This window comes from Rhinoderma darwinii, chromosome 3 (genome assembly GCF_050947455.1).
Source record: "Rhinoderma darwinii isolate aRhiDar2 chromosome 3, aRhiDar2.hap1, whole genome shotgun sequence".
NCBI lineage: Eukaryota > Metazoa > Chordata > Amphibia > Anura > Rhinodermatidae > Rhinoderma > Rhinoderma darwinii.
In genome coordinates, this window is record NC_134689.1 from 223,629,056 (window position 1) to 223,773,234 (window position 144,179).

The following is a 144,179-nucleotide window of genomic DNA, read 5'->3' on the forward strand; positions in this document are numbered from 1 at the left end:
TTTCCGTAACTCCCATTCAACAGAATGGAGCAGCCCCTTCTCCACTAGTCCCCGGCTGGTATCGGCAGCTTCTGGCTACTGCACTCCTGTTCTAAATGACAATATAGTGCGGGTCCCAGAGCTGCAAACCAGCCTCTATAAGACATTTATGGCATATCCAGTGGATATGCTATGAATGTCTAAGTTGAGAAGTATTTGCAGAGTATTCCATATATACTCAGAGGAAACAGGAAACATTTTAGAAGGTCAAGAAAAAACGTAGGGGGATCGGGCATAAAGATTCAACGATTTATGCAGCAAAACTAAGAATCGTGAATAGTGGACAGTGTTTTTTGAGTCAAAGGTTGTTGTTATTAACGCATGGCTACAGTCAAGGGGAATATTATAAGCCAGAGTGGCATATTTTTAAAGCATTACTGTATTAGCATTTTGTTAACAGAAACACAGTAGATATTTTGATATTCGGATCAAATACAAATTATCCTGTGCTGTCCCCTGCAACATAATTAAATTCAGTGGGCACATAATAAAAGTTGGGATTATAAACAAATAGATTTTTTTTTATGCCAAGATTGGTGCAGGCAAGAATTTCGGGGTTCACAATTATTCTATGAATTTTTGCATGGAAAAACTTGGGATATGACCTGGTGACATATATAAATCGTAAGAAATAATGCAAAGTGAAAAGGTGTTGGGAATAATAGCAATACTATTGAGAAGGAAGGAGAGTAAGTCTGGATTAAGTTATTTTAGTTTTTTTTTGTGTATTTTTGATTTTTCCCACAGCCAATGGGGAGGCGAGGGTATAGTTACATCATTACATAGTTGATAAGGTTGAAAAAAAAGACACAGGTCCATCAAGTCCAACCTTTAGTCCTATCGTGTTGATCAAGAGGAAGGCAAGAACCCCCATGAGGCAGATGCCAATTGCATCATTAGGAGAAAAAGGTCTCCAAAATTACTCCAAATATGGCAATCAGAATAAAACCCTGGATCAACGTCCTATATCCAGAATCTAGTACCAATAACTTGTAATGTTATATTTTTCAAAAAAAGGATTCAGGCCCTCCTTGAACTTGCTCAATGAACCAACCATAACAATATCATTTGGCAAAAAGTTCCAAATTCTCACTGCTCTTACAGTAAAGATTGCCCGTCTATGATTATGGCTGAACTTTATTTCACATACAAGATGCCCCCTTGACATGGTTACAGGGCTAGGTGTAAAACGATCATTGGAAAGATCTCTGTACTGTCCAGTTATATATTTCTACAATATAATTAGATCACCCCTAAGCTGTCTGTATTTCTAAACTTAGAAAGCTCAAGTTTGATAACCTTTATTGGTATTGCCATCCACCCATTCCCTTGGTCGCCCTTCTTTGCACCTACTCTAGTTCAGATATATCCTTCTTATACACAGGTGCCCAAAATTGTACACAATATACCATGAGTGATCCGGTTAGTGATTTGTATAGAGGCAAAACTATATTCTTGTCATGTGCATTTATGCCTCTTTTGATACATCCCATCATGTTATTTGCCTTGGCAGCAGCTGCCTGACACTGGTTGCTAAAGTTATTTCACCCAGTGAGTAATGAATAATTATAGAATTTGTTCAAGTACATAACCAGTGGCGTAACTACAGGGGTCACAGCAGTCACAATTGCCCCGAAGCCAGGGGGCCCGCGGCCCCCTGCACCACATCAATGAAAAGTTACTATAGTAACTGGGGCCTATGTAATAAACTACACGGGCCCCCATTACCATAGTTACTGACAGTACTTACGTTCTTCCTTCCGGAGCGCAGCCAGATACAACTCAGCAGCAGCAGCCTAGCATTACCAGGGTGGGAAGGGTCCACTGTTTTTGGCCTTTCCCAGCCTAATAATACCAGCCTGTGGCCGCGCCACTGCACGGCCATCACTACAGATGGTCGGGTACTGGATCGTACCCGGCTCTTCCCTGTACACCTGTGGTGGTGGGTACCTGGTAATAATGGGGGTTAGTGTTAGCCTCTTCATGTCTAACATTAAGCCTCGCCTTAGTAATGGATGTTGTCAATCAGCCAGCGGCCATTACAAAGGTGTTAGTAATAAAGTCTGCTGATCTACTGTATCTAATCCTATCGTGTGATACTGTCTGCTGAGCCAATGTATCTAATCCTATCCATAGCTATAGGGTCGTAGTGCTATAGATATGCTGTCATATATATATATATATATATATATACATACATACACACACACACACACACACACACATACATACATACACACACACATATATACTGTAGATACACGCACACACTTTTTTTAGGGGTATATGTATTGGGGCTATTTTCCCTGACGTTTCAAGACCTCAGTGACGCTCCTGGTGCTGCATCGTTAGGTCACTTAGGAGACCCAGCAATGCAGCTGAAAGCTGCGGGCCATCAGCCATGAGAAGTTTGGGGGGGGGGGGTGGCCCAAGAAAACCCTTGCATCGGGGCCCATGAGCCTTTAGCTACGCCCCTGTACATAGCCTTACATTTATCTACATTAAACTTAATTTTCCATTTCTCTGCCCACAACTCCAGCTTCCCCATATCGCTCTGTAATATTATCTTATCTTCCTCTGTGCTGATTACTTTGCAGAGCTTAGTATCATCTGCAAATATTGAAATTATACTCTGAAAACCCTTTACAAGGTCTTTAATAAACATATTAAAAAGAAGAGGGCCCAATACTGACCCCCGTGGAACCCCACTGCTAACTGTGACCCACTCTGAGGATGTACCATTAACTACCCTCTTTTTTCTACCACTGAGCCAGTTGTTAACCCAATTACACATATTTTCCCCCAGTCCAAGCATTTGCATTTTATACACCAACCTTTTATGTGGCACAGTATCAAATGCTTTTGAAAAGTCTAGATACACCTCATCCACAGCCTGACCCAGTCTAAATATTACCACCTCAGAATCGAATCAGATTACTTAGACAGGACCGATCCGTCATAAACGCATGCTGATGCTTCATTATACGTTTATTTTCATTAAGATAATCCAGGATAGCATTTCTTAGAGAAGCCTCAAATATTTTACCCACAATGGAGGTTAAACATACAGGTCTATAGCATCTGGGCTTCCTTTTAGACCTCTCTTTAAATATTAACAACACATTTACTATGTGCTAGTCCTCTGAAACAGACCTTGCCATGATAGAATCCTTAAATATTAGAAATAAGAGTCTGTCTATCACAATACTTAACTCCTGCAGAACTAGGGGGTGTATGCTATCCAAACACAGCCATTTCTTTATATTAGCTGAACTTCTTTCTATGTTAAGCAGGTGACATACGGATGTAGCTATCTTTAGCCATTCTGATAACTTGCTGCAGCGTGATATCACACAAAAGCCATTGAAAAGTCATTGAAAAAGTCAAGATAAGAGATCTAGCCATTGTTTATTTAATGTGTTAAAAGTAAATGTAAAGACAGCTACATCTGTATAAAGGAGAATTAACTTTACCCATAAACATGTAATCTGTCATTGGATTTTATTGTGTAAATGCAGTAGAGTAGAAGGTGTTTAAAGGAACAGTGTCATCACAAATAATTTTTTTATATGTTAAAGATGTTAGTGCTTTAATAAAAACGTTTATTTTCATTTGTGTGTTTGTGTTTTACTGTTTCTTATTTTTACACTTTTTCTTCACCTATGGGGGCTGCCATTTTTTGTTCCATTTCTGTGTGTGTCGATTAACGACACACACAGACATGGAACACGGCAGCCACAGTCCCATAGGGACTGCGAACGGCTCCCGTCCCATTGACTGCCGTGTACGGCGTCTGTGTGGGAACTGCGCATGCGCCGCTCCCACACAGTCCTATTCGAAATTGGCGCCGTCCGGCGCCATTTTCCTGTGGACCGGAAGTCACGGCCGGACAGTAATATTACTACTTCCGGTCGCGGCTTCCGGACTTGTGCACATGGAACAGCGGCAGCAAAGAGAGCGGACGGGCCGGAGGGAGCCGTGGCGGCAGGAGCAGGTAAGAGATTTCAATGTATGTTAGTGTTTGTGTGTGTTTACTACTGTATGTAAACCTACTACACTGTGGGTTACCTCAAAAAATGGCGACACACAGTGTAGGAGGTTAAACCTTTCAAACCCCTCGTTTATCCCGGCACTAGCCAGGATAAAGGAGGGGGGGATGCTGAGAGCTCACTAGAGCGAGGGCTTTTAACCCAATGTTGCAATGCTGCAATTTTGGGAACAGCTCCATCTAGTGACCAAAAATGGGTAGTATTATAAATTAGAAATAATTTATAATATTACATGGACTCGTGCAAAAAAATAAAAAAAATTTGAACAATGTTTAATCACCCACACACTAAATGTTTAATTTTTTTTAAAAAAACATGTTTTTCTGGCAACACATTCCCTTTAATAGAATGACCGTTATCCTCATGCTTCTCTATCATTACATCCAGATATTTCTGAGAGGGCCAACACTTTCAGATTTTAGTTTCTTATTATTTATGTATTTGAAAAAATATTTTTCTACTTTCTTTGGCAATGAGTTTCTCTAAATCAATCTTTGCTGCCTTTATTTTTCTTTTGCACAACTTATTTATTTCTTTATAATTATTTAACCCCCTTAATGACATGTAACGTACTAGTAAGTGACAGCCGTTAATGGAAGTATGGAGTGGGCTCACGGGCTGTGTTATACAGCTGACACCTCACTGCAATGGGTGGAATCAAAGATCACTTTAATTCCGCCCGTTTAACACCTTAAATGACGCGGTCAATCGCGACCGTGGCATTTAAATTGTTAGAATCAGGGGGGCGCCCCTCAAACATGCCATCATGCCCCCCCCCCCCCCGCAACGCGATCGGCAAGTGAAAATGCTTGTCATATAAGCCTGGGGGCCTACTGAAGCCCCCAGGTCTGCCATCTTTGTACTCCTTTGCAGCCCTGCCTCTGTCAAAATCACGATATACTGCAATACATTAGTTCCAACGATTGCTGGTTCAAGTCCCCTAGGGGGACTAATAAAAAAAAGTAAAAAACAGTTGAATAAAGTATTTACTATGTTCCAACAAAAAAAAGTATTAAAAGTTAAAAAAAAAAACAACCTTTCCCCATATATTTCCCTAAAGCAATGTTAAAACGTTAAAAGTTAACATAACTAGAATCGCCGCGTCCATAAAAGTTTGAACTATCCCAATATAGCGTTGCTTAACCCGCTCGGTGAACACTGTAAAAAAAATGAATATATAAAACATGCAAATTGCTGTTTTATGGTCACCTTAGCGCTCCAAAAAATGCAATAAAAAGTGATCAAAAAGTCACATGTACCCTAAAATGGTATCGGTGAAAATTAGAGCTCGCCCTGCAAAATTTAAGCTCACAACGCTAAATTGATGGAAAAATAAAAAAAAGTTATGGCTGTCAGAATATGGCAACACAAATTTTTTTTTTCTTTTAGCAAATAGTTTTTTTGTTTTTAACCCCTTAACGCTCAGTGACATACTATTCAGTCATGGAAATCATCCCGTTCGCGCTCCATGACGGAATAGTATGTCACGGGAGTAACAGCCGTTTCGTCCGTCTTCCCGACACATACAGGAGCTGTGACAGCTTCTGTCTTGTACAGCGGTTGCCGCATCTCCTATAGCGGGGACCGATCGCTGTGTCCCCACTGATTAACCCCTTAAAAGCCACGTTCAATTGCGATCTTAGGGGTTAAACCACCATTGACGGCCCGCTACATGATAGCGGGCGGCGATGGTGGCTATGGCAACCGGACGCCTAACAATGGCATCTGGCTATGCCATCCACTGAAGCCTAGTGGGTCCTGAAAAGTCAGGACCCACTATGCTTGCTGTCAGTGAGTAGCTGACAGCTCCAATACACTGCACTATGCACTGCGATCAGGGCCTCCTGCCCTCAAGTCCCCTAGTGGGAAAAGTAATAAAGTTAAAAAAAAGTTAAAAAAGTTGTGAAAATAAAAGTTTTAAAAAGTAATAAGTAAAAATTCCCCTTTTTCCCTTATCAGTCCTCTATTAATAAAAATATATAAACAAATAAACTATACATAATTGGTATCGCCGCGTCCGTAATGGCCTGAACTACAAAATTATTTCATTATTTATCCCACGCAGTGAACGCCATAAAAGAAAATAATAAACCCTACCAGAATCACAATTGTTTGGTCACTTCACCTCCCAAAAAATGGAATAAAAATGGATCAAAAAGTCGCATGTACATAAAAATGGCTCGGATCGACAATACAGTTCATTACGCAAATAACGAGTCCTCACACTTTCTTGATGGAAAAATAAAAAAAAGTTATGGCTCTTAGAATATGGTAACACAAAAAGTTAATGATTTTTTACAAAAAGTTTTTTATTGTGCAAACGCCATAAGACATAAAAAACTATAAACATCTGGTATCGCCGTAATCATATCGCCCCACAGAATAAAGTGAATATGTCATTTACAGCGCACGGTGAACGCTGTAAAAAATAGAATAAAAAAACAATAGTAGAATTGCTGTTTTTTAGTCACCACGCCACTCAAAAATAGGATAAAAACTGATCAAAAAGCTGCATGCACCCCATGAAAACGACAATGAATTCCTCAAGGGGTTTAGTTTCCAAAATAGGGTTACTTTTTGGCGTTTCCACTGTTTTGGCACCACAAGACCTCTTCAAACCGGACATGATGCCTAATAAAAAGGAGGCCTCAAAATCCTCTAGGTGCTCCTTTGTTTCGGAGGCCAGTGCTTCAGTCTAGTATCATACTAGGGCCACATGTGGGATATTTCTCAAAATTGCAGAATCTGGGCAATAAGTATTGAGTTGCGTTTCTCTTGTAAATCCTTCTGTTGTACAGAAAAAAATGGAATACAAAAAATTTTCTGACAAAAAAAAAATGTCAATTTCACCTCTACTTTGCTCTAAATTCCTGTCAAACTCCTAAAGGATTAATAAACTTTCTATATGCTGTTGTGAATACTTTGAGGGGTCTAGTTTCTAAAATGGGGTGTTTGATAGGGGTTTCTAATATAGAGGCCCCTCAAAGCAACTTCAGAACTGAACTGGAACCTAAAAAAAATAAAAATGAGGCAATACTTTGCTTCTTACATTATACCGATAATGAGCAGTGCCAACCCCGAGATGACCCCAGTTTTGACCGTTTGTATAATCGGAGACCCCCTATTAGACCGTTTCAGTGCCCGGTTTTCCCAAGCATACACCCCCGAGAATTGTATTTCTATTGATGAGTCCTTGGTACATTTTAAAGGGAGGCTTCAATTCCGCCAGTACCTGCAGAGTAAGAGGGCAAGGTATGGCGTGAAGATGTATAAGCTGTGCGAGAGTGCATTAGGGTATACCTACAAATTTAGGATATATGAAGGAAAGGACACCAGTATTCAGCCCCCAGAATGCCCCCCTTACTGGAAGTTAATGCAAAAATTGTGTGGGATTTGGTGCACCCACTGCTGGACCAGGGTTACCACCCTTACCTGGATAATTTTTATACCAGCGTCCCACTCTTCAAGTGCCTCGCTGCAGTACCCATGTACCTGTACAAGGTACCAGTACATAGACCCCCAAACCAGACTGCATCCTGGACTACAATAGGTACGTGGGAGGGGTGGACTTGTCAGATCAAGTCCTGAAGCCCTATAAAAATATGGGAAATTGCTGTTTATGCTCTAAGTCCAAGAAAAATAAAAGAATGTTCAAAAAACGATGCCAATCTAAAGTAGACATATGGGAAATGGTAACTAGTAACTATTTGGGGTGGTATAACAATCTGTTTTACAAGCAGATGCATTTAAATTTAGAAAAATGCAATTTTTAAAAAAAAAATTCTAAACTTACAATTTTTCAAAAATAAAACACTGAATATATCTTCCAAATTTTACCACTAACATAAAGCCCAATGTCTCACGAGAAAACAATCTCAGAATCGCTTGTATAGGTTTAAGCATTCCGAAGTTATTACCACAAAAATTGAAATATGCCAGATTTCAAAAATGGGCTCTGAGCCTTAAGGCCCAAACTAGGCTGCGTCCTTAAGGGGTTAAAGTGTTAAAACATAAAACAAAACATATCAATTTGGTATAGCTGGAATCGTATCAACCTGCAGAATAAGGTGAATATGTAGTTTTACCACCTGATGGATGCCATAAAAATAAAACCCCTAAAACATGACGTAATCGCTGTTTTTTACCCATTTCACCTCACAAATAATTTCTTTCAGCTTCCCAGTACATTATGCGGTACAATAAATGGTGCCATGAAAAAACTACAACTTGTCCCACTAAAAACAAAGAAATAAAAAAGTTATGGCTTTCGGAAGGCAGGGAGGAAAAAAATAAATAAATATATATATATATATATATATATATATATATATATATATCTCTTGCATAGGATCTATTTAAGAGGCTTTTAAAAATGTCCCATTTAGTTTGTGTGCTTTTATATTTGAGGACATTTTTCTATTGTTAAAAAATGTGTTAAAATTAGGTCTTGAAGTGTTCCCCTTTTGTTGGGTTCTGCACCAATTAAGAAAAATTGCTTTTTATTATTGTCAAAAACCTGTTTCCTTTGTTAGACCAGTAGGTTTATGCTTCCAAGTTTATATCAGGGTAGGACTTAAAGTCCTCTATAATAATTAGTTTATTATGATTTGCTGCCTCATCTATTTGCTTTATAATATGGATGAATGGGCAAAAATTCTCACAGACACACTCCAAAATATTGTAGAAAGCCTTCCCAGCAGAGTTGAATCTGTTTTAGCAGACCAAGGGGGAACCATCTTCATATTAACCAGATCAGGAGTTCGCCATTTTTTTTCTTCATTTTCATTTTTTAATCCCCACTTTCCAAGAGCCATAACTTTTTTTTTTTCCGTCAATGGAGTGGTGTGGAAACATATTTTTTGCAGGAAGAGTTGTAGTTTCTTTTGCCTTTATTTAAACTACTATATAATGTACTAGCAAACAGAAAAAAAATTATTTGTGGGGTGGAGTTGGAAATAACGGATTCCTCTATTGTTGTTTGGGTTTTGTTTTTATGGCTTTCACCATGCGGTAAAAATGTCAATGCGGCTCAATAAAATTACAGCGATTCCAAAATTATCTTTTTTTATGTTTTACTACTTTTACAATGAAAAAACTATTTGTTAAAAAAAAAAAAAATTGTGTCACCACATCCTGAAAAAAATTACTTTTTTTATTTTTTCGTGGATTGAGCGGTGTGAGGACTTATAAAGTTCACTCCAACTCATGGAATAAAAGTTTATACCAGCCACAGATAGCTTTATTGTCTTCACCACAGCAAGCAGTGTTACAACAAAAAACATACAAAATAAACCCTAGGCCGTCCAGCCTCTAACTAACACATTCAGTGTCCCTCATTACGAGACCCTGAGCCTTGTGCCCAATACCTCAAAACCTTCACAGCTTTACCTTACACGGTGGTGACTCTCACAGGCTAGCATGCCTGTCTTCCCCAGACTGAGAGCCCCTTACACGTTGGTGACTCTCACAGGATAGCATGCCTGTCTTCCCCAGACTCAGAGCCCTGTGTGAACTGCAAACACCTGAATTAAAGAGCAATCTCAGGTGAAACCTAACAAGGCTCATCAGACAGCCCAAGACATGGACTGTCTGTATGGAGTGGAAAACACCCTTCTTCACACTCCAGCAAACCAGGCCCTATTCCGGGTTTTACAACCAAGCAACAGCAAAGAAAACCCTCTGCTGTACATGTTCCCTGCTTGCTTGAAACTGGACAGTTTCTGCACTGTCCAGTAGCTGCACTACTACAGTACATACAACTCTTTGATCACTTTTTATAAATAAAAAATTAAGCAATTCTTCTATTTTCTATATTTTTTTTACGGCGTTCACCCCATGAGCTAAATAATGTTATATTCTAATACGGATGCGGCGATACTCATTTTGTTTATTTTTTTACATTACTTTAGAGGAAAAATTGAAAAGGTTTACTTTTACTTTTACATTTCTTGTACACTTCTGAAAACTTTTTTTTTACTTTTTTTTACACTTTTTATTAGTCCCCCTTAGGGGTTTTGAACCAGCGATTGTCAGATTTCTGGTACAATACTTCAATACTAATTTTGCAGTATATTTTCTTTTTTTCAGAGGCAGTTTTATGTGTCTGTTAAAACAGGAAACTTCTTCCAAGTTTTTTTCAAAGTAGTTAAAAATAGTGAAAAAAAATATACACGAATATAATGAGTGGTTTAGTGGTATGAAGCGGCACCCGTTATACTCTGGAAATATTTGTGCATATTTATTTCACTATTTTTAACTACTTTGAATAAAATTTGGAAGAAGTTTCCTGTTTTAACAAACACATAAAACTCAGCGCTGGATCATTTTTTTCTACCTTCCTGCCTATGTTATCCGTGTGCCGACAGCAAATCATTCCTGTGATAAGGTGAGCTGGAGGAACACTCCTATTTCTTTGTTCTAGCGCTTAACAGGGGCAGAAAGACGGCAGACCTGGGAGCCTTCATTAGGCCCCTGGGCTGCCATGACAGCCATTGGCACTCCGCAATCGCGTCGGGGACGGGGAAGGCATTGGGATGTTGAAGGGGGCCGTCTCCCTCTTACTAACGGCTTAGATGCCGCAGTCGCTATTGACCGAGGCATCTAAGTGTATAAATGGCCAGGATCATAGCGATCTGACACCTGCAACATATGAAGCGGGCTCAGCACATGAGCCCGCTTCATATTTCAACCCCCACACCAGGATATGCAGTTACGTTCAGGTGGAAGGGGAATACCTTGCCGCCGCAACTTTTTTCACTTTCGTTTTTTCCTCCTTACTTTCAAAAAACCATAACTTATTTTTATTTTGTTAATATAACGTTATGAGGGCTTGTTTTTTTGCGGGACGGATGGTAGATTTTCACAGCACCATTTATTTATTGTACCACATAATGTAGCGTGAAAAATGGGAAAAAAAATTGTGTGCAGTGGAATGGGGAAAAAACACATTTTTTTTTAGGGGCTTAGCTTTCACTACATTCACTGTGCAGTAAAAATGGCATGTTACCTTTATTCCACGGGCCAATACGATTATGGTGATACTGTTTTACTAAAAACTGATTGTTAAAAATAACATTTGTGTTTTGTCATACTCTGAGTGCCATAACTTTTTTTAATTTCGTCAATTGATCGGTATGAGGTCATATTCTTTGAGGGGCAAGCTTTAGTTTCTATTAGTACTATTTTGGGATACATGAGACTTTTTATTCACTTTTTATTAAAAACATTTGTGGGCGATGAAGGGACCACTAAAGAGTGATTCTGGCAGTTTTAACCCCTTGACCCGCCACCATGCAGTAATACATGACCTGACAATATTTCCAAACATACCCATGTATGTTTTTTTGCAGCAAAATAAAACATAATAATATATATGATTATAATGGCCAGAAATAGTGTTATTCCTCAGGTACACACATGACAGTTTATTTTAAAAAGTCACCTGAAAAGTTAGGTACGCTTTTAGTTATACTTAAAGAGGATCTGTCACTAGTTTATTAATTCCTCTTCTCCTAAATAATCTAATAGGTGCTATGATGCTGATAACTACAGTGTGATTTATTTTCAAAAACGTTTATTATTTGCAAAGTTATGAGCATTTTTTCTAAATATGCTAATTTGGCTACACTTGCCAAATGGGAGGTGACTCTGTCTTTTCACTCTGAGCTGTGTAATGTTTTCTGTATGACGCTGTCCAATCGCCATACAGCTTGCCCCCCTTCTCTGCCCAGCAACACAGCCTGATTATATAGTACACAGCTTCCATTCCCGACTGTGTTTTCAACTGGTGATATCTCCGGTTGTGTCACAGCTAGAAAGAACTGTGATCCTGGTGCCATGTGAAAGATTAAAATCTGTAAGTGATCCCCCTTCTCTCCAGTCTCAGTCTCTCATACTGTGTGAAGCAGCTTCATGCTGATAGGACAGTGTCAGAGGCTGTGAGGTAGCTCCACCTCAGGAGAACACCTGTGTGGATGCCCATTTGTCAAGTATAGCCTCATTTTCATATTTAGAAAAAAAGCTCATAACTTTTAAAATAATAAAAGTTTTGGGACACAATTTTCACTAGCATTATTAGTATGACAGCACCTATTAGATTAGCTAGGAGATAGTGACAGAGCCTCTTTAAGACTGACCAATGCACATTCCCAATATCCCAAACTTCCTTTTGCTGCATGTTTTATATAGTTGATTTTTTTTTTTTTGCCACATAGCTGCTTTTTCAAGTTAGTCTTCTAGATGAAGTGATAACAATAATTTGTGAAGGAAGGTTACCTTCTTGAGCTGATCAGTATAGGGATATCGATATGAATGAGTTTAAAGTGAATCTGAGGCTAATTCTATCCGAACTGTAGGGTGGCACCTTTGATTCTTATTTTGTTTTTCATATCTGTAATTTCACTATGGTTATTGTTATATAGAGTTCTACTAAATTAATATAACTTTCTCCAGTTGTTAGGGGAACTCAAAAGGGGTTAGCATTGATTAGGGTTGTTACTTGCAGGGATGCAATTGGAGTCAAATGGTGTGGTTTATATTGAAAAGCGGGATGGTTTGGCCCTTGTTAGTGATTTGGAGTCTGTATTTGAATACCTTGAGGAAGCTCACACCTCTTACCTAAAGTTGTTTGGTATGTTTTTTTTAAGTTTTTTTTATATATTAAACTAAATGTAAATGCCTACTACAAATTTAAATGCTAAACATTTGCCCTAAGTTTTTTTCTATAGCTAATCTTAAAATGTGTACATATTCTTCAAACAGAAAGACATTATGTGACATTTATCTAAATAATAATGTTAAAAAGGTACCGAGAAAAATCAATTGGCAGTGGAGAGTGCTTGAATTCTTGTTTTAGTTAAGAAGGGAATCAAGAAAAAAATGAATGAAGTTATTTATCTTTCACATAACATATTAACATATTTTTTCCCTGATGGAACAGCGCTATCGCTGAGGAAGCTTATGTAGTACTCTCGTTCATTTGAAATTACATGGTGTGTAATTTTAAGAAATGAAACAATTTGATTGGCATTTTTCACCTCATTTGAATATTTAATCTCATCATTACTCTCTCTTATACAGAATTCAAAAACAAATAAATGGAATATAAATGGTGAAAGGATTACAGCAGTCTTTTGAATTATGTTTTTTTTTATTATTTAGAATTTTAAGCTGGTGGCTTGAGATACAATATTTTTCTTGACTGCTGACTGAAATGGATATTCGAAATATGTCTTTTCAAGATCTTCATGCCTTGTAGGAGGAAAGATTAGAGTTCCATAGTAATGAAGTGCATAAACATATTATATAACAAATATGATTATTGATTTGTTTTATAGGCTGCATCTAAACTAACCTGCATTACTTATAAAGTACAAATGTAAAAATTGCCTAGTATGGCTTCCACTTAAATAAAGGGCATTACCAAGGTCTCCAAACATCTGGTCCAAATAATAAATCACAGTGCTCCATGTAGGTTGATATTTTAAACGTATGCTCTGAGGCTGTGTACATTTTTCACAAATTGGTATTTAAACCTCAAAACCTTTAGCTAACTACATCTGTCAATGATATTTTATAGTTTAATTTCTTTTTATGGAGCCAAATTGCATTTCTCCCACATGCAGCCTGTATTTGCCTAATTTGTCGACATGTTCTATAATGATAATTTCATTGATTTAGAAAGTGCCATTACAAGCAGCATATGTTCCGTTTAACTCTAGATCTTGTTAGCACAGTTTCGGAAGTATTTATTGTAAATACTAGACTGCATCTCTTTTCTTAACTATGTCAAACAATATTTCTGCTTCTTCCGAAAAATAGTTTTATTAATATCATTGTTACAATATGATTCTTACTTCATGTACATTTGATCAATGGTGTAACTACCACTGTAGCAGCCATAGCGGCTGTTACGGGGCCCCCGGCATGAGGGGGTCTGTGCCTCCCGCCGGGCACTATGGGGGGCATGCTGGTGGCTTTGCTAGCAGCCGCTATGACTGCTACTGCGGTAGTGACACCATATGCAATAGTATCTCCCTGCTCTGCCATAGGCTACAGGCCACGTTCGGCCTGCAGCCAATCAGGCGCAGGGATCCCTGCGAAGGCCGGCGTGATAACGTGACTGGATCGCGCCAGTCTACGCAAGGATCCCGTCGGCGTTGAGGAGCAGCTCCGTTCGTCTCGGGAACGGGGCATATGTAAGTAGACATTTTTGGGTTTTATTTGTTTGGGGGCGATATATGGTGCTATTTTACTGGGGGCTGTATGGCACCATCTACAAGGGAGAGCACTATATACAAGGGCGGGTGATATAGCACTGTCTACATGGGGGCTGTACAGCAGTGTCTACTGGGGGCAGTATAGCACTGTCTACAGGGTGAGGCTGTATAGCACTGTCTACAGGGGGGGCTTTATAGCACAGTCTACAGGGGGCTGTATAGCACTGTCTACAGGGGATTGTGCAGCGCTGTCTACAGGTAGGGGGCTGTATAGCAAAGTAAATAGGGGGCTGTATGGCACAGTCTAGAGGGGGGCTGTATGGCACAATTTGGCACAATGTATGGCACAGAGGGATGTATAGCACAATCTACAGGTGGGCACCATCTACCAAGGGAGGCTGTGTGTAGCACCCAGGGAAGGGGAGGGGGCCCAGTCAAATGTTTGCTATGGGGCCCAGTGTTTCCTAGTTACGCCCCAGTATTTGATGATCAGGGCATAAATACAAATTACTGGGACACATAGCAAGCTTTTAACCCCCCCCCCCCTTAGAGTACTTACTATCTCCATGTGAACATTAGGGTGGGGGCATACCTGCTGGCTGAGTCACGATAATTAAAAGTACAATTCCCAGAATGCTGCCTGTCACTACAGGAGCGTGAGCTCGTCTAATGGACTGTAGTTTTCTGTGACCCTATTTAGTTCCATGTGTCTTTGGACTTGTGGTTCCACTGAATCCTGGCCCTTATTGCTTCACCATCATGGTAAAGTAATACCTGCACTGGACCATGAGGTAGTAGTGTTTTTATGCACTTTAACCATTTGTTGTCCCCAAACTCTGCATTGTAGCGCTGTGGAATATGTTGGCACTATATAAGTAACAGAAAAAAATTAATAAAATAAATTGTCATGTGTGGGTATGCATACCCTCCTATTAACTATTTTCGTAACAATTTTAACCTCTGGTACCTTCTGAATTTAAATGATTGGGGCTTTTTTTTTTTAATTGTCTTGATAAAATTTTAAATATTGTTGACCCTTGCTGCATTCTAAAATTGACTGTACGTGACAATTACAAACAAAAAAAAATTAAAAATAATTTTTTCAAAAAAGGTTTTACCATTTTTTCAAAATCTTCTCAATATACTCTATGTGAATCCCCTGATGATTCCCAAGAGGGAAGAAATGCATTGGGAAGATAGGTCTATATATATGGTTCTTTGTAGTGTAGGGATAGGACCTTATAGGCCAATCACCCTTTCAGGGTCAGTAACAGTACTGAATATCTGCCCTGTTGTTCTCCTAGTTGTAGGGTGAGTTAGGGATGGTTGCTGCTGTGTCTTTAATTGCAGACCTGTGGTGATAAAGTGTCTGAACCCTCTATCATCAACCACGGTGAAGATGACATGCTGTATCTACGAACAAGTCTTATAAGATCCACCCATGTTTTCAGTATTGAGATCATTTGATCCATTATTATGTTGTAATATCCACTGGATTGGTGGTCACTGAATAGACATTCACCTCTCTGTCTTTGCATTACTTTTGCGCCATACTGTTAGTGGGTAGGATTGGTTTTCTTGCAGGTTGTTGTAATGATAGACAACCTATTTTTTTTGTTTTCTGTTTGTCTTGTTTGTCTATATATACCTTTTTAAATGTTGATAATTAAAAGTTAGTTTTTAGGTAGCTACCTTTGCTGATTTGGTTATATGAATTTTGAGGTAACTGTCCATGCACAAAATAATCTGGTGCATGGTATTTTGACGTGCTTGATAATCAGACCCCAGACTAGACCCCAAAATGAATTTAAACCTCAGTTCCCCAAAACATCTATAAAGATCCCAAAACCCTACATTTAATTAAAGCTTATCGCTCCAGGGTCCTCTTCACTTCTGGGCTGTGCCGCACACAAGGTCCTTGGGTATAAAAGATGGCTGGACCATTGTACTGAACAAACTCTTTTACAATTTGTGTCTCCCTTATTTCCTCATAGATTGTAAGCTTTTACGAGCAGGGTCCTCAATCCTCCTCTCTGAATTGTAAATTAGCTTCGTCATTATGTAATGTCTGATATTGTCTGTTTATGTTCCCTCTAGATTGTAAAGTGCTGCGTAATATGTTGCGCTATATAAATAAAGATAATTATTATATTATTATTATTATAATTTAGTTTTCTGCTGCTCTGTGTATACTAGCTGTTGTACTCTATGGAGCACAAACGTAACACTATTACTGTGTGGGGCTTAAAATGCATCTACTATTACTGTATTACTGTGAGGGGCATAATCAATGGCGGCTCATCATAGGGCGTTTTGGGCGGCTGCCCGGGGGCCAAGGCTCCCGGGAGCCCATGGCCGCCCAAAGTACAATGTAGTTTTGTTGCATTTCATGTCGCAACGATACAGCATTGTATATGTCCTGCAAAAGGACCTTTAGACATAAGGTCACATGACCTCATCTCTGAAGTTCTTGCTACTGTTTAGAGACCTGCTGGACACATGACCGCAGCTCCACAAGCAGCAGCAAGACTCCACAGAGAAGCCTGAGGTGAGCTGCTATGTAAGTATAAGGGGATGTATTTATTTAAGGGATCTGCATTTAGGCAGTCTGTATTTAGGGGTCTGGTGTGGGGACTGTATTTAGGGGATGTGGTCTGTATTTAGGAGGTTTAGTGTCTGTATTATTTTAAGGGGTCTGTATTTAGGGGGTCTGAGGTCTGTATCACTTTAAGGGGTTTACGGTCTGTATATTTAGGGGTCTGTGTTAGTTTAAGATGTATGGGGTCTGTATTTAGGGGGTCTGTATTAGTTTGACATCTGGGGTCTGTATTTAGGGGGCCTGTTCCAGGGTCTGTATTAGTTTAGGGGTCTTTATTTAGGGGTCTGTATTAGATTAGGGGGTCTGGTCTGGGGTCTGTATTACTTAAGGGAGTCAGGTCTGGGGTAATTATTAGTGTAGGGGGTCAGGTCTGGGGTCTGTATTTAGGGGGTCTGTATTAGTTTGAGGTCTGGGGTCCGTATTTAAGGGGTCTGTATTTAGGGGTCTGGGGTCTGTATTTAGAGGGCCTGGTCTAGGGTCTGTATTAGTTTAGGGGGTCTTTATTTAGGGGTCTGTATTAGTTTAGGGGGTCTGGTCTGTAGTCTGTATTAAGGGAGTGAGGTCTGGGGTCATTATTATTGTAGGGGGTCGGTTTGGGGTCTATATTTAGGGGTCTGGTCTGAGGTCTGTATTTATTTAGGGTGCTTGTTCTGGGGTATGTGTTTGTTTAGGGGGGTCTGGTCTGGGGACTGCAATAGTTTAGAAGGTCTGGGTCTGTATGTATTCTATGATCTAGTCTGGGGTTCAAATTTATTAGTCTGAGTAAAAGAGGTTATCCAGGCACATCGATAGGTCATCAGTATAAAAGAACGGTCTGTTCCCGGGCAACCCCTTTACTGTATGGTCCTGGGGCTTGGTGTCTAAATTTGTGTGATTCTATAGAGGCTGGAAATGGCTGCAGAAGTGATGGGCAAAGATGTCTCATCAGGAGAAGTCGCCATAACCGTCTGCATCAAATAGAGAAGAAAAGAGAACGACTCCCAACAGAGAAGACATCACTTGTGAGTCACTGGGTCTATAGGGGATTTGTCCCCTCTCCTGGCATGTCTGTTGTAGGAAATCTTTGTATTCTACATATCTTTGTGTACCCAGGATTAATAGACAAGTGTGTATTACCATTCCCAATGTCAGGAGGATGTGTCCCTACACAGTGTTATACTGTCAGCGATGGTTGGGTCCCTACACAGTGTTATACTGTCAGCGATGGTTGGAGACTGACAGTATGTAGGGACACAGCCCTTTGTCAAGGAGAATCTTAACACTCATTTGTCAATGCTCGCACAAAAAGTTAGTGTTCACTATAGACACGGAAGAGCGGCAGTGGGGAAGGGGGGCCCAAGTTTGTGGAACAGCCCAGGGCCTATGGTCTACTTAATCCGCCACTTGGCATAATTACCATGGGGACACTATAATGCCTGGGGCTCTATTGATGGGGAGTTTGTGTAGAGGGTGGGAAAAAGGTGGCATGGTTGCTGGAAAAGCAGGGGGCCAAGGGTGTCTGGACGACAAACTCTGCAGAGACAAGTTGAGGCTGGAAAACATCTTCATAACAGTCTGCGTCAGACAGAGAAGAAAAGTAAAGTGAACAACCCCATAAAAGACGTCATCTGTAAGTCATTGGCTTCAATTGTACTATATTAACTGCAAAGTGCATGCGTAGAAATATATGATCATAGTTTGGTGGTCATATTGATCTTTGTTTTGTTGGTTATATTCAGTAACAGTATGGTGCCATTATTCAGTCATGGTACTGGTAATACTGTATGTGGTCATGATGCGACAATATTATTGGTAATATTTTTTTCATATTGTGTTTTTTTTTCAGTAATAGTATAGTGATCATATTTAATTACTGTATGTTTGGTATAATTGTATTATGTTTGATTTACAGGAATACTATAATGCATAGATTAGTGCTTTTGAAAAAGCTAATTAATTGTATGTGATGTATCTATTTATCAGGCCTCACGTCACTGATTTTCATTATAAAGTGTACTGCTGAAGCAGTGTATCTTAGTCTGCAATATGGTATAAAACATTGTCTTATAAGATATTTGACCCATCCAAAAGCCGTAACTTTTTTATTTTTCCGTTGATATAGCCATATGAGGGCTTATTTTTTTGTGGGACGAGTTGTAGATTTTCACGGTACCATTTATTATACCACATAATGTAGTGGGAAACTGGAAAAAAAATCTTTGCGAGCTGGAATAGGAAAAAAACTGTTATTCCTGAATTTTTTAAGTGGTTTTGTTTTTACATCGTTCACCGTGCGTTAAAAATCGCATGTTAACTTTATTCTGCAGGTCAATATGATTACGGCGATACCAAACTTATATAGTTTTTATGTTTTACTACTTTTACAACAAAAAAGAGTGTTAAACATAAAATTTGTCGCCATATTCTCAGAGCTGTAACATTTTTTTTCCCGTAGATTGAGCAGTAGGAGGGCTTATTTTTTGCGGGGCAAGCTCTAGTTTCTATTGGTACTATTTTGGGGTACATGAGATTTTTTTTATCACTTTTTATTACATTTATTTGTGGGAGGTGAAGTGACCAAAAAACTGAATTCTGGCGGTATAATTATTAGTATTTTTTTTACTGCATGCACCGGGTGGTTTAAATAATGTTGTATTGTAATAGTTAAGACTTTTACAGATGCGGTGATACCAGTTGTGTTAAAGGCTATGTTAATAACTTTGATGTGATGGATAACAGGTGGATCCCTCATGTCGGAGACATGCAGGACCCGCTGTCACTGAGCTCGTCAGTCCCCCGGACCTGACGGGAACAGGATTTAACGCTACATACAGCTGCTCTGTATAGAGAATACCTAGTAGCTATAGCTAAAAAAGTTAAAATAATTTTTAATACAGACTAACTAAGTTACACCAAACACACTGACTGACCTGTTTATAAAAACGAAAAAAAAAAATGCCCATCAAAGGTTTACATAGCCTTTAATTTATTAAGTTTTTTACATTTTGCTTGGGGGAAAATGGGAAATGGGAGTTTTTTTTGAACTTTTAATATATATTTTTTTTAATGTAAAATAAACTTTATTGAACTGTATCTAACTTTTTTTTTATTAGTCCTAGTACTAGCACTAATATATTGCATTATATAATATTACTGAATGTCTCCTATGTAGCCCTGCTGGAAGCAGGACTTAAAAGAAGTACAGAAATGACAGACCTAAGGGCCTTCATCAGGCTCACAGGTTGCTATGCCAACTATCGGCACCCCGCGATCGCAACGTCACAGGGGGCTGCCCTCCCCTGTTTCTAACCATTCAGATGCTGCGGTCCATTTGTCCGCAGCATCTAAGGGGTTAATCGAGTGGGATCTCGTTACACTGAAGTGTCGGCTGTAAGTTAGCCGACACGCTCTTTCTGTGGAGCGAGCTCAGCCGGTGAGCCCGCTTCATACTCTCCCACCCCAATTGTGCTATATATATATATGTTGTTCTTCCTTTTGAGCCAGGCCCAATTGAATGAGATGACCTCTGATCACAGACTTATGAACAAACCATATAGATTGTGGGGAGGTCTCTGACAAAAGGTTTATATCAAATAAAGATTTTAGGTAAGATTGCAACGGAGCTAAATTATGGGGAAGAGTAAGCAGAAATTCATTAAGCTACCATGAGTAGGCCTGTGGTCGCATATTAAAGGTTAGAGAGAGCTTATGGAAAGAGTAATTTGACCATTAGCAAGGGTAGTATTTGGATAATTGGCAATGCCAAGCGGGTGACAGGGTACCAGAAAAAAATCTATATGAAAAAAACATTATATGAGTAAAAAAAAGTATTCCCTATCCAAAGGGTGGTCATGTCTCTATTGTTAAACCTGTGGGGTGATACTACTGGTGGAACATCTGTCCAATAAAATGATATATGCATTTGCCAATAGTTCAAATGTAGCAATGAATTGATAAAAAAAAATTGCCTAAGAGTTGTTAGGGGCATTTAAGGTAGCAGAAGTTAATCATTGGTTAGTAAGATAGCCGGGAAGAATTAAATATATACCATGGGGATCAGTAATTTGTTCCTTGATGGTTTAGGAAAATCTATTTGTTAGAAGAAAGCTACACCCTTAATTTTGTGATTTGAGGTAGATAAGAAAGCCTGTGTGTATTGTTTAGTGAGAGAAATTGGTCTCCTGTAACTTAAGAACATCACCATGAAGCCTTCTATAATTAGCAAATTCAATGCCTCTCTTAAGTGTATTATTAAAGCCCTTAATGGTAAGATTGCCTTTAATGGTAAGATCCCTAGGTGATCTTAATGGTAAGATCACCTAGGGATCTAAGATGGCAGCCCTGGTCCCAGTCACGATGCCCACCACCCATGTCCCCACTGTCGCTGTATCAGACCAGCTGCCTTCCAATGTCAGTGTGCGTCTGCTGAGAGAATAGACATGGTCCAGGTCGTCTCCGCCGCTCCCACTTGCCAGCTCCGGTGCAGGGCTGCCAAGCAAGCCGCAGTAGGTCGCAAGTTGCAGTTCTGGCCAAACCGCTCCAAACACCCCACAAAATACACCGCCCAGTACAGAGGATTGAAGGAGGGAATGTTTTGAGCTTAGAGTGGCTCTAGCGGTGATGGATGGGTCAGGATTCCGACTGAGGGAGTGGAGCTCTTCAGGAACACATCTGCTCCAGTCACTGCGTAGGCCACGCACAATTAAAAGGCAACTTGCAGTACAAACTATATAAGAAGTAAACATTTGAAAGTAAATTATTGAATAGGAAAAACACCATTAGACACAATATATATTCAGCATAAAATAAATCTGTATTGTACATTGTGTTCTGCTGATTGTATTGAAGCTCTTTAGCTTTATTTACATTGTGAATGAATTCCCAAAGTATTTGCTTTTACCTGCTGTCATGCTGGTGCAGATTTACTCAAGTATCTAATAGCTTAGCTAGCTTTTAGTCATGTTTTTACAAGTCTTGAAATGTCTTTCCAAAGCTGAATTTATTAAGGACTCAGAATGTAAACATCTCCATGTAGAACTCCAGTGACAAAAATTAGAGGAACTTTAACACAAATCTCGCCTTACTACACATTTAAAGGAATTTGAAGCATGATAGAAACAGATGAAATAATAATATTTTTTTATTAATACTATTATCATTAACATATTCATCTTAGTTTTATAAAAAATCACTAACAGAATTGTTAATAATAAATGGTAATACTGGATAAAATGTAAAAGTAAAATGACTGTGTGTATTGGTACACAGTAAACTGAACTAAAGGATCCAATGCCAGGCAGTTGCTGCCAAAACAAATAAGATGACGGGATGCTTAAAGGGAATCTATTGTCAGTAAAGTAACTGTTTAACATATTTCACGTATTTTTTTTATTTCATTTTTTCAACTATTTAACTATTTATATATGTATAAAAAAAACTAAAATATTGCAATTTTCACACTGACATCTGAGCGCTTACAGTAGGCTGATACTCCCTGTTTTGAAGATATTACTTTTTAGCTTGTGCTATGGGGGCAGGGTTAGCCATCATCTCATTAACATCAGAGGGCAGGATTACAATGAAAGTTAAAGAGTTATTCATATTTTACACACTTATGGTATATCCTTGGATATGCTATAAATGTGTGATGGATGCCGGTGCCAGTTCACATCAGCCAGGGCAGTGGTCAGGATAACTTCCTTCTTGACAAAGGTGTGAGTTCCAGATAGATTTGCCATCTGGCCTGTATTACCACAAGTAGCCAGTGCAGGTAAAAGTTTTTCACCGGCAATAATAATTGGCAATGAAAATCTTTTACACTACAAAAAAAAAAATACTGTTTTCAGGAGGCGCTGTGTGTGTCTCCAGGGGACACTGTGTGGGACTGCCTACCGGCGGCATTGTGTTTGTCACTTTCTACAGGCAGCACTGTGTGTGGCACTGCCTACAATGTACACTGTTTGTAGCACTGTCACACAGGGGCCACTGTGTGGCACTTTTTACAGAGAACACTGTGTGTGTGGCACAATTTACAAGGGATACTGTGAGTGCCACTTTCTATAGCGGCACTAAATGTGTGGCACTATTTTCAGGGGGTACAGCATGTGAATATTTTTATGGGCACTGTGTGTGCCAAGATGGTATTCAGGGGGCACAGTGAGTATGTGTGGGGGGTTTCGGCCAACATTAATCTAATGTGTATGGACACTTTTACCAAAATGGCATTCAAACGCTACGTGTAAAATCACATTCCGTGTGAAGCCATGCCCCCCAAAACCACACTCACTTTTTACACATATTAAAATGGCTGGTATTTTTGGGTTAGAAAAGTGGCAATCCTAGTCCTAGAGCACTTGTATAACCGGAGGCAGATAATCACAGTAGCTGATCAGGACAGATCAGTTTTTTTCTCACTATACCCCCTTGCTGCACATTGGCTACTGCAAATCTCAAAGAGCATGCTTATAACACTCTGCCATATATAGTCAAGTCATATATTCAATATTGTGTTCACTAGGGGTAAATGATCTTGATGGGGTAGAGAGCTACTGTAATAATACAGAAGGTCCTCTTAATCTACTGTAATAATTAAGTATTGTTTCAAACAGACAAGAAGAGACCATGTTTATGCCACATACTGTACTTATACTAATAGTTTACCATTTGAAATATATGATTTCATTATATTTCTAATCTTTTTCTAATAAGTTACCTAAACAAAAACCTATATTTTTAAATGTAAATTTTTATGTTTTACCCTCAAAATTTGTTCCATTCAGACATCTTAAGCCTGTAAATGTTTCTTTCCCATAATGGAGCATAGGCAGAGCTTATTTATAGTATATATTTATAGTATATTCACCTCTCACCACAGAAGATCTAATTCATTGGAGCAAAGGAGAAAATAATGTGTTAGTATGTTAACGGAAATAAAAAACGGCGATGCTCTAATAGATATAAAGTACAGTGAAGTTTACCGCTCAGACGGCACTGGTAACAGTCCAATATCATTCAGTATGGACTCTCTCCCAGAAAAATGCAGTGGAAAGTCCGCAATCCAATGAGGGTGTGGATGGTAATTCTTATCCTTGTAGTTCCACCAAGCTCCTTATCGTCTCTCTCCACATTCAAAGAACTCCTGGTAGGAAAAGGATCTTATGTCTCTAATAGATGGAAAAAGGAAGACACATAGTGCAACACCCTCTGAAAAAAGATTGCTCCACGCCAAGTTTAATCCATACTCACAGAAGTAACAAGAAATAAAAGCATCAAGGTAAGTAAAAATCTTTAAAATTTCTAGGCGGCACACCAAACACTCTCGCCCGACCCTGGGTTTCGCCCTTCCGGCTTCCTCTGGGGCATCAAATAAGAATTACCATCCACACCCTCATTGGATTGCGGACTGTCCACTGCATTTTTCTGGGAGAGAGTCCATACTGAATGATATTGGACTGTTACCAGTGCGGTCTGAGCGGTAAACTTCACTGTACTTTATATATGTTATTTAGGGTATTTGTTGGATCATACCCAATTTAGTTTTGCCTGCTCCGGTCTGAGAGAGATTTTGTGGGTATTTGAGCCAAGAGAAACCACCATTATATTTGATACTCTAATAGACTCTGGTAATGGTATTGGTAAAGCTGGCGCTCTATTCCATCACTGGTTCTTTGGACCCCACTCTGTAGTGATGACCTTTGATTTGGACTGTGGACTGAAGTATCCCATTTTAAGCTAAGTCATTGGGGATTTTCTCAGGACCTGTCAGAGAACTACCAATAATCTTCTTATTGCCTACCCAGGGTTTAAAGTTTTGGTCACTAGTATATTAGAAAGATATAACTGAACTGTAGTGGGTTAATAGAAGGAATATCTAATTAACTGAGGCAATTGGTGACAGAACCAAGGAAGATGATCAAAATAGAGATATTTTAGTTTGATGAAATACAATACATATACTATGCCACTCTTCATTGATCCGACAGAACAATACAGGAATTAAGGGCATTGCTTAAATGACACAGGGCATTCTGCATATTAAGGGGGTTTTCCGAGCATATAAAAATCATAGAAAGTACCTATACACTACCGTTCAAAAGTTTAGGGTCACTTAGAAATTTCCTTATTTTTGAAAGAAAAGCACAGTTTTTTCAATAAAGATAACATTAAATTAATCAGAAATACACTCTATACATTGTTAATGCGCTAAATAACCATTCTAGCTGCAAACATCTGGTTTTTAATGCAATATCTACATAGGTGTATAGAGGCCCATTTCCAGCAACCATCACACCAGTGTTCTAATGGTACATTGTGTTTGCTAACTGTGTTAGAAGGCTAATGGATGATTAGAAAACACTTGAAAACCCTTGTGCAATTATGTTAGCACCGCTATAAACAGTTTTGCTGTTTAGAGGAGCTATAAAACTGACCTTCCTTTGAGCTAGTTGAGAATCTGGAGCATTACATTTGTGGGTTCGATTAAACTCTCAAAATGGCTAGAAAAAGAGAGCTTTCATGTGAAACTCGACAGTCTATTCTCGTTCTTAGAAAGGAAGGCTATTCCATGCAAGAAATTGGCAAGAAACTGAAGATTTCCTACAACGGTGTGTACTACTCCCTTCAGAGGACAGTACACACAGGCTCTAACCAGAGTAGAAAGAGAAATGGGAGGCCCCGCTGCACAACTAAGCAACAAGACAAGTACATTAGAGTCTCTAGTTTCAGAAATAGACGCCTCAAAGGTCCTCAACTGGCAGCTATATTAAATAGTACCCGCAAAACGCCAGTGTCAACGTCTACAGTGAAGAGGCGACTCCGGGATGCTGGCCTTCAGGGCAGAGTGGAAAAGAAAAAGCCATATCTGAGACTGGCTAATAAAAGGAAAATATTAATATGGGCAAAAGCACACAGACATTGGACAGAGGAAGATTGGAAAAAAGTGTTATGGACAGACGAATCAAAGTTTGAGGTGTTTGGAACACACAGAAGAAAATTTGTGAGACGCAGAACAACTGAAAAGATGTTGGAAGAGTACCTGACGCCATCTGTCAAGCATGGTGGAGGTAATGTGATGGTCTGGGGTTGCTTTGGTGCTGGTAAAGTGGGAGATTTGTACAAGGTAAAAGGGATTTTGAATAAGGAAGGCTATCACTCCATTTTGCAACGCCATGCCATACCCTGTGGACAGCGCTTGATTGGAGCCAATTTCATCCTACAACAGGACAATGACCCAAAGCACACCTCCAAATTATTCGTGAACTATTGAGGGAAGAAGCAGGCAGATGGTATTCTATCTGTAATGGAGTGGCCAGCGCAGTCACCCGATCTCAACCCCATAGAGCTGTTGTGGGAGCAGCTTGACCGTATGGTACGCAAGAAGTGCCCATCAAGCCAATCCAACTTGTGGGAGGGCCTTCTGGAAGCATGGGATGAAATTTCTCCCGATTACCTCAGCAAATTAACAGCTAGAATGCCAAAGGTCTGCAATGCTGTAATTGCTGCAAATGGAGCATTCTTTGACAAAAGCAAAGTTTGAAGGAGAAAATTATTATTTCAAATAAAAATCATTATTTCTAACCATGTCAATGTCTTCACTATATTTTCTAGTAATTTTGCAACTCATTTGATAAATATAAGTGTGAGTTTTCATGGAAAACACAAAATTGTCTGGGTGACTCCAAACTTTTGAACGGTAGTGTATGTGTCTGAATGATGACCAGATAATGCCATCATAGCTTGGAAGTAGTTATTTTTCATTTTTGTAATGTTGCCCACTTTTGTGCAAAGTTTTTTAAATTTTGCTAGGACTTGCTATGGGCGGGATTACCACGTAAAGGACTAAAGTGCCCATGATATCTCCCCTCTCTCACAGACATTGCCTATACAATGGTCCTTCAAGTTACAATATTTTCAACATACAGATGTAGCCGTCTTGATCTTGACTTTTAACACATTAAATACACAGTGGCAAGATCCTTTATCTTGACTTCTTCAATTACTTTTCAATGGCTTTTGTTCTGTGATATCACGCTGCAGATATCAAAGTCAAGATAAAGATGGCTACATTCGTACATTGTAACTTGAAACCACATTCAACTTACAATGCCACAAAATGTCTGGATCTCGGGCGTATGCGATTGGCTGGAAGATCCGGCCAATCAGCATGAGCATTTTACTGGTAAAACACCTGTTGTAATGCAGTGCATGCCCTGATTGGCTGCCTAGTAGCGCCTCTCTACAGTACTACATGTCCTGTACTGCTCTTTACCTGCGCCAGAATGACTTGCTCCTTTGGACACCGGGTAAGGGCGGCCCATGTTATATTTTTGGTACACTGTGTACTGCACAGGATCCTGTGGAAGCTCCTGTCCTCATTGTAGAAAGTGATTTACAGCCTCCAGCAGCTACAGTATTTCACACTTTTACATGTGAGGACTTGCTTCATCTGTATTAGTTATCTGCTTAAATTGTCTTTTTTTTCTTATCTGTGGTTGACATATTTTGGGTGCTTTGGAACCAATTCCTAGTTTTCCATAGAGTTATGGCCTCAAGTTACAATATTTTCAACTTGCAATCATCGCCCCGGAACCAATTAATATTGTAACTTGAGGAACCATTGTATTTACAGCTGTCTGCATGCCCCTCTAATACAAGGTGTAAGGTAGTTCTGTAACTATTCACTGTCTGCTATTAAGATACAGCGCTGCTGCCTTACTCCTAGATTCGGCACTTTCTGCTTTAAATTTGTAAAGACCAGATATCCCCTTTAAGAGAAAATTGTTTAATTTTTATCCTCTTATGCATTTATTCATCACAATACTAATCACTCTGATTCACTTTGATCTTACGCTAGCGCAATTTTTTTGTATCATCCTGTCACGTAGAAATAAAACTCATTGACCCAACACTCCAATAAACAAAAAAATAGATACATCTTGAGACTGGATGTGATCATCATCACTTATTCACTCATTCATTGCGAGCATATTTCTATGATAGTAATATATTAGTAACAATTATATCTGTAAGTAATTCTATAAAAATGTCTTGGTAATATACCATATGAGCAATTAATAAGCAAATAATAAGCAAATAATTGTAACTGTTTTGAATGATAACCGCTTCCGAGCCACTGCCAGCATTTAATATTATTACTATCACTTTAACTATAGTCTTAGATTAGCATATATATATATATATATATATATATATACATATACATATACATATATATATATATATATATATTTATTTTTTTCTTTTAACACCTTCTACTGACTATGAAAGTTGTGATATTATACCTTAGTACATTTATACTTTTAAAAAGATCAGTTTGCGAGATCAAAATTGACTTTTTATATTATCAGTAAGCTACAGACTAATAGAATCATGCTCAAAAACCTCCAAGTGAAGGATTGTATGAATTATGTGTTTTATATTGCACCGACATACCTACCGTACAGATACGACACAATTTGTGAACAAATGTTCCATTACTGCAGAGTCATGCTTTTATTGACTGATATAAAAACCCCATTTGTATCTTTTTTATCCTGCTGTGTTTCTATTTTATTGGAAATGTTCTGTAACAGGTATAACATCAGCTCAGATTACTAAGAAATCTATAAAATAGCTTCCTGCTATTACCTTTGGTGCAGATTGAAAGAATACATTATGATCCCACTGAGTCTCTGATAAAAACTGTTATTCACACAGGCAAACATTATTTATACTTTCTTGCTGGATGTTCTAGATTCAGGCAGACTTTTATTCAATTACGTTTGTAGTTTCCTCTACTTGATCTACATCTTAAAAAACATTACAAAAAAAGATAACAATTTTGTGAAATGTTGACAGTAAAAGTCAACTGTTCCTAATGTTAACTATTCATCTTATTGTAGTACGTTTACAAACAGATTGGAAAACTACCACTTATATTACTCTAATTCTTCCATTAAAGTGTAACCATTGTAAAAATGTATATATATATCTATCTCATAAATCAATAGTACAAGCGAATGTAAGAAAGTTTGTAATATATTTTATTTAAAAAAAGTATCTTTCTCTGCTTATCAGTCACCTCTCCCCTCTCCGCTTCTAACTTCACTAACTCTAAATTTACTGCAATCTGTATTTTGTGAGACTTGAAATGAAGACTCACTGAAGGATCAGGTTACAGTTTTTCCTAGTAGTCTAAGGAGAGGGGAGGGGGAGCAGGAGGAGAAGGGAGCAGCTGCAGAGAAAGGCACAGACAGCCGCTGCTCTTGCTGATTCTAATAAATGTTTTGCTAGATTTCAACACTGGGGTGAGACACTAAAACACTTACTAGAAGCAGAATGGAGGACATTACACAGCAGTAAGGAGCAGTGTAGCTGTGAATCAAGCACTGGGTTGAGATAAAAAACTAGAAATTGCAGCATCTGTCTGTGTCTCTCTAATCTGTTTCCCTCAAGCAGCTCCCTCCTCTTCCTGCTCCCCCTCCCCTCTCCAAAAACTTCTATGGGTAGCCCTAGGTGATGCCTCAGTGAGATCTCTACAACTCTGCTGCAATAAATACAGATTTTACCAGTGATTTGACAGTGAATAATCAGTGCAGGACACAGGGAAAAGGGGAGGATACTGTATGCCATAAATGTTTAATAGGTGGTGTCCAATTTCTAAGACTCTTATCAAGACAACAGGAGTCGAACCAGGCAAATTTACTCTGCTATCTCAGTAACTTCCATAAACTTAAATGAACAGTGGTACACATGTGGGACCACCTCTCCATTTAATCTCCATCTGAATTTGGTGGCCTGGGGACCTCATCTTATGCTGTAAATAATATATAAATCTTTATAGTGGAAAAATCCCTTTAAGAATAAAAGGACAAAGAAAAAGGAAAGAATGAATGAAATATCAAATATAAGTGATTAGGTCAGTTTGCTTTGAGAAAATGCCACTATGAAGATAAACACAGAAAATAAAATAAGACTGTATAGACAAATTCTTAATTTAACCCTTTTATCGCCGCGTTCCGTGACCACAGCATGATCAAAGGGGACTTCCCTCTTTAATCATGTCACAGGAGACTGGGGAAGCCTTTGCAGTTAGCCCTGGTGACCTAGAAAGGACCCCAGTGCTGTCTGTTTAGTATGTCTGCTGAAAGGGCACACTATTAACAGAAGCCTGTGTCATAGTGCCACAGTATAATGTATTAGCATACAGGTGTATGCTCATACATAGTAAGTAAAAGATAAAGCTGTTAAAAAGTTATTATTTATAAAAAATTTAAAAATGAACAAAAAATAATAAAATATGTTAAAGAAAGTTATTATTTAGCATAAAATATATTTTATTGACACAAATTACATAAAAACAACAAACATAAACATATTAAGTATCTACATGACTGTAATAACCGGAACAATTAATGTAATAGGTTATTTATCGTGAAACTGAACGAGATAAAAAATAAACAATAAACAAACAATACCGAAAATTGCTTTTATTCCTTATTCACGCCACTGAAAGAAATTATATAACTTACACAGTAACAACCCTCAAACTGCGCAGGAAAAAAAAAAAAAATTTTCCAACATAAAACAAGGCCTCATATAGCCACGTTAATGAAAATAATTTAAAGTTATGGCTGCTGAAATGCAGATAGGCAAAAACGAAAAAATAAAAATATGTAGTTGGTCATTAACCGCTTGAGGAAGCAACCTAGTTTGGGCCTTAAGGCTCAGAGCCCATTTTTTAAATCTGACCCCATTTTAGAAACTAGACCCCTCAAAGTATTCAAAACAACATTTAGAAAGTGTATTAACCCTTTAGGTGTTTTACAGGAATTTAGAGCAAAGTAGAGGTGAAATTTACCAATTTCATTTTTTTTGTCAGAAAATCCATTTTATTCAATTTTTTTCTGTAAAACAGAAAGTTTTACCAGAGAAACGCAACTCATTAATTCTTATTGCCCAGATTCTGCAGTTTTTAGAAATATCCCACATGTGGCCCTAGTGCGGTAATGGACTGAAACACCGGCCTCTGAAGCAAAGGAGCACCTAGTCGATTTTGAGACCTCCTTATTATTACGCAGCATGTCCGGTTTGAAGAGGTCTTGTGGAGCTAAAACAGTGGAAATCCCCCAAAAGTGACCCTATTTGGCAAACTACACCCCTCAAGGAACTTATCGAGGGGTATAGTGGGCATTTAGATCCCATAGGTTTTTTTGCTTCAAATTGTGGAATTAGGCTGTGCAATTGAAAATCAAATTTTTCCAGTTAAAGGTAAGAATTTTTAATTTTGACAAGGAATAAAGGAGAAAAAGCACTCCAACATTTGTAAAGCAATTTCTCCTGATTACGGCAATACCCGACATGTGGTCATACACTGCAGGTTGGACAAACAGCAGGGCTACATGTAGATTTTACTGGATTGGTTTCTGGGAGCCATGTCGCATTTTCAGTGCTTCTGAGGTACCAGAACAGGGGAAATCCCTTCAAAGTGACCCCATTTTGGAAACTAGACCCCTTGAGGAATTCATTGCAGTTTCCATGGGGTGCATGCAACTTTTTGACGTTTGCACAATAAAATACTTTTCAGAAACAATTATTAACTTTTTGTGTTGCCATATTCGAAGAGCCATAACTTTTTTATTTTTCCATCAGGAAAACCGTGTGATGACTTGTTTTTTGCGTAACGAACTGTAGTTTTGATCAATATCATTTTTAGGTAAATGCGACTTTTTATTCCATTTTTTGGGAGGTGAAGTAACCAAAAAATTGTGATTCTGGTATGGTTTATTATTATTTGAGGGCAGGAGGCCCTGACCACTATTCTAATACACTACACTACATGTGTAGTGCAGTGTATTAGAGCTGTCAGCTACTCGCTACTAGCTACTTTGTCAGCACCCACTAGGCTTCCGTCGATGGCATAGCCGGACGCCATTATTAGGTGTCCGGTTGCCATAGCCACCATCACCAGCCGCTATCGTGTAGCGGGCCACCGATGGTAGTTTAACCCCTAAGAAGCCGCGATCGCTATTGAACGCGGCATCTAAAGGGTTAATTAGCGGGGACACCGCGATCGGTCCCCACTGTAGGATCTGTGGCAACTGCTGTACGAGACAGCAGCTGTCACAGCTCCTGTATGTGTCGGGAAGACAGCCAAAATGGCCGATCCTCCCATGACGTACTATTCCGTCATGGAGCGCGAACACTATGGTTACCATGACGGACTGGTACGTCATGAGCGGAAATGGGTTAAGGCCTTTTCAGGCCTGGTCATTAAGGGGTTAATAATATCATGTGTAATGTTAGGTCTTGTTCCCTTGTAAATAATTGCTTTAAACAAAATTTAACCCCTTAGTGTCTAAGCCTGTTTTGGCCTTGTGGACACAGCCGATTTTTGCAAATCTGACATGTGTCACTTTATGTGGTAATAACTCCGGAATGCTTTTACCTATCCTAGCGATTCTGAGATTGTTTTCTCGTGACATGTTGTACTTTATGATACTGAAAAAATGTCGTCAAATTCAATATTTATTTGTCAAAAACACCAAAATTTAGTGAAAATTTGCAAAAATCTGCATTTTTCTAAATTGTAATGTATCTGCTTGTAAAACAGATAGTAATACCACACAAAATAGTTACTATTTTATATATTCCATATGTCTACTTTATATTTGCATAGTTTTTTGAACATTATTTTATTTTTCTAGGACGTTTAGAACTTTAGCAGCAATTTCTCACATTTTCAAGAAAATTTCAAAAGGCCATTTTTACAGGGACCAGTTCAGTTCTGAAGTGGCTTTGAGGGCCTTATGTACTAGATAGACCCCATAAATAACCCCATATTAAAAACTTCACCCCTCAAAGTATTCAAAATAGCATTCAGAAAGTTTCTTAACCCATTAGGCGCTTCACAGGAATTAAAGCAAAGTAGAGGTGAAATGTACAAATTTTATTTTTTTTGCTGAAATTAATTTGTAATACATTTTTTTCTGTAACACAGAAGGTTTTACCCGAGAAATGCAACTCAATATTTATTGCCCAGATTCTGCAGTTTTTAGAAATATCCCACATGTGGCTCTAGTGTGATAATGGACTGAAATACCGGCCTCAGAAGCAAAGGAGCACCTAGTGGATTTTGGGGCCTCCTTTTTTTAGAATATATTTTAGGCACCATGTCAGGTTTGAAGAGGTCTTGTGGTCCCAAAACAGTGGAAATCCCCCAAAAGTGAGACGGTTTTGGAAACTGCACCCCTCAAGGAATTTATCTAGGGGTATAGTTAGCATCTTGACCCCACAGGTATTTTGCTATATTTATTGGAGTTTGTCTGTGAAAGTGAAAATCTACTTTTTTCTGAAAAAATATAAAAAAAAATAATATTTGCAAGGAATAAAGATTAAAAAGCACCCCAGAACTTGTAAAGCTACTTCTCCCGATTACGCCAATACCCCATATGTGGTACTAAACTGCTGTTTGGACCCACGGCAGAGCTCAGAAGTGAAGGAGCGCCATTTGAATTTTGAAGCACAGATTTTGCTGGATTGGTTTTCAGTTCCATGTCGCATTTGCAATGCCCTGGAGTAAGCAAAACCGTGGAATCCCCCCAAAACTGACCCCATTTTGAAGACTACAACCCTCAAGGAATTGTTCTAGGGGTATAGTTAGCATTTTGACCCCACAGTTTTTTTGCTGAATTTAGTGGAATTAGGCCGTGAAAATGAAAATCTACTTTCTGAAAAAACATAGAAATGTTTAATTTTTACAATGAATAAAGGAGAAAAATTACCCCAAAATTTGTAAAGCAATTTGTCCTGATTACAGCAATACGCCATATGTGGTAATAAACTGCTGTTTGGACTCAGGAGGGAAGGAACAATATTTGGCTTTTGGAGCTCAAATTTAGCTGGAATAGTTTTCGGGTGTCATGTCGCATATGCAAAGCCCCTGAGGTACCAAAACAGTGGAAACCTCCCAAAAGTCCCTTTAGGGGACTGGAACGAGCGATCATTAGGTTGCTGGTACAATGCAACTCAATATTTATTGCCCAGATTCTGCAGTTTTTAGAAGTATCCCACATGTGGTCCTAGTACGGTAATGGACTGAAACACAGGCCTCCGAAGCAAAGGAGCACCTAGTGGATTTTGGGGCCTCCTTTTTTTAGAATATATTTTAGGCACCATGTCAGGTTTGAATAGGTCTTGTGGTACCAAAACAGTAAAGACCCCCCAAAAGTGTCCCCATTTTGGAAACTATACCCCTCAAGGAATTTATCTATGGCTATAGTTAGCATTTTGAACCCACAGTTTTTTTGCTAAATTTATTTGAATTAGTATATGAAGATGAAAATCTACTTTTTTTGTGAAAAAACGTAGACATTTTTAATTTTTACAAGGAATAAAGTAGAAAACACCCCAACATATGTAAAGCAATTTCTTGCGATTATAGCAATACCCCATATGTGGTAATAAACTGCTGTTTGGACCCACAGCAGGCCTCAGAAGAGGAGCACCATTTGGATTTTGGATTTCTGATTTTGCTGGAATAGTTTTCAGTGCCGTGTCGCGTTTGCAATGCACTGGAGGGATGAAAACCATGGAAACCCCCCAATAGTGACCCCATTTTGGAAACTACACCCCTCAAGGAATTTTTCTAGGGGTAAAGTTAGCATTTTGACCCCACAGTTGTTTTGCTGAATTCATTGGAATTAGTCTGTAAAGGTAAAAATCTACTTTTTTTCTGTAAGAACTTAGATATTTTTACAAGGAATAAAGGAGAAAAAGCACCCCAACATTTGTAAAACAAGTTCTCCTGATTACGTAAATACCCCACACGTGGTAATAAACTGCTGTTTGGACCCACACCTGGGCTTAGAAGGGAAGGAGCGCTATTTGGCTTTTGGAGCACAAATTTAGCTGGAATAGTTTTTGGGTGTCATGTCGAATTTGCAAAGCCACTTAGAGACCGAAACAGTGGAAGCCCCCTAAAAGTAACCCCATTTGGGAAACTACACCACTTAAGGAATCTATCTAGGGGTATAGTGAGCATTTAGACCCCAAACGTCTTTTGCAGAATTTATTAGAATTAGGCCGTGAAAATTAATATCAACATTATTTCCACTAAAATGTTGAATTTTTTCAATTTCACAAAGGATAAAGGAGAAAATGCCGCCCAACATTTGTAAAGCAATTTCTCCTGAGTACGGCAATACCCCACATGTGGTCATAAATGTTTTTTCATTAGAAAGTAATTAACCCTTTCCGAACGGATCCATGTTTTTCTTTTTTCTTTTTCGTTTTTCCTCCCCGCTTTCCGAGAGCCACAACTTTTTTATTTTTCCATCAATAGAGTGGTGTGAGGGCTTATTTTTTGCGGGACGAGCTGTAGTTTTTATTATTACAATTTTTTGGTACATAAGACTTTTTGAGCACTTTTTATTACATTTTTTGGTAGAGCCAAGGTGACCAAAAAACTGAGATTTTGCCGTATAAAATTCTTTCTTTTTCACGGCCTTCACCGTGTGAGTTAAATAATGGTATATTGTAATAGCTTGAACTTTTACGGACGCAGCGATACCAATTTCGTGTATTTTTTTTAGTTTTTTTACATTACTTTAGAGAAAAAATGTGAAAAGGGTTTATTTTTGGACTTTAAATATTTATTAAATTTTTTCCACTAATAATAACTATTTACTTTTGTTTTTACATATTTTATTAGTCCCCATAGGAGACTTGATCCAGCAATCGTTAGATCACTGGTAGAATACACTGCAATACTAATGTATTGCAGTATATTGTGATTTTTACAGGCTCCTGTAACAGCGTGATCGCTGTTTCTGTCCGTTAGTCCCGGGTATCAGCTGTATTACACAGGTGACACCCGCAGCGTATGGCGCGGGCTCAGCGCGTGAGACGCTCCATATATCCCACACCACGACATGCTATTATGTCATGGTGCGCGAAGGGTTTAATGCGCAGCGGATGGTGCAGAGTGAAAATTACAATTTTCCGCTGATGTGCCATTTTAGTGCACTATGTGTTGTGCCCAGTTTGTGCCACAAATACCACATAAAATATTAACCGGGTTCTCCCGGGTATGGCGATGCCATATCGGTGGACGTAAACGGCTGTTTTGGCACTCTGTAGGGCTCAGAAGGGAGGGACGCCATTTAGCTTTTGGAGCGCATATTTTGCTTGGTAGTAGCTCTGGCGTTTTGCTGGTATTTCAGTTTATAATGTGGGGGCACATGTAGGCTGGGCAGAGTACATCAGGGGCATAATAAGAGGGTATAATAATGGGGTAAATAAATAATAATCTGTAGATATGTGGCCAGTGTCACACTTATAAAATGCACCCGATCCTATCCGCTTTTGGAACGCTCTGCACATTTTGCTTCGCCATAATCTGGGAGCCGGAACTTTTTTATTTTTTCACCACCGGAGCTGCGTGAGGGCTTATTTGTTGCGGGACAATCTGTAATTTTGTACATGCGATTTTGTTGATCACTTTTTATGCAATTTTTCGACAAGCCAGGTGACCAAAAACCATACATTCTGACAATGATTTTTATTTATTTTTGTCGGTGTTTACCCTGGGCTATAAATGACCACTATACTTTATTCTGCGGGTCGGTACGATTACGGCGATATCATATGTATATAGTTTTTTTTATGTTTTGCAACGTTTGCGCAATAAAATAACTTATTTAGAAAATAAATTATTTTTTGTGTCACTATATTCTGAGAGCTGTAACTTTTTTATTTTTCAGTCAAAAAAGCTGTGTAAGGGCTTTGTTTTTTGCGGGACGGGTTGTAGTTTGTATCGGTACTATTTTGGCGTACATGCGACTTTTTGATCACTTTTTATTGCATATTTTGTGAGGGGTGGTGACCAAAAAATAGTGATTCTGGCATTGTTTTTCATTTATTTTTTTTGCGGTCTTCACCGTACGGGGAAAATAATATTATAGTTTTATAGTTGGGGTCGTTACGAATGCGGTGATACCAAATATGTGTACTTTTTTTTAAATGTTCATTTTTTTCCTATAATAAAAGACTTATTATAGGAAAAAAAAGCAGTTCTTGTTTATATCACTTCTAACTTTGATTTTTAAACTTTTTTGAAAACATTTTTATTCTTTTTTTTACTTTTTTCACTTGTCCCACTAGGGGACACTTAGACTTGCAGCTCTGATCGCTGCTGGAATACATTACACTACACACGTAGTGTAATGCATTCCAACTGTCAGTGTGACGTCACATTCACACTGACAGGAAGCCTACGAGGACCTCCGGCTGGTCTTCATAGGCTTCTTTACATGGCAGCCCGGAAGCCATTGTCCGGCGTCCGGCGTCCGGTTGCCATGGGTACCACGGGGGCTGGCGATCGGCGCTAAACACCTTAATTGTGGCGTTCAAAATCGAACGCCGCAATTAAGGGGTTAACTGTCGAAATCAGCTGCGATGGGCCGCTGATCGGCAACGGGGAATGCAGGGCAGACACCCTGCACAGTTAACCGCCGCTGCGGTGTAGCGCCGCGCGGCGGTTAACTGTCAAAGCACAGACGTAACTGCACGTCAAGGTGCGCGAACTTACTGCTCACCTTGACGTACAGTTACGTCAAGGTGCGTTAAGGGGTTAATATACATTAATACAAAGACAACCTGGGAAAACACGTAATACAGTTGTTAAAATATAATTTCTTTAACCCCTTAATGACCGGGCCTGAAAAGGTCTTAATGACTAGCTACAATTTTCAGTTTTTACCTCTCTGTATTTCAGCAGCCATAACTTTTTTTATTTTTTCATTGACATGGCCATATTTTATTATTTCTTTTAAATGTTTGGAGATAGAAATAAATTATTTTTACAGCGTGAATATAAGAAAAAGTGCTTTATCCCGTTCACGTTTCACACTAAATAACCTGTTAGATTAATTCTTCTGGTTATTATGGTCGGTTAGATACCTAGGATGTGTAGGTTTTTTGTTTTTATTTAGTGTAGGGGCAATAAAATATATTTTATGCAAAATAATGACTTTTTTTTTTTACTTTATTTTTTTATTTATTTATTTTTTTGTTACTTTTTTTTAAGGGAAAACTTTATTTATAACTTTATTTTTTACTTGTAATGTATTAGCATACTCCTATAGTGTACCCGAACAGCAGACTTTCTGAACAGACAGCCCTGGGCTCCTTTCTAGGTCCCCAGGGCTTACTGCAGAGGGATCCCCCAGTGTTTGATCACGTCACCGGGTTTCCGATGACGAGATCAAAGCGGGGAGTTACCTCTGATCTTGTCGCGGTCACGGACCGCAGCAATCAAAGGGTTAAACAGCTGGGGTCCGAATGTTTTTCGACCCCAGACGTATTCAGCAGGCTGATCTTAGTTCAAGAGCTGTAAATTACAGCTCATGCTTAGGCCTTATTCACACGAACGTTTCCATTTTGCGTGCGCAAAAAAACGCAAAAAGCCCCGTGTGGCATCTGTATATGGTGCGTGGCTGCGTGATTTTCGCGCAGCCAGCATCATTATGACACTCTGTTTTTATGTTTACAAACATAAAAGCAGAGGATGATTTTCTATTTTCATTCATTCTTTTTACTACTGTTGCATGAATCACGCGCGGCACCCGGAAGTGCTTCCGTGTGCCAAGCGCGATTTGCATGCACCCATTGACTTCAATGGGTGCATGCTGCGCGAAACACGGCCAAGTATAGAACATGTCGTGAGCTTTTTACGCATATGCTGCGTGAAAATCAGTGACAGTCTGAACGGCCCCACTCACTAACATAGGTCCGTGCGACGCACGTGAAAATCCCGCGCGTAGCACGGACGTATAACACGTTTTTGTGAATAAGGCCTAAGAGGATGAATGCTCACAGGAGCAATCATCAGCCTAATCTACAGCAACGCCAAAATACATCGCTGTAGACTGCAGCGCCTGCCGTCAAAAGACAGTGGGCGGTTGTTAAGGGTTGTTAAGGGGTTAATGGAATGAGAGCAATGTTTCCAAAAACTATATCACCAATGTGTAATAATTGAAAAGGCCATACTTACTCACAAGGCCAGGTACACACACCAATTCCCAACACGTTGCAGTCAAGCCACAATGTTACATAGAGGGAGTTTGCTTAGATGCAATATACTAATAAATATCCACTATCATACCTACTATTTATGAGGGGAGTGGCTGCCTAGTATTATCATTGCCCAGCACCTTCTAAGTGTACCACACAAAGTACTGACATACAGCATGGTAGGCGTGAGAATGGATGTTCTTTAGTGTATTGCACCTGAGCAATCTCCCACCATGTAGCACTGTGGCTTTTCTGCATCCTGTTGGGAATTAGTGTGTGTACCTGCCCTTGTGAGTAAGTATGGCCTTTTCAGGGATTTTTACATTATTATAGTTTTTTTTCCTGTGATTTATGTGTAATAATTGCCTCCATAAACTTCCAAAAAGTTTAAGCTTTGACTCAATGGTCTGTAGAATATTATCTTAGTAGTCTCTTAGGTCATCAAGCCTCTTCATTTAGCAGTAGTTTTCTTCTTACAACTCCCTTATGGATACTATTTACAACCATTTTTTTCTAGTGGTACAGTCATGAATGGTGAACTCATCAGTTGAATAAGAACTGAAGTTCCTTAACGTCATTCAACATACTCAACGTAGCTGTACATTGCGGGGATGATGCGGTATCGAAAGCTGAGCCTGCGCTATCAAAGGCGGGTGTCAGCTGTATATTCCAGCTGACACACTGCTACAAGGCCAAGAATGGAGCTAGTCTCCGATGTGGCCGATCAACCCCTTAGACGAAGCGCTCAAAAACTAGCTCTGCATGTATGGGGTTACTAGCCAATCGGCAGACACGCGACTAAAACTATAAAACTATAATGGTATTTTTTCCGCACGATGAAGACCGCAAAAAAATTAAATAAAAAACAATGCTGGTATTACTATTTTTTGGTCAGCACCGTCCCAGAACATAAAATAATAAGTAATCAAAAAGTTGCATGCACCCCAAAATAGATCCAATAAAAATTACAACCCGTCTCGCAAAAAACACACTCTTACACAGATTTTTTGACTGAAAAATAAAAAAGTTATGGCTCTGCAAATCATAAAAAACTATTTTACATATGGTATCACCTTAATCGTATCGACCCGCAGAATAAAGTAAAAATTTAATCTATAGTACGCGGTGAACACCCTAAAAAAAAAAAGAATAAAAAATATTGGCAGAATTGCTGGTTTTTGGTCACATTACTTGCCTAAAAGATTTATAGAAAGTGATAAAAAAAATCGCATGTACCCCACAATGATACCAATGAAAATTACAGATTGTCCCGCAACAAATAAGCCCTCAAACAGCTCCATTGGAGAAAAAATAAAAACCATGGCTTTCAGAATATGACGACGCAAACGGTGCAGAGTGTGTTCCAAAAGCGGATAAGATTGGGCACCATTTATCAGTGTGACACTGGCCACACATCTGTGGATTATTATTACTGCATTATTGTTGGGGTTTGCAAATGCGACATGGCACCAAAAAACCCATCCAGCTAAATCTGCATGCCAAATACAGCTCCTACCTTTCTGAGCCCTGCCGTGTGTCCGAACACCAGTTTATGACCAAATGTGGGGTATTGCTGTGTGCATTTTCTCCTTTATCCCTTGTGAAAATAAAAAAAATGCAACATTTTAGTGGAAAAAATTGTTGATGTTCATTTTCACGGCCTAATTCCAATTAATTCTGCAAAATACCTGTAAGGGTCTAAATGCTCACTATACCCATAGATAGATTCCTTAAGGGGAGTAGTTTCCCAAATAGGGTCACTTTTGGGGAGTTTCCACTATTTTGGTCCCTCAGGGGCGTTACAAATGTGACATGACAACCGCAAACCATTCCAGCTAAGTTTGAGCTCCAAAAGCCAAATGGTGCTCCTTCCATTCTGAGCCCTGCAGTGTGTCCAAACAGCAGTTAATGACCACATATGAGGTATTGCCGTAATTGGGAGAAATTGCTTTTCAAATGTTGGGGTGCTTTTTCTCCTTTCGTTTTTTTGAAAAATTAGAAATTTCCACGTTCTATTGAAAAAATGTAGACTTTAAATTTCAAATTCCACTAAATTCAGCAAAAAAATAAATAAAATTGTGGGGTCAAAATGCTCACTATAAGCCTCAATAAGTTTCTTCAGGGGTGTAGTTTGACAAATAATGTATTTTTGGCGGTGTATCCACTGTTTTGACATCACACGACCTCTTCGAACTTGACATGGTGCCTAAAATATATTCTAATAAAAAGGAGGCCCCAAAATCCACTAGGTACTCCTTTGCTTCTGAGGCCTGTGTTTCAGTCCAGTAGCATGCTAGGGCCACAATTGCGATATTTCTAAAAACTGCAGAATCTAGGCAATAAATTTTGAGCTGTGTTTCTCTGGTAAAACCTTTTGTGTTAAAGAAAAAAATTTATTAAAATGGATTTTCTGCAAAAAAAAAATAATTTGTAAATTTCACCTCCACTTTGCTTTAATTCCTGTGAAACGTCTCAAGGGTTAAGAAACTTTCTAAATGCCGTTTTAAATACTTTGAGGGTTGAAGTTTTTAAAATGGGGGGATTTATAGTGGGTTTCTAATATATAGAGCCATCAAAGCCACTTCCGAACTGAACTTGTCCCTAAAAAAAGGCTTTTGAAAATTTTATTGAAAATGGGAGAAATTGCTGCTAAACTTATAAGCCATGTAACATCTTAGAAAAATAAAAAAAATTTCAAAAAAAACTATGCCAACATAAAGTAAACATATGGGAAATGTTAACTAGTAACTATTTTGTGTGGTTTTACTATTTGTCTTACAAGCAGTTGCATTAAAATGTCTAAATATGCTCATTTTTGCAACTTTTCTCAAAATCTTGGTGTTTTTCCACAAATAGTAAACCTACAGCAAACCTCAAAACAAGGTACGGCGAGACAAGGGGGGATCCCCAATCCAACTAGGAAACAACCTACAAGCGCACAAGCGCAAGGGACATAACATCCCAATAAAGTATGAAAGTAACTACCATGGATAGTAAAAATATATAACTTTATTAGTACATAACAATACTTGGTATAACGATATTAGATATAGTAAAAAATATGGTGGATCATATATCAAAAGGAGTAGCGATCTGGTTAAGAGGACAGCATACCATAAGGAACACAAGAGATAACCAACCTCAAACAACGTCCCAGTACTAACATGCCATGGATACAAGTGAAATAGAGTGTCAATAAGACAAAAGATGTATATATGGCTATATCTGTTGGAAAAATACTGCCCGTTACAAAATGTACATAGCACAGATATGCTAAGGATAAATAACGTGTATGCAGACCAACATTTACAAATAAATGCCAGATAGAATGGATGAGGAACTCAGATACCTGTAGACATGATGAAAGCAGGGGACGTGAAGAGATGGCACAGAGACGCCTCGTCGCGCGTTTCGCCTGGGACCGGCTTCGTCAGGAGGCTAATCATATTTAAAAAAAACGGGGGGTTTTATACTAATGCAAGTGAAAACTGATTCATTGGTGGCACCTGTGGGGTGCACGTATAAGCGGCGCTCCATAGCCATGATGCAAACACTGCATCATCTGGAAGCGCCAAGCTGTCCACGACGTGACGATGCGTCTCACTTGCTGAGACGCACGTCACCATAGTAACATGAACAAACAAGTCAGGCACTCCGAGATGCAGTGCCCACAGCGCATGCGCCAGTGAGCGTCTGTGAAAATAAAGCACAGAGACCATCAGGGAATAAGTAATAGGACAATACTGCATGATTCATAGATAAATTGGCCACAAACTTAAATACTTATGAAAAACAGACCCAAACGGGGGATAGCATATACAAATAATAACATAAATAAATAGAACATAAATAAATCCGATAAAAAATATATATATCTGATCAGTGCATGATCGATAATTTTGATATTTACACAAAATTCATAAATTATAAATAGTAGATATATAAATAATTCAGTAAGAATATGCATTTAATTAATGACATATATATTAAAAAATAATAAAAATAAAAGTAAACAATTAAATTAAATATAAACAGTATATACATAAAAAGACAAAAATGTATAAATATATGCAAACAGTGCTACAAATTGAATAAATAGGTGTAAAGAAAGTTATGGTGGACTAAATATAGAATGAAAAACTAAAATACTAGAATGAAATATGAATACAATTAATAAATGAAGAATACAAAAATAATAAAAAACGAATAGTGAGAGTGAATAGTGAAAATAGGACAAAATTAAATAATAAAGTTGAAATAAGTACACATAAATATACAGGATATGATAATGCATGAAAAAGAAGGCGTTAATAAGTGCAAAACCAAAAATCAAACAGTGTGCGATGCATACATGAATATAGAATACAAATACAATACAAATACAAAACAATTCTTTTGTAAAAATAACTATATATAAAATATATAAACAGAAGAAATAATAATTACACAATAATAATAAATAAATAAAAAATAAAAAATAATAAATAAAGAATAAAAAATAATAAATAATAAATAATAATAAAAAATAATAAAAAACTAAATAAATATGAAATATAGAAAATAATAATAGAAAATAATGATAATAAACACAAAACAAAAACAAAAAACAAAAAAAAACAAAAACAAAAACAGAAACAAAACAAAAAAACAAAAGCAAAAAACAAGCAACAAAAAACAAGAAAACACACACAAATAATTGTAATTAAACAAAGGGCCATAACACTAGACAGCATGTCCAAGAAGTGGTCAATCATAGTCCTCGCGATGAAAGGTGCATCTCTCACAGGATAATTAATGACATCAGTGAAACCAGTAACACTAGAATATAGCAAAACTGAAGTTAGAATAATATTACATTAACAATCAAAAAGCAATCCCCCAAAACTAAAATTCGCGCTGCTTATAATGATTTATAAAAAATGTTTGTAGCTAGTGGCCTCATTGAGGCCAAAAGGTGTAGTGGTGTTTAGCAGGGTAATCCACTTCATTTCTTTTTTTAGGAGGGCTTTACGTATATTGCCACCTCTACAGCCCAATTTAACCCTATCAATGCCCCGAAATCTTATACCACTGGGGTCACAGGAATGATGTTGGTGGAAATATCTGGGGATCGGCTGTAGTACATCTTTGGTATTACATGCCGTACGGATCTTACTAACGTGTTCAAGTACACGTGTCTTGAAAGACCTGCTAGTCATGCCTATATAGATCAAATCACAGGGGCATGTTGCAAAATAAATCACAGCCTCCGTTCTACAGGTAATATTGAACACAATCTTGTATTCCTGATCTTTTTTGGAGTCAAAGAAGGAGGTTGACCGTACAATAAATTTACAGGCAGCACAGCTGCCGCAATTAAACGATCCCCAAGGTGGGCCACGACTACCAAATGGACTCATTAGAGTCTTAGAGATATAGTGACTGGATGTCAAGAGATCACGCAGATTTTTTTATCTCCTCCAAGTAATGGAGGGGTACTTTGACAGGCAGGTAGATAGATCTAGATCCGTAAGAAGCACATTCCAATGCTTCTGCATGATATTGCGAATTTGAACCCATTGGGAATTGAAAGTTGTAATAAACCTAACATTAGGATCAAAAGTCTCTTTGGACTTGGGTTTACTCACCAGTAATCCCTCGCGTGGTGTATGTTTAGCTCTTAGATACCCACGTCTTATATCCCTCAGATTGTATCCACGATCACGAAAACGTACTGACATATCTGAAGCTTGATATTCAAATTTACTCATGTTAGAACAAATACGCCGAGCTCTTAAAAATTGGCCCATTGGAATGGCTCTCTTGACCTTTGGGTAATGGGAGGAGGTGGCATGGAGAAGTGCATTAGTCGCGGTCTCCTTCCTAAAAATGTCTGTAGAGACAGTGTTATCAACATCCTTCGATATCAAGACATCAAGAAATTCCACAGATGACCTACTAAACTTCCATGTAAGCCTGATATTTAAATCATTTGTATTTAGAGAAGAAAGAAAAGATTCTAGATGATCAGTGGAGCCTTGCCAGATAAACAGAATATCATCTATGTATCTAGACCACAGGAGTACGGCGTCATGTCCAGGAGTATTGAGGACAATCTCTCTCTCCCACAACCCCAGGAACAAATTAGCATATGAGGGAGCACAAGTTGCCCCCATTGCCGTGCCCTGGAGCTGTAGGAAGAAACGGTCCTTAAAAGTAAAGAAATTATGAGTAAGTGAGAACTCTAACAGAGTTATTACAAGTTCGATGAGATCAGAATCATAATTAGTCATACTCAGGAAAAATTTGGACGCACGTACCCACTGGTCGTGGCAGATTGACGTATACAAAGACTCCACGTCACATGTGACTAGAATCATGTCATCATCTAGATGTAAGCCGTCCAAACGGCGAAGGACATCGGTGGTATCTTTGATAAATGATGGTAAAGTCTCCACACATCTTTGTAGAAAGAAATCAATAAATCTACAGACATTTTCACAAAGACCACCTATGCCCGACACAATAGGACGACCCGGGGGGTTGGTGGAATCCTTGTGGATTTTGGGTAGTAAGTATAAGGTCGGTACAATCGGAAAATCTACCACCAAACCCTCCTTAAGTTTAGGACTGATAATAAGTTCTTCCACAGCTTTTTGTAATATACTATCTAATTCTCTCTTAAAGGGAATAGTAGGATCCCCAGAAAGGCGATGATAGCAGGTAACCACTTTTAGCTGACGAAAAACCTCACCTTCATACATCTGTGCAGGCCAGATCACAACATTACCCCCCTTATCGGCAGGCTTAATAACAATGTATTTGAGATCACGAAGCTGTTGAATAGCTTCTCTCTGAGCAAAACTAAGGTTATAGGAACGATCAGAATCAGAAATGGATTTGAGGTCTCGTTTGACTAGCTTGAAAAATATGTCTACCGGAGGACATATAGAAAGAGGGGGGAACTGTTGTGAGCGGCGGCACAAATGCACAGGCAATGAAGGGTCAGTCACGCTATCTTGTTCATTAAGAAGCGATACAAGGGCATCAATCGCCTGCCTTTCAGCAGGTGAATATGCTAAATCACCACATTCATGCCTACTGAAATTCTTTTTAAAGAGTAATTTGCGAGAAAATAATGCAAGATCTTTAATAGCGGTAAATAGATCAAATTTGCCTGTGGGTGAGAATGATAACCCCTTTCGTAACATTTGAATCTGAGGGGGAGTAAGAACATGTGAGGATAAATTAATCACCTTCAAAATCTCCTGTTTTTCTTGTCTCTTGATATATGATCCGCCATATTTTTTACTATATCTAATATCGTTATACCATGTATTGTTATGTACTAATAAAGTTATATATTTTTTACTATCCATGGTAGTTACTTTCATACTTTATTGGGATGTTATGTCCCTTGCGCTTGTGCGCTTGTAGGTTTTTCCACAAATAAACACTAAATAAATCAACCAAATTATACCACTATCCTAAAGTACAATGTGTGACGTGAAAACAATCTCAGAATCGCTTGTAAAACTAAAAGCATTCCAAAGTTATTATCACTTAAAGTGACACATGTCAGATTCTAAAAAAATTGCCTGGTCCATAAGGCCAAAAGAGGCTGTGTCTTTAAGGGGTTAAGGTGATTTTACATAGGCAGGTTATTGCCTGTGCTTACCACCTTTAAACAAGACAGCTTATCGACCAGCACTCATTTGCTCCCTTAATTCTGAGAATGGGGACAAACGATCGTTACTTTGATCATTGGTGCCCATGCATATGCATCTTATAGGAAGTACATCCCCTAGAGAGTTGTGTTGCCGACTAGCAACCATTATTTGGGCCTCATTAAACATAAGTTCAGCTGATAAGTTTGTTCGTTCATCGGCTGGTCTTTGCCCTGCTTACACAGGGTAATGTTCAGGACCAAATGCTTGTTCCCTCCATCATTGGCCCATTCAAAAAGTGTCTTTAGATGTTAATAAATGAATCTCTCCACTCTTGGAGAAAGTTTTATATGCCAGGGAAGATTTACCAATGTTCCAACACGGTTAAAATGTGATCATTTATCTCATTGTGGACTTAAAACAGTTTTTTTTTAGATCCTTTAGATTTCTTCACATTATTGGAACGGTTCTGTTTGTGTGATGTTTTGGTTGAACTGAACCCAATTATCAATTAAAATTAATTGGTTGACTGAGTAAATAAATAAGCAATTACTTTTTCACATAAAGCAATTTGGTGTTCAATAACAAATATGCAAAAGTAGAAAAAAAAAAGGGAAAAATAACTTTAAAAGTGTAACATTTTAATTTTCACTTTGCACCATCCGCTGCGCATTAACGCCTTGGCGCACCATGACTTAATAGCATGTCGTGGTGTGAGGGGTTATTTATGGAGCGGGCTCATGCGCTGTGCACGCTCCATATTCTGCAGGTGTCCGCTGTGTATTACAGCTGACACCCGGGACTAACGGACAGGAACAGTGATCGCGCTGTTACAGGAGCCTGTAAAATGACATTATACTGCAATACATTAGTATTGCAGTGTATTGTACCAGCAACCTAATGATCGCTCGTTCCAGTCCCCTAAAGGGACTTTTGGGAGGTTTCCACTGTTTTGGTACCTCAGGGGCTTTGCATATGCGACATGACACCCGAAAACTATTCCAGCTAAATTTGAGCTCCAAAAGCCAAATATTGTTCCTTCCCTCCTGAGTCCAAACAGCAGTTTATTACCACATATGGCGTATTGCTGTAATCAGGACAAATTGCTTTACAAATTTTGGGGTAATTTTTCTCCTTTATTCATTGTAAAAATTAAACATTTCTATGTTTTTTCAGAAAAAAGTAGATTTTCATTTTCACGGCCTAATTCCACTAAATTCAGCAAAAAAACTGTGGGGTCAAAATGCTAACTATACCCCTAGAACAATTCCTTGAGGGGTGTAGTCTTCAAAATGGGGTCAGTTTTGGGGGGATTCCACGGTTTTGCTTACTCCAGGGCGTTGCAAATGCGACATGGAACTGAAAACCAATCCAGCAAAATCTGTGCTTCAAAATCCAAATGGCGCTCCTTCACTTCTGAGCTCTGCCGTGGGTCCAAACAGCAGTTTAGTACCACATATGGGGTATTGGCGTAATCGGGAGAAGTAGCTTTACAAGTTCTGGGGTGCTTTTTAATCTTTATTCCTTGCAAATATTATTTTTTTTTATATTTTTTCAGAAAAAAAGTAGATTTTCACTTTCACAGACAAACTCCAATAAATATAGCAAAATACCTGTGGGGTCAAGATGCTAACTATACCCCTAGATAAATTCCTTGAGGGGTGCAGTTTCCAAAACCGTCTCACTTTTGGGGGATTTCCACTGTTTTGGGACCACAAGACCTCTTCAAACCTGACATGGTGCCTAAAATATATTCTAAAAAAAGGAGGCCCCAAAATCCACTAGGTGCTCCTTTGCTTCTGAGGCCGGTATTTCAGTCCATTATCACACTAGAGCCACATGTGGGATATTTCTAAAAACTGCAGAATCTGGGCAATAAATATTGAGTTGCATTTCTCGGGTAAAACCTTCTGTGTTACAGAATTTTTTTTATTACAAATTAATTTCAGCAAAAAAAATAAAATTTGTACATTTCACCTCTACTTTGCTTTAATTCCTGTGAAGCGCCTAATGGGTTAAGAAACTTTCTGAATGCTATTTTGAATACTTTGAGGGGTGCAGTTTTTAATATGGGGTTATTTATGGGGTCTATCTAGTACATAAGGCCCTCAAAGCCACTTCAGAACTGAACTGGTCCCTGTAAAAATGGCCTTTTGAAATTTTCTTGAAAATGTGAGAAATTGCTGCTAAAGTTCTAAACGTCCTAGAAAAATAAAATAATGTTCAAAAAACTATGCAAATATAAAGTAGACATATGGAATATATAAAATAGTAACTATTTTGTGTGGTATTACTATCTGTTTTACAAGCAGATACATTTAAAATGAGAAAAATCATAATTTTTGCAAATGTTCTCTAAATTTTGGTGTTTTTCACAAATAAGCAATGAATTTATTGACCAAATTTTTCCACTAACATAAAGTACAATATGTCACGAGAAAACAATCTCAGAATCGCTTGGATAGGCAAAAGCATTCCGGAGTTATTACCACATAAAGAGACACATGTCAGATTTGAGAAAATGGGGCTGGTCATGAAGGTCAAAATGAGCTCGGTCTTGAAAGGGTTAATTAATAACTTGTGAGTTGTTTGTACCCCCATTAATCCTGTTCATGTCTGCACAGACAATAAGGGCACGTTCAGACGTGGCGGAATTGCTGTTGAATTCCGCTGTGGGCAGTCCGCAGTGGAATTCTGCAGCAGCCGTTTTTTACATTTAATTCTATACATTTTTAGGAAAGTTAGTTCGGACGTAACGGAAAATAACTGTGCGGAAATCAGGCTGCGGTGCAGAATTTTTTCTCCGCAGCATGCTCATTACATTGTGGAGAAGAACGGAATTTCACTGCGGATTTCAGCCTTTGCAATACAAAAACTGAAATCTGTGGCAAGTCCACTGTAATATCTGCAACGTCTGAATTACCTGTCAAATATGCAAATGTTGGTGCAGATTCGTTGCGTAAATGCCCCAAATCTGCACCAACATTTGCGGCGGAAAAATTCTGCCATGTCTGAACGTGCCCTTATAGTCTTGACATCTAGAGGAAATGGGCCGTGGATTAAGTCTTGGGGCATATTGTACAGAGGGTATGGCTGGATCAGTGTATGTATTAAAGCTATGGGTTCATTAACTAATTTGACTTTACCGCAAACATTTTGCTAATTTATCACACAAATATACCCATCTTTGAATTCTATATGCTAACTGTGACACATATACTAGTAAATGATTTGTAGTGCTCAGTGATTTAAAAATTTTCAAAATGTATACACTTGACATGAATTTGACAGGCCATCATGTCATTTTATTTTAGAGTTCTGTGCCATTTAATTTTTATTTGCACTTATACCGTATATTTGTTAGGTGACAGCATAAATGTTGGAATGAGTATTTCATATATCTCAACTATCTGCCATATAAAATTATTTCCACTTGTAAACAGTATACAATATTATTAAATAGCATCCTTATTATTAGTACTTTTTCGTTAAAAATGTATAAATGTCATAAAAAATATATTAAGAAATGACAAACCATTTTTTATAGGAAAGTTTGCAGTCAATGTAACAAATACATTAAGATATGTTGACAAGCCTCAAACTTTTACTCATTGAAAAAGAAAATATTACAGTGCTGCATAAGTACTGTATGCAGTTATCTCTTGAGAATGAAATTAGAGATGGAAATACAATATAGACTTCTAACTGCTTTACCCTTCCACAAACATGGATTTTTTGCTGCAATTGTAACAAAACTGTGGTAAAAAATAGCAGAGGTTCCTATAAACAGTAGCAAAAATTTGAAGAAATGCCACAAAACTGGCACGTGTGACACTGTTGTGGCTGCCAGGGCCGGCCTTTGGGGTGTAAATTCGCACAGGGCGCATCACTCCAACAGGTAGAAGGGGGCATTGTGCTGGCTCTCTTCCTCTGCTTGTGTTTCAGAAGCACCCAAGCCCGGCGACTCTGAGTGGTGTCGCTACCGCTGTAGCAGTCATAGCGGCTGCTAGCAATGACACCGAGCATGAGGGCGTCCGTGCTGCCTACCAGGATTGGCCCCCCATGCTCGGTGGCCCTGCTAGCAGACGCCGTGGCTGCTACACCAGTAGCGACGCCACATTCCATAGTATCTGCATTAATTAGGACACAGATACTATTGAAGACTATGACAGAGCTCTGCCATCTGCCATCTACTAGGCTACAGACCTGTGACAGGATCCCTGCGCAGGCCAGCATGATGACATCACTGGATCATGCCGGACTGCGTAAAGATCCCATTATCAGCGTTGTGGAGCAGCTCCGTTCATCATGGGAACGGGTCCTAGGTGAGTTAAATTTTTTGGGGGCACTGTCTACAAGAGGAAGGTGGAGGCACTTTCTACAAGGGGGAGGTGGTGGGCTGTATGGCACTGTCTACAAGGGCAGGTGGGGGCTGTATGGCACTGTCTACAAGGGGGAGGTGGGGGCTGTATGACACTGTCTACAGGGAGAGGGGGGGCTCTATGGCACTGTCTACAAGGGGGAGGTATGGGGCTGTATTGCACTGTCTAAAATGGGGAGGTGGGGGCTGTATGGCACTATATACAGGGAGGCTGTATGGCACAATCTACAGGGGGCTGTATGGCACAATCTACAAGGGGGAGGGGGAGGACACTGTCTGCAAGGGGGAGGTGGGAGCTGTATGGCACTGTCTACAAGGGGGAGGTGGGAGACACTGTCTACAAGGAGAGGTGGGGGCAGTATGGCACTGTCTACAAGGGGAAGGTGGGGGATGTATGCCACTGTCTGCAAGGGGGAGGTGGGGGCTGTATGGCACTGTATAGAAGGGGAGGTGGGGCTTTATGGCACTGTCTAAAAGGGTGAGGTGGTGGGGCTGTATGTCACTGTCTACAAGGGGGACGTGGTGGGGGGGTTGTATGGCACTGTCTACAAGGGGAAGATTGGTGGATTATGGCACTGTCTGCAAGGGGGAGGTGGGGGGCTGTATGGCACTGTCTAGATGGGGAGGTGGGGCTGTATGGCACTGTTTACAAGAGTGAGATGGTGGGGCTGTATGGCACTGTCTACAAGGAGGAGGTGGGGGTTGTATGGCACTGTCTACAAGGGGAAGGTGGGGGATTAGGGCACTATCTACAAGTGGAGGTGGTGGATTATGGCACCATCTAAAGGGGTCACTATCTACAGGCTGGCTGTGTGTGGCACCCAGGGGAGGGAGGCATTATATTGTGTGGGGGCCACTAAGCGGGCATTATACTGTATAGGGGCACTACAGGGGGCATAATACTGTGTGGGCACAATTAGAGGACAAAATACTGTGTCCTTGAAGGGGTTATAACATATTATATTATTAAATATTATTATTATTATTATTATTATTATTATTATTATTATTATTATACTGTATGGGACAGCTATGGGGGCATTATACTGTATGGGGCACTAAAGGAGCATTATAATGTGTGTAATTTTCAAAATGGGGGTCACTTCTTGGGGGTTTGATTTAATATTTGACCTCAGAGCCCTGCAATTGTTTGTGCTGCCTGTGCTGCATTGTGCTGCATTTTGTTTCTGATTTCCCCGCTTTGACACCAGCTAGCCTCGTGACCATGATTCGGCTATACCTGTTGATGAGATTTCATTCTGTACAGCTTAAATCTGGCTAGTTTACAACAACACCATTCGTTGTTATTGGCAAAAACCTGCAGTTTTACCTTTCCCCTCCCTGGTTTCTGTATACGCTATACAGAGAATTAACTATTGAATAACCAACACGCTATAGTCCTGGGGCCAACAGAATACCAAGACCCTAAATATAGTAACTGGAAAAGTATCTCAGAACCAGTTTCTTTGCACATAAAATGAAATTGGTTTGCATCAGCTTTAACTTTTTTTGTTCTAATACTAAAAAAATTATTTGGTTCCTGTAGAAATGAATAAATAAATAAATAAATATAATTAAATTCTGATGCACACTGATGAATTTTTTAATCCTGTAGAAATTATTGGGATTCGTCAAAGGATCCTTTACTTTGTTTTTGTTTTTTAGATATGTAATAAAAAAAACAAAAAAAACTGTAGTGGATATAGAGTTATACTCAACCCTCCAAAATACTTATCTTATGAACTCACCATTGGTTCCTTACTACCAGTCTCCTGCATTCCCCCCTGCTTTTTATTTACAATTCTACATAATGAGGGGGAGCAGCACAGGGGTATGGAGGCAAGGTAGTGGCGAACAATTGGTAAGTTTAGTATTTTGTAACGTTTACAATTTTAATATGTTATGCTCATAGAACTTTGTTTGTAATAGTATTTAAAATCCCTCCATTGATTAGAATAACAATGGTAAGTCTACTGCTTGCTGACAACAGGTAATCACCTTGACTGACAATGTGTACATTTACAAAAAATAAAAGTAGATTATAACAATGTATCCCTTTTGCAAAATAATTGTATGTTCAATTTTTATTGTAGATGATACATTTTAGCAGCAGGTGCATGGCCAATTTTATTAAAGTGTTTAAAATGAATTAATCCTGTAATTTGAATTTTGGTACATATCATAACATAAAAGCGTCTGATATATTGTGCTAAAAATCATAGTTTTATCATTTTATTATAGCCTAGTTTTAATAAAAGCCTCAGGTAATAAAAGGTTTGCGAGCACCCTGAAGTCAAATTATTCTGTTAATATTTTTTTCAGAGGTAGAGCTCTGAGATCTATTTCAGCAGGAAATGAAAAGGACATAGTTTAAAATGTGTCTATTTTTTTCATGTCTTCCATGCTAAATAAAGAAAGATTTGGCTTTAATATTCGTAGCATATTGGATGCAAAACAGATTCAAGTGAGTCAGTGCAAAATGACAGATTCACTGTCATGCTTCAATCAATCTGACATCTCTTTGTTTTGTTACATTGCAATACTTCCAACACATCAGATGGTGGGAAATGTGGTCATATGGTGTGTAGTTAGTAGGAATGTTTTTAACAGAAGTCTGAAACTAGTCGTCAGATTTTGGGGTCAAAATTTGTACAATCACGCATATTTTAAAATCTGTTTAAATAATTTTATGTTAAAATAGTTTTAAAGTGAACAAAAAACAGTAACTGGATTTAAAAAACAATAATAACAACATAAAAACAAAGATCAATATCCATATATTGCATATACTGCAAACATTGAAGCTTTATTTGGCTATTGATATAAACTTTACAAATTAACTAAAACATTATTATAAATATAAAATAAAGTGTACTGAATATTCTTCATAGGGTAATATGTAAATGACAAAATAATTTATTAATGAACACTCTTAAGGGGGGATTCACACGAGCGTGTATTCGGTCCGTGCGGGCCGCGTGGTTTTCACGCGGCACGCATGGACCAATACAAGTCTATGGGGCAGTACAGACAGTCCGTGCTTTTTGCGCAGCGTTTGTCTGCTGCGCAAAAAGCGCGACAGGTTCAATAACTCTGCGTATTTCGCGCATCACGCACCCATTGAAGTCAATGGGTGCGTGAAAACCATGCAGGTTGCACGGAAGCACTTCCGTGCGAACCGACTGAAACAGCGCACCAGCTGTCAAAAGGATGAATGTAAACAGAAAAGCACCACGTGCTTTTCTGTTTCCGAACATCCAAACGGAGTGTCTTTGCGATGAGCGAAGCCGGACAAGCGAACCGAACTTCACCGGGTTCGGCCGAACTCGTTTTGGCCGAACCCGGCAAAAAAATTATCGGCACGCGACGTCAGGAGATAGTCACTGTCCATGGTGCTGAAAGAGTTAAACTGTTTCAGCACCATGGACAGTGACTACCGATCCCAATAAACATGAACCTGTAAAAAAAAAGAAATTCTGACTTACCGATAACTCCCAACGTCTTCCTCCAGTCTGACCTCCCGGGATGACAATTCAGTCCAAGTGACAGCTCCAGCCAATCACAGGCCAAGCACAGGCTGCAGCGGTCACATGGACTGGCGCGTCATCCAGGGAGGTGGGGCCCGATGTCGAGAGGCGCGTCACCAAGGACGCGTCACCAAGGACGCGTCACCAAGGCAACGGCCGGGAAGTTCTCGGTAAGTACGAACTTTTTCTTTTTTTTCAACAGGTTTTTCGATATTGTGTTCGGCATTCACTTTCGAGGGTGCTGAAAGAGTTAGCTCTTTCAGCACCTTGGACAGTGACGGGCGTCGACTAGCCTCATCTCTATGATGGCGGCTGCGCGAAAATCACGCAGCCGCGCATCATACACGGATGACACACGCAGCTGTCAAATGGTTTTTGCGCGCGCAAAACGCCGCGTTGTTTGCGCGCGCAAAAACGCAACGTTCGTCTGTATCTGCCCTAAGGCTGGATTCACATACAGCATTTTTCTGCGTTCTTATGGCATTTCTGTTGTTGTTTTTTTTCCGGTTAAAAACAGTATAGTGTACTATTGAAAAGTCTATATACACAGCACTTTGGTTTTTGCCATTTTATGTTTTTTTGTGGTTAGTGCAGTTTTCATTTTTTTAAACACAGCGTGCTCTGGGTACAGTTTTCTTTTCTTGTGTTTTTGTCTGATAGATTTGAAAAATGCCAAAAAAAGTATGCATGTTCAAAATGTTTGAAAATAACAAAGCTTTGTCATCCCTCTCCCTGGGGTCATTCTGAAGCCATACAAGGAGAGGTGGAGGATCGTAGATCCTCCTCCTCTAACTGCACGCTGCCAGCATGTCTTCTGCTGGCCCCCCTCTCCTTTTCAAAAAATATTTTTGGCTTTAAAACTGTCTCTAGCTGTAATCTGGACTGAGCAAGAGTCTTTAGTATCAAGGACATATCAGATATATCCTTGGCTCTTGAAGTGCTTCCCTGTCAGAATTTATGAGATGTCCTCAGGATTGAAAGGGTTAAAGAAAAAATTGCACCTTTATCCTTTGTCCAAATGTCTGTGATTAAAACATTTCAAAATATCATATTGGTGGGGGCAAAGTGAAGGGGATGTGGTGCTCTTCCTAGCAGCCTCACCTGGCTTCAATCAGAAAACCCGAAATTGCTGAAAAGACTGTGGGATAGTTGAAACTGGATGTACAAGCGAGAAACCTTTAAAACATTGCACAGCTGGAAAAATTGTCCATACAAGAACTATGCAGCGTGTCCGACTTGGAACCCGCAGCTGTTTTTTTTGGACAGAGTTTTTTCGGACAGAAAAAAAAATGTTTATACTCACTGCGACCGTTGTCATGGTGGCGCCTCCGTCCTTTGATGTCCGGTCCAGCCTCTCAGGATGACGCTGCAGCCCATGTGACTTGGCTGCAGCAGTCACATAGGATGAAATGTCATCCCAGGAGGCCAGATTGGAGAAATAATCAGATCAGGAAGTTCTGGTAAGTATAAATATATGTATATATATGTATATATATATATATATATATATATTTTATTTTTATTTTTTTGTGAGTTGCGTTTTATTGCGGAAACCGCAAAAATCACAACAATTCGCTATGTGTTGCGGATATTGCATCCCCATTGAATTCAATGGAGAAAACCTGTAACAGAAAAGCAACGAAAACGCAGCATATATTGACATGCTGTGCATTTAAATTCTGCACCGCAGGTCAATTTATTAACGCTTTTGCTGTGTTTTTTTCCGCAGTGTCGGCATGAGATTTTCAAAATCTCATCCACTTTGCTGCTACTGTAAATGCTGTGGAACTTCCTCACAGAATTCCGTTGCGGATATTTTGCAACGTTTATGCTACGTGAGAACCCGGCCTTAGAGTGTTAACATCCGAACATTAGTTAAACATCACTGATACCTAGCTACAGACTGATATTTATTACACACACCTGGCTCATAATGTGCTGCAAAGTATTATTTATACAACCATAATATGAACTTTGAAATATATATATAATATATGGATAAATTAGCAATAAGATAGTAAATTGTAGATTTAACTAATTAATGTATTATTTAAGATAACTGTAACATGTCTTAAAGGGTAACTAACTGGTGCGGGTCCGAGCACTGAGACCCCCACAAATCGATCAAACGAAGAGACAGAAGCGCTCATATGAGCTCTCAGTTGCTTTGTTTCTATTCAAATTTTTCCGGAAATCAATGTGTCGGAGTACGGGCTCAATAGACTATGACACCATGACATGTCAGAAGTTTGTTGAACAATTAGTTACCCTTTAACCCCTTCAGGACCCAGCCTGTTTTGGCCTTCAGGACCCAGCGAATTTTTTCAAATCTGACATGTGTTACTTTATGTGGTAATAACGTTGGAATGCTTTTACCTATCCAAGCGATTCTGAGATTGTTTTCTCGTGACATGTTGTACTTTATGTTAGTGAAAAAATTTTGTCGATAATTTTGGTATTTATTTCTGAAAAACACCACAATTTAAAAAATGTGCACAAATTTGCATTTTTCTAAATTTAAACGTATCTGTTTGTAAAGCGGATAGTAATACCACACAAAATAGTTACTAGTTAACATTTCCCATATGTCTACTTTATATTTGCATCGTTTTTGAACGTCCTTTTATTTTTCTAGGACGTTACAAGGCTTAGAACTTTAGTCGCAATTTCTAATATTTTCAAGAAAATTTCAAAAGGCTATTTTTTCAGGGACCAGTTCAGTTCTGAGGTGGCTTTGAGGGCCTTATATATTAGAAAATCCCCCGAAGTCACCCCATTTTGAAAACTGCACCCCTCAAGGTATTCGAATCAGCATTCACAAAGTGTTTTAACCCTTTAGGCGTTTCACAGGAATTAAAGCAAAGTAGAGGTGAAATTTACAAATGTGATTTTTTTTGCCAAAATTAATTTCAAATAATTTTTTTTTTGTAACACAGAAGGTTTTACCAGTGAAATGCAACTCAATATTTTATTGCCCAGATTCTGCAGTTTTTAGAAATATCCCACATGTGGCCTTAGTGTGATAATGGACTGAAGCACTGGCCTCAGAAGCAAAGGAGCACCCAGTGGATTTTGGGCCTCCTTTTTTTTAGAATATATTTTAGGCACCTTGTCAGGTTTGAAGAGGTCTTGTGGTGGCAAAACAGTGGAAACACCCCAAATGTGACCCCATTTTGGAAACTAGGAATTTATCTAGGTGTATAGTTGGCATTTTGACCGCACAGGTTTTTCGCTAAATTTATCAGAATTAGTCTGTAAAAATTAAAATAATTTTTCTGAAAAAACATAGACATTTTTAATATTTACAAGAGATAATACAGAAAATGCACCCCAACATATGTAAAGCAATGTCTCCCGATTACGGCAATATCTCATATGTGGTAATAAACTACTTATTGGACCCACAGCAAGGCTCAGAAGGGAAGGAGCGCCATTTGGATTTTGGAGCACAAATTTTGCTGGATTAGTTTTCGGTTCCATGTCGCGTTTGCAACACCCTGGAGGGACCAAAAGAGGGGAAACCCTCCAACAGTGACCCCATTTTGGAAACTACACCTATCAAGGAATTTATCTAGGGGTATAGTTAGCATTTTGACCACACAGGTTTTTTGCAGAATTTAGTGGAATTAGGCAGTGAACATGAAAATCAACTTTTTTTCTGAAAAAGCATAGAAATGTAAAATTTTTACAAGGAATAAAGGAAAAAAGAACCACAACATTTGTAAAGCATTTTCTCCTGATTACGGCAATACCCCATATGTGGTAATAAACTGCTGATTGGACCCATGGCAGCGCTCAGAAGGGAAGTAGCGCCATTTGGATTTTGCTGGATTGTTTTTCGGTGCCATGCCGCCTTTGCAACGCCCTGGAGGGACCAAAACACTGGAAGCCCCCCAAGTTACCCCATTTTGGAAACACCCCTCAAGGAATTTTTCTAGGGGTATAGTGAGAATTTAGACTCCACGGGACTTTTGCAGAATTTATTAGAATTAGGCGGAGAGAATTAATATCACAATTTTTTTCCACTAAAATGTTGCATTTTCTCATTTTCACAAGGGATAAAGGAGAAATAAACAACCAATTTTTGTAAAGCTGTTTCTCCCGGGTACGGAAATACCCCACATGTGGTCATACATTTTTTTCATTAGAAATTAATTAACCCTTTCAGGACTGATCCATTTTTTGCTTTCTTATTTTCGTTTTTCACTACCCGCCTTCCAAGAGCCATAACTTTTTTCTTTTTCGTCAGTAGAGTGATATGAGAGCTTATTTCTTGCGGGAGGAGCTGTAGTTTCTATTGACACCATTTAAAATGCCATAAAAAGTACTGGGAAACTGAAAAAAAAGGAAAATATAGTAATATAGGAAAAAAATCTGATTCCATTTTTTGGGGTTTTCGTTTTTTACAGCTTTCGCCGTGCGGTAAAAATGAAAACTACAGTAATTTTGGCGGTTTAAATTATTTAAGTTTTTTACGGTGTTCACCGTGCGAGTTAAATAATGGTATATTGTAATAGTTCGGCCTTTTACGGACGTAGCGATATCAATTCTGTTTAGTTTTTTACATTACTTTTGAAGAAAAATGGGAAAAGGGTTTTTTTTTTAACTTTAAACTTTTTTCTTTCTCACAACTAGTAACTTTAATTCTTCTACACATTTTATTAGTCCCTTAGGCTATGTTCACACAGAGTATTTTGCAGGAGGAATATCTGCCTCAAAATTCAGTTTGGAAGTTTGAGGCAGATTTTCCTCTCCCTGCACGCCGATTTTCGCAGAGTTCTTCGCAGCGTTTTTCGCCTGCGGCCATTGAGCGCCGCGGGCATAAAACACAGTGAAATATGCTTTCTCTGCCTCCCATTGAAGTCAATGGGAGGTCAGAGGCGGACACGCCCGAAGATAGGGCATGTCGCTTCTTTTTCCCGCGAGGCAGTTTTACTGCTCGCGGGAAAAAGACGCCACCGCCTCCCATTGAAATCAATGGGAGGCATTTTCGGGCCGTTTTTGCCGAGTTTTGCGACGCGGTTTCTGCGTCAAAAAACTTGTCAAAATACTCCATGTGAACATAGCCTTAGGGGACTTGTACCAGCGATCATTGGATCCGCGGGTACAATATGCTGCAATACTAGTGTATTGCAGTATATTGTTATTTTTACAGACTCCTGTAACAGTGCGATTGCTGTTCCTGTCCGTTAGTCCCGGGTGTCAGCTGTAATACACAGCCGACACCCGCAGCATATGGAGCGGGCTCAGCACTTGAGCCCGCTCCATACATCAACTCCCGCACCATGACGTGCTATTAAGTCATAGTGCTCAAAGGGGTTAATGCACAGCGGATGGTGTGAATATTGCAACTTTCCACTGATATGCCATTTTAGTGCATATGTCATGCCCAGTTTGTGCCCCTGAAGACAAATACCTCATAAAGCATTAAGTGGGTTCCCCGGGTATGGCGATGTCATATATGTGGGCACAAACTGCTGTTTGGGCACGCTGCAGGGCTCAGAAGGGAGGGACGCCATTTTGCTTTTGGAGCGCAGATTTTGCTTGGTAGTTTTTCTGTTTGGGGTTTTGCTGGTATTTCAGTTTGTAATGTGGGGGCGTATGTAATCTGTGCGTAGAACATCAGGGCATAATAAGAGGGTATAAAAATGCGGTAAATAAATAATAATTCATAGATGTGTGGCCGGTTTCGCACTGATAAATGGTGTCGGATCTTATCCGCTTTTAGAAAACACTGCACATTTTGCATCGCCATATTCCTGGGAGCCAGAACTTCTATATTTTTTCACCACCGGAGCTGCGTGGGGCTTATTTGTTGCGAGACAATCTGTACTTTTCATTGGTACCATTTTGGGATACATGCAATTTTTTTGATCACTTTTTATTACATTTTTTTGCAAGCCGGGTGACCAAAAACAAGCAATTCTGACAATGTTTTTTAGTTTATTTTTTGCGGCGTTCACCGTGCACTATAAACGACCATTATATTTTATTCTGCGGGTCGGTACGATTACGGCGATACCATATGTATATAGGGTTTTCTTATGTTTTGCAGCGCTTGCGCAATAAAATCACTTTTTTATAAAATAATTTATTTTCTGTGTCACCATATTCTGAGAGCCGTAACCTTTTTTATTTTTCAGTCAAAAAAGCTGTGTAAGAGCTTGTTTTTTTGCGGGACGGGTTGTAGTTTTTATCGGTATTATTTTCGGGTACATGCGACTTTTTGATCACTTTTTATTCTCTATTTTGGGAGGGGTGGTGACCAAAAAATAGCGATTCTGGTGTCGTTTTTTATTGATTTTTTTGGGGTGTTCATCGTGCGGGAAAAATAACATTATATTTTTATAGTTGGGGTCGTTACGAACGCGGTGATACCAAATATGTGTACTTTTTTTAACGTGTTAATTTTTTTCCTATAATGAAAGACTTATTATAGGAAAAAAATGCAGTTTGTTTATATAACTTATAACTTATATTTACACTTTTTTTTAAAACATTTTTATTATCTTTTTTTTTACTTTTTTCACTTGTCCCACTAGGGGACACGTAGACTTGCAGCTATGATCGCTGCTGGAACACTTTACACTACACACGTAGTGTAATGTATTCTAACTGTCATTGTGACGTAACTGTCACACTGACAGGAAGCCTCGGAGGACCGGCCGGAGGCTGCTCCTCCGAGGCTTCCGTACATGGCAACCCGGAGGTCATTGTCTGACCTCCGATTGCCGTGACAAGCATCGGTAGCCCCCACGATCACTTCGTGGGGGCTGCCGATGTGCTTCAAACCCCTTAAATGCGACGACGGCAATGCGTCGCCGCATTTATGGGGTTAATTGACTAAATCAGCGGCGATGGTCCACTGACCGGCAAGGCTGGAGTGTCAGCTGTCAGGGACAGCTGACCTCCCGGTTCCCGGACACTGTCCGTTAGGACAGTGTGCGCCGGGAACTACTCTGCAATAGTACGTCTGGATGCGGAAACTAACCCCTCTGCAGGACGTACTATTGCGGAGCAGCGCGTGAAGAGGTTAAGAATGTTTTTTTTGGCGGCGTGGCGTGGCAGCCGAGAGACATGGCAGCTTGAATCCAGAGCTCCGGCAACATCAAAGCTACTTGCAAAGCTAAGCTCTTCTAAAAAGTGATTTCGGCACCTGAAAAGAAGTTATAACTACTCATGATGACAAGGGGCAATAGAAGCCTTAAACAACAAGGCAAATTAGACTTCTACTTTGAGATAGACCGGGAAGGAGAAGACGGGGCTGCTGGCCTCACCTCACATCCCTCTCCTTCAAGCCCGGGAAACCCAGCTTCACCTCACACCGCCAGCTCTTCCCAGGGTATGAGAAGATCCATACTCACCTCAACGGAAACCAGGAGGCAGACGCAGAAGAGAATTCCGGGATCCCGATACAGTCCTTTGGCAGCGGAGTCTCTGGATGAGGTTGGTGATGAGGGCGCCACGAGGTCGACGCCATATTCCCCTTCACTAAGCCCAGAGAAACAGCGCCTCAAGCTACAGGCGCAGTCAGTCCAAGACACTGAGGTGAGGGAGAGAGACTCTCATTCCCGGGGTTAAGCGACGGGATTAAAAACATTCAGAGACATCCCCACTAACGATAGCCCAGCATCGGGCACCCTGATAAAGGAGATGCTGACGGTGTTTAGCACCTCTATACATTCAGAATTCACCGTCTTACTAGCCCCCATTACTGCTACATTGCAGAGACTGGGACAGCGAACACAACATATGGAGCATAAAGTGGGCGAGTTTGCAACGTCCCATAACAACTTAGTGGACTCACATTCAGACATTGCGGCAGAAATTGAAAGCTTACAAGCTAAAGTAATAGATCTAGACGGAACAATGTGAAGATTAGAGGAGTATCAGAAGACATTCAAACTGCAGATCTCACCAAATATGTACAAGCATTCATGATGGCAATACTACCAACAAGTTCAGCTACTGACATCATAAATGATAGGGCACACAGAGTGCCAAAGCCGAAACACCTACCAGAAACCTTGCCTAGAGATGTCCTCATAAGGATTCACTATTATCACGTCAAAGACGCGTTGATGGCCGCGGTCGATGGGAGATATACCAGCACCATATCAGCATATTAAACTATATGCGGATCTATCCTTAGCAACCCTCCGCATGCGTAAAAGCTTGTCACCAATAACAGCAACTTTACGTGATCATAACATCGCTTATAGATGGGGCTTCCCTGTTAAAATTCTGATACGCCACAATGGAACATTTCATGTTATTTCGAACCTGGTAGAAGGAAGAAAGTTTTTACAATCCAGGAACCTTCCTTGCCCGGAGATGACGGAGGATCAAGAGCTGTTACAGAACCGCATAGGGCAAGACTGGCATGTGGTGCCACCTCAGAAAGAGTCATTAATACAGCGTGATATAGTTGGCGTTCAGAGTTCTGGCATGTCTCTGGGATTTGAGCCCTGAGAAATTGTCCCGGTATCCATCAACAGCTTATTCAGCTGTATATGTGTTTAAAATGTGTGTGTGGTTGGTGCGACTCTACTTGGGTCATGAGGCACCTCAATATGTTGGTTTGTTACCTATGTCTTTTGAACAGTGAAATGCTAAAATTAGAAGATGTAACATTAGATATATCTATGCATAAACTGAGAAATATAATGTCACCTTTTGCGAGTCTGGGAACATACATAGTTCTCCGCCGATTAGATAATCATATAGGTTCCAAAGGGACACAGGAATATCAAGTGATATCTCAATTCAATACTCTCGTTGCTATACTATTTAGTAATGGTTAAGTTTGTTTCTATAAATGTGAAAGGCTTGAACAGCCCTCACAAAAGAGCGTTTATGTGGAAAGAAGCTCTGACCCTGAAAGGGGATATACTGTGTGCACAAGAGACTCATATAGTAGAACAGGATGCTCATAGAATAAAACACCCCCAATTCCATAACATCATCCTTTCTCATTATACTAAAAAGCAGAGAGGGGTACTCCTAGCAATACGAAACACAGTTGCTTTTACTCCAATATCGTCCTTTTCGGATCCAGGAGGGAGATATATTATCCAGATAGGAGAACTTAATAATATGTTATTTACAATAGTGGTAGCTTACGCCCCAAATACACACCAAATTCGCTTAATTAATAAATTATTTAACAAGATTAACAAGGTTAGACGAGGAGAACTAGTGGTATGTGGGGACTTCAATACCATCCATGATCCCATAATGGACTCCACGAGCGATAATAAAACCAACTACCAATCTTTAGCTCCTGTCTTACTCCGAGAAGACATATATGACATATGGCGTATTCAACACGACATAGAAAGGGATTATTCCTTTTATTCTCTAGTACACAAGTCTTATTCTCGTATAGATTTATTTTTAGTTGGTCGTTCTTTGATACAAAAAGTAGAAAAGTCATCTATTGAACTGATTAAATGGTCAGATCATGCTTCTATAACTATGTGTGTTAAGGATGTTCATAACACAACTTCTCATTTTTTATGGAGAAATAATGCATATTTGATGTCCCATAAAGAAGAGTTGCGTAAAGGTGTAGATGAATATTTTCTGCTGAATGTTAATTCTGTAAATGACCCCTTTGTGTTGTGGAACGCACATAAAGCGTATATAAGAGGTCTTTTTATAAAGTGGGGACATAGAGCAAAGAAGGAAAGGGAGAGTCAATTTGATGAAACAATAGCACAGTTGCGTCAAGTAGAAACTCAGAACAAAATGAATGTATCCCAAGCCAACACTGAGAAGATAAGAAATCTTCGGATTAAATTAAAAGATTGTTTAATGTATAAATATGAAAAAAACCTGCAATCTATTAAGGCACAATACTATTCTCAGGATAATAAAGCTAGTAAGCTTTTGGCGCATAGATTGAAAGCTAGGGCGGTGAAGAGCAAGATACCATTCCTAAAGGAACCCCTAGGTAATACTAAAACATACTCACCTGAAGGTATAGCACAGAAATTTAAAGAATACTACGAATCCCTATATAATTTAAAGTCACATACGGCTAATTCACAATCAACTCAACAAGTCATCAAAGATTTCTTGACTGACCTAAAACTGCCACGTTTATCACCACATCAATTAGAAGATCTCAATCTTCCCCTGTCCAATATAGAGGTCTCCAAAATAATCAAGGCTCTCCCGCTTCATAAAGCTCCTGGCCCTGATGGCTTATCTGGAGCCTATTATAAAACTTTTGAAGAAGCTCTCCTCCCCCACTTGTTTGACGTCTTGAAGCACGCGATGATGAAAGGATCTTTCCCGAAAGAAATGCTAAGTGCAGTAATAGTGACACTCCCGAAACCAGGGAAGACACCTGATTCACCGCAAAATTTCAGGCCCATATCCCTCCTTAATTCTGACTTCAAAATTTACGCCAAAGTCTTGGCAAACCGTCTGACAGACGTGATCCCATTTTTGGTCAATAGAGACCAGGTGGGTTTTGTTAAAGGGAGACAGGCAATGGAAAATACCAGGAGGGTTCTTAATATTTTAGATTATGTAGATAGGAAAGAGACTAAAGCAGTGATGGTAACTCTAGACGCTGAAAAAGCCTTCGATAGTTTTAATTGGTCATTTGTCTTTACAGTCCTAGAGGAAATGGGATTTGAAGGTTCTATTACAAATGCAATCAAGGCTTTATATACTCTTCCTTCGGCAAGAGTTTTTGTCAATGGGGCTATATCTAAAGACTTTGAGATAACAAACGGGACAAGGCAAGGATGTCCATTGTCACCTCTGATTTTTGTCCTATCAATAGAACCATTAGCTCAAGCTATTAGACTTCATCAAGAGATTCAAGGGATAAAGATAGGAGGCCGTGAGCATTGCATATCCTTATATGCAGATGACATAATATTAACTTTAGAAAAACCAGAAACGTCATTAGCAGCTGCATTTCAGATCATACAGAAATTTGGACAAATGGCGTTTTACAAAGTTAATATGGGAAAATCCCAAGTTATAGCCTTGAATTGCTCATCGTTGGACATCGGATCTATGAGGGGGAAATTCCAGTTGGATTGGCAACAATCACACATAAAATACCTGGGGATTAATATCACTTCTAAAATGTCACAGTTATATCAAGTCAATTACTATACTATGTTATCTCAAATAGAAATAGAATTGAAACAATTAGCAGCACATGAAGTCTCGTGGATAGGCCGCATAGCCGCTTTTAAAATGTTAGTACTTCCGAAATTATTATACTTGTTCCGAACATTGCCGATAAAAATGCCCCTTTCCTTTTTCAATAAGGCAAATAAATTGGTAAACACATATATCTGGCAGAAGAGAAGACTGCGAATAGCAGCTAGAATACTGAATAAAGGGAAAAAACACGGGGGCTTGAGTTTACCAAATATTCAACATTACTACCTAGCCACCCAGGTATCTCAATTGAAAGATTGGTGGGAGGGAGACATCTCCAAAAATTGGGTACACATTGAAACATCAATATCCCCTATTCATAATCTAAAAGCTCTACTAATAGTAAAATTACATTCCAAAACCCATGACTCTCACCTGCCATATTTCCTAGATACTTCCCTACAGAATTGGGCAAAATTCCATACGTTAAGTGGTACATCTGCATTCTCTATACTCCCAATATCACCGGTAGACGCTTTAGAGTTCCTTATACCTGACCTAGACCTCAGGTCTTGGAAGAAAAAGCGTCTGACACAGATGTCATCCTTGATAGAGCACAGCCATTTGGTACAATTTAATTCCTTACATACCAAATATGGTATCCCGAACACTGAATTTTACAAATTTCTAAGAATCAGACATTTTTTGCAAGCGGAGGGTCAGTTTGAGGTTACAGCTAATGCGGACATATTCCGATTGTGGTCCCAAACTGGGTTACATTCTAGAGGATTACGGCCTTTATATGATCTCTTGGGATCTAAAAACACATTTGCAAAGTCTTCATCTTTTCTGGCATGGGAGAAGGAACTCACGAGAGAATATACTGAGCAGGATTGGACAAATGCATTTACTTTCATAGCAAAAAATTTGAAATGCACCTTGCATTATGAATCAGTGATGAAAACGATGCTTCGTTGGTATTACACGCCGGATAAACTTCAACGCATATACCCAAGTGCCTCTCACTATTGCTGGAGGAACTGCGGAGGTAGAGGAACCTTGATTCATATTTTATGGAAATGTCCACTACTCAAAAATTTGTGGAAAGCCACATTCCTTCTATTGTCAGACATCATAGGGATTACTATAGTTCCCTCCCCGTCACTAGCTTTACTTTTTCTAAACATTGAAGAGATTCCGAGGGAATTTAGAATAATAGCGGCGCATATACCTCTTGCGACCAAAATAGCCATAACTAGGTACTGGAAAAGTCCAACAATCCCCTCACTAACGGAAATTATTGCACATGTCAACAGCACATGCTCGCATGAGAAAATGATGGCACATAAGAACCATTCAATACCTAAATATGAGACAGAATGGGATACATGGTTGAGTAGCGCTCATAACCTTAATTTTTGAGGGGAAATAAAAAGGAGAAGAAAGTATAGTAAGAAGGAGACGAAGTAGTCATAATCCAGGAGGAAAGACAAGATAGTAATCCATAAGTAAGGGAATATATCATATGTATGGTGTTATTTTAACTGAAGGTTCAATTTAATAGGTACTGTTTTATTTTTGTTTTATATCTGGATTTTTCTTTGTACTACATGTTGGTATTAGGTTTGTCTGATAATGCAAGTATTACATATCCTATGCAACGGAAAGCAAATGTATGTTAATTCTGTGTTGAAAATATCAATAAAAACTTATTGAGTTAAAAAAGAATGTTTTTTTTTAAAACTGTATAGTAGATGGAAAAACCACACCCTTAGGCCGGATTCACATGAGCGCGTTCAGTCCGGGATATAAGTTCCGCAGATCGGCCGCATTTCCCAGACCGAACACACTGCAGGGAGCCGGGCTCCTAGCATCATCGTTATCTATGACGCTAGGAGTCGCTGCCTCACTGCGGGAAAACTGTGCCGTACTGAAAACATGTTATAGTTTGAACAAGCCATGGATCCCCTTGACACAGCCCTGCCTGACGTGGCTGATATGGCTCAGGAACAATCAAGATAACGAGTCCACCAAGACCAGCTTTTGCAGCTTCTGCAAAATGTGCCTCCGGCGCCCCCAATACAGCCACCTCACAGGCCATACGACTGTGCCATAGACCTGGTTCCCAACTCTACGCCCCCCAGAGGTAGAGTCTACCCTCTGTCTTTGCCCGAGACGGAGGCCATGTCTCTGTATATCCTAGAGAATCTGGAGAGAGGATTCATCTATATGTCCTCCTCTCCCGCTGGTGCAGGTTTTTTCTTTGTGGGGAAAAAAGATGGCTCCCTGCATCCTTGCATTGATTACCGTGGGTTGAATAAAATCACAGTACCCATTACCATTGATCTCTGAACTCTTTGACCGCTTACATGGGGAGAGAATTTTCACCAAACTAAACTTTCGTGGAGCTTATAACCTTATTCGTATCCGCGAAGAAGACGAATGGAAAACCGCGTTCAACACTCGTGATTGGCATTTCAAATACCTCGTCATGCCCTTTGGACTCAGTAATGCTCCTGCGGTTTTCCAGGCATTTGTTAATTAAATTTTTCGAGATCTATTGCACAGCTGTGTGGTGCTATCCCTAGATGACATTTTAATCTTTTCTCCCAATATTCAGACTAATCGTGTGCATGTGCGCCAAGTGTTACAGCGTTTGCGAGAGAACCCCCTGTTTGCTAAACTAGAGAAATGCCTCTTCGAGAAAACCAGCCTGCCTTTTCTGGGGTATGTCATTTCCGACCAGGGGCTTCAAATGGATCCAGCCAAGCTGTCCTCTATTCTCAACTGGCCTCGTCCGCAAGGACTCAAATCTGTCCAACGCCTGCTGGGATTCGCAAATTATTATCGCCAGTTTATTCCTCACTTCTCCTCTATGACAGCTCCTATTTCTGCACTGACCAAAAAGGGGGTTAATGCCAAAGACTGGACCACGGAGGCCGAAGCCACATTCCAAGCTCTTAAAATTGCCTACTCTTCTGCTTCAGTCCTACATAGATCGGATTCTACCAAACCCTTTGTTCTAGAGGTCGATACTTCATCTGTGTGAGTCAGAGCTATTCATTCACAAAAGAGTTGTAGAGGGAGACTTGTGGCCTGTGGCTTTTTCTCCAAATCATTTACACCTGCAGAGAAAAATTACGGTATTGGAGATAAATAACTTTTGGCTATTAAATTGGCCCTGGAGGAGTGGAGACATTTGCTAGAGGGTGCGGGGCACCCTATCATCATCTACACAGATCATAAAAACCTCCTTTACTTGCAATCTGCTCAACACCTGAATCCTCGCCATGCACGATGGGCATTATTCTTCTCCAGATTTGATTTCCATCTTCACTACAGACCCAATGGAAAGAATACCAAGGATGACACCTTATCTCACTCTTTGGTCAAACTTGACTTCTCTTCCGCTTACCACCCTCAATCCAATGGTCAAGTAGAGCGGATAAATCAAATACTTGAAAGTTTCCTCAGGATTTTTGTGTCTCCACGATAAGACGACTGGGCAAGTCTACTTCCATGGCCCGAATTTGCCTACAACAACCATACGGGGGAATCTACGCTCTCTTCTCCTTTCTTCTTGGTGTATGACCAGCACCTAGGAATACCTCTGCCAGTTTCTGTACCTTCTGAGATTCCAGCTGCTAACATTGTCCACCATGACTTTGCACATATATGGCAGGAGGCCAAGGACTCCATCCACAAAGCCATAGCCAGGTTCAAGAGAAATGCGGATAAAAAACGCAGTATACCGCAGCAGCTCTTTCCTGCGGATAAAGTCTGGCTGTCCACTGGGTACATATGACTGAAGACCTCTTGTTACAAACTGGCTCATCATTTTCTGGGTCCTTATGAGATAACAGAACAGATTAATCCAGTAACTTTCAGACTTCACTTTCCTCAATCTCTGAAAATCTCTAATTCTTTTCACATTTCTGCTGAAACCTACAATATTCAACCGATTTTCCAAAAAAGTTCCTGTCCATCCTGCTCCTGCGGCTGATGCTGCATTTGAAATTGAAGAGATCCTTGATGTTAAAAGAACACGGGGGAGTTTGTGGTACCTGGTGGACTGGAAGGATTATGGTCCTGAGGAGAGATCATGGGAGCCCGTGGAGAATGTCAACGCCCCAGCTCTCATCAAGGACTTTGAATGGAGGTTCCCAAGCAAGCCAAAAAAGAGGGGGCAAAAAGGGGGGGTACTGTAACGGTTGCTGCGCCATTCCCTGCTGCTTCCACAGCCTCTGCTCCAGTTCCTATAACCTCCATTCCCTCATGCTTGTCCCGAGCACCACTCACACGATCTGGACACTCTGCAGGCTCTGGACGTCGTCAGGTAACTGCATCTCTCACCTCCCTCCACGGCCGTCATTCACAATGTGCGGCTGCAGGCGCTAGAGGGTGCACGCACTGACTCTTCCCTTCTTAAAGGGCCAGCGTGTGCCAAATTCCTAAGACTTCCTATTTAAGGATCCTCCCCCTAAGATCCTTGCTTGCTCAACCAAGGTATCCTTGTGAGCTTCCCCGTACCCAGTTCCCCTGTTACCTTGCCTTCTGCCTTTGTCTGGATTTCCTGTTGTGACCTCTGCCTGAACTTGTACTATCCTTGCCTGCCGCCTGCCTTGACCTATTGCTATCCATACCCATTATGGCGTCTGCTGCCTGTCCTGACTTCTGGCATATTCATCTGACTGCCTCTAAACGCGCTGTGCCAAGCGTTGCCCTGGGTTACAAGCATCATCTCCCAGATGACACAGAGGATCCACAAACAAACCGGTGAGAACCGTTATACCGCCGCAGCTCCCCAACGGCGAACGGCCCCGAAAGCAGCCTTCTGGCCATCTGCCAGCCTCTCCCTTCCTGGAGATGCCAGCTTGCGCAGCCTTCCCTCCCTGGACTGTGTAATAGGGTGTGTGCAGTCATCCCCAGTCTTAAGGGGCCAGTGCGCACATGCCCTAAAGTTTCTCTAACCTATCCCCAGATCACCCTGGACTATAAAAAGGGCTCTGCCCTTCCCACCTTGCCTGAGCGTTGTTGTTGTCTACCCATGTTTGTATTGAAAATGGGTCCTTTGTTGTATCCTGCTCCTAGTGTTTCCGCGCCCTTCTACCTATATCCTATATCCCGTGCTGTTTGTTCCTGAACCCTTCTAGTGTTGGAGTCGCGTTGTGTCATCTGCTACGTCTGCTAATATCCACGATGTCTGGTGTCATTCGCTACGCTTGCTGTTATATACCACATCTGCTGTCACCTGACACTCCTGGTATCATCCGCCACATCTGGAGCAACCTGCCACTTCAAGCCCCATCTGTGCCATAGCCTCTGCGATGGTCTGGACTATCTCAGGTACCCTTGTGCTACGAACTTTGCATAGACTGTGATTTGGCCGGCTGCCACTCCGCTATGGCGGAGCGGTTTAGTGTGTCCACATACCCCTAGTTCGTGACAGTATGCTCAGGCCATGAAACCCACTGACCAACCTAAGACCGCGGTTCAGGTGATGCATTCGGATATGCGTGACCTGCATGCATGCCAGGATCAGCCTCCTGCTCCACTTCAGGTTGCTGCTGCCGCTCCACTGCCCGTTACTCCTCCTGTCTGTTCTGGATCCACAGTTTCACTGCCTCTTCTACCTCGCTATGACGGTGATCCTAGAGCCTGTAGAGGTTTCATCAACCACTGTACCATCTATTTTAGACTGTGTGCTCACCTCTTCCCCTCTGAATGAGGCCAAGGTAGCGTTCATCATTTCCCTTCTCGCTGGCAAGGCCCTGGCATGGGCAAACCCCATATTGGAACTAGAGGGCTCTGAGTTCTCAGCCCTGGAGTTATTCCTAGAGACTTTTCATACTGTGTTCGAGGAGCCGGGTCGGACATCCGCTGGCAGCAGAGTTGGTATGGAACAATGGCATTGGTGATGACATTTTGTCAGGGACCGTCCTCGCACATCAAAGACGAGTTAGCAGCTCGCGATCTTCCTTCTACCCTGGATGCTCTTATCCTGTTGGCTGACCGAGTCGACATAAGGATCCAGAAACATGCGCAGGAGGTTCGGCAGGATGGACATTTCCACAGACTAGCCCCCTCATTCCAGAGACCACTATTGCCTCCTCCTGTTGCTCTATCTGAGGAACCTATGCAGGTAGACAGAATCAAATTGTCCGAGCAGGAGAAACAGCGCAGACGCTCTTCAGGTCTGTTTCTGTATTGTGGACTTGAAGGCCATTTCATGTGCCAATGTCCACAAAAGTCGGGAAACTCCAGCGCCTAGGATTGGGTGGAGAAACAAACCTAGGTGGGACGATGCCAAACGTTAAAGACTCTCGCAAGTTATCTATTCCTGTGACCATCATCTCTGGAGAGACATCACACTCCTCCTCTGCCTATCTGGATTCCGGAGTAGCTGCTAATTTTATCCAGCAGGATTTAGTGGATTGCCTACATCTACCCACAGTTCTTCTGGAGAGACCCCTGACTGTTGCCTCTGTGAATGGACTACCATTGCCCGATCCTATTGTGTCTGTCACTAAACCACTGACTCTGTAAATTGGAGTTCTTCACTCAGAACAGATTACCTTCCTCCTTCTACCTAAACCTATCAACCCTGTTCTGCTGGGCCTGCCTTGGCTTCATCTACACTCTCCGGTTCTCGACTGGAGTTCTGGAGAAGTCCTCCAATGGGGACTGTGACAGGACCAGGAGAAAAGTAGGGGACGGAGTGTACATCTCACCCAGGTTCCTGTCATATACATTTTAAAACAGCCAGAGAATTGAGCTAGAAGGAAAATGTGTTTTCCTTGCTCAAGGGATTTCTGGAAAACCTGTGTAAAACGGCCTGCTTGTTGGAATAGGGAGAGTTGGGAAAATTCCTATTTCAATAGCCACTTCAGGTATTGCATTGTGGCTAATTATCTGCACAGCTGAGGTGTGCTTTAAAACAGAGGCACAGTCTCTCTCTCTGCTACTGGGAAATCTGGATGTGAGTAAAGCAACTGTGGTGTTGTGTTTGAGAGTTGGAGCTTTAGGATCAGCTCTTTGCCTAGGATTTACTTTATGTATTCATTTTGTAACGGCAGGGGGTAGGGAGACGGACAAGTGAGCCCTAATCTACCCGCCACTCTGTCCCTGCCTACTTGCAACGACCCGCCCTAGGCGACGGGGTACAACTGGGCGGCGGTCCCTGCGCTCAGTAAGTGCACGACAAACACGACAAACATACAAGGAGCACAAGCAAGGAAAAAGGGGCCGTTGCCCACGGCAACACCGTGAGCAACCAGAGTGGTGAACGAGCCGAGTCAAGCCAGGAGTGTGCGAGGTACAAAACGAAAAGCAGAAGAGTAGTCGGTAAGCCAGGGTCGGTATGGAGCAGGATCAAAAAATAGCAGGAGCTGTAGCTGGGCCAGGAACCACAAGGAAGGAAACCAAAGCAATAACAAGCACCGAGGGACAGGAAGTGCAGGCTTAAATAGACCGAGGGCGGGAGCTAGCTGAGTCTGGCCAGGTTACGATAGGCTCTCCCACTCCTAAGCCTGCCAGCCTGAATGGTGGAAGCAGGAGTCAGTCTCAGGGATGTATTCTCAGGTGCTGACTGATTAGTTCTGGGAGTTAACCCCGCAGTGCCTGGCAGATCCTTTACAGTACCCCCCCTTTTATGAGGGGCCACCGGACCCTTTCTAAGTGGACCTGGCTTACTGGGGCCCGTATCCTCTCCAATGGACCAGGTACTGGAGGGAGCCTTGGAGCATCTTGCTGTCCACAATCCTGGCCACCTCGAATTCCACCCCCTCCGGGGTGAGGATGGGAACAGGAGGTCTCCTCGAGGGAGCCAAGGACGGGGAGCAGCGTTTGAGGAGGGAGGCATGAAACACGTCGTGTATCCGAAAAGACGGGGGTAACTCCAGCCGGAAGGAGACAGGATTGAGGACCTCAATGACCTTATACGGCCCAATAAACCGGGGAGCAAACTTCTTGGACGGAACCTTGAGACGCAAGTTCCTAGACGACAACCACACCAGATCCCCGACCATAAACAGGGGGTTAGCAGAACGTTTTTTATCAGCCTGAGTTTTTTGTACGCTCTGGGACACCTCTAGGTTTTTCTGAACCTGGGCCCAGACTGTGCACAGTTCCCGATGAACGACCTCTACCTCAGGATTGTTGGAACTACCAGGTGAAACGGAGGAGAACCGTGGATTAAACCCAAAATTACAAAAAAAAGGAGAGACCCCAGACGAGTTACTGACCCGGTTATTAAGGGAAAATTCGGCGAGGGGAATGAAAGAGACCCAATCAAATTGACAGTCAGAGACAAAACACCTTAAGTATTGTTCTAGGGACTGATTAGTCCTCTCCGTTTGGCCATTGGTTTCAGGATGGAAGGCAGAGGAGAAGGACAGATCAATCCCCAACTTCATACAGAAGGCTCTCCAAAACAATGAAACAAATTGTACCCCTCTGTCCGAAACAATATTGACAGGGACCCCATGGAGACGCAGGATGTGTTTGACAAACAAGGTAGCCAACGTTTTGGCGTTGGGTAGTTTCTTGAGGGGCACAAAGTGGCACATCTTACTGAAGCGGTCCACCACCACCCACACCACCGACTTGCCTTGGGATGGAGGCAAATCGGTGATAAAATCCATGGAGATATGTGTCCAAGGTCTCTGGGGAATGGGCAACGAACGCAGTAAGCCCGCTGGTCGGGACCTGGGAGTCTTGGACCTAGCACAAACCTCACAAGCGGCGACGTAGGCCTTAACGTCTTTAGGCAACCCAGGCCACCAATAATTTCTGGTAATGAGGTGTTTGGTACCCAGGATGCCTGGATGGCCAGATAGTGCGGAGTCATGATTTTCCCTAAGCACCCTTAGCCGGAATTGCAGGGGAACAAACAGCTTGTTCTCAGGAAGGTTCCCGGGAGCTGCACCTTGATCAGCAGCAATTTCAGAGACTAAATCAGAATCGATCGAGGAAATGATTATACCTGGAGGCAAAATACAAGCAGGATCTTCCTCCAAAGGAGGGCTGGCCATGAAGCTACGCGACAGTGCATCAGCCTTAATATTTTTAGACCCAGCCCTATAGGTAACCAAAAAATTGAATCTGGTAAAAAATAACGCCCATCGAGCTTGTCTCGGGTTTAGCCTCCGGGCAGATTCTAGGAACACCAGATTCTTGTGGTCGGTAAGGACCGTTACCTGGTGCCTAGCCCCCTCCAGGAAGTGGCGCCACTCTTCAAATGCCCATTTAATGGCTAAGAGTTCGCGGTTGCCAATATCATAGTTACTTTCAGTTGGCGAAAACTTCCTGGAGAAGTAGGCACAGGGGCGGAGATGGGTGAGGGACCTGGTACCCTGGGACAAGACAGCCCCCACTCCCACCTCAGATGCGTCAACTTCCACGATAAATGGCTCCATTTGGTTGGGCTGAACCAGCACCGGGGCCGAGACAAAGCACTTCTTAAGGACCTCAAAAGCCTGGACAGCCTCAGGAGGCCAGTGGAGGAGATCAGCACCTTTGCGAGTGAGGTCCGTAAGGGGCTTAGCGATGACCGAGAAGTTAGCAATAAATCTCCTGTAATAATTAGCAAATCCCAAAAAACACTGTAACGCCTTCAGGGAGGCAGGTTGGACCCATTCCGCCACAGCCTGAACCTTGGCGGGGTCCATGCGGAATTCATGAGGAGTGAGGATTTGACCCAAAAATGGAATCTCCTGTACCCCAAACACACATTTTTCGGTTTTGGCAAACAGTTTATTTTCCCGAAGGACCTGGAGCACCTTCCTGACATACTCCACGTGGGAGGACCAGTCCTTGGAAAACACCAGTATGTCATCAAGGTACACTACCAGAAAAATCCCCAGGTAATTTCTCAAAATCTCATTTATGAAATTCTGGAAGACCGCAGGGGCATTACACAACCCAAAGGGCATGACGAGGTATTCGAAATGGCCTTCGGGCGTGTTAAACGCAGTCTTCCACTCATCCCCCTCTTTGATGCGAATAAGGTTATACGCCCCCCGTAGATCCAATTTAGAAAACCATTGGGCCCCCTGAACCTGATTAAAGAGATCAGGAATCAAAGGAAGGGGATACTGGTTCCTTACCGTGACCTTATTCAGGCTACGGTAGTCAATGCATGGCCTAAGACCACCATCCTTCTTCCCCACGAAGAAGAAGCCAGCACCTACCGGAGAAGAAGAGGGACGAATGTAACCCTTGGCCAGGGATTCCTGGATATACACTCTCATAGCTTCACGTTCGGGACAAGAAAGATTAAATATCCTACCCTTAGGAAGCTTAGCTGCTGGTACCAATTCGATAGCGCAATCGTATTCTCTATGAGGAGGTAACACTTCGGAGGCCTCCCTAGAGAAAACATCAGCGAAGTCCTGAACAAACTCGGGTAGCGTATTCGCCTCCTTAGGGGGAGAAATAGAATTAACAGAAAAACATGACGTACAACATTCATTACCCCATTTGGTTAGCTCCCCAGTATTCCAGTCAAACGTAGGATTATGCAACTGCAACCAGGGAAGACCTAGCACCAAATCGTACGATAATCCCTGCATCAACAGTACAGAGCATTGCTCCAAATGCATGGAGCCAACAAGGAGTTCAAAAACAGGGGTATGCTGTGTAAAATAACCATTAGCAAGAGGAGTGGCGTCGATACCCACTACCGGGACAGGTTTAGGCAAATCAATAAGAGGCATAGCAAGGGACATAGCAAATTCCACAGACATGATATTAGTAGAGGACCCTGAATCCACGAAAGCACTGCCGGTAGCAGACCTACCACCAAAAGAGACCTGAAAGGGAAGCAAGATCTTAGTACGTTTCATATTTACGGGAAATACCTGTGCGCCCAAGTGACCTCCCCGATGATCACTTAGACGCGGAAGTTCTCTGGCTGCAACCTTACGCTTAGGACAGTTGTTCACTTGATGCTTGTCGTCCCCACAGTAGAAGCAGAGACCATTCTTCCTGCGGAATTCTCTACGTTGTTGGGGGGACACGGAGGCCCCGAGTTGCATAGGTATCTCTGAATCTTTCGGGGAGGAACGAAGCAACGGAGCTTCGGGAGGCATCATGGGGGAGTCGGAGGAGAAAACACATAAACGTTCACGTTGTCGTTCCCTGAGACGTCGGTCAAGTCGTATCGCTAAAGCCATAACCTGGTCTAGGGAGTCACAAGAGGGATAGCTAACTAGCAGGTCTTTCAGGGCATTCGACAGACCCAACCTAAACTTGCACCTTAAGGCAGGGTCATTCCACCGAGAAGCTACGCACCACTTCCGAAAGTCAGAGCAATACTCCTCAACAGGTCTCTTACCCTGACTTAAGGTCACCAGCTGACTCTCGGCAAAGGCAGTCCTGTCAGTCTCGTCATAAATAAGTCCGAGAGCAGAAAAGAAACAATCAACGGAGGAAAGTTCAGGGGCGTCAGGAGCCAAGGAGAAGGCCCACTCTTGGGGCCCTTCCTGGAGCCGGGACATAATTATACCCACCCGCTGGCTCTCAGAACCTGAGGAATGAGGCTTTAAACGAAAGTAAAGCCTACAACTCTCCCGAAAGGAGAGAAAAGTCCTCCGGTCCCCTGAGAACCGGTCGGGCAACTTGAGGTGGGGTTCAAGAGGTGCGGTGCGGGGAACTACCAGGGTAGCATTAGGCTGGTTGACCCTCTGAGCCAGGGCCTGGACCTGTAGGGAGAGACCCTGCATTTGCTGAGCCAGGGTCTCACGGGGATCCATAGTGGTGTCAGGGACCAGGGGTAGACTAGGTATGGGCTTGTTATTATGTAACGGCAGGGGGTAGGGAGACGGACAAGTGAGCCCTAATCTACCCGCCACTCTGTCCCTGCCTACTTGCAACGACCCGCCCTAGGCGACGGGGTACAACTGGGCGGCGGTCCCTGCGCTCAGTAAGTGCACGACAAACACGACAAACATACAAGGAGCACAAGCAAGGAAAAAGGGGCCGTTGCCCACGGCAACACCGTGAGCAACCAGAGTGGTGAACGAGCCGAGTCAAGCCAGGAGTGTGCGAGGTACAAAACGAAAAGCAGAAGAGTAGTCGGTAAGCCAGGGTCGGTATGGAGCAGGATCAAAAAATAGCAGGAGCTGTAGCTGGGCCAGGAACCACAAGGAAGGAAACCAAAGCAATAACAAGCACCGAGGGACAGGAAGTGCAGGCTTAAATAGACCGAGGGCGGGAGCTAGCTGAGTCTGGCCAGGTTACGATAGGCTCTCCCACTCCTAAGCCTGCCAGCCTGAATGGTGGAAGCAGGAGTCAGTCTCAGGGATGTATTCTCAGGTGCTGACTGATTAGTTCTGGGAGTTAACCCCGCAGTGCCTGGCAGATCCTTTACACATTTGTTTTCTGCTACGGCTTTTTTACCTAATAAAACTGGCTGAGGACAGTAGCACCACACTGTGACTGGACTGAAGTCTGTTCTTACTGTGCCAAAAGTGCCTGTCTTACCCCAGGAGACAGCGATCCGGTAGGCGGTCCCTTACAAATGGTGCGAGAATGCGGGCACAGTAAGATCAGCATTGGCACAAAAATTTTGATAGTTTGATGTCCTGGGTTAAATCGGCTGTGCTAAAGAAAAAGTCAAACACTGCAGACATGGAGGAAGTTGTTAAACAGCTGATCCAAGCAAATACTAACCAGCAGGAAACAAATCGTTTGCTTCTAGAGTCTACACAAGCCGCCTTCAGAGAGCAGCAGGTGATGAATAAAAATCTGGTGGAGCAGATAAAGGTGCTGGCTGAAAAACCTCAAGTCCAGGCAGAAGCTGCAGGTGCTGGAAGGAGAGTGCAAGCCTCGACCCAGAAAATGACACCAGAGGATGATGTGGAAGCATTCCTCACTATTTTTGAAAGGGCTGCATTGAGAGAGAGACTTTCAGCAGATCGGTGGGCGGATACAGTTGCTCTGTTTCTAACTGGAGAGCCCCAAAAAGCCTACTTCGACTTAAGTGAGCAAGAGGCCAAGCAATACCCAAGCAAAGTTGAAAGCTGAAATTCTGTCTCGCTTGGGAGAGACACCTGCGGTTAGAACCCAGCGGGTACACACCTGGACTTTCCACCTGGATAAACCAGCAAGATCCCAGATGTACGACCTAATCCACCTGGCTAAAAAGTGGCTGCAGCCAGATGTCATCACTGCTGGACAGGTCGTCGAAAGAGTGGTCCTGGACAGATTTTTCAGAGCCCTGCCCATCCGGATACAATGGTGTGTCGGCCAAATGGAGCCCAAAGATGCGGATCAGCTAGCCGCCATCGTGGAGAGATACCTGAATACAGAGGACTATCTCCAGGATTTCTCTGTTACTCAGCCAATCCCAAGGAACCAGAAGACCTCTGATCTGGGTAAGACTGTTCCTAATCTAAAGGGTGCCCGTAAAGGAGGACCTGCGACAGAGGTGTTAGCCAGGCCAGTTAGCCCTAAAAGGTCTATGAATGTAAAAAACATTGTGTGCTGGCGTTGTCAAGGCCCGGGCCATATGGCTGCCAATTGTCCCATAGTGGATGAGGCTATGGAGTGTGATAGTGGGCAGAGACGATCGCTGTTTGCTAGACCCTCCTACTCTGCCTTGTTCTCTCCAAACACAGAGCGACAAACCTGCCAGTTGATGATAGAGGGACACTCTGTGGAGGCTCTGTTGGACTCTGGTAGTCTGGTGACTCTTGTCCATGCCAGTTTAGTGGACACCCGAAAACTGCAAAACAGGCGGGTGGGAGTGGTCTGCATACATGGAGATACAAAGGATTATCCCACTGCTGTGGTGTCTTTTGAAACTCCATGTGGAAATGGAACCCATGAAGTAGGGGTTGTAAAAACATTAATGCATAATATAATTGTGTGATGTGACTTTCCTTTGTTTTGGCAAATGTGGGAAGGGATTGAAAAATATTTGACCAATATAAATGTGAATGTGGTTGACCCTATCCCAGTGGGAGAGCCTGACAATGGGCAAGCAGTAGGGATGACCCTGGGTGAAACGGAGATTTCTCCCTTAGAGGTTTTTTCAGGAGATGTTGAGGGAGACCCTGCTGAAATCTGTCTTCCTGACTTGCCAGTCTCCAGAGATAACTTTGGCACAGCTCAACTCAGAGACCCTACAATAACCCATGCCAGGGAAAATGTAAAAGTAATAAATGGGGTACCCCAAGACCCCGGGGCTGAGAAAATATTTCCCCATTTTGCCCTGGAAAGGGACCTATTATATAGAGTCAGTGAAGTAGGGGGCCAAGTGGTAGAACAATTGGTAGTGCCTAAGACTCATCGCCAAAATGTGTTAGATCTAGCTCACTCACATGTTCTAGGGGGACATCTGGCCTATGACAAAACAAAAGACCGTATCTTGCAAAGGTTTTATTGGCCAGGGGTACATGAAGAGGTAAAAATATATTGTGAATCCTGCCCACAGTGTCAATTACACAACCCTGTAGCAAATTTTAGGAGCCCGCTCGTGCCTCTACCGATTATTGAAACCCCCTTTGAGAGGATTGCAATGGATCTGGTAAAACCTCTGGTGAAGTCAGCCCGGGGACACCAGCATATTCTGGTGATCCTTGATTACGCTACCCGCTATCCAGAGGCTATCCCACTAAGGAAGGTGTCCGCTAAGACCATTGCCAAAGAGTTGTTCTCTATGTCTACCCGGACAGGGATTCCCAAAGAGATACTCACAGACCAAGGGACAACCTTCATGTCAAAAGTTACAAAAGAGTTATGTAAATTGTTGAAAATCTCGCACTTGCGTACCTCTGTCTACCATCCCCAAACAGACGGGATGGTGGAGAGGTTCAATAAAACCTTAAAGGGGATGCTTAGAAAAGTAGTGGCCAAGGATGGAAAGGACTGAGATTGTCTTTTACCTTACCTTATGTTTGCTGTCCGGGAGGTACCCCAAGTGTCTTCAGGGTTTTCCCCTTTCGAGTTAGTTTATGGCAGACACCCCCTTGGTCTGTTAGATATTGCCAAAGAAACTTGGGAGCATGAACCTACCCCATGCAAAAGTGTGATTGAACACATTGCGCAGATGCAGGACCGAATCAAAAAAGTAATGCCCCTTCTAAGGGAACACTTACAGCAGGCCCAGGAGAGTCAGTCCCGGGTTTATAATAGGGCCGCTAAGATAAGGAGCTTCAGCCCTGGGGACAGGGTCTTGATACTAGTCCCCACCGTGGAAAGTTAATTCCTGGCAAAATGGCAAGGGCCTTATGCAATTGTAGAGAAGGTGAGAGAGGTAAATTATCGAGTGCATCAACCAGGTAAACCAAATTTATCATGTTAATTTAATTAAATCATGGAAGGACCGTGAAGTGTTGGTGGCCACCAACAGCACAGATAAAGAGATTCAGGTCTCTGGGATACCAGAGGTAAAAATTCCAAACACCCTGTCAGGTTCTGAAATCCAAGAGGCCAGGGAGTTTGTACAGAGCAACAGAGATGTATTTTCTGAGCTACCCGGTCAAACCAAAGTAATTAAGCATGATATAATAACCGAACCAGGCGTCAGGGTGAACCAAAAGCCTTACAGGGTGCCCGAGGCTAGACGTAAAGCAATAGCCGAAGAAGTGCAAATGATGCTAAAACTGGGAGTGATAGAGGAGTCACATAGTGATTGGTCCAATCCGATAGTCTTAATCCCAAAACCTGATGGCAGCTTAGACTTTTGTAATGACTTCAGGAAGCTGAATGCTGAATCCAAGTTTGAGGCTTATCCAATGCCACGGGTGGATGAGCTAATGGATAGGCTGGGTAATGCCAGGTATTTCACAACCTTAGACCTTACCAAAGGCTACTCGCAAGTGCCATTGACCCATTCGGCCAAAGAAAAAACAGCCTTTAGCACCTCTGAGGTCCTTCCCTTTGGTCTGAATGGGGCACCGGCCACCTTCCAGCGATTGATGGACAGAATTCTAAGGCCACATCACAAATATGCCGCTGCCGATCTGGATGATGTGATCATACATAGCCCAGATTGGGAGAGTCTTCTACCCAGAGTTCAAGCAGTCTTGAACTCTATTAGAGAAGCCGATTTGATAGCAAACCCCAAAACGTGTGCTGTTGGACAGGAAGAGGCGAAATACCTGGAGTACACAATTGGGCGCGGTATTATCAATCTTCAAATAAATAAGGTTGAGGCCATTCAGAACTGGTCCAGGCCGGTAAAGAAAAAACAGGTGAGGGCCTTCTTGGGCTTAACCGGTTATTACCGGCGGTTTATTGAAAATTTTGCTACCATTGCTGCACCTTTGACTGACCTCACAAAGGGTAAAGATTCTGTTATGGTCAAATGAACCACTAAAGCTGAGCAGGCTTTGCAGAGCTTAAAGCATGCTCTATGTGCCCAGCCCGTGTTAATAACACCAGACTTGAGGAAAAGAGTTTGTGGTGCAAACGGATGCCTCTGATGTAGGAGTAGGAGCTGTATTGTCACAACTGAGGGGAGGAGAAGAACATCCAGTGGTTTACCTGAGTAAAAAACTAAATGAGCATGAGAAAAACTACGCCATTGTAGAAAAGGAGTGCTTGGCGATAAAATGAGCCTTAGGAGCTCTCAGGTATTATCTGATAGGGAGAACATTCAGACTGGTCACTGACCATGCCCCCCTCAAATGGATGTGCCAAAATCGGGAGAAAAATAGACGCGTGACCCGATGGTTCAAGTCGTTACAAAACTTCAGTTTTGTAGTCCAGCATAGACCAGGACGTCAACAGGGAAACGCAGATGCCCTGTCCCGGGTCTATTGCTTTGAGGCACAAATTGTTCTGCCCCCGAGGTCGAAACAGGGGGGGAGGATATGTGACAGGACCAGGGGAAAAGTAGTGGATGGAGTGTACATCTCACCCAGGTTCCTGTGATATACATTTTAAAACAGCCAGGGAATTGAGCTAGAAGGAAAATGTGTTTTCCTTGCTCAAGGGTCTTCTGGAAAACCTGTGTAAAAGGGCCTGCTTGTTGGAATAGGGAGAGTTTGGAGGGTTCCTATTCCACTAGCCACTTCAGGTATTGCATTGTGGCTAATTACCTGCACAGCTGAGGTGTGCTTTAAAATAGAGGCAGAGTTCACAGTCTTTCTCTCTGCTCCTGGGAAATCTGGATGTGAGTAAAGCAGCTGTGGTGTTGTGTTTGAGAGTTGGAGCGTTAGGAACTGCATGTTTAGTTAGTGGCCAGACGGCCTAGGATTTACTTTATTTACCTAATAAAACTGGCTGAGGCCAGTAGTACCACACTGTGACTGGACTGAAGCCTGTGGTTACTGTGCCAAAAGTGCCTGTCTTACCCCAGGAGACAGCGATCCGGTGGGCGGCCCCTTACAGTACCCAGATGCCTTAGCCGTTGCCTGCCACAAGTTCGTCCTGTTTTGCCTTCACACTCTCAAATCTACCATTTCATTCTGCTGATTTTACGGACGTCTTCAGTAAGAAGGAAGCACAAACTCTTCCCCCTCATCACATCTATGACTGCCCTATTGAGTTACTTCCTGATGCCTCACTACCTCGAGGGCCAAGTTTATCCTCTCTCCCTACCAGAGACCCTAGCCATGTCCGCCTATGTTAAGGGGAACCTCAAGAGTGGGTTCATCCAGAAGTCATCCTCCCCGGCCGGAGCCGGAATCTTTTTTGTGAAAAAGGACAGATCTCTTCGTCCATGTATCGACTACCGGGGTTTGAAACAAATTACGGTCAAAAATAAGTATCCCTTGCCGCTCATTTCAGAACTTTTTGATATAGTTCGTGGGGCCAATGTGCTCACAAAGCTGGATCTTTGTGGAGCTTATAACTTGATTTGTATACGCAAAGGTGACGAGTGGAAAACCACATTTAACACCCGAGGCGGCCACTACGAATATCTAGAGATGCCCTTTGGTCTATGTAACGCTCCAGCTATGTTCCAGGAGTTTGTAAATGACATTTTCTGGGACTTGTTGTTTGTCTGTGTGGTGGTCTATCTGGACGACATCCTCTTCTACTCTCCTGACTTGATAACACATCGGAGGCATGTTCGCCAAGTTCTGTCACGGTTAAGGGGTAATCATCTATATGCTAAACTCGAGAAGTGTGTGTTCGAGAGGAGTTCTCTGTCTTTCCTGGGCTACATCGTATCTGAACATGCACTCAAGTTGGATCCTGAGAAGGTAAGATCCGTCCTGCGGCCCATACAGCGTTTTCTGGGATTCGATAACTTCTACCAGCAATTTATCCCTAATTTCTCGTCTCTGGATGCTCCAATCTCGGCCGTCACCAAGAAGGGGGTGAACGCCAAGCTTTGGCCTCCGGAGGCAGAATCAGCGCTTATTAACCGCAAGAGCACTTTCAACTCCTCCTCCGTTATCCATCACCCTGATGCTTCTCAGGAGTTGTTCCTGGAGGTGGACTCACCTTCCGTAGGTGTGGGAGCACTACTTTGCCAAAAGAACTCTAAAGGCAAGATGGTGGCTTGTGGATTCTTCTCAAAATGATTCTCTCCAGCAGAACGCAACTATTCCATCGGGATTTACTGATCGTCAAGTTGGACTTAGAGGAGTGGAGACACTTGCTGGAGGGTGCTATCCATCCTATTACCATCTATACTGTCCACAAGAACCTCATGTACCTGCAGTCGGCTCAACGATTAAATCCACGCTAAGCCATATGGTCGATGTTCTTCGCCCGATTTCAGTTTCTGCTTCACTTCCGTCTGGCAGGCAAGAATGTGAAGGCTGAAACCCTGTCTCGCTCTTTCGAAACCAATGACTGAGGAAACACCCCAATACATCATATATCCTTCTAGAATTATTGCCTCTAACCCTCTGCAAATTAGAGACATTCCGCCTGGAAAAACATTTGTCAGTCTTGCTGACTGTCATGCCCATAGCCGCGGGCCGTCAGACTCACTCACCTCCTGACGCCCACAGCCATGGATCTGCAATCGCTGGCCCCAGTCTCCTCCTCAGGAGATGCCAGCGCTCACTTCCGCTGAACTCGGCCGGGTCCTGTAGGGTGCACGCGCATGCTCGTGCCAGCTCTTAAAGGGGCAGTGCACGCACCGGACTTTCATGATTAATTAGCCCATGGTTGGTTATGGTTGGTGACTTCATTTATTATTTGGCTGTTGTGTAAAATCTTTAAGGATCAATGGAAAGGTTACCCTGTTGCCCGCTTGGTCTAAGGGAGTTGAGCGCCAGGTACGTCAAGTCCGACTCAGCGGTCAAGTGTCAGGGACGCCTGAATCGGCGAGTTACTACAGGCGTCCGTGGGGCGACACAGGTGTCTGTGGGTGCCATGACTGTTCGGAGTAGACAGACTGTCTGTCCGTGGAGGAGAGTCAGGGACAGACCACGGACACAACTCCCCGTAGTAGACAGACTGTCCATCGGTGGCAGAGAGTCGGGGGCAGAGGAGTTGGATATTCGGAGGTAATACTGTCAGGACTTCTGTCCTGATAATGGGGAACTCAGAGTGCAGAGTGATAGGGGGAACCTCATGGTATACAGCTAAATAAATTGTGACAAACAGGGCAGGCAAGGACACTACAACAAACTGTGAAAAAATGCTTAAAAATGCTGGCATGCCAAAAGATGGTTGCATGGACATGATAAATGAAAGGACTTTGGGGAGATGAATAATGGCTGGTTGAGCGATCCTGGGTTAAATGAAAAAGCAGAGATGACTTAAAGTGGCAAAGCAAGTGATTACTGGGGATTACAAGCAGTGTTCGCTACCAGCCGCGCACCTTCCACAGTCTGCCCATTCACTAGAGTTTGAAGCTTGAGGACTGTCACGGGTGGTGGGCGGATGCAGTGGCGTCGCTAGGCATCAATGAAAGAATCCCTCTCTTACACCACTGTAGCGCCACACAGACCCCTGTAGATAGCGCCACAAAGACCCCCAGTAGATAGCAACATACCCCCTCCCTGCAGATAGTGCCACACAGACCCCCTGTAGATAGCGACACACACCCTTCTTTCATTGATGCCTATAATTGGTGTTTATAACTGTCTATATTACAGGTGTACTTGTAATATTATAGTATTTAAAAAAGTAATTAAAACTAATTTAAAATAAGTTTTCTTATTCTCCTATTTAGTTTGCTATATTAGCGTTTAGTGTGCGTATTACTTTTGGTAATCATATCGCCTACCATTGATGGAAACTTGCCCTGCTCCCTAACTGCCCGACTCAGGAGCTGCCAGAGGTAACATTGATTACAAGTATTGGTATGAGTGGTATGTGTACACAGGCATAGATTTTGACAAGAAGTGTGACTGTACTAGTGATGATGAAGACCAATACAGCTAGGCACATTGCAGTGAGTAATGTGAATTGTGACGGGGGGTGTGATGTGGACATGTGTGCAGTGTATGTCAAAGACTAGTCTTAGGAGAAGACTGGTGCAAATGAGAATGGACTGATAAATGTGGGAAATCTGGTCGCCAATGTTAGGAAAACAAAAAGGATAGAAAAGCTTACAAATTTAGCAGGTATTGCATGGCTGATGAACTGAAAGACAAGGTGGCCATAGTATAAGATTGATTTAGATTTATACAGCATGCTCTCTCACTCCTAACAGCTGTACTGAGAACATTTTGTGTATCTACTGAACTAATTGAATTGTTAGTTATTTTGGTGTGTAAAAAAGCCCTAGAACACAAAATTTAAGTACAAGTTTGTGTAATGGGCTGGCTTCTTGGCGTGCCTTATGTATGGGGTTTTAATGACTGGGGTTGGCTGTGTTCAGTCAGGTTTTGGAATTATAAATATGGCATAGTGTTAGTTGCTTTCAGAATTTTGTCTTGCTGAGACTCATAGTTCTACAAGAATGGCAAAACCTAAAAATTGGAGTCTGACACACCAGTGTGAAATATAAAACCATATAACTTTATTGAAACAATAAAATAACACACATTTAAAAACAGAGATGATTTCCACAGTGCGGAAAGACAACCAGATTAGTACAAAGGGGATAAGGTAATCATAATGCCACAGTGTAGCCCCAAGCAGTCAAAATTACAACATGTTGAAACAATAAACTGTGTTATACAGATGATAAATGACGAGGTAAGAGGACCTGCTCAGCAAGCAAGTAGATAAACTCTCTTAAAGATCACTATAAGATCAAACAGATGGTAGAAAGTGAAATGTTAACAATATAATGACAAGAATATAGCAAAATATAGCTCAAAGAATGGATTGTCATATGAGACACTCAGGATAATACCTGTGCTCATACTAAACATAATATCTAAATAGTTTGACTATATAATCAAATGAGAGAGAAAAATTGTACATCCTATAATAGGATTTAAATGCTGGCAAATTGTATATCCTATAATAGGATTTAAATGCTGGAAAAGGAACTCTTACCCATCACATAAGTCACCGTCTCTGGTGTCAACCCCGATGCGCGTTTCGGCCCTCAAGCCTTCGTCTGCGAAGTGAATGAAGGTGTAATTTTGATTCTCAATCCCCTGGGGATAATATCTTTACTGAGATAATGCTCCAGTGAAGCCTTGTTCCACCATGTTCTGGTCCGCTTTTCCAATAAAGATTTGATACGTATCTGAATATCTCTATTCAAAGGTACATAGGTGCCAACCTCTGAATGTATATCACTTTTAAAAACATCTGACAACTGAGTGACCCAATTTTGGTCACGACCGCGATAATCCATACCAGGACCTGTATTCACCAAAAAGACAATAATTAAGCCAAAAAAGAATACCTATATATTGCATTGGGTCCCCCTTTGTACACTTTCTTCACATATTTTATTGCCCGATTTGTTGTTACCATAGCTTTATCTGTCGGAACTAATTCTCGAGTTATAATATATATACAGTGGAGGAAATAAGGAAATAAGTATTTGATCCCTTGCTGATTTTGTAAGTTTGCCCACTGTCAAAGTCATGAACAGTCTAGAATTTTTAGGCTAGGTTAATTTTACCAGTGAGAGATAGATTATATTTTAAAAAAAAATGAAAATCACATAGTCAAAATTATATATATTTATTTGATCCCCTACCAACCATTAAGAGTTCAGCCTCCTCCAGACCAGTTACACGCTCCAAATCAACTTGGTGCCTGCATTAAAGACAGCTGCCTTACATGGTCACCTGTATAAAAGACTCCTATCCACAGACTCAATTAATCAGTCTGACTCTAACCTCTAGAACATGGGCAAGACCAAAGAGCTTTCTAAGGATGTCAGGGACAAGATCATAGACCTGCACAAGGCTGGAATGGGCTACAAAACCATAAGTAAGACGCTGGGTGAGAAGGAGACAACTGTTGGTGCAATAGTAAGAAAATGGAAGACATACAAAATGACTGTCAATCGACATCGATCTGGGGCTCCATGCAAAATTTCACCTCGTGTGGTATCCTTGATCCTGAGGAAGGTGAGAGCTCAGCTGAAAACTACACGGGGGAACTTGTTAATGATCTCAAGGCAGCTGGGACCACAGTCACCAAGAAAACCATTGGTAACACATTATGCCGTAATGGATTAAAATCCTGCAGTGCCCGCAAGGTCCCCCTGCTCAAGAAGGCACATGTACAGGCCCATCTGAAGTTTGCAAATGAACATCTGGATGATTCTGAGAGTGATTGGGAGAAGGTGCTGTGGTCAGATGAGACTAAAATTGAGCTCTTTGGCATTAACTCTACTCGCCGTGTTTGGAGGAAGAGAAATGCTGCCTATGACCCAAAGAACACCGTCCCCACTGTCAAGCATGGAGGTGGAAACATTATGTTTTGGGGGTGTTTCTCTGCTAAGGGCACAGGACTACTTCACCGCATCAATGGGAGAATGGATGGAGCCATGTACCGTCAAATCCTGAGTGAGAACCACCTTCCCTCCACCAGGACATTAAAAATGGCTCGTGGCTGGGTCTTCCAGCACGACAATTACCCGAAACATACAGCCAAGGCAACAAAGGATTGGGTCAAAAAGAAGCACATTAAGGTCATGGAGTGGCCTAGCCAGTCTCCAGACCTTAATCCCATCGAAAACTTATGGAGCGAGCTGAAGATCCGAGTTGCCAAGCGACAGCCTCTATTCTTAATGATTTACAGATGATCTGCAAAGAGGAGTGGGCCAAAATTCCATCTAACATGTGTGCAAACCTCATCATCAACTACTAAAAATGTCTGACTGCTGTGCGTGCCAACAAGGGTTTTGCCACCAAGTATTAAGTCTTGTTTGCCAATGGGATCAAATACTTATTTCTCTGTGCACAATGCAAATAAATATATATAATTTTGACAATATGATTTTTTTTTTTTTATATATAATCTATCTCTCACTGGTAAAATTAACCTAGCCTAAAAATTCTAGACTGTTCATGTCTTTGATAGTGGGCAAACTTACAAAATCAGCAAGGGATCAAATACTTATTTCCTTCACTGTATATTCTGAAGTGCCAAAGTATGCTCTCATCTATAATATTATTGTTATTCTGCAAACGCATCTCTCTAATTGCTTATAGTGCTCCTGTATACATACCGCTTTCTATTATTGGACATGGGCAACTGCGATTGCCTTGCCCTTGTCCAAGATGGATGCGGTGGCCCGTGGTTGTTGTGCGTATGCGCGAGGCGGGGGGCCGTTCATGACGTAGTCCACGGCGCAACATGGACTTGGGCTCTGTGCAGTTGCGCACTGCTCACTTCCGGACGCCGTGAACTGCGTGACTGAGGTGCCGCCTCTCCTCGTGCAGGCGCCAGCTGAACATCCTATGGACAAGTAAGTGTGGTACACTTTCAGCTGTGTACCCCCTCGTTACATCCTCTGGTCACACTCTTCCAGCACACCCTGAAGAAGCCAGGTGCGAAACGCGCGTTGGGGTGTTCTGACTGTGTTGTGGCAGTGGAATGGCTCATGGTGGGTTTTTGGTTTGCATATTCTGAGGTCTCAGTGATTTTCCCATGATTGTTGCCATACATTTTTTGAGGTCACACTCCAGGTATTTGCTGTGGTAGATTGGTACAAGTACATTTATACCCATGGTACATATTTCATATTCTATGATATAGTATGCATTATACCACCATTGTTTGCCCTGCCTTATATTCAACACTGTCTATTTCTTTGTACTGTCTGTACATTGTTTTATGGGTGTTAATTTTTAAAGTGTCTTGATCAACTGTGTTGTTTGTCTTCAACAAAGTCTTTTTGTATTTTTCTAAGATACATTTGATTTGGTCTTATTGTAGCATGTAGGGATAATTTTTTGGTGTTTCTATGCATGGGGTCCCATATGTGCAACTATACTCATTGATATATGACCTTTAATATATAGGTATTCTTTTTTTGCTTAATCACAGTACAAAGTGCTGTATACAGCCCAGTGACATACACTAGCAAGCCACACTGTCTGACAGTTGAAAAGGACCATACCAATTCCTGCTGACATCAACCAGTCAGCGGCATGCAAGTGTTGTTCCTTGCGGGAGACAAGTAAGTGATCAGGAGGTGGGTAATAATAAATAATAAATAAAGAGGATGACAATGTACAGGACTTGCTGAAAGCATTATTTTATAATTTGAAGCCCTATTGTTTATATTGTTTGAGGTTTATAATCATAACCGATAAAAACACAGGGACATATACAAAAACACCGAAAAAGGCCATACTTACAAATGGACACAGCCAGGCCAGAAATGCTGATGAAAGGGCGAGCAGGTGCTTTAAATAATAATAGCCACTCCCACTAGTCTTGAGGGGAGTGGTGTGTGGTGCATGGGATGTGTAGTAAGAAATAATAAATGAATAGTGTGTGTGCAAGTGTAATACTATAAGTGAAATATAGGGGGCAGTAATAAATGAAGTGCCTCAATAGAAATAAATGGATAATGGGGTGCGAGTGAGTGAAACATGGAGGGATAGTGTGTACGTCATGAGGCACAACGTGTATAGCCAGGTAGAAGCCTATTTGTGACGCCTTGATAATTCATAGAGCGGGCTACCCTGCTTGCTATGCCAAACAACAACACACCATGCTCTCCCAGCATCAAAGACCCGGCTGTGTCCAAGAGAAGCGAATATACATAATAATGAAAAATACTTGGGGTATTGGTAATCATTTTGGCCAAAAGGACGCAAGCTCGCAATCCACGACAAGGATCCCCAGACTTGCGAGTCCCTAACTCCTAAACTGGAACAGAACGTTCCTGATGCACAAACAGAACCGATAAAAACACAGGGACATATACAAAAACACCGAAAAAGGCCATACTTACAAATGGACACAGCCAGGCCAGAAATGCTGATGAAAGGGCGAGCAGGTGCTTTAAATAATAGCCACTCCCACTAGTCTTGAGGGGAGTGGTGTGTGGTGCATGGGATGTGTAGTAAGAAATAATAAATGAATAGTGTGTGTGCAAGTGTAATACTATAAGTGAAATATAGGGGGCAGTAATAAATGAAGTGCCTCAATAGAAATAAATGGATAATGGGGTGCGAGTGAGTGAAACATGGAGGGATAGTGTGTACGTCATGAGGCACAACGTGTATAGCCAGGTAGAAGCCTATTTGTGACGCCTTGATAATTCATAGAGCGGGCTACCCTGCTTGCTATGCCAAACAACAACACACCATGCTCTCCCAGCATCAAAGACCCGGCTGTGTCCAAGAGAAGCGAATATACATAATAATGAAAAATACCTGGGGTATTGGTAATCATTTTGGCCAAAAGGACGCAAGCTCGCAATCCACGACAAGGATCCCCAGACTTGCGAGTCCCTAACTCCTAAACTGGAACAGAACGTTCCGTGTGCACAAACAGAACCGATAAAAACACAGGGACATATACAAAAACACTGAAAAAGGCCATACTTACAAATGGACACAGCCAGGCCAGAAATGCTGATGAAAGGGCGAGCAGGTGCTTTAAATAATAATAGCCACTCCCACTAGTCTTGAGGGGAGTGGTGTGTGGTGCATGGGATGTGTAGTAAGAAATAATAAATGAATAGTGTGTGTGCAAGTGTAATACTATAAGTGAAATATAGGGGGCAGTAATAAATGAAGTGCCTCAATAGAAATAAATGGATAATGGGGTGCGAGTGAGTGAAACATGGAGGGATAGTGTGTACGTCATGAGGTACAACGTGTATAGCCAGGTAGAAGCCTATTTGTGACGCCTTGATAATTCATAGAGCGGGCTACCCTGCTTGCTATGCCAAACAACAACACACCATGCTCTGCCAGCATCAAAGACCCGGCTGTGTCCAAGAGAAGCGAATATACATAATAATGAAAAATACCTGGGGTATTGGTAATCATTTTGGCCAAAAGGACGCAAGCTCGCAATCCACGACAAGGATCCCCAGACTTGCGAGTCCCTAACTCCTAAACTGGAACAGAACGTTCCTGATGCACAAACAGAACCGATAAAAACACAGGGACATATACAAAAACACCGAAAAAGGCCATACTTACAAATGGACACAGCCAGGCCAGAAATGCTGATGAAAGGGCGAGCAGGTGCTTTAAATAATAATAGCCACTCCCACTAGTCTTGAGGGGAGTGGTGTGTGGTGCATGGGATGTGTAGTAAGAAATAATAAATGAATAGTGTGTGTGCAAGTGTAATACTATAAGTGAAATATAGGGGGCAGTAATAAATGAAGTGCCTCAATAGAAATAAATGGATAATGGGGTGCGAGTGAGTGAAACATGGAGGGATAGTGTGTACGTCATGAGGCACAACGTGTATAGCCAGGTAGAAGCCTATTTGTGACGCCTTGATAATTCATAGAGCGGGCTACCCTGCTTGCTATGCCAAACAACAACACACCATGCTCTCCCAGCATCAAAGAGGTTTATAATCATAATGTATGTAAATATGCCACAGTACTGCAAATTACAATCTAAGGTGTTTTATTATGTGGAGTTATGAGGTGAAGGTCACTGGTTATTGTCACTCATAAGTAAGAAGTACATGGCAGCAATGAGAACCCTAAAGTCATGTTATGTGACATTACGCCTGGGTATCTTTAAGTTTGAAAAAATGCTGCCCACAACCTGTTAAATCTGTAGTGGTAAAAGTTCTGTTAATAAAATCTCAGAGTATTAGTAACTAACCAACATACAATCAGGGCCGCCATCAGGGGGGTATTAGGGGTAGTGGTGTGAGGGGCCCGGCCAAACCTAATTGAAAGGGGGGCCCGGCAACTGCCTCGACATTCTTTTGGTAGGAAAAAACGGGCCCCTGCAATGGGGCCCGTTTTTTTCACCAAAAGAATGTCGTGAGCTACTGCTGCTGCTGCTGCGGGCCCCCTCCCCTCGTCATGGGGGGCCGTCAAACCGTCCGCCCGCGCGCGCGCACCCGATCGCGCGCACAATGAAACTCCCGCGCGTGCGCACTCGCGAGCGCGCATCCACGAACGCCCGCACTGGAGACCGCCCGCGCGCGCACCCGCGATCGACCGCGCGCGCACCCGCGACCGGCCGCCCGCGCACCCGCGAACGAAGCGCGCGCAGCCGCGGACCCACATGGACAAAACTTACCTGGAGCCTGGCTGGAGGTGAAGGACTGGACGTCTGGACCGAAGACCTCCCCTGGAAGACATCGCCGGAAGAGGACTGGAGTGGGAGCAGCTCTTCTGACAGTGAGTAAATTATCTCAAAGTGTTGTTTATGTATGGCCCTGTTCACACAGTATTTTGCAGGCAAAAAAAAATCTGCCTCAAAATTCCTTAAAGAATTTTGAGGCAGATTTTGCCCTGCCCACACTATCTTGCCGCGTTTTTTTGCTGCGTTTTTTGCCCGCGGCGATTGAGGACAGCAGACAAAAAACGCAGCGAAAAATGCATTTTCTGCCTCCCATTGATTTCGATGGGAGGTCAGAGGCGGAACCGCGGCAAGAAAGGACGTGCTGCTTTTTCTTTTTTCCGCGACTGGCTCCCATTGATTTCAGATTAAATCAATGGGAGGCGGTTTTGGAAGTTTTTTGGTGCTGATTCTGACGCAGTGTCCGAGTCAATATCAAGGCCCAAAAACTCTGTGAACTGGGCCTTATTGTTAGGGCTTATTCAGACGAACGTGTAATACGTCCGTGCAACACGCGTGATTTTCACGCGCCTCGCACGGACCTATGTTACTCTGGTGCCGTGCGGACTGTCAGTGATTTTCACGCAGCGTGTGTCCGTGTGTCCGCTGCGTAAAACTCACGACATGTCCTATATTGGTGCATTGTTCGCGCATCACGCACCCATTGAAGTCAATGGGTGCGTGAAAATCCCGCCCAGCACTTCCGCAGCCGTATAAACTATGAATGAAATTAGAAATCATACGCTGATGACACACGGAGCTGTTATGGAACTTTTGCATGCGCAAAACGCCACGTTTTTTGCGCGTGCAAAAAGCACACGCTTGTGTAAATCCGGCCTTAGGGTAGGAACACACTAGGCATGAACGCTGCGGATTTTATGCAACACATTTTATTGTGGAAAATCCGCAGCGTATCACAGTCGCAGCAGAGGGGATGAGATTTTAACAAATCTCATCCACACGCTGCAAAAAAAATGGACCTGCCGTGTGGCTTTGGCTTTTTAAGCCGCAGCGTGTCAATGTATTCTGTGGAATCGCCGCTCCTCTGTTGCGGAAATGCTGCGGTTCTGCCGCAAAAATCACACAAGAGAAGAAAAAAAAGGTACTTTTTTAAATTGATAAAGTTTAGACTTCCCCCGGCCGTAGTCCTGGTGACGCGATCCTCTATTCTTAGCGCAGCCCGGCCTCCTGTCATGACGTTTCATCCCATGTGACTGATGCAGCGGTCACATGGTCTACAGCGTCATCCCACGAGGCGGGGCTACGTTCAGAAGAGAGAGATGTCGCTCCTGGAGCTGCTGCCGCTCTCTAAATAGGCAGTTGGTCCAGTAGAATTTGGAATTATTTTTTTTTGTGAACCAGCTTAAAAAAATACAAAACTTTTGTGTTAGGGCCTGTTCACATCACTGTTCGCTTCCGCTCCGGGGTTCCGTCTGAGGTTTCTGTCGGGTGAACCCCGCAACCGAAAGTGAAAGTGACAGCACAGCTTCCGTTTCAGTCACCATTGATCTCAATGGTGACGGAAACATCGCTAATGGTTTCCGTTCGTCACCATTCCGGCTGGTTTTCGGACGGAATTAATAGCGCAGTCGACTGCGCTAATGGTGATGGAAACGGAAGCTGTGCTATCACTTTCACTTTCCGTTGCGGGGTTCACCCGACAGAAACCTCAGACGGAACCCCGGAGCGGAAGCGAACGGTGATGTGAACAGGCCCTAACACAAAAGTTTTGTATTTTTTTAAGCTGGTTCACAAAAAAAAATAATTCCAAATTCTACTGGACCAACTGCCTATTTAGAGAGCGGCAGCAGCTCCAGGAGCGACATCATAAGGGACACACTAGGCGGATATGCTGAGTAAAACGACACAGCTTATCCCGGGAGCCACAGGGAATTCCGCCAGCAAAACCGCACCAAATAGTGGGGCAGGTTTGGTGAGGCGTGTCCGCTGCGGGAATCCTGCAGGGAAAAAAAAGTTTAGACTTACCCCGGCCGTAGTTTAAGTGACGCATCTCTCTCTTCTGAACGTAGCCCCGCCTCCTGGGATGACGCTGTAGACCATGTGACCGCTGCAGCAGTCACATGGGATGAAACGTCATGACAGGAGGCGGGGCTACGCTAAGAATAGAGGATCGCGTCACCAGGACTACGGCCGGGGTAAGTCTAAACTTTTTTATAAATTTAAAAAAGTGCCTTTTTTTTTTTCTCATTTGTGATTTTTGCGGCAGAACCGCAGCATTTCTGCAACAGAGGAGCAGCGATTCCACAGAATACATTGACATGCGACTGCAGTCACACTGCAGGTCCATTATTTTTGCAGCGTGTGGATGAGATTTGTTCAAACCTCACCCACTCTGCTGCGACTGTAATACGCTGCGGATTTTACACAATAAAATGTGTTGCATAAAATCCGCAGCGTTCATGCCTAGTGTGTTCCTACCCTAAGGCCGGATTTACACGAGCGTGTGCTTTTTGCGCGCGCAAAAACGTGGCGTTTTGCGCATGCAAAAGGTCCATAACAGCTCCGTGTGTCAGCAGCGTATGATGCGCGGTTGCGTGATTTTCGCGCAGCCGCCATCATTATGACACTCTGTTTGTATGTTTGTAGCTCGTGGTGCATTTCTGTTTTCATTCATAGTTTATACGGCTGCGGAAGCGCTGGGCGTGATTTTCACGCACCCATTGACTTCAATGGGTGCGTGATGCGCGAACAATGCACAAATATCGGACATGTCGTGAGTTTTACGCAGCGGACTCGAGCTGCGTGAAAATCACTGACAGTCTGCACGGCACCATAGAGTAACATAGGTCCGTGCAAGGCGCGTGAAAATCACACACGTTTCACGGACGTATTACACGTTCGTCTGAATAAGCCCTAACAATAAGGCCCAGTTCACAGAGTTTTTGGGCCTTGATATTGACTCGGACACTGCGTCAGAATCAGCACCAAAAAACTTCCAAAACCGCCTCCCATTGATTTAATCTGAAATCAATGGGAGCCAGTCGCGGAAAAAAGAAAAAGCAGCACGTCCTTTCTTGCCGCGGTTCTGCCTCTGACCTCCCATCGAAATCAATGGGAGGCAGAAAATGCATTTTTCGCTGCGTTTTCTGTCTGCTGTCCTCAATCGCCGTGGGCAAAAAACGCGGCAAGATAGTGTGGGCAGGTCAAAATCTGCCTCAAAATTCGGTGCGCGGTTCCAGGCGGTCGCCGGTGCGCATGCGCGGGAGTTTGCGGGTGCGCGTGATCGGTCGCACAGGCGGCGGTGTTTGACGGCCCCCATGACGACCCCATGCTACCCAGGGCCGCCATCAGGGGGGTATTAGGGGTACTGATGTGAGAGGCCCGGCCAAACCTAATTGAAAGGGGGGCCCGCAGCTCATGACATTCTTTTGGTGAAAAAAACGGGCCCCATTGCAGGGGCCTGTTTTTTTTCTACCAAAGGCAAGTCGCGGCAGTTTGCCGGGCCCCCCTTTCAATTAGGTTTGGCCGGGCCTCTCACATCAGTACCCATAATACCCCCCCTGATGGCGGCCCTGGGTACCATGATATAGTACTGGACGGAGTACCGTTAACGGGCGGTGCCACGGTAGGGGGGCCCAGAAAATGTAGCTGTAGGGGGCCCTGAAATTCCTGATGGCGGCCCTGCATACAATAGTACTAGATTATTTGACTGCTTCCCAAGGCGGAATATGCCAAATAGTTGGACCAGCATGTTACCATTATATAGACCCTTCTGCCATTATGCAGGTCAAGCACGACATAGATCAAGCTAAGAAAATAATGGCTCTGCCCTTCCCCCTCCCATTCTCCCTTCCTCACTCCCCAAGCTGTTCATTTCATTGGTGGCAGTGGTCTACCTCTTTTCTCTGCTCCAGCAGCACCTGTGTGCATTGGAGCAAGAAGCTCACATGCTGCTACTGCAGCAGAGTAGGGACCTCCCTCCGTCACCGTTGTAATGTCAGGATGAAACCAGAAGTTGTGCGGCCACACTTTCGGTTTCGTCCTGACAACAGGATAATTTGAAGTGTTGCTTGCTGGTCCAGATCCACCAGTTAAGGACCCCTGGGTTAGACAGTGCTGTAGAACCCGAGGCAAAAATTCAGCTACCCCCGCCCAGCATGGCCGACAGCAACAGTCCACTCGTAACTTTCACCTGCATTGCTGGGTCTCTTAAGTGACCCATCGATGCAGCACTAGCAGCCAGGGGTGTTGCTAGGGTCTTTTGTAAACTCCATAGGCACCAGTTACTACAGTAACTGTTATATTGTTACATAGTTTATAAGGTTGAAAACCGACACAGGTCCATCAAGTCTAATTTATAATCCTACTGTTCTATCCAGAGGCAAAAAACCCAATGATGTGGATGCCAATTGCCTCATTAGGGAAATAATTCCCACCTGACACCTAGATCAACGTTCCATCACCAGAATCTAGTTCTCTGTACTTGTAATATTATATTATTCAAGAAAGGTGTTCAGGCTCTTTATGAACTTGTTCAAAGAATCAACAATCACAACATTCTGTGGCAGAGAGTTCCATAGTTTCACTGCTCTCACAGTCAAGAATCGCCGTCTGTGATGATGGCGAAACCCTTTTTCCACTAGACATGATGCGATGGGGGGATGTCAATGTTTATGTTGTTTATGTTGATGTTGAAATTACTCTATTATATATACCCTGAGCTTGATTAGGTTTTAATCAACTACTTCTGGAAAATAAATGTTGAACCAATATTTATAAAGTATACTGCATTATTATTACATTACATTTTAAAAAGTCACCCAATTTATTCTAAAGAATATCACAACATTAACAATTTATTAACGATTTCACATATATCACTAACCCTTTGAGTTGTTTTGTTTTACCACTCTTTAAAAAAAAAGTGGATTATGTACTGTACATGACAAATTAGCTCTACCAATTATAACTGCATTACACAGCGAGGAAGCTGCTGTGAGCATTGTCACTTTGGAAAGATGTACTCAAATGAAATTATATGTTTTATAATTATACACCTGCTTTATATCTCTCGTTTGTCTAATAGCTACGATAGGCATGTTGTTGTATGCATGTACCAAGTTTACACTCCATGAGAAATATTTTTTAAGAATTTACAAAGAATGTGGATTATAGAAATATATATATATATATATATATATATATATATATATATATATATATATATATATATATATTTTTTTTTTTTTTAATATATCACATATTCCATCAGGTTGGTTTTAGTATTTAATAGTGAAAGGTAATATTGCAATAATGAAATAGCAGTTGGCTTATTGGCTTATTTTCTTGATATTAAAAACATGCATTTTCAGTGATAACTTTAGGGAAAATCCAATGAAAACTGGAGATTTCCATTGTAATTATTCATTAGGCTGTCCCTCAAACTCCCTAATGAATAATCTCCTCAAGCAGACGACTGCTTAGCAACTGGCCAGGCTTCTGGAGGTGACTATGTGCATTCTCCATATTCTTGTGGGGGTCAGCATGCCTGCTGCTGAAATAATTAAGTAATAAAGTGAGGTCAGCATTCCTTTTACATAAATAGTTATTGATGCATGCTGGAAGGATATTTCAAACAGCTGAAAAACGGTAATAATCCACAGCACCCACAAGGAATATATTATATGCTTAGAAATGTATTTAAAATTCAAGGTTTTTGCTGAATCCCACAGTAGCGTCAATATATAACTGTAAATGTGCTATACAGGTATCCCGTGTCCCCATGCCCTAATTGCAGCATTGCATGAACAGGTTGAGCCAGTGTCATATCTGCCTGAATCCTCTGGCTGGTGAGCTCAATGAAGCAATCACGAGAATTCTGCGCCTACTTTGCGGGGTTTTTTGCGCAAATAAATGTAGACAAATTTATCATTGATTTACGCCAAAAAGGGCAGATTTTTGTGCTGTGCCTCACTAGACACTTTTAACCCCTTCACGACATCCGCCGTATATATATACGGTGCTGTCGTCGTGATAGTGCGGGCTCAGAAGCATCACCATCACCGCCGGGTGTCAGCTGTATGTTAAAACTGAAACACTGCTGTAACGGCCTGGACCGGAGCTAGTCTCCGATCCAGACGATTAACCCCTCAGATGCTGTGCTCAATAGAAATCCCAACATCTGAGTGGTTTTTAGCCACCGACACCCCAGCATCCCTGGGATGCCGATGGTTCGTATGGCAACAATGGCCTTCGGCGGGTCCTCATAGACTTGCTGTCAGTGTATAACTGACAGTTCTAATACACTATAATAAAATATTAGAATAGTGATCAATGTTACAGTCCTTCAAGTCCCCTAGTGGGACAAAAAAAAAAAAGGAAAAAAAAAGTTAATGACAAAAAAGTTTCAAGTTAAAAAAAACCAAAATTGCATTTTTTCCCATAAGAGTTTTATTATTGGAAAAAACAAAAACAAACCATACCTAATTGGTATTGCAGCGTCCGTAACGACCCAAACTATAAAACTATTACGTAATTTACCCCGCACGGTGAACGCCGTAAAAAAATAAATATGAAAAACATTGCCAGAATCGCTGTTTTTAGGTCCAATCTCCACACAAAAAATTGAATAAAAAGTGATCAAAAAGTCACATTTATCCCAAAATAGTACCAATAAACACAACAGTCCATCCCCCAAAAACAAAATTCCTGACACAGCTTTGTCGATGCAAAAATAAAATTGTAATGGGTCTTATGTGTCTTAGAATATGACCACACAGAAAACAAATGATTATTTTTTTTTTTTTTAAAGTGATTTTATTGTGCAAAAGCTGCAATACATGAAAAAAAACATATAAATTTGATACAGCTGTAATCGAATTAACCCGCAGAATAAAGTTAACATGTAATTTATGGCGCATGGTGAATGCCGAAAAGCCCCCAATAAAAAACAATTCCAGAATTGCTTGTTTTTGGTCATTTCCTCTTCCAAAAAATGAAATAAAAAATGATCAAAAAGTCATATGTGTCCCGAAATGGTACCAATAAAGCTTCGTTCACATCCGCGCCAGGGTCCCGTTCCGTTGGAACGGGACCCTGGCTGTGACAAACGGAAACCAAAGGTTTCAGTTTCCATCACCATTGATTTCAATGGTGACGGATCAGGTGCCAATGTTTTCCGTTTGTCTCTATTGTGCAAGGGTTCCGTATTGACGGCATCAAAAGCGTAGTCTATGGTTTCCGTTTGTGTCTGTCAGGGTTCCGTTCCGACGGAAAGCTACGTCGGAACGGAGCCCTAGCGCAGATGTGAACGAAGCCTAAAATCTACAGCTTGTCTTGCAAAAAACAAGCCCTCATACATCTCCATCAACTGAAAAACAAAAAAGTTATGGCACTAGTAATGTCATGATGAAAAAACATCCTGATGTGCAGGCCGGTGGGGAACATTCCTTCAGTTTCAGGCCTAGTATTTAGGAACCAGGAAGGGGGGGTCCATAGCGCATCTGCTGGAAGCGAGGGCGCCTGTGTTCTACCAGGGCAACACTTTTGCAGCAAAATTTCCCAAACTACAAAGGTAGAAACTACAAAAGTCCCCAAAAGGTGCAGAGTGTTACAAAAGGACGACAAGAAAGAATACCGTTTATCAGTGCGACACTGGCCTATGCATAAAGGATTGCTTCATAGCGTAACGCACATCTATGGATAGTTTTATTATTTACCACATTATTGTGCGCTCTTATTATGCCCTGATGTACTCCGCACAGATTACATATGCCCACCACATTACAAACTGAACTACCAGAAAAACTCCAAACAAAACTACAACCAAGAAAACATCCACGCACCAAATGGCGGCCCCTCCCTTCTAAGCCCTACAGTGTGCCCAAACAGCAGTTTACGTCCACATGTAAGGAATTTCCATACCCAGGACAACCTGCTTAACAATTTATGAGGTAAGATTATCCAGTGGAAAAATTGCAATTTTCACTTTGCATCATGCACTGGTATTAATTTCTGAAAAACACCTGTGGGGTCTAAATGCTCACTACATCCCTTGATAAATGCCTTTAAATGTGTAGCTTCTAAAATGGGGTCACTTTTTTTTTGGTACATCAGGGGTTTTGCAAATGCGACATGGCATCCGCAAACCATTCCAGCAAAATCTAAACAGCAGTTTATAACCACATATGGGTTATTACCATACGCGGGAGACATTGCTTTACAAATGTTGGGATGCTTTTTGTTCTTTATTCCTTAGGAAAATGAAAAATGCTGATCTAAATCTACATCCTATTGGAAAAAAAATAAAAATCATTTTCACGGCTTAAATCTAATTAACTCAGCAAAAGAAACAGTTTTGGGTCAAAATTCTCACTATACCCCTGGATGATTCTTCAATGGGTGTAGTTTACCAAATGGAGTCACTTTTGGGGTGTTTCCACTGTACTAGTACTACAGGGGCTCAGCAAATGCGACATGGTGCCCAAAAACCATTCCAAAAGCCAAATGGAGCATCTTCCCTTCTGGGCCCTACTGTGTGTCCCAACATCAGGTTATGACCACATATGGGGTATTGCTGCACTCGGGAGAATTTTTTTTACAAATGTTGGGGGCTATTTCTCCATTAGTTCTTGTGTAACGGAAAAAAAATAGCTAAACCTACATTTTATTGGAAAAAATTTATATTTTTATTTTCACGGCCTACTTCCAATAATTACTGCAAAAACACCTGTGGGGTGAAAATCCTCAGTATATCCATAGATAAAAAATTTTAGGGGTGTAGTTTCCCAAATGGGGTCACTTTTAGGGTTATCCAGTGTTTTGGCCCCTTAGGGGTTTTGCAAATGCGAAAAGCCTCTGCAAACCATTCAAGCTAAATTTGAGCTTCAAAAGCCAAACGACGCTCCTTCCATTCTGAGCCCTGCCGTGTGTCCAAACAGCTGTTTATGACCGCATAAGGGTATTGCTGTACTCCGGACAAATTGTTTTACAAATATTGGGGTGCTTTTTCTTTTTTTAGTTCTTATGGAAATGAAAAAAAAATTGTTAAACCTACATTTTATTGGAAAAAATATATATTTTTACTTTCACGGCCTACTTACAATAATTTCTGCAAAAAACCTGTGGGGTCAAAATGCTCCTTAGATAATTTACTTGAGAGGTGTAGTTTCCCAAATTGGGTCATTTGTGGGGGATTCTCACTGTTTTGGTATATTGCTGTACTCAGGAGAAATTGTTTTACAAATGTAGGGGTGCTTTTTCTCCTTTAGTCTTTGTAGAAATGAAATTTTTTTATGTTTTATTGGGAAAAAATATTTTTTTATTTTCACAGCCCAATCCTAATAAAATCTATGAAACACCTGTTGGGTCAAAATGCTCACTACACACCTAGATAAATTCCATGTGGGGTGTAGTTTCCAAAATGGGGTATTTTTTGGGATATTTCCTTTGTTTTGGTACCACAAGACCTCTTCAAACCTGACATGGTGCCTAAAATGTAATCTAATAAAAAGAAGGCCCCAAAATCCACTAGGTGCACCTTTGGTTCTAAGGCCAGGGCTTCTGTCTATTAGCACACTAAGGCCACATGTGGGACATTTTTAAGTACCTATGTAATACATTTTTATTTGTATTTCTCTGGTAAAACCTTCTGTGTTACAGAAAAAAATGGATTAAAAAGGAATTTCTGCAAAAAAATGAAACTTGTAAATTTTACTTCTACTTTGCTTTAATTCATGTAAAACACCTAAAGTGTTAAGGAGCTTTCTAAATGCTGTTTTGAATACTTTGATGCGTGCAGTTTTTAAAATGCAGTGATTTATGGGGGTTTGCAAAGTATGGGTGGGCCCCTCAAAGCCACTTCAGAACTGAATTGGTACCTGAAATTTTTTGGGGAAAATGTGAGAAATTTCTGCTAAAGTTATAAGCTTTGTAACATCCTAAAAATAAATAAAAGGATGTTCAAAAAATGATGCCAATCTAAAGTAGACATACACTACCGTTCAAAAGTTTGGGGTCACCCAGACAATTTTGTGTTTTCCATGAAAACTCACACTTCTATTTATCAAATGAGTTGCAAAATGACTAGAAAATATAGTCAAGACATTGACAAGGTTAGAAATAATGATTTTTATTTCAAATAATAATTTTCTCCTTCAAACATTGCTTTCGTCAAAGAATGCTCCATTTGCAGTAATTACAGCATTGCAGACCTTTGGCATTCTAGCTGTTAATTTGCTGAGGTAATCGGCAGAAATTTCACCCCATGCTTCCAGAAGCCCCTCCCACCATACGGTCAAGCTGCTCCCACAACAGCTCTATGGGGTTGAGATCTGGTGACTGCTCTGGCCACTCCATTACAGATAGAATACCTGCTGCCTGCTTCTTCCCTAAATAGTTCTTGCATAATTTGTAGGTGTGCTTTGGGTCATTGTCCTGTTGTAGGATGAAATTGTCTCCAATCAAGTGCTGTCCACAGGGTATAGCATGGCATTGCAAAATGGAGTGATAGCCTTCCTTATTCAAAATCCCTTTGACCTTGTACAAATCTCCCACTTTACCAGCACCAAAGCAACCCCAGACCATCACATTACTTCCAACATGCTTGACAGATGGCGTCAGGCACTCTTCCAGCATCTTTTCAGTTGTTCTGCGTCTCACAAATGTTCTTGTGTGTGATCCAAACACCTCAAACTTCGATTCGTCTGTCCATAACACTTTTTTCCAATCTTCCTCTGTCCAATGTCTGTGTGCTTTTGCCCATATTAATCTTTTCCTTTTATTAGCTAGTCTCAGATATGGCTTTTTCTTTGCCACTCTGCCCTGAAGGCCAGCATCCCGGAGTCGCCTCTTTACTGTAGACGTTGACACTGGCGTTTTGCGGGTACTATTTAATGAAGCTGGTTAGAGCCTGTGTGTGCTGTCCTCTGAAGGGAGTAGTACACACCTGTAATGGCGGGGTAGGGAGACAGACAGGTGAGCCCTAATCTACCCGCCATTCAGTCCCTGCCTACTTGCAACGGCCCGTCCTAAGCGATGGCGTACAACTGGGCGACGGTCCCTATGCTCACTAAGTGCACGACAGACAAACAGACAAGGGTACACAGAAGCTAAGGGAAATGGGGCTGTTGCCCACGGCAACCCCGTGACCAACAAGAATAGTGAACAAGCTGAATCAAACCAGGAGTGGACGAGGTACAAAACGCAGAGCAGGAGAATAGTGAACGAGCCGAGTCAAACCAGGAGTGGACGAGGTACAAAACGCAGAGCAGGAGAATAGTCAGTCAAGCCAGGGTCAATATGAAGCAGAAGACAAGTAGTAAGCAGCAGCAGAGCCAGTAAACAGACTGAAAGAATCACAGGCAAAGGAGGAGCAGGAAGTGAAGGTATAAATAGACAGAGGGCGGGAGCTAGCTCTGTCTGGCCAGGCTGTGATAGGCTCTCCCACTCCTCAGCCTCCCCGACTGATTGGTGGAAGAAGGGGTCACTCGACCAGACTTAGGAGCAGGTGCAGAGTGAGTAACCACGGGCGTCGACACAGAAGCTGTGTCAACACCGTTGTAGGAAATCTTCAGTTTCTTGGCAATTTCTCGCATGGAATAGCCTTCATTTCTAAGAACAAGAATAGACTGTCGAGTTTCACATGAAAGCTCTCTTTTTCTAGCCATTTTGAGAGTTTAATCGAACCCACAAATGTAATGCTCCAGATTCTCAACTAGCTCAAAGGAAGGTCAGTTTTATAGCTCCTCTAAACAGCAAAACTGTTTACAGTGGTGCTAACATAATTACAAAAGGGTTTTCAAGTGTTTTCTAATCATCCATTAGCCTTCTAACACAGTTAGAAAACACAATGTACCATTAGAACACTGGAGTGATGGTTGCTGGAAATGGGCCTCTATACACCTATGTAGATATTGCATTAAAAACCAGACGTTTGCAGCTAGAGTAGTAATTTAGCACATTATCAATGTATAGAGTGTATTTCTGATTAATTTAATGTTATCTTCATTGAAAAAAACTGTGCTTTTCTTTCAAAAATAAGGAAATTTCTAAGTGACCCTAAACTTTTGAACGGTAGTGTATGGGAAATGTTAATTAGCAACTATTTTGTGTAGTATTACTATCTGTTTTACAAGCAGATGCATTTAAATATATAAAAATGCTAATTTTTCTCTACATTTTGGTGTTTTTCACAATTAAATACTGAATTTATCAATCAAATTTTACCAGTAACATAAAGTCCAATGTGTCACAAGAAAAAATCTCAGAATAGCTTGAATAGGTAAAAGCATTCCAAAGTTATTACCACATAAATTGACACATGTTAGATTTGAAAAATGAGGCTCTGTCTGAAAGGTCAAAAGTGTCCGTAGCGGGAAGGGGTTAAAAGGTGTATAAAAATGGGGTGTGGCTTAGCAAAATGGGCACGGCTTAAAATTCAAAATTATTAGCAGTGTACTCACTCCAGTATGTGAATACACACGCTAATATACATTCTGGTCCCCTATCGCACTGATTCTGAGGTTTTCATAGATTTTTATAGCGCTGCCGGGGGACCTGAGGTCTAGTTGCACAGGCTTTTCTGAAGATGATACAACTCTTCATCATGTGACCGGCCCCTTTGTACTCTATGTAATCGATGTACTACAGCTAATGCTTATACATAGAGTACAGTGGGGCCAGTCACATGATGAGGAGTTATATTGTTATCAAAGAAGTGTGTACAACTAGACTTCCGGTCCCCCAGAAGCGTTATAAGAATCTCAGAATCAGCGCGACTACAGTGAGTACACTGCTGATAACTTTTGGTCCCCATATAACCCCTTTAAGGTCCTTTTACACTGGCAATTATTCAGCCCCTTAGACGAGCGCCAATTGACAATACATTATATCGATCGGCACTCGTTTGCTCCATTCCAATAGAGCAATGACTGCAAATATGGGTACAAATGATTGTTAATGTGACCATTCGTTCCCATACAGTTTGCATCTTGTTGGCAGCATATTATCTGTTTACACATGGAGATATGCTGCGACAAGCGACCATTTTTTGGCCATCTAAAATATGGGATAAGCCGATGAATGAGCGTTTGCTGTTTCATCAGTTGATGGCTGCCCTGTTTACACAGGGCAATGGGATCTGTTCACATGTGCACTGAGGCACCCGTTTATGATGGAAACCGTGATGTAGTGCTGAATCTGTTGGATGATGGAAACCAACGGCACCCATTCTACCTCATTAACTTACATTGAGTTCTGCCAATGTGCCTGTCATTTTGATGGGAAAAATATGGCTGCATGCAGTGCTATTTCTCCGGTCAAATTGATGAAATCTGCAACAAATGCTCCAATGCAGATGTGAACATAGCCTTAACTGTCTTCTGTCTATATTGTTGGTTTTGTATGGGCCCAGTATAAGTTTTTCCTCTGTATTGAATAGCGCAGTCAGTTGTGCTATTCCATACAATTACGAAAATGTATGCTAACGCCTACCTCCCTGCAGGGGCGGATTGGGAACTTATAGAGGCCCTGGAAAAAATGTAAAAGTGGCCTCATGTTGTGGGTAGGTCCAATTTGGTAGTTGGCGTGGCTTACACAAGTAGTTGGGGTCAGCAAAACCTTTAGCCATATCCACATTGGTGGTAGGTTGGGCCAATGCAAAAATACATTGGTAGGCGGAGCCTGTGGGCAGTGTTAATGCACAAATAAGCGAGGCATTGCACTGGTAGATGGGGCCAATGCAACAGATGTATTAGGTAGAGCAGATTAATAAGTAGCTGACCCAGCACCCCAGTGGGTGGAGCACACACATCAGTTTTGTGAGTAATGTGTTCACATCAGCGCTTGGTTTCCGTTGATGGGTTCCATCAGAGGAAACCTTCAACGGAAAGTCAAATGGAAAACATAGCTGCCATTTGCATTACCATTGATTTCAATGGTAATGTTTCCATTGCAAATGGTTTCTGTTTGTCTCTGTTCCGTAAGGTTTCCTTTTTTTTTGGCAGAATCAATAGCGCAGTCGACTGCAGCATTACCATTAAAATCAATGGTAATCTAAATGGAAGCTATGGTTTCCGTTCGCCTTACTGTTGATGGGTTCCTCTGACAGAAAGGTCTGACGGAACCCATCAATGGAAACCAACACGATATTATAGTTGCTGTGAGCGGCACAACAATATTACTATGATCTAAAGAGGTTATTAGTGGGCCCACTAATAACCTCTTTAGATCATAGTAATATTGTTGTGCCGCTCACAGCAACTATAATATCGTCTTTAATCAGGGCACAGCGTTTGTACCTAGAATGGTACTATTACTAATCACATTCGTTACTATCCCATCACTTTTCTCACTTTGTGCCTCTGTGCACTTATCTATAAACTCATCGGTGACCTCTTTCTTGTATTATAGTAATGTTATAATTATATGTACAGCGATTACCATCAAGCAGCCTGGTGTGCTTGTGCACTTGAGTGCTGTTCATTGGTGGCATCTAACTAGTAAGTGATTGGTGGCAGAATCTGTCAATCAACGGAGGAGGAGGCTCGGTCCTCTATTCCTCCTTGGATAGGCTATCGACTGATTGTGGACACATGTTCAGCTAGTTGCAGTGAATACTTAATGAGACTGACACCGCCGCTCGCTGTCATTGGCCCCGATACCCCTGAGGACGCTACATCGTAGCGAAACATGTCGGGGGGGCTTCTACCTTTATTTTAATAATTGTCCTATTGACACCTTTGAATCTAACTAATAACTAACTGCATGTAGCGCTCTGTGGTTGTGGTACTTAACCCTTTCTAGACAGAGCTCTTACGTCTGGCACTGTGCTAATTGCTGTCAGAAATGGACATTAACTTTTAAATTTCATGTAGTCTGTCCTTGTTGCAAATTGAATAAAGACTTTTTTATTTTTACTCTTTAATAATGGTTGGAAAACAGGGCTTATTTCTGCCGGCAGGCAGCCTTTTTATAAATAACATAATAACTTGAATCAGCGGGTTGTTACGATTGCAGTGATACCAAATTTATTTATGTTTTTCTACTTTTACACAGAAAAAACACTTTTTTTTCAAAATTATTTGTTTTTGTGTCGCCATATTTTAAGAGCCATAACTATTTTTATTTTTTTTGCTGACATAGCTGTATGAGGGTTTTATTTTGCGGGACGTGTTGCATTTTTTAATGGAACCATTTTGACTTACATATAGTTTATTGATTACATTTTATTAACTTTTAGGAGGGGGAATGGCAATTATTTTTTGCATTTTAAACCCTTCAGGACGCAGTCTGTTTTGGCCTTGTGACACAGCCAATCTGACATGTGTCAATTTATGTGGTAATAACTTGGGAATGCTTTTACCTATCCAAGTGATTCTGAGATTGTTTTCTCGTGAGATATTGTACTTTATGTTAGTGGAAAAATCCGGTGAAGGACCTGCGGGATGAAGTGAAGTTACAGTGTGATCTCACGAGATCACGCTGTTCTGTGGATCTAGCTGGGCTGGAATGAGGAGAAGTGTATGACACTGATTGGTCAACATCATACAGTTTTCTATACAACACCCACTTGGTGAATAGAAAAAATAATGCCCAGTTGGGCATTTAGAAAAAAGTAGCATAAATCAAAAAATGTTCATAACTTGGTCAATAACAAACGTGTTTAAAAAAAAAAAAAGACTGAACAGACATCGCCTCCAGCCACTGCAGATTTGGATAAGCGTCCTGGCAAGGCTGGAGGCGATGTCTGTTCACTCTTCCATTGCTCCGGTAAAGGACCTGCGGGATGAAGTGACATCACAGCATGATCTCGCGAGATCATGCTGTGCTGTGAATCAAGCTGGGCTGGAATGAAGAGAAGTGTATGACGCTGATTTGTCAGTGTCATACACTTTTCTCTAAAACGCCCAGTTGGTAAATAGAACAAAAATGCCCAGTCGGGCATTTAGAAAAAATTTGCATAAATCAAAAAATGCTCATAACTTGGTCGATAATAAAGGTGTTTTTAAAAAAAAAATCAAAACAAAAAATAGTAGTTATCTACATCAATGCGCCTATTAGATTAGGTAGGAGATATAGAAGTCTTAAACTGGTGACAGTGCCTCTTTAAATCTACACTGTTCACCGTGCGATGCAAATAACATGTTACCTTTATTCTATGGTTTTATCCGATTACGTCGATATCAAATATGTATGGGTTCTTTTCATGTCCTACTACTTTTGCACAATAAAAACACTTGTAATAGAAAATAATAAGTTTTTGCATTGTTGTGTTAAAAGAGCCATAACTTTTTAATTTTTGTGTCGATGTAACCGTATGTAGGCTTGATATTTGTGGTATGGAATATAATTTTGATTGTTAAAATTCTGGGGTACATGGGACTTATTAATTAACTTTTATAACATTTTTTGGGGAAGGAAGATAGGGAAAAAAAGCAATTTTGCCGATTTTATTTAGCATTTTTTTCTTATGCAGTTCACAATGTGGTTTAAATAACTTGTTAAATATATTGTTCGGGTCATAACAATTAGGGAGATACTATATATGTGTATTTTTTAACACTTCGATAAAATAAAACTATTTTTTATGAAAAAATTGTTTTATTTTTTATTTATTGTGCAGTTTTTTAATAAATATTATTTGGCATTAAATGGGTTTTCTCACAAAACACATGCATCCCCTAAAGACAGGATATGGGATACATGTGTGATCGCTGGGGGTCCCACCACAGGGACACCCAGCAAAGAGGAGATCTGGGACCAAAATTCCCCTGAAGTGCTCCATGAGAATGGAGCACATGAACGACCAGCGCTACATTCATTGCTATAGAGCTGCGGGAGATGAGGGTCTCAGAAGTCCCATAGAACTTAATGGTTGTTCATGCACTCCATTCTCATCGAGCACTTAGGGGAATTTCGGTCCCCCATTCTCCTCATCGCTGAGGGTCCCAATGGTCAGACCCCCAGCGATCACACATGTATCCCCTATGCTAGGCTGACTTGATTTCTGTACTAGGGGCTGATAATCAGCCCCTAGACTCCATAAGTTATATCAGCTTCTCGTACAGAAATCATATCAGCCCAAACATATGTAATCAGCCTGCAGTCTAGGGGCTGATTACTTCTGTGTGCACTGACATAATTTCTGTACTAGGGAAACGCGTCACTTATGTAGCCTTGGGAGCGGGGCTGATTATCAGGCCCTAGTACAGAGACCATGTCAGCCAAAAAGTAATAGATAACAGCCTGGGGAAAAAAATTCAATGCATATGGCTACTAGACTGTACACAAATTGTCACAATCACATTTCAAACCCTGCTCAGCTCAGGAGCTGGAAGACAGTGGAAGCGCCACGCGCCAACGGGGGTTTGGAGATGGCGGGGGGGGCGGCGGAGTCAAATATTGTCTCTGAGTCTGACAGCCGGGCTGCGCTAGCTCCGCACAGAACTTCAGGATGCTGGCCTTGCCAACGTCAGGACGTCATGTGCGCAACAGCCGCACGGCGCTCACAATGCTCTGACACTGGTCGGGGCATCGTGTGCCTGGCCGGGTAGGGAAATAAATTGGAGCGCAGAGTAGGGATGGCCGGCAAGGCAGCCGACTATGTCTAATAATCGAGTGGCCCACCTGGAATCTTCCCGGTAGTTACAATGGCCAATCTGCTCCTGCCTCCCTGACATATGCAAAAGGACACTATTTTTGTACATGTCAGGTTAATGGGGCCCTATGGATACAGTTGAAATTTACACCGAACTTAGATAAAAAAAAGTTATGTGAACAAAGCCTTAGAAACATTATTAAATGTTACAGCACAACTAATATGCTTGTTGGTGTTTTAAAGCTAGCAACATAATATATGCACCATAGACAAAACTTATAGTTTTTAATATATTTGACAAAGTAAAAAAAGCATTATTATTTATGCATTGCAACAATATCATTAAATACCTATAAAGATGTGCATAAAAATTGTAGAATGAAAATTTGTATCACTAAATAATTATTTTAGATAGGTCACAAGATGCATCTATTCTATCATTCTGCAATATTTACAAAACAATACTTACTACCCAGGTAATAGCTTAGCTGTTGCCCCTGCTAGTTGACGTCTTTAATTAACATACAGCTGACCTATTTGGAAAACATGAAAAATATTTGTCACGAAAATAACAGCCAAGAGCTGCTACAAGGTAAAACTCATACTGTAACAGGCGATACAATAAGTTTTCTCAATGTACAGTTTAAGGTCACATTCAAACAGTTTTTAATAGAAAATGTAGCTTTAATGATCTTGAAGTTGATAAATACAGTTTAGATTCTCATTATATAAATATGTGCATCATCACATCTTCACTAAATTGATTTTTCACATTTTAATAGCCATCACGACACTAATAGGAAATAGTTTGGAGTCCTTGTATAACTAATAATTTGTTTTCTTGTTCCATTCGTTGATGGATTTATAGTGATATAAATGTATAAATGCATTAGTCGGACCTCACAGTTATGGTGCGTTTGTTAAAAACAAGCTCCTGGCAGGGGTTAAATGTTGTATTTAAAAAATGCATTCATGAAGAATGTGGGAAGCCAAAAGTTTTCCAGCAGAAAAAGCTACTTAGGGTCTACCTACACATTTTTAAGCTGCAAGACAAAAATCTATTCATAATGTAAAACAGAAAGAAGTACTTGAATAATTCCCTATAGAGCAACCTGAACAAAAGCCGGCAGAACATTGTCTATATTTATAACGTCTTTTATGTTTATACCAATGCAATTAGATCTAAGATTTATTTCATTGAAACTGGTTTATGTGCTTTGTTATGAAATACCATTTATACATTTATACATTACACATTTATAGTTCATAGCCGACTATTTTCTTATACAGTTCCACAGTTTTGGAGGTAAACTTAACTTTTGGATCGTCCATTAAAGTGATTTCATATTAATATTTGCAGCAATGTTATCAGTTGCAATCTATTTTTTTATCATGATCAAAACTTTTATTTACTTTTTTTTTGCTGTGGAATAACTAGCGCCAACCTATTCCACAGTGCTGCACAGATATTGTCACAATAAACTTCAGTCCCCGTCATACTAATTTCCTTATCTCAGACACACTAGGATTAATTTAATAAGAAGCCAATTAACCTATTAGTATGTTTTTCAAGTGTGAGAGGAAACCAGAGTACCCGGAGGAAAGCCGCGGAAATGCGAGAAGAAAATACAAACTTCATGCAGATGATCTCCTTAGTTAGATTTAAACCCAGGACCCCTGTATTTACTTATTTATTCAAAAGTTTATTACAAAAACGAATACAAAAATACATTAGTAATTTATCTCCTTTTTCTCTATAAGAAACAGTTATCATTTGTTACTATTTTGATTGCCTTTCATTCCCACATATTTATACTTGGATGAATCTAGAATGTAATCCTTCCATCTTAAAGCCAAAGACCTAAGAAAGTCCCCCAAGCCAGGCATGGCTATATGCCTATTAGGCCGCGCTTTTACATTGATAGGCAGTAATGCCTTGGTATACTGAAGTATCATAAGATCATTTTGTGAAGTTCCCTAGTGTAACTAAAAAAAATATTTAGTACAGTTAAATAAAGTTTATTAAAAAAGTGTACAGTAAACAAATTTAAAAAATCACGCTATATTGCTTTTTTTCATCCCCCTCCTCCAAAAAATTATATACTTAACCAAAAAGTCCCATGTACCCCAAAATGGTTTTAATGAAAGCAATGTCATATGGCTACATCGATGAAAAAAATAATATGGCTTGTACAAAAGTAGTTAAACCAGGGACATAATTATTAAGGTCCCAGGAGGTGCGATTGCGACCGGGCTTGGAGAGTAGGGGGCCCCACGCTGCAGCAGTCTTCTCTGGAGCTGTAGAGGGAAATGGACTAGAAAGCAATGCAGCAAGGTGCACGGACATAGCACAGTGAGCACAGCACTGCCAGTGTTAATTGGTGGAGCAGCAGTCAGAAAGGAGTAACCTGTGAGTTAGTGACACCGCTGAGGAAGAAGGACTGAGTGCCGCTGCTGCCCGCCTCAAAAAGCAGTGCCATCCTTTTGTGAAACCAGATTTTTTGGAAATGCACATTACTTTAAGGTTTCTATGACTACCAGCCTAGCTGCTGGGCTTGCTGCATCTAAACCTGGTTCTGGGCAGGATATTTAACTCTGGCCTTGTCTTTCAGTTTTGCTTGTGATTCTCATGTGTATGCATGTTTCTGACCTAGCTCTGAGTATTCCATGATTTCTTTATTACTTTGGATTTTCTTGGATTTGGACCTCGACTTTCTCCTGGATTAACCCTCTGCTTACTGATTTGGGCTTGTATTTTCTCTCCTGGTTACTTGACTCGGCTTGTTTGACTTCTGCCTTGGTCTGTCAGGTTTTCTGTTCTGGTTTTGCTTGAAAGTGCACCTCTTGTCTAACATCTTACTCTGTTCTCTGGCCGTAACCTGTGTCTAAAGCAGCCAAATACAATCTGACTTGCAGCGGGCTCTGGTGTAAACATTGGGGTGCCTTCGAATTTGCCAACCAGAGTGATGACAGATTTGAGGTTGCTTATTTACGGATTCAGACAATTTCCTGCTACTTTTAGGAAATCGCTCTTATAGTAATTCCATAAGCATACATCCCGAGAAATTGCTCAAGTAGCTATTTATTGACACATATTGCAGTGATAATTTCTGAGAGTCGTAATAAGGGTAGACACACTATGTAATAGATTTCCTTATTATGGACCTGCAAATAATGGGGTGGGGGAGCATGGGCTGTACTGCAGCCAAGCAGACTCCTCAGGGGACTGCTGAAAGAGCTAGCTTACTGACTTGGCTAATAACTGATAAAGACAACCTTTGAGAGGTAAAGGGGCAGTGCCAACTAGCCCTACTTCAATATGCTTCCTAACCCCTCCTGTAATGAGTCCCTCCACTGGGTTGCACATATTGCTCCCTCATTGAGTGATACAAGAGGTCTAGTTTAAAATCCCAGGATAGACACATCCCCCACAGAGGCAAGTAAAGTACCTCTGATGATATCCCATCTGGGGAACCCATGTGGGAGTCCTACACCACTTTTATGGAAAGGGGCACGGCTTCCAAAAATAGGGGCGGCCCAACAAATTTAGCATAATTTATGTCAGAAAACTGGGGTAAATTATAGTGAAAATCTACGGGAATATGTCTGATGGGAAGGGGAGAATAGATGGCGCACAGCTACGTTGGTTGGCCACAAAATGGTCCATGTCTGCACCTGTATTTCTGCATCTTGGACATTCAGAATTCCTTTTTAAACGAGTATTGGGGTAAGGACGTACAGGGTAGATATGCTGCCTAAAAGTACACAGCGTAGACATCCTGGAAACTACAGACCATTCCGCCGGAAAAAACGCACCAAATTGTGGTTCAGTTTTTCTGATGGAATCTCCGCTGTGGAAACACTGCTAGGAAAAAAAAAGTTAATACTTACCCCTTTCTCCATTGTCATAGTGATCTATTCCTCCATCTCTGTGCAGCCTGGCCACCAGGGATGACGCTACAGTACATGTGCCTGCTGCAGCCTTTAAATGGCTGCAGCAGTCCCATGGGAAGAAACGTCTTCCCAGGAGGCCGGGCTGCATGCAGAACAGCCTCGCTATGATAACTCCTGGAGGTATCAACCTTTTTATAATTTTTAAACCAAAAAAGTTAATTTTTTTTCTGATTTGCAATTTTTGCTGCGGAATCCCATCCTTTCTGCCACAAAAATTGCAACATTTGCCTATTTGTGGTGGTATTAGCTCCCCATTTAATTAAATGAGGAAAACCTGCAGCAGAAGAGCAGCGACTCCGCAGCATAAATTGACATGCTGTGAATTAAAAAACTTCACGGCAGGTCAATTTATAAACATTTTCTCTGCGGATATTTTCTGCAGCATGTGGATGAGATTTGTTAAAGTCTCATCTACGCTGCTGCTACTGTAATACACTGTGGAATTTCCATAGGAGTTACTCTTTGATGCCTTGTGTGTAAGCATCAAAGCCTTAAACCATTTTTCTTGACTCATGTTATCGATAACCATGCTCCATCTATTATAGCTGGAGTCGAGAGTGGCTCTGATATTATGACCAGCAAACATGTTATTCATCTTCGAGATGGTGCCTTTTTTTAATTTTATTAGCTTTAGTAAGAAGATTAAAAGACTCCTCCCTCTCGGTCGTATTTGTGCATTCACAGCATGTCTAATCTGCAAGTACACAAAAAAAACAATGATTCTTCACTGCAAACTTACGGACTAAAATAATATACCCCCTTTGCTACAAAAGAATGCCTTGAACTCTAGTGATTTAAGTATGTCCTATCTGTAATGGGCTGAAAGAGAAATATCCTAACATGCCCAGTCTACTTTATATTTTTTAAATTGTGGTCTCCCACCGGCTTCACAATGCTTGTCCTGGCTTAAACAGCCGCCGAGCGCCACATAGCACATGGTCCCCTTCTCTGTCGCTACTGTTTCCCTAAGTTCAAGGAGAAGGATATTTCCACATGACTAAGCCAGCCAGCTCTCCAGTTACGGAGCACCCACTCCACACAAAAAAGAGGACTACACCTCAGTCAATACTCCACACCATGCCCCACACTTCCTCCAACATCTACCTCTAATTCTAACTCAGCACAGGGAGAAGAGAGTATAGAAATAAAAAAAAAAAAAAAAGTAGAGGGGCACTCAGCACAACAGCAGAGAGGCTTACTTCAGCTTCAGAACAAGCAATTCTAATAATAGCAGATATTTCCTAAACTAAGAGTAAAAAAATCTATTGTGTTGTATTTCCCTACATTACAATTTAACTTTACATTAAGAATGAGGTGTCAAAGTTCACACAAGAATTATCAAGCATCCTGGGTTCTAGAATTTTGACCTTGAGTTTCCTAGTAATTTGCTAAAGGACTATTATAAGGTGAAGCAACATTTCTTTTCCCAATCCATTTCATTCTCATGTTTTACACTTCTTGGGTGTTAAAAAATGGTCTGGAAAAGCATCATTTCGAAGGCAGTGCTTAAAGCACTTTTGTAATGCTGGTAAATCAGGGTAATTAAAGGTTAAGTAACTAGGGCCAATGCCATGTAAATTCTTGTAATGAACATTAACTTTGCCTAATTGAATTCAATGGACTAGGAATTCAGTGCTTAAGTCTGCTATAAAATGAAAGGGAAAAAAATTACAGCAAACCCATTATACGTAACCAAAAATTATATATATTCATGCAAAAATAAAATGTTTTGGATATTTAATATTAAAGGATATTATTTTAATATACTGTACCATAACACAAATATAAGGTAACAAAAAATGAACTATATGTTATTTGCATGTTATTTTTAAAACATGGGCATCTTCATTTTATAATTTTTTCCTATGCTTCCTAATATTGGTTGCCAGAATTTCTTACTTCTGAAACGGTTATTCTGAAAGATTACAATTATAAACAAAAGCCATCTCATACCAAAGAATATATATATTGTCACGAAGGGTCTGTGGACCCACTGGGCAGTACCACCTTGGCAGTAAGGCAGCTGGCCAACAGAGCGCAGGTGAATGTCTATAGTTCGTATAGGTACCTGTGGCCACTCTGACAGCAGTAGGGCAGGCTCGGCTTGGACTAGGCACCATCACATAGACAAACTAGGAAACATCAACAACGCCCAGGCATAGAAGCAGGGGGCTGGACCCCTCTTATAGTCCATGGTACTCACGGGTGAAAGTTCATCAAAAGTCCGGAACGCGCGCTGCCCCTTTAAGAGCGCAGTCGACGGGATCCGGCTGAGGTGAGTGGAAGCGGGCGCTAGCGTCTCCTGAGGAGAAGGCTGGGGCCAGCACTTGCCGACTCGTGGCTGCGGCTGTCAGGAGGGGATTGGAGCTGACAGCCAGCAGCCACGGACATTACATATATATATATATATAAATATATATATATATAAACAGCAGAAACACAGCACCAGGACTTCAAAGTTGGGGAGATGTTGGTTTATTCACCACAAAGTGGAAAGAATGAGCAACGTTTTGGTTCACACGAGCTTGAGAAAGGTTCAGGAGTGAACCAAAACGTTGCTCATTCTTTGAAGTCCCGGTGCTGTTACTTGTCCTCTGTTTCTGCTGTTTATCTCATTCCAAGGAGTTGATTCATCCTTTCACTGGTAACGTGCACATGCCTTAATGTTCGTTTCAGCTTGCTTTGAGTTCTGTGTTTTCTCTATTTGTTTTGAACTTTATACACATATATATATAATGACTGAGAAATCAACTAACCACCCCCCCCCCCCGGCACCATGGCCATAAATACCACTGAGGCGGGCTCCTAATGTGCAAGTGCTCCAGGTATCTCCTTAGAGAACGCTGTCAGCCCCACCCCTCTGAGTGATGGCTCTATTGAGCTCCTAATTGGACGCTAGAGCAATCACTCAGAGCAGAGAGTGGCACGTGCGATTGTGGCACCAGGGGAATAAAACATTTATTTCTTGGTCATGCAAGAGAAACAAGTATCGCTACAATGCGCTCCCCCTCCCCTATATATCGCTGTCAGCCGTTTTGGGGCCTCAAAACTGCTGACCGATTCGCTTTAAATAGAAAAACTATAAATATAGGTAGTTGATTTGTAATCCTCTGTCACTTTGTTAAACATTCTATTTAGTCTTCCTTAGATATAATGGTAAGTGACAAGCAGGGCTATATTTATAGCTCACACTAACCTAGGCATTAAGCCTGAAGAAGTCCCCAAGAAAGACCCAATTGCACTCGCCAATTATCGGCATGATTCAATAATTTCTTTGTAATCATGACAATAATTGTCCAGTGTTATCTTTTATCATTGATCATCAATTGTGAAGGCATAAAAATAATCATTATCGGCAGAGGACGCCACATATGCTTCTGGCCAGCAGCCTATGCAGTGAATAGAGGGGCAGGGAGCAAACAACTCCCTTGCACCTCCCATCACAGAGCTCCGGACCTTTCTAAAAACTCGCCAAATCCGGGACGACAGGCATGGGAAAAATAATTTAAAAAAAGAGTAAGGCCCCATTCACATGAACGTGCTTTTGCGGCCGCAATTGCCCCGAAAATCCACGGGTGAATTGAGGTCCATTTAATTTCTAAGGGCCCATGCACACGACCGTGGTTTCCACTCTCCGTGCATTGCCGCAGAGCCTGCAAACCGCAAAAAGACCGGACATGTCTTATTACGGTCGTGTATTGCGGTCCAGGCTGATAGAAATGAAAGCACGCGGCCATGTGCACGGTCCGCGATTTGCGGGCGGCTCGCGGGTGACACCCTGCTGCCAGCCGACCCGAAAATCACGGCCGTGCACATGGCTACAGTCGTGTGCATGAGGCCTAATTTTCACCAATGCTGCCGCCGCTTAGGCGGTGCCCAAAAATATAGCCCTCGTGAAATATAACAACAATAAATATTTTGCAGGGGAAACTGCTACAAATGTTCAAATATTATATTAAAATATACTGTTGCTTCTAAATGATCGAATATAATTATTCTCAGTCATAATAAAAGTTGTTGCATGTCGATATTAAGGATGCAACTCACATGCAGGCTGAAGTTATGAGTGTGATTGGTTTGTCCCCCATAAAACAAAGGTATTCACAGAGACAAATGAAAGCCAAGAACTCATTAAGATCAGGCTCTGTTTGGAGACAGGTTTACAAGTGATGCATATCCATGAAGAGATTAATTTTACATTTTCTAAAAGTTAATAGCAGCCAAAATGTCAAGCTTGTAGGCCACAATGCTGTGGGAATACTGCCGGAATCCAGTGTCTGAAATGATTCATTATTATTTCGTATTGATCTGTTCACATCCACACAACATGTATTGTATGTTTAACCCTGACATTATAGTGTATTTAGTGCTAATATGTGAATCTTTGCCCAATAATATTACATTGATAAATTCTTATAGTAGTAATAAGTGTTGTGATACAGTATATAATACAGTGGAGAACTTAAAATCCCTGGAATTAAATTGCATTAATATGTATTAATACATATCAGGAACAGAAGACAAGTAACAGCACCAGGACTTCGAAGTTGGGGAGATGTTGGTTTATTCACCACCAGGTGGAAAGAATGAGCAATGTTTTGGTTCACACCTAAACCTTTCTCAAGCTAATTAAAAAAGTGCATAGTGCCAAATATATAGATATACAGTATATAATGCAATTAATATTACATATATTATAAATCAATCCATATTGAAACATGATCATAAAAACAGTGAAAATATGTGAATCAATATGACATGATAGGTATATTTAAGTACAACATCTCTCAATACTAAATAGATAGTACAAGATATCAATAAGAAAGATTATAACTATCTCAATCAGTAGCATTAACTCACAATGAAGGGGAGGAGGAGCAGAGGCAAATGATGTATTCAAAAATGATTGTAATAATTAGAAAAGTAGAACTTACTGTGTCAGCACTCAAAGGTGCCTGGAGCAAACAACAGCGTCCCTCAATCAATAGTGTGCATGCGCAAGATGGCGGACTACCAGAAGTATGTGAAATGGAACGCATCCCTGGACCGCAATAAGATCGCGCATGCGCGGAGACAACACTGCATGTTCGGACCATGAAGAATAAGTAAGTAATAGCAAATTGAAAAAATATGACAGGAGATGTATGTTTTATATGCAGATCAAAATATATGAAATGCATATATACATACATATATCTAAGACTCTACACGGAGTCCAAATTGTAATGGCCACAGACTACAATGTCAATGGGAAGAAAGGTTATACCTGATTGCAGGTAACCACACCACAAAATTGGTGTCTACAGCACACACATTTTTTTATACATAGCCATAAAAAATATATAAGATATAATAATCACTGTCAGATACAACATATGCATAGAAAGATAAAGATCAGATTGATTCAAATGCTATTAAAGTTTATTCCACACATATTTCCGAGAGAGCATCTAATATATAGAAAAAATATATAGTATACATACAGTATATTTTTCACAAAATAATTCTTAGAATGATGATTTAGAGTAGCAACCTCTGCTCCCATGGTATATATCCCTTCATATAGAGAGTCAATATCTGTAACGAAAAAACATAGTGAGTGAATGTACATATATATTTTTTCTATATAAAAAGAGAATCATTATATGATTCATATATACATTTATGTGAATTTAAAATCAATAGTGTAAGAATCTAACTTACACCCAATAGAACAGACCGGATCAAACTACTCGGACACATGGCAAATCACAACAAATCTATATGGACTGTTAAATATGTGGAAAATATGCATAATCCACATTAAGTCCCTTTGGGGACATAGTTTCAAGAATAAAAATCCACTCAAGTTCTTTTTGTTTAAGTTCCAGCTCTCTATCGCCTCCCCGTCTGTTTAGAGGTACAGAGTCAATAATTTTAAAACACAATTGGGATACGTTATGTCTACAATATAAAATGTCTAGATACTGGTAGTTCTCGTCTTTTGGTATTAATACTAGACTTATGGTTCCTCATCCTGAGAGTTACTTCAGTGGTGGTCTCACCCACATAATACAGGCCACAAGGACAACTCAGTAAATAAATTGCAAAGGTGGTTTTACATGTGTAAAAGCCCTGAATTGTAAAGGTTTTACCTGTTTGAGGATGACAAAAACTATCTCCCTTAATCATATGGTTGCACATGCTACACCCAAGGCAAGGAAAGCAACCACGTTTTGGAGGGGCTAGAACCCTCTGTGACCCTTTGATTTTAGATCCAATGTCTGCCTTTACAAGCCCGTTCCTAATAGGTCTACCTTTACGATATGCTAGTAATGGCTGCTCTTGAAATTTCTTAATCAGGGGAAAAGCCCTAGTCAGTAGGTGCCATTCCCTTCTCAAAATGTTCCCAATTTCTGGGCTAGATGTAGAGAAAGTTGAGACAAAAGGTATGAGAACATTCCTCTTGTGTCCAACTGTCTGTTTCTCTAATAATTGTTGTCTGTCCATTGTAATTGTTTGTCTTTTGTATATATTAAGCATATCAATCGGATATCCCCTACTTATAAATTTATTGCACATTTCATCTACTCTTCTAGATAGCTGATCTTCATTGCTGACAATTCTTCTAACTCTGAGAAGTTGGCTGAAAGGCAATGATCTCACCATTGCCCTAGGATGTCCACTGTTATAGTGCAACAAGCTATTTCTATCAGGTTTTTTTTTTAGAAAATATGTCTGTAGCGAGAATACTATCATGTAAATTAATTTTGGTATCCAAAAATTCAACAGAAGAGCTAGAATAGACCATGGTGAATTTGATCCCCTGACACATGTCATTAAAAAAAACATGACATTTATTCAGTTCCTCCTCTGAATCGGTCCAGATGTGGAAGACATTGTCTATGTATCGCCACCAACGTAGGACATGCCCAAAATGGTGGGACACATAGACATGGTCCTCCTCAATCCGCTGCATGAAAATATTTGCATAAGTCAGAGCCATATTAGACCTCATGACCGTACCCCTCTTCTGAAGGTAAAATTTATCACCAACCATAAAGTAGTTTTTTGTGAGTATAAACTCAAGTAATATTCTAATGAATTAAATTTTCTTATTCGAAAAATCCAAATGTGTCAGGTAGTGAAGAGCAGCTTCAACGTAATCATACATATTTGCATTTCATATATTTTGATCTGCATATAAAGCATACATCTCCTGTCATATTTTTTAAAATGTTTAAATTTGCTATTACTTACTTATTCTTCATGGTTTGGACAGTGTTGTCTCCACGCATGCGCAATCTCATTGCGGTCCAGGGATGCGTTCCATTTGACGTACTTACGGTAGTCTGCCATCTTGCGCATGCACACTATTGATTGCGGGACGCTGTTGTTTGCTCCACTCGCTTTTGAGTGCTGACACAGTAAGTTCTACTTTTCAAATTATTACAATCATTTTTGAATACATCATTTGCCTCATTTGCCTCTGCTCCTCCTCCCCTTCATTGTGAGTTAATGCTACTGATTGAGATAGTTATAATCTTTCTTATTGATATCTTGCACTATCTATTTAGTATTGAGAGATGTTGTACTTAAATATACCTATCATGTCATATTGATTCACATATTTTCACTGTTTTTATGTTCATGTTTCTATATGGATTGATTTATAATATATGTAATATTAATTGCATTATATACTGTATATCTATATAGATATATATTTGGCACTATGCACTTTTTGAAATAGCTTGAGAAAGGTTCAGGTGTGAACCAAAACGTTGCTCATTCTTTCCACATGGTGGTGAATAAACCAACATCTCTCCAACTTTGAAGGTGCATTTACTTGTCTTCTGTTCCTGCTGTGTATTCTATTCCAAGAAGTTGATTCATCCTTTCACTGGTAACGTGCACATGGCCTAATGTTCAGTTTGCCTTGAGTGCTGTGTTTTCTCTCTCTCTCTCTCTCCCTCTCTCTCTCTCTCTCTCTCTCTTTCTCTCTCTCTATATATATATATATATATATATATATATATATATATATATATATATATTGTATGGGGACAATTGTTACAGACACTTTAGTAAAGCATCTTCTGCAAATAGAGCAAATACTCTTAATCAGGTTTTACATATGATACATATTGATAAATCTGTTTCTGGATGGAGATGTGGCGAATCCAGAGTGACCGTGGTGGATTGAGAACTGTACCACTATTGGTCAAGAAATCCACAGCAGATATGGTGTGGATAGACAAAACACAACAACTCATTGCAAAATTTTAGGAAACAGAACTGCGATGTGGGAATAGGAATTATATTAAATTCACTAACAATATAAGATACCCAGCCTTAGAAAGAGCTAAAGTGAATGACCATAGACATTGCTTCTCACTATTGCAAGGGAAACATTTGTCAATTTTTATTTAGACTTTAAAAAATAATAACTGTGACAATATTAGACCTTTAGGAGCTGAAAAGTAGCAACGTTTAGTACTCATGCCTGGGAATTTTAAACAAAAAAATTATTGGATAAACTTTTCTGTAATTCTATATAATCCTACAGCCATTAAGTTCAGGTCACCATTCTGTGTATTTTAATCTTCTTATACTTAAGGTAGAATATTATTCAATAGGGTTTAAAAATCCTTTATATAACTGGTTGGATATTGTTATGAAGCTATTTATTAGGTTTCCATGCCCACAACATGGAAAATGCTTCTCCTTTTGACATACAATTAAGGAAATCACTTATTATTCACAAAAAGACTTTGCCAACTGAGCATGACAAAAACATAAACGCATAAAAGCAACCTGATTGACCCAGTTGCAAAGTTCTGAGTGGTATCACACAGTCTACTATTGTTGATATTGTTATTTTTCTTAGCAATATTTGATTTCCAGGACAAGAGCACCATGCCCTGCTGGGCCACCTATTGGTTCACTTATTTCTATTTTGTTTAGCTAAATCCTAATGCTTAAACAAGAAAAGAAAAAAGAAACACCTAGCTTGAAACACTGTTACCACAATTAAAAATTAACTGTCATTAAATGCTTTACTACTTGGTATAAATTATGCTTAATATTTTTTTTTTTAGGAAAAATCAAAACGCTATCAGAGTGCTATACAAATAAAAAAAAACAAAAACACTTTTCTATTCTATAGCATGAATACTCTCTCATGTACTGTTAGTTATTTCTCAATATTCAGTTTTTGTACATAGGTAGCAGTAATATGTATTAGAAGAAACTTGCTTTTAGTGCTACATGGCAAGTATTAAAGAAAATTAGATAAAGGCTTTTTTTTTCAGCTTTTTTATTTTGCTTGAAAGTCAGAAGTCGATCCAAAAGGAATGAAAGGTATAAAGAAAAGACTGATGCATCTCTTTTCTTCTGGGTCCACTCCTGTATTTGGATCAAAACACTGAACCAAAAACTGCACAAGAAATTGAAACAAAACTGTGTGTGTGATTCTGGCCTAAGGGAAGAAGGTCATAAGAAAATGCCACACCTATAGCATGTTTCATTTTGAAAAAAACAAAACACCACTGACCTACAAAATGCACCAAGAGGTCGGAAAAACTAAACAAGCAAGAAAATCATTATTCATAGTGTTTTTTATATTTCAGTATAGACGTTCAGATAACATCTGGCTGCAGCATATTTTACCCTAAAAACGCAGGAATAATGCCAGGAGAAACACCACAAAAAAACAGCATTTTCCCCAGAAATTCTATGTGTGAAACCACTCTAAGGGCAGGTTCAAACGTTGCAGAAAATTACTTTGTGGAAATTAGGCTGCAGTGCAGATTTTTCCCTCCGCAGCGTGCACTTTCCATGGCGGAGAAAAAGCGGAATTTCACTGCGGATTTCAGCCTTTGCAATGCAAAAACTGAAATCTGTGGCAAGTCCGCTGTGATATCTGCAACGTCTGAATTACCTGTCAAATATGCAAATGTTGGTGCAGATTCATTGCGTAATTGCCCCAAATCTGCACCAACATTTGCAGCGGAAAAATTCCACCTCAAAGGGAAACTGAGCTAAAATGTCACATGAGAGATTAAAGTTCCATAGGATTTGCACTTAATTGTGGATTCTGTTGCTTAATGGTACTTTGCAAAATATGGAATTTATTCAACCCTGATGTAGCTCGTTGCTTAGTTTCTATTGTATAAAAGAGTTGCACCTTAAGGGGGGATTCACACAAGCGTGTATTCGGTCCGTGCGGGCCGCGTGGTTTTCACGCGGCACGCATGGACCAATACAAGTCTATGGGGCAGTACAGACAGTCCGTGCTTTTTGCGCAGCGTTTGTCTGCTGCGCAAAAAGCGCGACAGGTTCAATAACTCTGCGTATTTCGCGCATCACGCACCCATTGAAGTCAATGGGTGCGTGAAAACCACGCAGGTTGCACGGAAGCACTTCCGTGTGAACTGACTGAAACAGCGCACCTGCTGTCAAAAGGATGAATGTAAACAGAAAAGCACCACGTGCTTTTCTGTTTCCGAACATCCAAACGGAGTGTCTTTGCGATGAGCGAAGCCGGACAAGCGAACCGAACTTCACCGGGTTCGGCCGAACTCGTTTTGGCCGAACCCGGCAAAAAAATTATCGGTACGCGACGTCAGGAGATAGTCACTGTCCATAGTGCTGAAAGAGTTAAACTGTTTCAGCACCATGGACAGTGACTTCCGATCCCAATATACATGAACCTGTAGAAAAAAATACGAAGTTCTGACTTACCGATAACTCCCGGCGTCTTCCTCCAGTCTGACCTCCCGGGATGACAATTCAGTCCAAGTGACAGCTCCAGCCAATCACAGGCCAAGCACAGGCTTCAGCGGTCACATGGACTGGCGCGTCATCCAGGGAGGTGGGGCCCGATGTCGAGAGGCGCGTCACCAAGGACGCGTCACCAAGGACGCGTCACCAAGGCAACGGCCGGGAAGTTCTCGGTAAGTACGAACTTTTTCTTTTTTTTCAACAGGTTTTTCGATATTGTGTTCGGCAATCACTGTCGAGGGTGCTGAAAGAGTTTCAGCACCTTGGACAGTGACGGGCGTCGACTAGCCTCATCTCTATGATGGCGGCTGCGCGAAAATCACGCAGCCGTGCATCAGACACGGATGACACACGCAGCTGTCAAATGTTTTTTGCGCGCGCAAAACGCAGCATTGTTTGCGCGCGCAAAAACGCAACGTTCGTGTGTATCTGCCCTAAGGCTGGATTTACACGAGCGTGGCGTTTTTGCGCACGCAAAAACGCAGCGTTTTGCCTGCGCAAAAGCCACTTAACAGCTTTGTGTGGCAGCAGCATATGATGCGCGGCTGCGTGCTTTTCTCGCAGCCGCCATCATTATGACACTCCATTTGGATGTTTGTAAACAGAAAAGCACGTGGTGCTTTTCTGTTTTCATTCATTGTTTGACAGCTGTTGCGCGAATCACGCTGTTCGCACGTTGACTTCAATGGGTGCGTGATTCGCGCAAAACGCCCAAAGAACGGACATGTCGTGACTTTTTCTCAGCGGACTCACGCTGAGTAAAAATCACGGACATGTCTGCACGGCCCCATAGACTAATATAGGTCCGTGCAACGGGCGTGCAAATCACGCGCGTTTCACAGACGTTTTTCCCGTTCGTCTGAATAAAGCCTAAGGGTAGGAACACACACAGTGTAAACAGATTTTCCACAACGGATTTCATAGCGGAAATTCCGCAGCGTAGTACAGTAGCAGCAGTGTGGATGAGATTTGAACAAACACACAGTAGAAAAAATCCACTGAGAAACTATTCATAAATTGATTATGCAGTGTGTTTTTTTTAATCCGCAGCATGTCAATTAATGCTGCAGAATCACTTCTCTTCTGTTAAAAGTTTTCCCCATTGAATTCAATCAGGAGGTAAAACCAGCAACAAAGAGCCACGAGTGCGGCTATTGCGGCGGAAATGCCGCAAAAAACGTAAATGAGAGAAAAAAAAGCTTTTTTTATTTAAAATTAATAACAAAAAGCTTATACTTACCCCAGGCCATAGTCCTAGTGATGCAATCCTCTGTTCTGAGCACAGGCTGGCTTTCTGGGATGACGTTTCATCCCATGTGACTGATGCAGCCAAGCAAAGGCTGCAGTGGTCACATGGACTACAGCGTGTCGTCATGACAATTCTAGGGTGGTAAGTATAAACTTTTTTTTCCTGCAGTATTTCTGCAGTTCACATTCCGCCTGAAAATCTGCACCACAATTTGGAGCATTTTTTTTACCGGCCAAATTCCCTGCAGTTTTCCCTGGTGTCCCTACCCTACAGGTACATTCACACGTGGCGGAATTGCTGTGGAATTCCGCTGCGGACAGTCTGCAGTGGAATTCTCCAGAGGCCGTTTTTTACATTTGTTTCAATAAATTTTTAGGCAAGTTAGTTCAGACATTTCGGAAAACTCCGCTGCAGACCATAGGCTGCGGTGTGGAATTTTCAGTCCGCAACATGCACTGTCTGTTGCGGAGAAGAATCAGAATTTCACTGCGTATTTCAGCCTTAGCAATGCAAGAACTGAAATCTGTGGCAAGTCCGCTGTGTTTTCTGCAACGTCTGAATTACCAGTCAAATATGCAAATGTTGGTGCAGATTCGTTGCGTAATTGCCCCAAATCTGCACCAACATTTGCAGCGGAAAAATTCTGCCACGTCTGAACGTGCCCTTACTATGTAAATGACAGAGCAGCGAGTCTGGAATATTCCTGAGTTGAGAGATTAAACCCACTAGTCTCTGATTGACAGCTGATCAATATAAGGCTGGGTTCACACAACCTATTTTCAGGCATAATGGAGGCGTTTTACGCCTCGAATTACGCCTGAAAACACGGCTCCAATACGTCGGCAAACATCTGCCCATTCATTTCAATGGGTTTGTTGACGTACTGTGCCGACGACCTGTAATTTTACGTGTCGCTGTCAAAAGACGGCGCGTAAAATAACAACCTCGTCAAAGAAGTGCAGGACACTTCTTGGGACGTAATTTGAGCCGTTTTTCTTTGACTTCAATCAAGAACAGCTCCAAATTACGTCCGTAATGGATGCCTCGCAAAACGCGAGTACGAGCAATTACGTCTGAAATGCAGGAGCTGTTTTCTCCTGAAAACAGCTCCGTAACTTCAGCCGTAGTTGACGTTATCGTGTGCACATACCCTTAGAGTGAATAAAGAGAAGGCTGTCAATCAAAGTCTGACGTTCTCCTAATCCCAAGAGTGTATATAAAATAATTGAAATCTCAAGTTCTATAATGCTATGAACTTTTATATAAACTGGGACTGGGAATCTTAAAAGAAAAGTACATTGTATCGCAACTGTAAGATGCTCCTCTAAAGCAGAACTAATGGGTGCAATTGGTTTATTTGATGGTTCCCTAAAGTGCTAATAAGAGGAACAAATGTAATGTGTCCCTTGCCCCATTGAAGAAGACATTTTTGCTGTATCTCAATCTTAGAAGGACCAGCCTCGGAAAGACTAGGTTTACTTTAATTCAAGAATGACATTGGATGGGACCATTTCAGGTGTTTCGCTACACGTACAGTATTCCCTAGAGGTATAAAACTGTTTGTCGATACAGTTGAATACAACTGCAATTGACTCACACTGAATAAAATCAGTATCTCAGTATACTTTATTTTTTTTGCGTACAGTTGTGTTGAAATGCATAGTAGAACATGCCTTTCAATACAATTGAAGCAAAAGGTATACTGACATACACCAGCCAAACTATTTTGGTGTTTGTCTGGCTAATAGAAGTCTACGGGCATGTTACACATATACTGTACGTCAGGCAAATTTTCCAGTGTATACACCGAACCTACAGTACTGTGCAAAAGTTGTAGGCAGTTGTGAAAAAATGCTGCAAAGTAAGGGCGGGTTCACACGTGGCGGAATTTCACTTAAATTCCGCTGCGGACACTCCGCAGCGTTAATCCGCAGCGGTGCCGTTTGTCCATTGACTTACACTTTAATTTAGCAGTGTTCGTTTAGACGAGGCGTAAAATTCCGCTGCGGAGCATAGGCTGCGGAGCGGAATTTGGTGTCCGCAGCATGCTCTGTCTGTTGCGGAGCAGTGGCGGACTCATGGCGGAATTTCTCCATTGACTTCAATGGAGAGTCAAAATTCCGCAATGAAGTCCGCAGATCTTATGTGTGCTGCGGAGCGTATTGTTTTTACTACCATGACATTTCTTCATTCTGGCTGGACCTATGTATTTCTAGGTCTACAGCCAGACTGAGGAAGTCAATGGGGCTCCCGTAATGACGGGAGCGTTGCTAGGAGACGTCTGTAAATAGTCACTGTCCAGGGTGCTGAAAGAGTTAAGCGATCGGCAGTAACTGTTTCTGCACCCGGGACAGTGACTACCGATCTCAATATACATGTATCTGTAAAAAACATATAAGTTCATACTTACCGAGAACTCCCTGCGTCTGTCTCCAGTCCGGCCTCCCAGGATGACGTTTCAGTCTAAGTGACGGCTGCAGCCAATCACAGGCCAAGCACAGGCTGCAGCGGTCACATGGACTGGTGCGTCATCCAGGGAGGTCGGGCTGGATGCCGAAAGAGGGACGCGTCACCAAGACAACGGCCGGTAAGTATGAAATTCTTTTACTTTCCCTAGGGAAAGTGCTGTCCCTTCTCTCTATCCTGCACTGATAGGGAGAAGGGAAGCACTTTTCCCGCAGTCCGCAGCAGCTAGTCCGCATCAATTTTCTGCACATTTTGTGCAGATCCGCAGCAGAATCTGCAACGCAGATTCTGTGCGGCATTGATGCGGACAGTTGCGGAGGAAATCCGCCACGTGTGGTCATGCCCTAAGAATGCTTTAAAAAACTAGAAGTGTAAATATTGCTCATGATGATCATTATCACCTATTTGGTAAAATTGGTTAATCATACACCTGACTATAATCCTACAAAATCAACACTTCAATTTTTGAAAGTAGTCTTTTACTTTGCAGAACTTTTCCACAACTGCCTAAAACTTTTGCACAGTACTGTAGATCTTAACAATAAAGGTTAAGAGTACAAATAATATATTTTGGTAAGAATAAATATTTAGGTAATATTTATTGGGGATTTCCAGGATTAATAGAATCAATAAACTTCAGTTTAACCCCTTCCCGCACCTTGCCGTTAATGCATGTCAAGGTGTGAAGTAACTCCGCGCACCTCGACGTGCAGTTTAGTCTGCGCTTTGACAGTTAACCGCCGTGCGGCACTACACCGCAGCGGCGGTTCACTGTGCAGGGTGTCTGTCCTGCATTCCCTGTTGCCGATCAGCGGCCAATCGCCGCTGATTTTGGAGGTTAACCCCTTAAATGCGGCGTTCGATTGCGATCGCCGCATTTAAGGTGTTGAACGCAGATCGGCAGCCCCCACTTGAAATCACGGGGGCTGGCGATTGTACCCATGGCAACCAGACAGCAGATAATGGCTTCCGGGCTGCCATGTACAGAAGGCTGGTCCTCATAGGCTTCCTGTCAGAGTGACTGTCACATCACAATGACAGTTAGAATACATTACACTACGTAGGTAGTGTAATGTATTCCAGCAGCAATCAGAGCTGCAAGTCTAAATGTCCCCTAGTGGGACAAGTAAAAAAAAAGTAAAAAAAAGAATAAAAATGTTTTAAAAAAAGTGTAAAAATAAAAGTTATACGTGACATAAGCAAGAACTGCTTTTTTTCCACTAATAAGTCTTTTATTATAGAAAAAAATGAACACGATAAAAAAAAAGTACACATATTTGGTATCTCCGCTTTCGTAACAACCCCAACTATAAAACTATAATATTATTTTTCCCGCACGGTGAACACTGCAAATAAAATAAATGAAAAACTATGCCAGAATCACAATTTTTTGGTCACCACCCCTCCCAAAATATACAATAAAAACTGATCAAAAAGTCACATGTACGCCAAAATAAAACTAACCAATAAAAACTACAACCCGTCTCGCAAAAAACAAGCCCTTACACAGCTTTTTGGACAGAAAAATAAAAAAGTTATGGCTCTCAGAATATGGTGACACAAAAAATAATTTATTTTATAAATAAGTGATTTTATTGCGCAAACTGCAAAATGTAAAAAAAACGATATACATATTGTATCGCCGTAATCGTACCGACCCGTAGAATAAAGTAAAATGTTCATTTATAGCCCAGGGTGAACGCCGTAAAAAAAAAAAACATTCTCAGAATTGATAGTTTTTGGTCACCTTGCATGCTGAAAAATGTAATAAAAAGTGATTAAAAAAAACTCATGTACCCCAAAATGGTACCAATGAAAACTACAGATTGTCCCGCAACAAATAAGCCCTCACACAGCTCCGGTGGTGAAAAAATAAAAAAGTTCTGTCTCTCAGAATATGCCGATGCAAAATGTGCAGAGTGTTCCAAAAGCGGATAAGATTGGGTGCCATTTATTAGTGCGACACCGGCCACATATCTGCGGATTATTATTTATTTACACCATTATTATACTCTCTTATTATGCCCTGATGTACTTTGCACAGATTTCATATGCCCCCACATTATGAACTGAAATACCAGCAAAACGCCAAATAGAGCTACTACCAAGCAAAATTTGCACTCCCAAAGCCAAATGCCACTCGCTCCCTTTTGAGCCCGACAGCGTGCCCAAACAGTAGTTTACGCCCAAAGATATGGCATCGCCATACCCAGGAGAACCCAGTTAATATTTTATGAGGTATTTGTGGCACAAACTGGGCACAACATATAGTGCACTAAAATGGCACATCAGTGGAAAAGTTTGATTTTCACTGTGCACCATCCGCTGCGCATTAACCCCTTCACACACCACGACTTAATAGCATGTTGCGGTGTGTGTGTGGGGGGGTGATGTTTGGAGCAGGCTCATGCTCTGAGCCTGCGCCATACGCTGCAGGTGCCGGCTGTGTATTACAGCTGACACCCGGGCCTAACGGACAGAAACAGCGATCACGCTGTTACAGGAGCCTGTAAAAATTACAATAAACGGCAATACATTAGTATTGCAGTGTATTGTACCTGCGATCTACTGATTGCTGGTTCAAGCCCCCTAGGGGGACTAATAAAATGTGTGAAAACAAAAGTAAATAGTTATTATTAGTGGAAAAAATGCAACTAATATTTAAAGTCCCAAAAAAAAACCTTTTCACATTTTTTCTCTAAAGTAATGTAAAAAATAAAAAAATACACAAAATTGGTATTGCTGTGTCTGTAAAAGTCCAAACTATTGCAATATACCATTATTTAACTCGCACAGTGAATGCAGTGAAAAATAAAGAATTTAAAACGTTTTTTTGGTCACCTTGGCTCTACCAAAAAATGTAATAAAAAGTGCTCAAAGACTTGTATGTAGCAAAAAAATGGTACCAATAAAAACTACAGCTCATCCCGCAAAAAATAAGCCCTCACACTATTCTATGGACGGAAAAATAAAAAAGTTATGGCTCTCAGAATGCGGGGAGAAAAAAACGAAAAACAAAAAACAAAACATGGATCAGTCTGGAAAGGGTTAATTACTTTCTAATGAAAAAAACATATATGACCACATGTGGGGTATTGCCGTATTCGAGAAATGTATTTACAAATGTTGGGGTGCTTTTTCCTCCTTTATCCTTTGTGAAAATAAAAAAATGCAACATTTTAGTGAAAATAATGTTGATATTAATTTTCACGGCCTAATTCTAATAAATTCTGCAAGAGACCTGTGTGGTCTAAATGCTCACTATACCTCTAGATAGATTCCTTAGGTGGTGTAGTTTGCCAATTGGGGTTACTTTTTGGGGGCTTCCACTGTTTTGGTCCCTCAGGGGCTCTGCAAATGCGACATGACACTCGAAACCATTTCAGCTAAATTTGAGCTCCAAAAGCCATATAGCGCTCCTTCCCTTCTAAGCCCAGCTGTGGGTCCAAACAGCAGTTTATTACCACGTATGGTGTATTTATGTAATCGGGAGAAATTGTTTTACAAATGTTGGGGTGCTTTTTCTCCTTTATTTCTTGTAAAATGTAAAAATGTCTATGTTTTTTCAGAAAAAAAGTAGATTTTTACCTTTACAGACTAATTCCAATGAATTCAGCAAAACAACTGTGGGGTCAAAATGCTAACTTTACCCCTAGAAAAATTCCTTGAGGGGTGTAGTTTCCAAAATGGGGACACTTTTGGGGGGTTTCCACTGTTTTCATCCCTCCAGTGCATTGCAAACGCGACACGGCACTGAAAATTATTCCAGCAAAATCAGAAATCCAAATATATAATTATAAAAATTAAAAATATCTATCTTTTTTGAGAAAAAAAAAGTAGATTTTCATCTCCACATACTAATTCAAATAAATTTAGCAAAAAAACTGTGGGTTAAAAATGCAAACTATACCCCTAGATAAATTCCTTGAGGGGTGTAGTTTCCAAAATGTGGGTCACTTTTTGGGAGTTACTGTTTTGGCACCACAAGACCTATTCAAACCTGAAATTCTGCCTTGAATATATTCTATAAAAAGGAGGCCCCAAAATCCACTATGTGCTCCTTTGCTTCTGAGTCCGGTGCTTCAGCCCATTAGCATACTAACCTTCTGTGGTACAGAAAAAAATGTATTACAAATGAATTTTGGCAAAAAAAAATGAAATTTGTACATTTCACCTCTACTTTGCTTTAATTGCTGTGAAACACCTAAAGTGTTAAAACACTTTCTGAATGCTGTTTTGAATACTTTGAGGTGTGAAGTTTTAAAAATGGAGTGATTTATGGGAATTTTCTAGTATATAAGGCCCTCAAAACCACTTCAGAACTGAACTGGTCCCTGAAAATATTGCCTTTTGAAATTTTCTTGAAAATATGAGAAATCGCTGCTAAAGTTCTAAGCTTGGTAACGTCCTAGAAAAATAAAAGAATGTTCAAAAAACAATGCAAACATAAAATAGACATATGGAAAATGTAAACTAGTAAGTATTTTTTGTGGTATTACTATCTGTGTTACAAGTAGATCCATTTAAATTTAGAAAAATGCAAATTTTTGCTAATTTTCTCTAAATCTTGTTTTTTTTTTTAATAAATATTGAATTTATCGAGCACATTTTTTCACTAACATAAAGTACAATATGTCACGAGAAAACTATCTCAGAATCACTTGGATGGGTAAAAGCATTCCAAAGTTATTACCACATATTACCACATGTCAGATTTGAAAAATCGGCTTCGTCCTGAAGGCCAAAACAGGCTCAGTCCTGAAGGGGTTAAGCTGCTAAATAGTAAACAATACAATATACTTACTTTACCCATTCCGCTTTAATTACCTGCTGCTGTTCTCATGCATACCTCACTGATTCTGTTGTTTCTCTATGCATGTCCAAATGCCAGATGACCAATTACTGGCTGCAGCGGTGACGTTTCGTCCATAGACTTCTCCGCTGTGGTAAGTAACTGCCCACTACAGTCGCCTAACAGGATGGCCATAGTGCGCAAGGAGAGACCACAGAAGTGGCCCAAATTCAGATTTTTAAAACTTGGAGAACACTTCTAAGGCTTCGTTGACATCTACTTCAGTGCTCCTTTCAGTCGTTCCGTTTGAGCTTTCCATTAGAACGGAACCCTGACAGAAACAAACGGAAACCATAGGTTTGTCTTCGTTGTGCAAAGGTTCCATCGTTTTGACAGAATGAATAGCGCAGTCGACTACGGAGAAAACGGGAACCATTTGCACCGGATCTGTCACAATTGAAATCAATGGTGATGCAAACGGAAACCTATGAATTGTTAGGGCATGACCAGACGTAGCGGAATTGCTCTGGAATTCCGCTGCGGATAGTCCGCAGCGGAAATCCGCAGCGTAAACGTTTCTCCATTGCCTTCCACAGCTTTGTGGTTGGGTTAGTTTACACGTTGCGGACAATTCCGCTGCGTAGCATAGCTGCGGTGCGGAATTTGTTGTCCGCAGCATACAATGGTTGTTGCGGATGTGTAGCGGACTTGTTGCGGACTCATTGTGGAATTTCTCCATTGACTTCAATGGAGAGTCAAAATTCCGCAATGAAGTCCGCAGATGTTATGTGTGCTGCGGAGCGTATTGGTTTTACTAACATGACATTTCTTCATTCTGGCTGGACCTATGTATTTCTAGGTCTAGAGCCAGACTGAGGAAGTCAATGGGGCTCCCGTAATTCCGGGTGACTACGTGTGTGCACCCGTAATTACGGGAGCGTTGCTAGGCGACGTCAGTAAATAGTCACTGTCCAGGCTGCTGAAAGAGTGAGGGTATGTTCACACGAGGGCGTCCGTTACGGCTGAAATTACGGGGATGTTTCAGCCTGAAAACATCCCCGTAATTTCAGCCGTAACGGCATGTGCAGGCGATTGAACGCCGCGTCAATTAAGGACGTAATTGGCGCTGCTATTCATTGGAGTCAATGAATAACGGCTCCAATTACGGCCAAAGAAGTGACAGGTCACTTCTTTGACGCGGGCGTCTATTTACGCGCCGTCATTTGACAGCGGCGTGTAAATTACGCCTCGTGTGAACAGACAAACGTCTGCCCATTGCTTTCAATAGGCAGATGTTTGTCAGCGCTATTGAGGCGCTATTTTTGGACGTAATTCGGGGCAAAAACGCCCGATTTACGTCCGTAAATAGGCCGCGTGAACATACCCTTAAGCGATCGATAGTAACTGTTTCAGCACCCTGGACAGTGACTTCCGATCACAATATACATCAACCTGTAAAAAAAATAGAAGTTGCTCTGTGGCTTGAAAAAACAAGTGGGTTGTAGATCAAGTGGAGTTCCAAAAACCGGATTGACTTACTGTGTTGTGTGTGACAAAGTGGGGGGGCCATTGTATGTGATATATGTATTGATTGCTTGCTTGCTACAAAGTTTGCAAAAGTGACATAATTTAAAACCATTTTTCCTTTGCAGCTTCCTTCCTGCTGAGCAGCTGACTAAGGGGGAGGGGTTAGCTGGTCCCAGGTGCTATCAATCAGGCCTCAGTACTCTGTAGAGCCTGCTCTGTGGCTTGAAAAAACAAGTGGGTTGTAGATCAAGTGGAGTTCCAAAAACCTGAGTTGAAAAGAGGAGTTAAAGTCCCAGTAAGTGCTCTTCTACTTCTTTTTCTTTTTGATTAACAACTGTTCGCTGTTTTTTTTGTAACTTGGATAATGGATAGCAAGATTAGAGGTTTTCTTCAGTGCACAGTTTGCCATATGTATGCATGACTGGAGCCGGCGTTCCAGGGTGAATATCTCTGTGGCAGATGTGAGCATGTTGGTCACCTGGAAGCTCGTATTAGAGATCTGGAGGAGCAGAATGCAACACTGAGGAGGATAGACAATCTTGAGCTGAGCTTGCTGCTCACGGAGCATGCAGTTAGTGGGTTAGAACTGGAGGGTGAAGACATGGGTGAGCAGGATCAGGTAAGTAGCTGGGTTAATGTAGTTAGGGGCAGTAGAAAGGGGTCAAAGAAAAGGAAGGCCGATCCGGTTTCTGACATTCCAGGCAAAATTGCCAAGTTGGGTGATGATGCGAGGGTGTCAGTCTCAGAAATGGCAGCCCTAGTGGATACTGATCTCCCTAACAGCCGGGAGAACAGCCCAGCTAGTAGTCGGCGGGATGGTAATGCAGGTAAGCCAAGACAATTGATAGTCGTAGGGGATTCTATAATCAGGAAGACGGATAGAATAATTTGTCGCCAAGACCACCTCAACCGAATGGTTTGCTGTCTCCCTGGTGCCAGGGTTCGGCATGTGGTGGAACAGGTGGACAAATTGCTGGGAGGGGCTTGTGATGATCCAGCTGTCGTGGTCCATGTCGGTACCAACGACGGAATAAATGGTAGGTGGAGGAGCCTTAAGAATAATTTTAAAGAACTAGGCCACAAGCTGAAGGGAAGGACCTCCAAAGTAGTATTCTCAGGAATACTGCCTGTGCCATGCGCATCACAGGAAAGACAGCGGGAGCTCAGGGAGTTAAATGCATGGCTGAAGTCTTGGTGTAGAGGAGAAGGATTTGGGTTCCTAGAGCACTGGGCTGACTTTTCATTGGGGTACAAACTGTATTCTGCAGATGATTTGCACCTAAATGGAAAAGGGTCCGCTGTGCTGGGGGAGATAATTCTAGCTGGGGTGGCGGAGTATTTAAACTAGGGCTGAGGAGGGAGGTTAATGTAGAAAAAAAAGGGGTAGCTAGGTTAGAGAGGGGTCAGACTATATTGGTGGGGGGAGAAACAGAATGTGGGGAGAGGACTAGACAACAAGATAAGGAGATCCTTTCGTTACAAAACATCAGTGTAAATAAAAAGGCCCAATTAATGTCAAATCACATTTCTGATACTAAAAGTGAAAAACTGACAGGCAAGTTAAAGTGTATGTTCACAAATGCCAGAAGTCTAGCAAGCAAAATGGGGGAGCTGGAGGCCTTGATACTGGAAGAAAATATAGATATAGTTGGTGTTGCTGAAACATAGCTGGACTCTTCAAATGACTGGGCTGTAAATCTACAGGGTTTTACACTTTTTCGGAAAGACAGGACAAATAGGAAAGGTGGTGGTGTATGTCTGTATGTGAGAAATGATATGAAGGCGAGTGTGAAAGAGACAATAGTGGGTGAATACTGTGAGGAGGTTGAAACCGTGTGGGTGGAACTAGAAAGGGAGGTAAACACTGAAAAAATTACTTTTGGTGTAATCTATAGACCCCCCAATATAACTGAGGAGATGGAAGTTCAGCTATATAAACAGATGGAGCGGGCTGCACAGGCGGGTACTGTAGTGATAATGGGAGATTTTAATTTCCGGGATATTAATTGGTGTCATGGTTCAGCTTCAACTGCAAAGGGGAGACATTTCCTCAACCTGTTGCAGGAAAATTTTATGGGCCAGTTTGTGGAAGACCCGACTAGAGGTGAAGCTCTGTTGGATCTGGTCATTTCTAATAATGCAGATCTTGTTGGGAATGTCAATGTTCGTGAAAACCTCGGTAACAGTGATCATAATATAGTTACATTTTACCTATACTGTAAAAAACAAACGCAGGCTGGGAGGGCAAAAACATTTAATTTTAAGAAAGCCAATTACCCCAGGATGAGGGCTGCAATTCAGGATATGGACTGGGAAGAACTAATGTCAAATAATGGAACAAATGATAAATGGGAGATTTTCAAATCTACTTTGAGTTATTATAGTGCAAAATTTATTCCTATAGGTAACAAGTATAAATGACTCAAATTAAACCCCACATGGCTTACACCTTCTGTGAAAGGGGCAATACACGACAAAAAAAGGGCATTTAAAAAATACAAATCTGAGGGTACAGCTGTAGCCTTTGTAAAATATAAAGAGCTTAATAAAATCTGTAAAAAAGTAATAAAATTAGCAAAAATACAAAATGAAAGGCAGGTGGCCAAGGATAGTAAAACAAATCCCAAAAAATTCTTCAAGTATATAAATGCTAAAAAGCCAAGGTCTGAACATGTAGGACCCCTAGATAATGGTAATGGGGAGTTGATCACAGGGGATAAAGAGAAGGCAGAGTTACTAAATGGGTTCTTTAGCTCTGTATATACAACAGAAGAAAGAGCAGCTGATGTAGCCGGTGCCAGTGCTGTTAATATATCAGTTGAGATACTGAATTGGATGAATGTAGATATGGTCCAAGCTAAATTAAATAAAATAAATGTGCACAAGGCCCCGGGACCAGATGGGTTACACCCTAGAATTCTTAAAGAGCTTAGTTCAGTTATTTATGTCCCCCTTTTCATAATATTCAGAGAATCTCTAGTGACTGGTATAGTGCCAAGGGACTGGCGCAGCGCAAATGTGGTGCCTATTTTCAAAAAGGGCTTTAGGTCTTCCCCGGGTAATTATAGACCAGTAAGCTTAACATCCATCGTGGGGAAAATGTTTGAGGGGCTATTGAGGGACTATATACAGGATTATGTGACAATAAATAGCATTATAAGTGACAGCCAGCACGGTTTTACTAAGGACAGAAGTTGTCAAACTAACCTAATCTGTTTTTATGAAGAGGTGAGCAGAAGTCTAGACAGAGGGGCCGCTGTGGATTTAGTGTTTTTGGACTTTGCAAAGGCATTTGACACTGTCCCCCATAGACGCCTAATGGGTAAATTAAGGACTATAGGTTTAGAAAATATAGTTTGTAATTGGATTGAGAATTGGCTCAAGGACCGTATCCAGAGAGTTGTGGTCAATGATTCCTACTCTGAATGGTCCCCGGTAATAAGTGGTGTACCCCAGGGTTCAGTGCTGGGACCACTATTATTCAACTTACTTATTAATGATATAGAAGATGGGATTAATAGCACTATTTCTATTTTTGCAGATGACACCAAGCTATGTAATATAGTTCAGTCTATGTAAGATGTTCATGAATTGCAGGCAGATTTAAACAAACTAAGTGTTTGGGCGACCACTTGGCAGATGAAGTTTAATGTAGATAAATGTAAAGTTATTCATCTGGGTACCAACAACCTGCATGCATCATATGTCCTAGGGGGAGCTACCTGGTGGAGTCACTTGTTGAGAAGAATCTGGGTGTTCTTGTAAATCATAAACTCAATAACAGCATGCAGTGTCAATCAGCTGCTTCAAAGGCCAGCAGGATATTGTCGTGTATTAAAAGAGGCATGGACTCACGGGACAGGGATGTAATATTGCCACTTTACAAAGCATTAGTGAGGCCTCATCTAGAATATGCAGTACAGTTCTGGGCTCCAGTTCATAGAAAGAATGCCCTGGAGTTGGAAAAAATACAAAGAATAGCAACGAAGCTAATTAGGAGCATGGAGAATTTAAGTTATGAGGAAAGATTGAAAGAATTAAACCTATTTAGCCTTGAAAAAAGACGACTAAGGGGGGACATGATTAACTTATATAAATATATTAATGGCACATACAAAAAATATGGTGAAATCCTGTTCCTTGTAAAACCCCCTAAAAAAACAAGGGGGCACTCCCTCCGTCTGGAGAAAAAAAGGTTCAAGCTGCAGAGACGACAAGGCTTCTTTACCGTGAGAACTGTGAATCTATGGAATAGCCTACCGCAGGATCTGGTCACAGCAGGGACAGTAGATGGCTTTAAAAAAGGGTTAGATAATTTCCTAGAACAAAAAAATATTAGCTCCTATGTGTAGAAATTTTTCCTTCCCTTTTCCCGTCCCTTGGTTGAACTTGATGGACATGTGTTTTTTTTCAGCCGTACTAACTATGTAACTATGTAACTATGTAAGTTCATACTTACCGAGAACTCCCTGCTTCTTCCTCCAGTCCGGCCTCCCAGTATGACGTTTCAGTCCAAGTGACGGCTGCAGCCAATCACAGGCTGCAGCGGTCACATGGACTGCCGCGTCATCCAGGGAGGTCGGGCTGGATGGCAAAAGAGGGACGCGTCACCATGAGAACGGCCGGGTAAGTATGAATTTATTTTTACTTTTACTAGGGAAAGGGCTGTCCCTTCTCCCTATCCAGCACTGATAGAGAGAAGGGAAGCCCTCTTCCCCTCAATATGCAATGGCTAGTCCGCATCAATTTAATGCCCATTTCAGGCAAAGCCGCAACAGATTCTGCAACGTAGATTCTGTGCGGCATTGATGCGGACAGTGGCGGAAGAACTCCGCCACGTCTGGGCATGCCCTTTAAGTCAATGTTCCATTCTGAGGGAAAACTGAAACGGAACGCCTGAACGGAGCCCTGGCGCAAATGTGAACGAAGCCTAAATTACAAATTGCGAAGCGTGCATTATTGTTGCCTCTGTTTCTGAATAACAAATTGGTTATATTTTTTTTCCTAGTGTGCTTTTTTCTTAAAATTTGTGTAATCTCAATGATCTCTTTTAATGTGACACCTTACTTTAAAAAAATTCTCAGAAGGTGACAGAATGATTAATTCAATGTTTCATTGTTCATTTTGCAATGCATGCATTTTGCAATATTTTTTTCAACTTCTTTATTTTCAAATTAGGAGTAAAATTTAGAATCAAAAGATTATAAGTTATTTGTAATAAACGTTTACCTTACTACCATCCATAGAAAAAAATATAGGGCAATGAAAATGCATAATATTCGCCATGCTACGTACAATTTGCCAACATTTTTTAATTTAGTAGGAAATACTTTTAGTGTATGCTTATTTCCTGACAAACAGTAAGGGACATTTGAGAAGGGAATATTTCCCAAATAATTAATGATTTTCCTTATAGAAATAATCAATCTCATGCAAAGTTTTCTGGCGTAGCAATGCATCAAAAGTTGCAATTTGCGCCAAAAAAACAACATTTGATGCCTTTACGCCACCCAAGGCGCTTTTCTGAAAAGTGTGCGGAGCTTAGCCAGGAACTGATATAGATCATAGCAGAAATGTATGCTATCTACGCTCTAAATTCAGGCGCACGATCAGGCAGAAATCTTGCTCCAGCTATCTTCATATTAAGACTTATGAAATACCAGTCTTAATAAATCTCGCCCATTGTATTTTGGAAGCAATGAGATTTTTTTCTGTCAGGAATCAGTCAAAGGCATACAGAGGTGCAGTTTTGCCCCAGAAATTATTATTACATCTGTTATACAGATGTAGCGATCTTTAACTTGACTATTAGGCCGGGTTCCCACGTAGCGTAAACACTGCAGAATTTCCGCAATGGAATTCTGTGAGGAAATTCTTCAGCATTTACAGTAGCAGCAAAGTGGATGAGATTTTAAAAATCTCATGCCCACGCTGCAGAAAAAAACGCAGTGTAAACGTTAATAAATTGACCCGCGGTGCGAAATTTAAATCTGCATCATGTCAATTTATGCTGCATTCTGGTTGATTTTCTTTTGTTGTTTTTCTCCATTGAATTCATGGGGATGCAAAACCTGCAACAGAAAGGCAAGTGTTGCGACTTTTGCAGTGGAGTAACAGCGAATCAACCGCAAAAATCGATACACAGGAAAAAATATATATATCATACTTACCCAGAAGTATCTCCTTCTTCCTGCAGTCCGGCCTCCTGGGATGACGATAAATCCCATGTGACCGCTGCAGCCAATCACAGGCTGCAGCATTGCATGACCTGCAACATCATCCCAGCGCTTTTTTCTGCAGCGGAAATTCAGTTCGAAAAACTGCACCACACTGTTCCAGGTCGGATACACTGCACAGTTTTTATACAGCGCATCCGACCAATGGGAACCTGGCCTTAAGGGGCTTTTCCACTTTCTGAAAACTGATGATCTATACACCGGATAGGTCATAAGTATATGATCGGTACGTGTCTGACACCCGGACCCCGCACCTATCCGGCACTCTGGCTGCCTCCGTGCACCGGACGATGCTGCCGGAAACAGATGGCTCCGGTCAAAGAATAGCGGCCGAGCTGCAGTATTGCAGCTCTGCTCCTATTCAGAATGGCCCCTATGCAGTGGTCGGAGCCATCTTCTTCCAGCTCCAACTACTGCATCCCGTTCCAAACATCTGGTGCACGGAGGCAGCCGGAGTTGTGGATCAGTTTGGGGTCCGGATGTCGGACATGCACTGATCACATGCTGATGACCTATGGATAGGTCATTAATTTTCAGAAAGCGGACAACCCCTTTGATGCATTAAATACACAGTGGCAAGAAACTTTAACTTTATTTTTTCAATGGTTTAAACGAGAAGTTATTACACTGCAGCAAGTTATCAGTGTCAAGGTAAGAATTGCTGCATCTGTATCACCATGTGTATAAGAACTTATATTTGGTGTCCAAATTATGTCTCTGAACTCGAGGGGTTATGTGGGCACAGAATATTATTACCGGTGTACTCAATGCAGTATGTGAGTACACTGCTAATATACATTACAGTCCCCCGTCGCGCTGATTATGATATTTTAATAGATTTTTACAGTGCTGTCGGGGGACCGGAAGTGTAGTGGCACAGTCTAACTTCATGTGACCGGCCCCGCTGTACGCTATGTAATCACTGTACTACTGCTACAACGATTACATAGCATACAGCAGGGCCGGTCACATGACGATTAGTGACTGTGCAACTACACTTCCGGTCCCCCGACCGTGCTGTAAAACTCTATTAAAATATCATAAAAAGCCAGAGAGGGGACTGGAATGTAAATTAGCAGAGAAAAGAAGGCAATCCAGAGAGAATGTACACTACAGTAAATAGTTCCCATCCAATGTATTATGTCTTTCTTTTTCAGCTCTTGAAATAAAACAAAATGTTATGTAAGGCATGGATAACACAAAATAATAGATGCAGAACACACCTGGATTATAATAACCAGTTTTGGACTATAACATAACAATGAGTCTCAATATGAATTTAATTGTCTTTAATCTCTGTAACCTGCATTGTTTTTGTTATTTGGTTTTTAAATAAATCTTTATTGCATTTCTATTGCAAAATTGTTATATCCCAAAACTCTGCTTATTGATTTATGCAAGATGTAATGAACTTAGCACGCTCCCCACCATTTCGATATTATTGTCTTCATTTCATTTTACTATGAAAGAATATGCAGCATAAGTGACAGCATAGAAAATTACTGTCACTAATGGATAGGAATTAAATGATCTACAATAATTTGCTGTTGTCAACCAACGAGAATTCAATTTCTTTTTAAATCTAGTGCTACGCATTTTAACCTCATAGAAGCTGGAAGGCCTGAACAAAATGTAGTTATTAAGTCCACAGTTCTACATTTTTAAATGAAGCTAATGAGAGCCATATATCAAATGTTGAAGAAAGTCTGATGACCAATTTAAAGTAATGTCTTTATGATAGACTAGTATTACATGCTATTTTCTGAAGAAAGTTTTTTTCTATCCAAACTGTAACCTAACCCAAGGAAACAAATGGTTATCTGTAATTAAAAAATGTTAACATTATTCATGCTTCAGTGAAATCTCAAAATACAATATTATGTAGCTACATTTACAGTGGTAACATCTTAATCATTGTTCATACTACTATTCTGGGGTCACTCTGGGTTTCTGTTGGCCTTTCTGGTATTTTTGACATCAAGAATAGTGCAGTCCGCAGCTGTCAAATATACCGGAACCTCAACCGAATGCTGACAGACACATCAAACCGTTTGAGAATGAATCCTGCATAACTGTTGTGGCTTCAATAAAAACCGAAGCCATGACGCTAATGTGATCAGAACTTTAGTACATAAAATAAACTTGCAAATATTAATTCTGAAATAAATACAAACCAAAACAGCATAGTGTAATATCCTGTCTCCAGAATTCCCTCATGCACTGTTGATTGCCCTGTATAGTACAGTATGTAGTTGAAGAACTATATGACCACTACTTTTTTCTACAACAGTACTTACTCTTTAAGCGGGCTTCACTGGTTATGTGGCCCGCAGTTGTTGATGAGGCTGTATAACTGTCTCCTTTTGAGGGTTTTTTTTTTAAATATACAATACGGGTAAAAAAAAATATATAATATTCCCTTCCCGCTAATCACCCAAC